Source organism: Martes martes, assembly GCF_963455335.1.
Source record: "Martes martes genome assembly, chromosome: 10".
NCBI classification, from domain to species: domain Eukaryota; kingdom Metazoa; phylum Chordata; class Mammalia; order Carnivora; family Mustelidae; genus Martes; species Martes martes.
In genome coordinates, this window is record NC_137898.1 from 77,870,132 (window position 1) to 78,014,310 (window position 144,179).

A 144,179-nucleotide genomic window follows, 5' to 3' on the forward strand; every position below is an offset into this window, starting at 1 on the left:
AACCCAAGAACAAGCTGTGTTGCCTTATCTATTCAGTTTAAAGTGCTCCTGTAACATGAGATGTGCACTTCCCTTGTGGTACTCTGTTTGTGACTCACCTGTCTACTCTTGCAGGCCAGGATGGTGTTATTCTCACATCATGTCTTAGAGCCTTGCACAGTGCCCAGACAGGAGAAATAGTAGTGTCTATTGTGGTAGACACTGGACTTGGAGTCAGATGACCCAAGAAGCAAGTCTTAAACTTTTCTTGGTACTCCTTTTGCTATCTAGTAGGATTCTGGGGCATATCTAAGTTCCCATCACAGAAAATTATATAAATCTTCATCTTCTAAACTGAATGTAAAACCATGCTTCTGTGGAAATAGCTCCTGATTCTATTGCTAGTTAACGACTTAAAATGAGGAATCTTCATTAGATCTCTGAGGGGGCAAAGAGAAGATAGGATTCTTCTAACGGGGGGAGCCGTGAAGTTCATATTTCAAGCTTTTCTGTTATCCTACAGGTTGAGTCATATTTCCTAGCACAAGCTCTAATTCTATGCTCTTAATTGCTATTGAGCTATTTTTCTACTTCTCTTTTATTTCTGTTCTGTGCTTTGTTTCAGTTGGATCCTTAGAGAGTAAAAGAAAATTAAGCATGGTATCTAAACCATTTGATTAATACTGCATCTTATAGAGGAAAGAAGGATGTTTCCTGGTTTTTTTTTTTTTTTAATAATACCAAGTAGAAATTATATTTCTAGACGGCATCACTGGATCTGCAACTCATTTTCAGAGGATGTAAGCAACAGCTGTCGTTGGTCTTACACTCCTGAAAGTCCTTTAATACTTTTTTTTTTAAATTGTCACTTGAGGTCATTAGTTTTGAGCACCAGAAAAAAAAGTTGTCTTTCTTACATTAATTTTGTGCTCATTTCTATTTTACAAAGTTAGTACAACAATAAAGACAAATTCTAGCAATTACTTGCAGGTGGTGGAATCAAGGAGGTGTGTGGTGTTTGAAGTATGATGATCATATTTCTCTGGGGAAGAGTTATATACAGTCAAGTAAACAAGTTGGATCTAAATATAAAAGTCAGATCTTGGCCAACCAGGAATTAATGGCTTACCAGTAATAAAATCTAATTTAAATTGTGTGAAGAAGATGACCGCACACATTGCTGGCAGAAATGCAAGATGGTACAACCTCTATGGTAGAGAATTTGGCTATGTTTAGTAGAACTACGTATACACTTACTCCCAGTAACTCCAACATCTAGGAATTTACTCTTGAAGATGTCTAAATGTCTAAAAATGTCCAAACACTAACATGCAAGATGAGCATTACTGCATTATTCGTGTAATTGTAAATGCTGTAGCTACTTAAATAGCCAAATATGAGAGAATGATAGTGTAATCTATGGTATTTAAACTCAATGGAATACTATGTAGCTATGAAAAAGAGGATCTTTGTAAAATGACATGGAGTGATTTCCAGCACAGATTATTCAGGGGTTGGGGGGGGGTAATGCTCACACACGCACACACTTTTTGTGTAAGAAATAAGGGACAATGAAAAAAATACACAAAACTGCTTTTTTAGCAAAAAGAAATGTAGAAAGGTTAAGCAAAAATGGAATTGTTTACCTACAGTTGGTAGAGCAGAAAGGAGTGAAAGGGATAGGGAAGGGAGAAAGATTTGAGTACACATTTTAAATGGTTAGACTTCTGGAAGCATGTACATGTTTTATATATTAAAAAAAAACAAAATTAAATCCTGGACTAGAGGGAAAAACATGCTGTGTAAGGAAAATTATTGGGACTGACAACATTGAAATATGGACTATAAAGTATTAAAAAATAAGAATTTTAAAAATTAAAGTATTGAATGAATTTTAAATTTTCTAAAAGTCTAACTGTACTGATGTCATATAAGACAATACCCTTATTCCTAGGGTATATACAGTAAGTATTAGGGGTAAAGGAGCATTACTCCTTGAAACCTCTCAAAAGACTGAAGAAAAATTTTTATATGTGGGTGCATATTCACATGTGTGTATGAATATATGTAATATACACATACATGATATTTTAAATGACAAAAACGTAAAAATTAGTATATCTGAGTAAAAGATAAAAGTAACTTCTCTATTATTCTAGCAAATCTTCCACAAAATTCAGTATTATTTCAAAATAAAAATTAAAAAAAAAAAAAAAAGATCTAGAGGTCCCTGGGTGGCTTAGGTAGTTGTGTCTGCCTTCAGCTCAGGTCATGATCTCAGGGTCCTGCTCAGCAGGGAGTCTGCTTCTCCCTCTCCCTCTGCTTCTCCTCCACGCTGCTTGTGCTCTAATACAAAAAAATGTTTTAAAAAATTAAAAAACAAAACGAAACATAGTCTAGCTTTAAACCACTACTAAAAACCTCTGTATTGATTGGGGTGATAAACCCCAGGGGCTTCTGTCTACGATGGATGGATAGATGGATTGACTGAGTTCAGTATTTATAGAAAGACATTTTAATAATGTAAAATGGATACCTTCATTTAGTGCATCCTATTTACAGTCTGTCAAAGGACCAACAGAAATGCAGTTGTGCCTCCCACCCTATTAAGCAACAGCTTTTTGCCTTTGGCAATTTGCTCCAAGTCCAGATACACCATGTAATCTATTTGAATGCACTAATAGGTAGACTGGAGTTAAATTTGTAGCTTGCAGTAGAGCAAATACTGATTTTTAAATACAATAAACATGGAACCTCTGAAACCGAACAGGAGACGTGATCAAGGGTACTTACTGCCGTAGTGCTGGTAGCTCCACGTCAATCACTGGACGCAGAGGGGCGCGAAGCAGCAGAACGTGGCCTACCTCAACCAGCCTGACACCCGCGGCGCCTGTTTCTTAAATTAATCCACTATCATGTGCCATCACTGGCGAAGAGCCCTTTGAAAATCACTTTACCGCTTTTGATGGCAAGGCACACAGATGAAACATTCCTGCATCTGACTCAAAGGGAGTGGTAACCTTTCAATGAGGAAAAGCAGTAGTTATCCCTCAGAACAGACAATGGTGGCTTGACCAAGAGAGGTGATAAAGCGGCTGCGGCAACAGCAGGATGTCAAGTACCAAGATGAAAATACACCTTGATGTAGGGACTCAAAATACGTGACTACGTAACTGGGGGTTCTAATTCAATTTTGGTCAGTAATCATGCTAAAGTAATCGGAGAAATGTGTACCCAATTGTTGGGAGTTACGTCTGGAGAGGATTACAGGGAAATATACATATTTTTAATATATGCTCTGTTTGAATTTTAAAGAATAAATATTCACTGCCTTTATAATTTAAAAACAGCTAAAACCAGCTCTAGTGAATAGTCACAGTCAAGATACACAAATGTGCCGGCAATAGCAAGCTATGTTAACTGGCTTTACAGAGCTCAAACTAAGATTCTAGTGTCTTCAGACGTAGCTAATAAACAATGAGTTAAAAAAAAGTATTAGAAGGGATAAGCAAATAACAAAATGCAGACATTTTTCATTCAAGAATATGGAAGCTCTTCGGACTTAAAACACAAACCTTTATTCTACAAAACTTTTACAATAATTTTAATGGAAGTAAGCCTTTAAAAAGCTACAGAACACCATGAATTAAATGCACGATAGATTTAAAAAGTCAGATTACATTGGGGGAAGTTATTTTTTAAATATAGTACATTTCAAAAGACAAATTTTACAATGGGAGACTTTTTGTTTTTTCTAATAAAGGGTTTTTCTCTTTGTTTATTAAAACATAAAAGTTTCTTCTTGAACCTGTATTTGTAAAATTTATTGAACTGGCACCTTCCTCAGGCACAGGCAAAGCCAGGTGAAATATGTAAAGCAATTTACATCTAAGATTAGAAGGCTAATTTGGTATTACTGCATAGGCTTAGTATTATTGCATAGGTTCCAAATTTACTGCAAAACTATACTTCCTTTCAGATTTGCTGTTGCATCATCCTATCTGCCATCCAACGGTGGAAGCACCACCTTGTGGCAAAAAGAAGAGCTTCTCAATGACAGAAGTCAAGACTGGTTAGCCCGAGGAGATGGCAGAACACTCAGTGGGCTTCTGGGGCACAAGTGATGGTCTATTTCTTGACCGGAATAGAAATGTCATGAGTGCTCACTTTGTAATTCCTTATTAAGCCACATGACTTTTCTGTTTTTGTACTCTGTAATTTTAAAAGCTTACAGGGAAGAAATGGTTTCTATGTACCCGAATTAAGTCCTATGCCTACATGCTTGAACTTTCTAAGCACCAATCATACTTCCTAGAATTTCCTAGAACTACAGTGCATTCTTAACCTTGTAAACACGCCGCTCTATTTTTACAATAGGAACAAAACACCAGAAAGAGGTCTATTCTTTGGTAAATGATGGAAAGATCTTTCCCTCAGAACGTTTTCAGCACTGCTCTCTGGGCCGCCAGAAAGCAACTGCAGGTTGTCATCATTTGGAATCACCTCTACACACCTGTACTAACATCTCTGAAAACCCAAAAGACCCTAGATTTTATGGTCTTGATAGAGAATAGCAAGGCTATATGGCATATTTAACTATGTTAACAATATTCAATCAGGAAGGATTTTCTTTCACGTTTTACCATATTGAAGCGATACAAGCTGTTAACAAAGTGACTTGGATTCACTGAGATTTTCACTTCTCTAACTGCCATGGAATCACCTTTCCTGGGAGCTATCGGCATGACATTTAGTACCTTTGTCATACCATGGAGCAATTTTTGGAGAGAAAGTCTTCTTTTTTCATAAGAAGCTGTCAGCATGCTTTTGTGACTGTGTCCTTCGCAATGACCCCCACATGGGCACATCTCGGTGGCAGGGGAGAAGAGTCATCAGCTGACCCTGCCCCATGTGGGGCCTACATTGCCTGGACGCCACCATCCAAACCAGTTTCCATTCTACACAGGAAGCAACTCTCATTCCTGGCTTCGCTGCTGGGAATAGTCAAGATGTTGTGACATGGTCCTGACAATATTTCACAGGATAATGCCTTTCGTTGGGTTAATGCGGTCGGCTGACCTGATCTTTATGCTCAAGTTGATATAGAATATATTTTAAAAAAATATTCAAAACAGATTTTTTATCCCAGTTCATCCCACAGAATGTTATATCCCAGTTCTGACGGAAGCCATGTCAAAGGGCTATAATATGGAGAAAGCCACTATGCAAATGTTCTTTTATAATCTGACAGTTCAGGTGTGACCACGCCAGTAATCATGAATATTGCTCAGTCAAGTGTTTAATTCTATAAGTGAAGAAATGTCAGGCTGTTGTACCACTGAGATCTGTGACTTCCCTAGGAAGTCTTTAAATATAGCTACATTAGAGATGAAAACAAGAAATACTCCAGGGGTGTTTTAACAGTCTTAAGATGGAGATGGAATTATTGAGCTTAAATCTGAAAAGGTCAAATCATTATTGCCTCCCCCACCCCCGCAACACAAGTAAAGAAATGCAAGCTTGCCCACAGCCATACCCTCTGAATGTGCCTGATCACGGAGGCTAAGCAGAGTCGGGCTTGGCCAGTACCTGGATGGGAGAAAATATGGCCTTAACAAGGCTGCTTCACTAAGATGTCTGGAACTGGCCATGTCCGATGCTAAGATAAAATATTATTAATATAAAATTTTGGCATTGATAGTCCACAGAAGTTATAGTTCAGTACTTTCATCTAATATAATGCTCAATTGATCACTCTATCTAAAAAAGTTCTTCAATATTTTTGAAAAAATACAGTTAGAATAAGTGTTTTTTTTTTTTTTTTAACACTTTTCCTTGTAGAAATAGATGAGAGAGCTCCAGAATAAGGGAAGAGAGAACCATGAAGAATGAAGAAAATCACTAATGGGAACCCAATGGGAACCCAATCTTTTAAAAATCTTTGCTACAACTAAAATCAAAAACTTAATTCTGAGATTTTTCTATTTTTTAAATACAAATATGTCTAATTCTTCAAAGCATAAGGTACCTCTAACATTCAAAGTCTCAGTGTCTGACACTATCACAAGCTTTAGATAAAGAACAATATATAGTAATGAACAGTGAGCTTAGGCACAGTTTCGCAAAGATTGACCTTGAGGAAATCCAGAATCTCTAGAATTTATTAAAATTATAAAGGGGTCAAATTTTATAAGCTCTTTTCCTCAACTTTGGCTAAACGTAACTACATTAAAATACTCATAGTCTTTGATCATGAAGCAGAAACATATAGTGATAGATTTCTTTTAATCCTTACTCTCAAGAATGGTATTTAAGCAAAGCCCTCATTCTGTAAGACGTACACTAATACATGTGAAGAAAATAACGTTCTGATTTTATAGAGCAGCCCCAGGTAATGTTAACAACTAGATTAAAAAAATAAGGAGAACCAATCTTATTCTGTATGTTCTTGAGCTGGGAAGCATCTCAATTAAAGGAGTCATGTTCAGGAAATGATACCCCAAAACATAAATTCTTAAACATGAAATTTCCCTGTTAAGTACATATTTTTCAAATTCTTTAGTTAACAGCAGTACTTTAAAAATCTTCAACTGTAAACTCTCAGCTTGCAACATTTTGATTTTTCCCGAACCTTGAAAACTTCAAAGTTATATTAAATACATTATCTTCTGTTTCTTCTTAAAGAACTCATGTTCATAAAAGGATCGTCATCGTCATCCTGAAATGACATACAAATGTTACATGAGTGACTGTTCCACGCTTCACTCAGACAAGACAGACATGCTCACAGGTAAACAACAATACCAATAAAAGCCATTTCATCCTTTCACATGAGGTGCCTTTCATTGTTCTCTTTGCTTTATGAATATGAATAGTCTGTTCATTTATCTTTTCCTCCCTTCCCTGGTAGCTCTTTCACCGTGGAAGTCAGTCAGTCAGTTAAATTCTTAGCAAGCACTGAAAATAACTGATCCTGATATATGTGTGTGTGTGTGTGTGTGGATTCCTACAATATATACCATATACATTTCTCTCAATTATTAACCTTAAAAAAGGCAAATAAAGTATGGGTAAGCCAGGAAAGTTAATACTCTTCACGTCATTTCTGTTTGCTTTTTGAGTTTTTTTCCCAATTACATTTTATTACTGGTGTTACCTAATATTCTGGAAACTCACCCTCCCCTCCGCCGGCCAAATATGAAGGCACAGGACCTAACTCAGAAATAGCTATAATTCTTATTTCCTGTTACCCATTTCATGCCAGCAGTAGACAGCTACTCTTAGACTGCTGCAAAAAGACACCTAGCAAATCAATCTTTGAAGTGTCTTTCTGGAAAAAGAAGCAGTATGGAAGAGTTCTCATGCTGGAATGAGACCGAAGATTATATGCACAGTAAGAACAGGAAAACTAACAAACCTCAGATAAGCCCAAATTATAAAATTTGATGAGGATAACTTAAAATTGATTCTGATGTATTCTCTAGCTAAATATCCAGGAGAAAGCAAATTTGCCTGTAAATTTTCTTTCTTTCTTTTTTAATTAATTAGAGAGGGAGAGAAAGCAAGAGAGCACGAGCAGGTGGAAGTGGTAGAGGGAGAGGGAGAAGCAGACTCCCGGCTGAGCAGGGAGCCCAGTGCAGAACCTGATGTGGAACCCTGGGATTGCCGAAGGCTGATGTTTAACTGACTGAGCAACTCAGGTGTCCCTGATTTATTTCTTTTAAGACATTAATAAAAAGGGATAATTATTTGGTGCTAGGCTAAGTTAGCTATCATTTGTTTCCTACGTTACCTATCTCTAGTGAGAAATGAATGCCTTGAAAAATACAAACTCACTCTCATTACTGATTCATTTTCTGCTGTTAACAAAGGCAGAACTTATTAAAAACCAGAGATAAATCCAACTTGAGGCATAATAATCTGCTAATTGCTTTTCTTTGCAGTTAACATGAACTATACCCAAATCTCTAACTTTAACATTTAACATGTCCATCTACATGATTGGAATGAACAAATGACCACAACTGCTTGCTTCCCTCCTGGAGGCAACCTGGTACTATTTCACAGGGAGCCTGAGCTCATGCTACCATTGTTCTCTGCAGCCTGAACTGCTGGTGAGTCCTCTCCTCAAGCTGGTTCAAAACCCCAGCTGGGATACAGGAACATGACAGCAACAGTGGAAGCTCAAAATGAAAGGTGTGAGTCAAGGGCTACAGCAGGGATGAACCTGCAGGGCACACCAAGTGACATAAGTCAGTCACAAAAAGATAAACACTGTGACTCCACTTACAGCACGTATCTAAAGCAGTCCAATTCATAGAAACAAAAAGTAGAATGGTGATTACCGGGGCTGGGAGGAAAGGGAAATGAGGAGTTGCTCAGTGGGTGGAGATTTTTAATTCCAGATGAAAAAATTCTGGAGATCTACTTCACAACAAAGTGAATATACTTCACACTAGTGTGCTGCAACTGAAAAATGTTTAAGATGGCAAGATTTTTTTTTTTTTTTAAGATTTTATTTTGGGGCGCCTGGGTGACTCAGTGGGTTAATAAGCCTCTGCCTTCAGCTCAGGTCATTGTCTCAGGGTCCTGGGTTTGAGCCCCGCATCATCATCGGGCTCCCTGCTCAGCAGGGAGCCTGCTCCCCCTCCCTCACCACCCCCCCAACCTGCCTCTCTGCCTACTTGTGATCTCTGTCAAATAAATAAATAAATAAATGTTTTTTAAAAAAGATTTTATTTTATTTATTTGTGAGACAGTGTGAGAGTGTGAGAGAGAAAGAACACGCAGGAGCAGGAGTAGAGGGAGAGGAAGAAGGGAGAAGCAGACTCCTCTCGGAGCAGGGAGTCCAATATGGGGCTCGATCCCAAGACCCTGGGATCATGACCTGAACCAAAGAAAGATGCTTAACTGACTGAGCGACCCAAGCACCCAAGATGCCAAATTTTACCCTGTATGTTTGTACCACAATTAAAAAACTTTTTAAATAAAAATAAAGAAATGGGGTGCCTTGGTGGCTCAAGTCAGTTAGGTGTCTGGCTTCTGCTCGGGTCATGATCTCAGAGTCCTGGGTATGGCTCCTTGCTCAGCGGGGAGTCTGCTTTTCCCTCTTCCTGTGTGCCGCCCCCCTGCCTGCACACACTCTCTCAAATAAGTAAAATCTTTCAAAAATTAAAAAAAAAAAAAGAAAGAAAGAAATGAAAGGGTTACAGAGCTAAGAAAAACACATTAAAGCAATTCAACAAAAGCTAGCAAAGGCCCGTCAACTGGCTGCCATGGAGGAATGGGAAAGGCCAGGCTTTAACGTAGCTGAACGAACGGATGAGTGAAGCCAAGAGGCTAGTGTTGAGTCTGCCTCTCTATTCCTTCTCCCCCAGGTTAGAAGAGACTTGGTAGTTTTATGGCCTGGACAGAAATTGGAGTTTCTTTCACGCATCCTGCCATGTGGCACTTTAGTCAATATCTGAATCCCTCTGTAAATGAAAATCACCACCATGTACCCTTTTATATATGAAATGTATAAAGCATGTAGTAAGTACTTAGTAAATATTTTATTAAAGTAACATTAAAAACTTCTAGAATATCATCATCACTTCTCCAAATATAAATGACAGAAATGGAGGAAAAACTATTCTGATCCACGATTAACAGGGCAAATTAATTAAGAATTCAGTGAATATCCTATTTTAAAAACTGGCAGGCCTTTTATAGCTGAGTATTTAGATTTACGGGTACCCAACAAACGCTACTTGTTGATTCTTTTTTTTTTAAAAGATTTTATTTATTTATTTGATAGACAGAGGACACAAGTAGGCAGAGAGACAGGCAGAGACAGAGAGAGGGGGAAGCAGGCTCCCCGCTGAGCAGAGAGCCCATTGTGGGGCTCCATCCCAGGATCATGACCTGAGCCGAAGGCAGAGGCTTAACCCACTGAGCCACCCAGGTGCCCCTACTTGTTGATTCTTAACATTAAGTACAGTTCAAAGGAAGGTTATCAATGCATGTATTTTAAAAAATCATTTCCAGCAATTAGCTTAGCAGTCCTTACTTAAATTTTATAAACAGCTGAAAACTGATGACGATTTAACAATATTACTTTATTACCTCATCTGATTCAAAATCAACTCCTTTAGCTATTTGGCTCTGGGACATGCGCTTGCTTGATGATGATGTGCTTGACCACCTGAGGCAGAAACACGGGAAAAACAAAGAAAATGAACGAGAGAATTCATGAGCCCTTTTAAGCACAATTTTTTCATTCTAGTAGCAGCCACGAGTAAAAACAGCTAATCTCTTCCCTTCAATCTACATTAGAGACAGTAAAAACGTAATGGTGAGGAAAAGGACTCTGGAGCTAGGGTCTGAATTCCAATTTTGTCACTTACTAGCTATGTGGCTTCAGGCAAGTTACTTAGTCTCTCTGCCTCAATTTTCTCATCCATAAAATGAGGATAGTAATAAGTTTTTAGAGAATTACTACGTTAATATGCTAAAAGACTTAGATCAGTTGCCTGACATCTATTAAACACTACACCGATCCTTGCTTATTATAGTGCTTAGCATGTATTAACATGCATCTACTACCATCCCCCATTCCTGAAAATTGAACATGGAAATATTTATATTCAAATACCAGCTATCTTTCTGTCACAAGATAAAGGGATTTCGGGGGAGGCTCACTATTTTCTAGGGCTGCTCACTGTTCGCCTTATTCATGTTCGATCCAAATCAAATAGCAAATATACACAGAGAGCTTGCTCTTTTCCAGGTACTCTGATAGGCCCTGGGAAATATTGGCAAACAAGATCATGATTCCCGTCCTTACGAAGCTTAACTTGTGGTAAAGGAACTCATATTTGTATGTCTTTTTTTTTTTTTTTAAAGATTTTATTTATTTGACAGACAGAGATCACAAGGAGGCAGAGAGAGAGGAGGAAGCAGGCTCCCTGCTTAGCAGAGAGCCCGATGCGGGAATCGATCCCAGGACCCCGGGATCATGACCTGAGCCGAAAGCAGAGGCTTTAACCCACTGAGCCACCCAGGTTCCCCGTATGTCTTTTTATCAGTAGGAATTCTAAATCCTCTTAGATCAGGTCACTGCAGTCTATCCAGCCTGGTTTTTTACTGCCTATGAACTAAGAATGGTTCTCCCATTTTGAAACGGGGTACACTTAAATGGTTATACAAATATCTACATAATCGCCTCAGTTTTGCCTCCTGGTCTGCAAAGCCTAAAATATTTACTATCTGGCCCTTTAAGAAAGTTTGCCAACTCCAGTCTTAAATGAAAGCAGCATTTGTAAACTTTTAGCTACTAATTTATTACCATGCACTGGGATGTTACAGCAAAAGTACGTCTGAAGTATATCTGAAGATCTTGTCTGGACAAGTGGGTTGAGAATTAAGAGGGCATGTGTCAGAAGGAAAGAAAAAACCCACAGGTTCTTCTACATAAAAGTAAAGGACAGGAGGATCTATGAAGCAAACTTGAAGTGCAACACGGCTTTAGAAGTAGAGATCAAGTAAATTTATCAAGTGATCCATCTGGGACATGCCCATCTCTCTATACTTGGCCTAAGCGGGATCGGTCAGTTGCTGACTTGTTTCCATCTGTGACAGGAAGCAGGTCATCAAGAGCATCCAGCCACTGTGCCAAGGAGGCGGAAGTTAGGTGAACCCATTCTTCCTGGGGGCTGGTTTATGGAAAAAAAAAAACCCAGTGAGACCTGACTTGGCTTCTGATGTCTCCCCAAATAACCAATGGGACCCAGAAACAAGCCAGTCATCTATGATGTACAGTGGCTCATCTGATCACAGCAAGAGTCCTAAGTTCTGCATCGGGGGGCTCCACAGACTTACAGATCTTATTTGTGAAGGACCCCTAGCCCTAGAAATCAACAGTAGGGAGGGAAAGAAATGGTTATACTCTTTTGATTGCTGGGTCGAATAAATGGGCCTTATCCTGGATATGAGAAAAAGTGTAATTTGATTTGCTTCATGTGGATGGCTAAAATAAAAAGAGAGGGTGTATCAAATTGAGCACCAGGAGCTTTAAGCTTGTTTCCCTTTTTTGTTCAGATACCATTTGGGGCCATAAATTAGAGCAGTCAGCCTAGAGATGTTCAGCCAAGAAGTCAGCTGTAGCAGTGTTTTAAGCACAAGGTGACATGTTAAAACTGGCCTAATACTGTGCCTGGCACATCACAGGTGCCACAAAAATGCAAACTTCCTACCACCCAATGTCTGCCCCACTCCCCCCACCCCCGACTGTACCCCTCTTATTCATGTTTTGAGGGAGGGTCCTCAGTTTATCTGGTACCTCTACCAAACCTGAATGGCCGGCCCTCTTATTGCCAGCACAAGGACAAAGTTTGGAACAACCTTCCCAAGGAAAAGTAGGCTCTCTGTTACCCATCTGGCAGGAGGCAGTTTTACAGCCCTTAAGTTATTTCCTTTTCCAAGTTAACTGCTGGGTATTTTGGAGCTTTTATTGTTTACCTTTCCTCCTGTTACTCTTGTTCTATTTTCCCTAGCCTGTTATTTAATTTATTTAATGAGCACTTATGGAGCTGTTACTGTGTTACTACTATGTGTCAGGCATTGTACTTAGCACTTTATAAGTATTAACCCACTTAAATCTCATAACCATATGGGGTAAATACTATTATATTCATTTTATAAATGAGGATACTGAAGCACAGAGAAGTAAAACAACTTGTACAAGGCCCATACCTTGTAAGTTGCAGAGCTTAAATACTGTAAATAATCAAAATAACCATACAAACCTTGCCATTAGTAAATAAGTCTTCAAAACCCGCCAAAATTGTGTCAGTCGTTGCTTCATCAGAAACACAAATTTACCATGGCTGATTTCTGATCTGCTGCCAAAAACGTTAATTTCTAAATTGCCTCTCATCATTTAAATGGTCCCTACTGCCTGCACAGTGGTTTGAGAGGTGAATCTGTGGTGCTATGAAGCGAAGCGGCAGCAGAAACAGGTCTGCAGCAGAACCCCTGGCTGTGTGACTGGCTAGGCCACTGTAAGTAAGTAAGCCACTTAACCTACTGTGCCTCACTTTCTTCCAAGGGACAATGGGATAGTTACAGCTTCATCTGCCTCCTGGGGTGCATGTGAGCACCACACAAGCTAATTCACATGTAAAGACTCAGAAGAATAATCAATTCAGTTATTCTTATTACTGCAGGAGTAAATAAGAAAGCGACAGACATTTATTCTACTGAAAAGTAGACAACACAAAATGGTAACAAAAATCAAGATATTTTTCTTTAATACCCTTAAAATATATGTCAAACATACTAAAATAGTATTTCCGTTAGTTCTAATAATGAAAAATAAGGACCTCATGCACCTAAACTTCTTATTTCCTCTCGACTACTGATGCACTACTGGGGAAAAAAAAAAAAACCCTCAGAAAGCTACACTTGTTTTTGTTTGTGTGTGTTTTAATTCACAAAGACAAGAATGACCAAGCAAGTACTGAAAGGGACTCTCTTCCTTTGATGGACTGACATACTCAGATATTCTTTCAATAAACCTCCTTTTCCCTAAGCAAATTCGAGTTAGGTTTTTATTGGACCAAAGAACCTAAGGTGTCCTGACTAATATAGGACTCAAGTTTAAGACAGTAACTCAAGACTGAAAAATGCTACCCCAATTATCCTCAACTATAGACCACAAATACACAACCTGACTTGCACCTCAGCCTGTCTTGGTACTTTGCACTCGTTCTACCAAGGCCGGCACTGGCTTTGGCAATGCCATACTCTTCTGGGTCTTTCTCATTGCTTCTACTTTTCCTAAATTCTAAAGGTTAAAACCCAGGTACTAGAACACAAAGCCCTCTTTTCTCTACCTTCTCTTGTAAGGTGATCAATCCATTCTAACAGCTTCAAGTTCAGTATCTGTGTATCTGTTATACGCTGTGGAGAAGGACATTTAGGTATCATTCAAACCTCGTATCTGAGCTACGGACTCATATATCCAATTGCCTACCACCACCCCCTTCATATAAATTTCACAGGCATCTCAAACTTTCCTCATCTAAAGCAGAATTATTTGATTTTCTGCCCATCATCCCTTACCAAAATCTATTTCTCTTCTTTGATGACTTTCTCAGTGTATGGCACTAAGAGTTCAAGTAGAAAACCTGGAAACCAACCATGATACCTCATTCCCCCTCACTCCAGATAGTCAATACATCCCCGACTTCTGTCACGTCTACCTCCCAATATACCCTGAAACCGTCTATTCCTTCCCTTTCCCTTGCCACAGCTCTGGTACAAGCCTCTGTCATCTCTCTTCTGGGGACTACACACACTCCTTTCAGGTTAGCCTACTTGTACCTTGCCTCCTATTCCACAGGGATCCTTTATAAATGTAAATCAGATGGTGCCACTACTCTCTCAAAATCCTTCCATGGATTTCCCTGTATTTATAATAAAGTCCTTACCCTGCTCAACTGTTACTGCTTCATGATGTATTCCTGCTTTTCTTATTCTTACCCCAACCCCTTCTTTTCCATGGATTGGTCACTGGCTCCTAAACTACAGTAAGCTTCTTTCTTTTTCAAGAGGCTAAGGATCTGTGCTCAGAAAACTATAGGACACTCATGAGGGGCACCTGGGTGGCTAAGTGGGTTAAAGCCTCTGCCTTCGGCTCAGGTCATGATCTCAAAGTCCTGAGATCGAGCCCCACGTCGGGCTCTGTGCTCAGCAGGGAGTCTGCTTCCCCCTCTGTCTCTGCCTGCCTCTCTGCCTACTTGTGATCTCTTTCTCTCTGTCAAATAAATAAATAAAATCTTGGGGGAAAAAAAAAAAGAACACTCATGAGAAAAACTGAGGAAGACACAAAGAAATGGAAAAATGTTCCATGCTCATGGACTGGAAGAACAAATATTGTTAAAATGTCAATGCTACCCAGAGCAATCTATACATTTAATGCAATCCCTATCAAATACCATCAACTTTTTTCAGAGTTGGAACAAATAATCCTAAAATTTGTACGGAAACCGAAAGGGCCCCGAATAGCCAAAGGAATGTTGAAAAAGAAAATCCAAACTGGTGGCATCACAATTCCAGACTTCAAGCTCTATTACAAACCTGTAATCATCAAGAGAGTATTGTAGTGGCACAAAAACAGACACATAGATAAATGGAACAGAGTAGAGACCCCAGAAATGAACCCTCAACTCTATGGTCAACGAATCTTCAACAAAGCAGGAAAGAATATCCAATGGAAAAAAGACTGTCTCTTCAACAAATGGTTTTGGGAAAATGGGACAGCCACATGCAGAAGAATGAAATTGGACCATTTCCTTAAACCACACAAAAAATTGACTCAAAATGAATGAAAGACCTCAATGTGAGACAGGAATCCATCAAAATCCTAGAGGAGAACGCAGGCAGCAACCTCTGTGACGTCATCTGCAGCAAATTCTTGCTAGACACGTCTCCAGAGGCAAAGGAAACAAAGGCAAAAATGAACTACTGGGACTTCCATCAGGATAAAAAGCTTTTGCACAGCAAAGGAAACAGTCAACAAAAACTAAAAGGTAACCTACAGAATGGGAGAAGATATTTGTAAATGACCTATCAGATAAAGGGCTAGTATCCAAAATCTATAAAGAACTTATCACTCATCACCAAAAAAACAAAAAATCTAGTCAAGAAATGGGCAGAAGAGGTGAACAGACATTTCTCCAAAGAAGACATACAAATGGCCAACAGACCAATGAAAGAATGCTCAATATCACTCAGCATCAGAAAAATACAAAACCACAATGAGATACCACCTCACACCAATCAGAATGGCTAAAATTCTAAAATTAACAGATGAGGAAATGACAGATATTGACCCTCTTATACTGTTGGTGGGAAAGCAAGCTGGTGCAGACACTCTGAAAAAACAGTATGGAGGTTCCTCAAGAAGTTAAAAAAAGAACTACACTATGACCCAGCAGTTGCACTACTAGGTATTTACATATACACGCATACACACACACACACGGTTTGTCTCTCTGTCTGCGGGGAAGAAATATATTTGTATACATGTATATATTGTATACACGTAGTGATCTGAAGGGGAACCTGCACCCCAATGTTTACAGAGCAATGTCCACAATAGCCAAATTATGGAAACAGCCCAGGTAGCCATCAACAGATGAATGGAAAGATGTGGTGTATATATATACACAATGGACTACTACTCAACCATCAGGAAAAAAAAAAGAAATCTTCCCATTTGCAATGACATGGATAGAGCTAGAGGGTATTATGCTAAGTGAAGTAAGTCAATCAGAGAAAGACAATTATCATATGATCTCACTCATATGTGGAATTTAAGAAATAAAACAGAGGATCATTGGGGAAGAGAGGAAAAAATAAAACAAGATGAAACCAGAGAGGGAGACAAACCATAAGAGCCTTTCAATCACAGGAAACAAACTGAGGGTTGCTGAGGTGGGGAGGATGGGGTACCCGGGGGATGGACATTAAGGAGGGCACAGGATGTAATAAGCACTGGGTGTTGTATTAGACTGATGAATCACAGACCTGTACCTCTGAAACCAGTAATACATTATATATTAATTAATGAATTTAAATTAAAAAGAAAAAAACAAGCAAAAAAAAGAGAGGCACTCTGTATGTGCTCTTCCTTCTGCTTTTTACAAGGCCAAGTCTCTCAGCAAGATTTCAGTTAATTTTTAAAAAAAATATTGTATTTATTTATTTGACAGAGAAAGAGGGAGAAAAACCAGAGGGAACAGTAGAGGGAGAGGGAAAAGCAGGCTCCCTACCATGCAGGGAGACCAACGAGCAGCTCAATCCCAGAACCCTGGGATCATGACCCGAGCCACAGACAGACATTTAACCGACGGAGCCACCCAGGCACCTGAAGAGTTTACCTTAAAGGTGATCTCCTCAGAGGCCTTCCCTGATCTCGCTTTCAAGCAGATGTCTGTGGCCTGTGACATTACTCTTTACTGCTGCACCCTGATAATTTTGTAGGGGCCAAAAGTAGGCCATCCCAACATCGGTTACTTTGACATGAGGATTATTTTGAGTTAAAGAGCAATCAAAACTCAGCAGATTCAGGAAAGCTCTTTACCTTCCCCCAAATGCCTAAAAAGGACTTAGATATTGGACCTACTCCAGGAAGAGAGCTATCACCATAGGCAGGTAACCATATTACGGTATGAACTAGGTATGGTAGATAGGGAGGAACCCAACAAAGATTTTGTTTGATCAAAATCCTCTCTGTCCTACTGATTCTGAGTGGCCCGGCAAACATTCGTTTACCAAGCACTTACTGTCTTTCATCTTCCTGTGAATTGCTTCCTTTCCCACTGATGTCCAAGATCCCTACTCCCTTATTTCAGAATGACATATATACCTCATTTTGTCTGTCTTTGGAATTTCCACGTTTGTGTGGATTCCCCCTATGTATGAAATTAAACTTGATTTCCTCCTATTAATCTGTCTCATGTCAATTTGGTTCTTAGCTCAGCCACAAAGACCTTGAAGGGGAGAAGAAATTCTTCCTCTCTGACAATTTCTTTTAAACATTCTTACACACCTGTTGATCATCAACCCAAATGTTATCTACTTTCTTTGTGAAGCCTTCGATGACCTATTCTAGAAGACAGTGTCACTTCCCTCAGATTTCATTACACTTGAATAAAACATTTACCTTGTTGGATTATTAGTGCCTCGTAATTAGCATAACGCTAAAGCGGAAATTCCTCGAAGGAAGGAGACGTTTCTTCCATATTTCTACTCCCAGCTCCTAGCATAACATGTAACTGAATAAATATATGGATGTGGAACTACATATACCAATTTTCCCAACACAGATCCTTAATTCACATAAAGCATATATTCTCTGTAGGGTCAATATCATGCCCAAGGAATGAAAATTGGTTCTAAAAGATGGGGTAGGTGAAAAATCCGAGATACTACAATGGTTTTGGCCTTTCCCAAGCTCAATCCTACCCAATAAAATTTCATTCTTTAGTATTTAATTTCTCTTGTTCTTTTAATTTAAATCAAATTTAATTTTTACCCTCAGGTAATGAAAACAAGGTTGAGATCATGAAACCAGTGTGAAACACTGAGGCAGGGTTTTTTTCCTCATTCTCTTCCTTTTTTTTTTTTTTTTAAAGATTTTATTTATTTATTTGACAGACAGAGATCACAAGTAGGTAGAGAGGCAGGCAAAGAGAGAGGAGGAAGCAGGCTCCCTGCGGAGCAGAGAGCCCATGCGGGGCTCGATCCCAGGACCCTGGGATCATGACCTGAGCCAAAGGCAGAGGCTTTAACCCACTGAGCCACCCAGGCGCCCCATTTTTTTTTTTTTAAACAATTTCTTTTTTTTTTTTTTTTTAAGATTTTACTTATTTATTTGACAGACAGAGATCACAAGCAGGCAGAGAGGCAGGCAGAGAGAGAGGAAGGAAGCAGGCTCCCTGCTGAGCAGAGAGCCCGATGCAGGGCTCGATCCCAGGACCCTGAGATCATGACCTGAGTCGAAGGCGGAGGCTTTAACCCACTGAGCCAGCCAGGTGCCCCCATTCTCTTCCTTCTTGCGAACAACTCCTGCTCAGGCCATTACTCTCAGCTGCCTTTCTCCACCCCTCTGCTCCAGATTCCTATCTCAAAACCTCAGCTAAATGTTACTCCCTTAGAAAACACTTCCTGCTTTCATAGCCCATAATTCTTGCTCCGTTTTCTAAGAGCCTATGAGCACTCACAACTAATCTGTATCATAAAATTTCACACATAATTATGTACTGACTCATCATCCTTTAATGGACTGAAAATGTGTCCATCTCTCTTCTCCACTATAACTTGCATTGCCTAAAGGCAGTAACCATGTGAAAACGTTTATTCTGTCCCCCATCAGACCTCATATAATGCTCACAAAGAAAATCAGAGTTAAAAAAAGCTCTTGATTATTTTCTTAAGTAGAAATTTTCATTAACTGAGCTTCAGTTAAGCAGTGTCCACCTAAAAGAGAAATGCTAACAGTGCATCAAGCCAAGTAATAGCAAAAATGGCAAAAACCAAAAGGGACAGGTAGAAGCACATGAGCGCTCCAAAGGCAGGAAAAGCCAACATGATCCTCTTTTTAGTGTTTGGCACAGCACCCTGTGAAACGCAGTATGTAAAATTGTGATATGAAAGAGAAGCTGAAATCAAATATTTAGAAAAATACAATAAAAAAAATACAATACTCCGTTCATTAGAGAGAACGCAGAACTCCATCAGGAAAATCCCTGAGTAATAAAGGCAAAAGGAAACAAATTAGAGGTTAAGTTTCACTGAAAAATACCTGCAGTAATGCTGCGTCATCTCTATGAACTTGGCTTTGCTCTATTTTTCACTTCTCTATTTACTTGGCCAGTTGAGAACAAATCTGTTAAACTTCTATGGCACAGAAAAATGAATAGGTAGAATTTTGGATGATTTAAAATTTTTTCGGGTGTTTCTTCTTGCAGGAAATCACTGCACCTACCTTTGTTCTGTTTTGGAAGTCGTAGGAAAAATGTCTTCTTCCACATCTGACTCATCCACCTCAATCACCTAAGGGAAAAAACAAAACAGTGAATAGATTTTATGGGAATTTATCTGAATAAAAATAAATAGTTGTATCTCAAAAAGTGTTTTTTTAATATATTAGAAAAAAAAGTCAGGAAAAAGGAGGCAGAAACCAATTGTTAAAACTTAAGTCTGGGGCACCTAGGTGGCTCAGTTGGTTGAGCGACTGGACTGCTTTCAGCTCAGGTCATCAGCCTGGGGTCCTGGGATGGAGCCCCACAGCAGGCTCCTTGCTCAGTGGGGAGTCTGCTTCTCCTTCTCCCTCTGCTCCTTCCTCCTCCCCTCAGTACCCTCCATGTCTCAAATACATAAAATCTCAAAACAAAACCAAACAAAACAAAAAAACCCCACAACAACCAAAACCTGAAGCTTAACCTGACTTCCCTCTAATGTCACTCTACAATCACAAATGGTATTCTATACATGTCTGAGCTCACTCTTCTCCTAAATACCATGGCAGCCAGGGTACCTAGAGGAACATTTATTTATTTGAAAGAGTGAGCAAGAGAGCACAAGAAGGGAGAGCAGCAGAGGGAGACAGAGAGGGAGAAGTAGGCTCTCCACTGAGCAGGGAGCCCCAATGCAGGGATCGATTCCAAGACCCTGGGATCATGACCTGAGCCGAAGGCAGGTACTCATTAACTGACTGAGCCACCCAGGCACCCCAAGATATTTGTTATTCTTGATTCTATCATCTAAAATACTACTTACTGGGGTGCCTGGGTGGCTCAGTGGGTTAAAGCCTCTGCCTTCGGCTCAGGTCACGATCCCAGGGTCCAGGAATCGAGCCAGCATCGAGTCCACATCGGGCTCTCTGCTCAGCAGGGAGCCTGCTTCCCTTCCTCTCTCTCGGCCTGCCTCTCTGCCTACTTGTGATCTCTGTCTGTTAAATAAATAAATAAATAATCTTAAAAAAAAAAAAGGAAAAAAGAAAAAAAATACTACTTACTTATCCCTCTACATTTTGTATTATCTTGACACTTAATACACACATTTGCTACATCTTCAGCTAAGGAATAAAGCCAAGGACAAAACAGTGAAAAAACAGTACCTGAGAGCTCTCCCTCCAGGCTGACCTAAAGCTATTAATAAAAAATTGTTAAATGTAGTTGTCCAAGAAACTATGAATCTGGCCAATGTTTCTGCATTTTGTCATAAAACCACCAGAAGACTGTCTTATGTGCCTTGAAGGAATCAAAGGTATTCAACACTCCTCCAATCTACCACTGTGTAACCACAATGAATGAATGAAAAAAAAAAAGCTATTTTAGCACAACTTATTCCTTTTGAACTCATGTTCCTGCCTTACAAGAGAAACAATCCAGAAAAGAAGCTACTTTGTGGGTGTGCTAATTTTGCTTTTAGATGATCTGCAAGTGACACCAGGCAATAGCTGAAAGCAAATAATAGAATGGAGCTCAGGATAATAGTTATTAGCACGGGCACCCACATATCAGCAACAACAGCAAGAAGGAGGGGGAAAGATGAGGTTAAGGGATATAAAAGGACAAAATGAAATCAGAGCAGAGAAGTTTCCTGGAAAAGAAGGGTGGGTAACTTTTGTCACATATTCAAGAGTTGAAGAATGAAATTTGAGAGAATGCTGTTGGGGCAGGTATGATACAGAACACAAATTCTCAACTGCAGGTGATAATGGCTATTATTCTGGAAACTTAGGGACATGTCTGAGACATTTTTGATTGTCATAATTGGGGGGGTTGCTACTGGCATCTAGAGGGTAGAGGGTAAGATGTTGCTAAAATCCCCACAATGCAGAGGACAGTCCCTCCCAGTAAGACTTCCTGGTTCAAGACTTATCTGGTCAATAGTGCTGCTATGGAGAAACCCTGACACAAAAGCAAGAGCACCGCCTTAGGCATAAAGACATGTGGGTCTTGAAAGTAAGGTAATAGGCGCATCAAACGCATATAAAATCTTGTAATCCAAAGGAAGTGCAGAGGGCCTATGTTATTGAATCTAGAGCTTAAGACAGAGGTCCTTACATTCTGACTGCTTAATTTGTCTTGAGTCTAGCTCCCAGCCATCAGCAAACAAACCGTGGTATCATGAGAGGATAAGTAACAAAAAGAAGCCAGATTTAAATAAGACTTCTATATGCACTGAACTCCAATCTTCAATATTAATATTCCATGCATGGACCTTTTTGGCTCAACAATGTTATCCTTGAAAATATTACTGTAAACACACATTTATGGGTTCCTAATCATGAGATACAGTATTTTTTTAAAAATATTTTTATTTATTTGACAGACAGAGACACAGCAAGAGAAGGAACACAAACAGGGAGAGTGGGAGAGGGAGAAGGAGGCTTCCCACTGAGCAGGGAGCTCGATGCCTGGCTTGATTCCAGGACCCTGGGATCATGACCTGAGCTGAAGGCAGAGGCCTAATGACTGAGCCACCTAGGTGCCCCTGAGATCCAGTACTTAAAGAAAAAAAAAAAAATCCCAGAAGCCCTTGGTCTGGATAACCCATAATATTCTGTCCAGCTTTAATGTTTCCCACTTTTTCTTCATTTACTTTGTAGATCAAAGAATTGACAATTCAAAACACAGGAAGCATAAATTATTAACACACAACTATAAAACTTTTCATCTTACCTCTGAATAATTCTTAGTAGCAACATTTCGGGATGGCTGCTGTCTTGCAGATTTAAAGGCTGTAATGTGAAAGAATAAACATCCACTATGTTATTCTTAAAATAACTGAGAAAAAATTGTACCTATCTTTAGCTGAAGACTTTGTAAGCTCAATCTACAAAAATCCATGATAGCCAATTATAAAATATTTATATTTTTTAAAATCTAAAGGGAGGTGGAATTATATGTTCAAATAAATCAATGCCTAGCTGCCAGTCTCCTGATTTCATGGCTTATTCAAATAAAATAACAGGTGATGTTCATAAATACACCTACACTAAAAATATTTCATAGGAACTATATGAAGGATAAAATCTGATCATCAAATGGACTAAACTCCAAATATATCAGAGGTAACCCTCCTCATGACTTCTTTCCCTTACAGTTGGCAGTGCCTTTCCCTGTGGCTAGATCAGGAACCATATGGTTCCAGTAAGAGCTTTCTTATTCTCCTCTACTTTGTTAGCCATATTCAGTATCTAAGAAAGAGTCCAGAGAAAATCCTAGACAACAGCGTTATCTTTTACGCTATGATAAAACTTCCCTTTAAATCCTCATATTTTAGCTTTAAAAACTTAGAAACATGAAGTTTAGCTAACCCTTTATATTTCCCAAGAGCAAAATCACGATACTATGATTTTATAATAAGAAATACGTGTTTAGTCTCAGTCCCCATTTCTGGCAGAGCTCCTAGTACCCGGAAATTCCTAAGTACTAAGAGCCAGAGAAGTGTCTTTTGTCATGTTAATGAAGTGACATTCGAACCAAACCTAAATCTGGGGGCTGGTTGCCAGGGGAACCAACATGGAAATCAGGAAATGAAGGCTGGAACTCAATCCCACCCCAAGATTTCCAAGGAGACAGGGGGACTGGAGGTTGAATCAATCACCAATAGCCAATGATTTAATCAATTAATGGTAATGAAGCTGCCACAGAAACCCAAAGGAGGGGTTCAGTAAGCTTAGAGGTGGTAAACTAGAATGCTCCCACTTGCCAGGCTGCTGGCCCCCAAACTCTGCGGATACAAATCCTTTGTTTGCAACCTTACCTTTTGTATTTCTTAATCTGGCTGCTGATTTGTATCCTTTGTAATAAACCAGTAAGTTAGTGAATTAACTAGTTCCTTGAGTTCTGTGAGCTGCCCCAGGAAATTAATTAAACCCGAAGAGGAAATTAGGGGAAAAAGATGGATAGCTAGTCAAAAGCACAGCTAGATTTCTGATTAGCCTCTGAAGCGGAGGGAGGCGATCTTGTGGAACTCAGCCCTTACCCTATGGAATCTGATGCTACATCTGGGTAGACAGTGTCAGAATTGGGTCAATTTGTAGGAAACCCAGCTGATGGCTAAGAATTGCTCAGTGGTGTGAGCCCCCGCACCCCCTCTCTTGCCCCACTCCCACTACAATGAATTGGGTACAGAATATTTAAAACCTAGAATAAATTTCAAACTGCCAATTAGAGTTTTATTTCCTCCTAAGCCTTACCAATTTCTTAATATAAAACAGTGTTTCCCCCAAGACAACCCCCAAATTAAACAGGGTAAGAGGAGAAAAAAAGAAAGAGGCCCTGAAAAAGTCAAAAGCTCAGAGAAACCCACAAAGTCCAAAATTCCTGTAGTCTGAAAACTCAGAAATTCTTCTCTCTAGCCTAAATTTATGATTTGTTCATTTTTCCTATTCCAGGTTCTATCCCCAGTCTTGTGATGTCTATCTGAGAGGAGAAATTAAGGGCAAAAGCAAAGTTCTTATCCACTCTACTCAATTACTAGGGCCTTACATCCTAACTCTACTCGAAAGGCTAAAGAGGGCAACTGAATGAAAAAAGTCAGCCATCATGACTCTTAAAGAATATTTCTACTCAATAATTATTGACTAATTGACTCCTCAAACTCTCAGATCCTAAGGAGCATGCCTTAAAAAATAAATAAATAAATGGCCCTCCTTTCTTTGTATCCCCAACAAATGTCAGTGAGATAAATTAACATTATCAGAAAAATAAGCATCGAGTTCAGTTAGGAAGGCAATACAGTATGGTGGTTGTAGAGTTAAACTCATTTTGACTGACTAGCTGGGTGACCAGAGCCAAGCTCCTTGGCTTCCTTAAGTCTCAATTTCCCCGCCTATAAAGTGATGTGGGAAATAAAGGCAGAAGAAAAATTATTGAATTTCCTTACTACCTACAGCCCACTAGCAAGTCCTTGAAACAGAAGAGTGACATTCCTCTAGGGACTCAACTACCTTGAAGTTGATACTTTGCTCAGGGCAAAGGGTAATCTTAGCCCAACTCTAGGACCCCCTAAGTCTACTTTAACACATAAAAATTCCTTTGGAAACTTGCTTTATCTCTATCCCCAAGATACATGTTGGCAATCATCCCCTAAGTACAGGACCCACCCATATATATTTGAAGGGTCTCATGACAGAGTTTTTAACTAAACAATAATAAAATTACCTTTCCTAACAATAGTTAACCCCCTTAGGATCCTGGAAACCTTGTTTCCAAAATACTTGGGAGGCTTACACTATCCCCAACCCCCTCCCAACCTGAAAGTATAAAATAGGCCACTCCTCATAACTCAGCACAGCTCTTTCTGCCCAAGTCCTGTCCCTGTGCTTAAAAAAAAAAACAAAAAAAACATCTTTTTGCACCAAAGATGTCTCAAGAATTTCTTCTTGGCTGTCAGCTTTGAACCCTAACGTCTTTCTTACATCATAAAATAGTGTTAATCATAATTCATGCAGAAAATCGCTGCAAAGACCAAGAAGAGGTGATTAATGGAAATAGTTCTGCCAAGAGACTAGAAGGAGCAGGTACTCTGATAACATAGCTAGCGGCCGCCATGATGGTAAACTACATGGAATCACAGAGCCTTCAGAGCCACCACTAACTCGGTCACCACCGTCTGCAGACAAACTTCAAGGGAAAAACTGGGGCTGTCAACTCTTTATTTACAACTGCCGCTGGCTGAAGTGTAGTATCTACCGTTTCCAATAAAATTCCAGTACAATAATAAATCTCTACACTCCACAGGGCTTGTTAATAATAGAATCATACTGTTACAGCTCTCTTCATGCCTCCATTTACAACAGGGCTTTGGAAGTTTCTGTTTTTAAAGATTTTTATTTATTTATTTATTTGACAGAGAGAGAGAGAGAGAGAGAGAGAGAGATCACAAGTAGGCAGAGAGGCAGGCGTGGGGGAGGGGGGAAGCAGGCTCCATGATGAGCAGAGAGCCCTATGCGGGGCTCGATCCCAGGACCCTGAGCCACCCAGGCACCACTGCCACTAATACTAATAGCAATCATTTTTTGGGTTCTTACTAAATCCTATGCTAAGTAATGTATACCCATGAGTTCAACTGATACTTGTTACGACTCTGTAGAGTCAGTACTAAGCTGCCAATTTTATAGCTAAGGATTTGAAGCTTATAGAATGGAAAGAAGCAGTTTACGCCTCCTGGGGGCTTAACATGTATATATACTATGCCAAATAGTCCACATGTATTTTCTCATTAATTCTCAAAAGAACTCCAATGGGATAAATGCAATCATCAGCCCACTTACAGACGAGGACACTGAAGATGGAAAGCCTAAAAGGACACATAGCTAGTAAATCAAGGAGTCAAGTCAAACCAATGGCTGACTTTAGAACCATGCTTTTAACCTTTATGCTAACCAATCTCTAAATAACTTTTATTCATTCTCAAGCATTTAATGAGCATCTATGCCAGCCAGGCACTATGGACACCATGATGAAAAAGAATGACTCTGACCCCATTCTGCCGATGCTCCTGGTTGATGGGCATGGAGCCAGCTGGTAAATTGCTGGACCACTCACACCAGGTCTGACTCCAAAGCCCAGGTTCTTAACCATACCATCTGCTGCAAAAGGCATAACAAATAGATTTTTTTCCTAAACATAATTCAGGAAATCTTAAGTTTCATATTAATTTGGCTTACTTTTTACAAATGAGTATTATTACTTTAAAAAAAAGGATTATTTGTGGGGGCGCCTGGGTGGCTCAATTGGTTGAGCGACTGCCTTCGGCTCAGGTCATGATCCTGGAGTTCCGGGATCAAGTCCCCACATTGGGCTCCCTGCTCAGCAGGGAGTCTGCTTCTTCCTCTGACATCTCTCCTCTCATTCTCTCTCTCTCCCTTTCAAATAAATAAATAAAATCTTAAAAAAAAAAAAAAAGGATTATTTGTGAACATTTTAAAGCACTGTAGGGGCGCCTGGGTGGCTCAGTGGGTTAAAGCACTGTAACTGGTCTTCTGTCTTCTCTATATAAACAGAAGCTTTCTTCCACATTATCAATGGGTAACAGAGCAGAGCTCATGAAAGAGTATCTGTTAAAAGTCTCACAGGCATAGTAGTTCTGAAAGGAGCCAAGGGTAGAAACTAAAAAAAAAAAAAAATGCTCACAAAACCCCTATGAGATATAAAGTTCTAGATGCAAAGGAGGCAGCCACGTATGTGTTTTGAAGAAAGAAAATAAAGATAAAAACCTCCGTATTTGTGTATGTGGGCTAGGTTTTCAGACAAACACTCCTACTCAAAGCAACACAAATTGCTTCATCAAACATATAAAAAATTCCTAATGTCACTGAGTTGCTGATCACATAAAGAATTAAAAGGCCAAAACAGAAGAAAAGCTCCAACTCAGAGAGGCAAGCAGAATCCTTTTCTCTGGGGACCTGCTGATCTGGACAAATGTTCACACTGGTTTTGACAGTTCTGTAGAGAGAACTGTCAAGGCCTGATCAAGACTGGCGGGAGGAGGTGACCTAATGCATGTCCTCCCTACCTTAAGCTGGGACCACAATGGTTAAGGAGAGAAGCATATGTACAAACAGGATTTTGCAAGTATATTATTAGCTGGTTGAACCTCAAGTCACAACTCTAAATGTGGTTTAATGTGGCCTAAGACTTGTGGTGCCTCTAGAAGCCTGGAGAAACAAATATGAATCAACTCTGGGGGAACTTAACTTCATCTCTGATCTCAAATTACTCCTGCTGATCATTTCTTAGGGACAACAGACAACAAAACATACAAGGGAACAAGTCACCGAAAATGAGAACAAGCAGAAACAGAAATCAGAAATGGACAATAAAAAGAAGCCAAAGGCATTCAGACACTGGGTTATTAGACACAGAATACAGAACAAATATCTTTACTATGCGCACAAAAAATTAGAGACAGGCTTAAAAACATCTGCAGGGAATTTTTAAAATCACACAGTGTATTTCAAAAGAACTAAGTAGAATTTCTACCCACATCAAAAACAACGAAATAAAAAATTCAAAGGACAGTTTGAAGAACAGATGGGCATGGGGGTTGCTCGGCTCAGTCTACAGAACAAGCAACAGGTCAGGGGTTTGAACCCCACGTTGGGGTCAGAGTTTACTTAAGAAAACAAAAACAAAAACAACAGATGGGTGAAATGGAAGATCAATGTAGCACAGGAAGATAAAGGGAAAAGACAAGAGATTAACAGTCATGGGAGGACAGAGTGATTCTTAGATTTATTTAACTTCTGAACACTCTGAAGGGAGGAGAAAAGAGCACAGAGGTATTATCTAAAGGGAAAGGATTTTCTAGGAGCCATGAAAGACACCAATTCACAGTTTCATGAAGCCCTATAAAAAAGAATCTCCTATCTAGATTCATCAGTGAAACTACAGAACACCAAAGACAGCCAGCTGGAAGAAAAAAAGACTACTTCCAAGGGAAAAAAAAAAAAAAGCTTAATAGCTCATTTCTCAACAACAAAACTGAAGTCCAAAGATTCACTCTCAGTGATTAATTCTGCCCACTGGTGCCAAGGAAAGCTTCACATAAACAGTTAAGCCAGGACAAAAAAAGGCAGTTTGGGTTAAGGTCAAGGTGGGTATGCCTTAGTGTCACATGCTAACCAACTTCTGGTGACTTAACTTGGAAGTGTACACATTATTTTCACTTCATATTTCTATCTCCCTGTTTCTTCTTTTTTTAAAATGAACATTTTATACAGGTCTACTGTGTACCAGACTCTGCCTTTCACCTTCAGAATAACCTATTATGTAGAGTCTATAAGGGAAATAAACTTAGGAGTCTGAGTGACGTAGTCAAAAGTCACAAGGCTTTTCCATGTTGAACTCTGCCTGGATCATTTCTATGCTGCCTCTTTTCCCCTTCTCTGCTTTTACCTTACTCCTGCCAAGAATGGAAGAGTACCTCTTCAGATGCCTTTCCCTAAAAGACAACATGCTTTTGAAATCAAAATAAGAATCTCAGGGGCGCCTGGGTGGCTCAGTGGGTTAAAGCCTCTGCCTTCCACTCAGGTCAAGGCCCACATCGGGCTCTCTGCTCAGAAGGGAGCCTGCTTCCCCCTCTCTCTCTGCCTGCCTCTCTGCCTACTTACGATCTCTGTCAAATAAATAAATAAAATCTAAAAAAAAAAAAAAAAAGAATCTCAGCTGGCTCTCCTCAAGTACTAAATAATCAGAGTAAAAACACAGCAAAAGAACTTTTCAAAAATTATTATTATTTTTTTTCAAGTAGGCTTTATGCCCAGTGTGGAGCCCAGCATGGGGCTTGAGTGTATGAAAGTAAACACTTTCTCTCTTGATCATTGGTGACATACTGACCAACTAACTCACTTTTCTATCTTCATGATCCCTCTATAAAAAAGGAAATAAACAAATCTGTCTAAAGTAAGGGACTATAAAAAATAATTTTTAAGGCTCACCCTCTTCAATAGCTCTGATGAATGGCAAAGACCTTTTAAGGAAGGATTTATCTCGTAATCCTAATAACCCTTTTGACTCTACAACAATGGCAACAGAAACGAATGAGGTTTCCCAATGAGGATTTCCTAGGTCTTCCTATTTGGAATTTATAAATAACTACTAGATAATCATTTGCAATCCATACTCACCATCTACAATAGACATATTTCTAGATGTTGACATAGTCGTCTTTGAACTTCTGCTTCGAGTAGAAGTCTCTAGGCCAGTGCCTAGTGTTAGAATAACGAGCAGTCATTATACAATTCCATCAGGAATCAAGGTTTAAGACAGTGCCAAATGAAATGTACATAAAGTTACGTCAAAACATCCTTTATATAAAAAGTCAAAGACATATAACAAAAAACACATAGTCTACTCAATTTTCAAAAACTATACTTAAACCACATTTGGTTCATACTCTTCCAATCAAAATATAAGGAAACATTTTATAAACTTAAGGATAATGAAAATGAACTATCACTAGAGGATGAGGATCCCTTTCTCTGGAAATTTTTAACTTTTAAGTACTATTTGACCAGCTTAAAATTCCTATGGATAAATATTTAATAAAAACAATTGAAAATACTCCTAGAAACAAATTTATACAATATACCAGGAAGTCACTGGATGACCAATTTTCTATTATTTGGATTATCCAAGGACAACAGTCACACATTAAATACAATGATGGCAATTAATGTTAATGACTGCTTGAAGATACCATATTGTTTTAGGGTCGTTTTCTTTTTGAACATATTTTATGAAGCCACTTTATAAAAATGTGGACATTTGTATCTCATGATAGTAACAAAAATAATGTTTATGACCTGGAGTTTCTTCCTGCTGCCAATGGTCATTAAGCAGACATTTTCCTTAGCAGCTCATATTTGCCTATTACTTTATACCTGTGAGAGTACCCAAAAAGCACTGTGTGAGGAATGTAGTGAAGTTCTTAAAAAAAATGTTAAGAGACATTAAAACATTATGTGCACGTGACCATTAAAATTTACTTAAGTAAACATATATGTCAGAACTATATTAAAGACTGACTTTATGCATTATAAAAACAAACTTTTAGAAGATTGCATAACTTAATTCTGGCGACAAGAATACAATCATGTGCATCCCATTCAATTGCCAAGTGTGAATGCGTGGGCAAGCCAGTACTCAGTGCTGACCTCTTCCTCTCTGAGACCCTCCTCTCAAGACTGAATTCTGCCCTCTTCCTCCTCGTCGGCCTCTTCCTCGGCCTCTTCCTCTATTGGCTGCTGCTGTGATGTCCTCATCAGAGTCATCAGCCATCTGTTCTGCCAAATCTATACTCATAAGGTCCTCAGCACTAAAGGCGGAAGCAGCGTCCTCAGACTGAGATCTGAGGGCTCTGGCCCTTGTCATAGCCTGAGAGGGAAAGAGGAGAAAATACACATTAGTAGAAAATGCAGCATCCTGAGTCATTACTCTGGTTACTCAGATAACATTTAATATTGTCAAACTATCTGCACTATTATTTCTCACTAATCATGCTATAAAAATGCCAACCAAGCAGGAGAACTCTCCTTCCCCATCTATCCAATTCAATTCCTACGATTTGTCAAATCAGTGTGCCATACTTATTTATAAAATGAGACCTTTTGAAAAGGTGTACTGAGAATGATAAAATTTCACAGAATCAAAACTTTTAGAACTGGTTAGAATATTGGCAACTGCCCCTAATTTAACATCACCATTTGTAAGAGAATGTCATCACCGGAGCTACTCTGTACAATGGGCTCTTAATAAATAACAAGAAAAATTCTTACAAAAAATGGCTGTTATCTCTGGGTGACGAAATTTTACAGTGCTCTTGTTTTCTTCTTAATTCACAAATCATAAATTCTCTACAATATAGTTTTTCAAAATATTACTTTGGAATCAGAAAATTATGAGCAATAATCTCTCATAAATATTAAGTAGAATTAAGAATAAAAATGTAAAAAAAGAGGGGATCCTGGGTGGCTCAGTTGGTTAAACGTCCGACTCTCGATTTCAGCTCAGGTCGTGATCTCAGGGTAGTGAGATCAAGCCCCGCACCAGGCTCCGCACTTAGTTTGGAGTTTGCTTGTCCCTTTCTTTTTTTTTTTTTTTTTTAAAGATTTTATTTATTTATCTGACAGACAGAGATCACAAGTAGGCAGAGAGAAAGGAGGAAGCAGGCTCCCTGCTGAGCAGAGAGCCCGATGCGGGGCTTGATCCCAGGACCCTGGGCTCACGACCTGAGCTGAAGGCAGAGGCTTTAACCCTCTGAGCCACCCAGGCGCCCCTGCTTGTCCCTTTCTTTCTGCTCCTTCCCGCAACCTTGCATTCTCAGATAAGTAACTATATAAAATCTTAAAAAAAAACAAAAACAAAAACCCACAAGATAAAAAGAATTAAGTAGAATATAACAACTGAGGGCCTGGAAAAGAATTAAAGCTTAAGACCAAGAATATGCCACAAATTTTAATTTGGTAAGAAACTGCCCAGAAAAGACAAGTTTGAGACTTAATGAAATATTTTAACTCTGAAATGAGTACAGATTTTCTGATTAAAAATAAAATAAAAGTAATGTTTCCCTGAGGTCCTCCCTTAAAGCAATCAAAATGTTGTAAGGAGAACAGAAATGAGACATAATACATTCTCAATAAAATCAGAAAATAGCTCCAACTTCAAAATACAAAATCTCTGAAGAGTTAATGAATATAATGAAGATCTGACCTAAGGAACAAGGTAGAGAAGAGTCTTAGGCAGTATAAAGCTCTCTGAAATTGATCTATATATTCTAAGGGACCATAACTATAGTCTCTCTTGCTTGAATAAAAAATTCTGGTCTAAGTGCTGTCCAGTACTCTTAAGTACAAGAAGGCTGTGATGCGCCTTACAGATGAAATACATGTTTGAGATAAGCTTCATTCAGGTATGATTACAGGGTTGCTGGCTCTAAGTTCAATGTTAATGACTCAACAATATACATTAAAACAGAAAGAAACAAGAAAAAGGTTATGTACTGATCAGCGGATAAAAACGCTATAACCAGTAGTTGGCAGGAACCCACTCCTCTATTTCCCCTAGGAGCAATATGGGTTAGTATTCACTAGGTTAGTGTTTGCAGTAACACAGAACATAAAGAAATAACAAGAACCAGCTGTACTTTTTTCAAACTACATTTAAAGAGAAAAAGGAGACCTAAATTATATGATTAATAAGACATATCTAACTGATGTATGTTGAACTCTCTATTCTGAAAATATAGACTTCTTTCCAAGACCTCATGAAATGTTTCATGTATCATGGGGTACTAACAAAAATATCAACTAAGTTCTAAATAGTAAGGGTATTATATAGTCTAATTGCCATGAATCAAATCAGAAATTAATGATAATAAAACAAAAACACCTGCCTCCAAATCACAAAACTAAAATTGAGAAATCTAGAAAATAATAAAATACTAGAAAATCTAGAAAAAAATAAAAATACTGTAGACTGGAATATATGAAATAAAGCAGTGTTTATAAAGAAAGCCTACAGCCTATTAAAAAATGAAATGAAAATAAGTAGATTTGATATTCAAAAATTAGGACAAATAAAGCCCATCCAAAGGAAAGTATGAGAAATTAATAAAGATACAATCATAAATAAACAAATCTTAACTAAAAATCCATTCAAATTAGTAAATTTAAGAACTGATCCTCTGGGACAAAGCTGCATTGATAAAAATCACTAACTTAATAAAAAGGGAGAAAAAGACAAATATTCCATTAAAAATCAGAATCGATGGGAAAAAAGATTGAGGGAAAATTAAAAGAATCTTGACAAAATACTCTTCAATCTAAGTAATTTGGATAATAAATGATCTAAACATATCCAACAATAGACACACAGTCTCAACAGACTAATACTAATATCAAAGAATATGTAAGAAAATTGTTAAAGGAACACCACCCCCGGAAAAGGAACCACAACCAGCAAGTTTCACAGGTATTCTATCAAATCTTCAAAGAACAGATAATGCCACTACTATTTCCATAGTACCAGAGCATAAAGAAAGCCAGCTCCCAGTTTCTTTGTACAAAGCCAGCATAACATGGTACTGAAAAACTGACAAAAGGCTGCAGGCCCAAAAAGATGATTACAGGATCTTACTTGTGAATATTAAAGCAAAAAGAATACAGGAACATATGGAAAAACCAGGATACCTGTTACCAGAAGGTTCACAAAGTGGTAACAAGAATGGGGCACTAATAGAGTATGTTTTAATATAACTCACCAAACTAATAGAAAGGAGGAAAAAATCCCACACGCTTATCTCCACAGATGTCAAAAAGGCCCTTACTTCATCACCCATTCTGGATGTGAACAAACCCCAAAACCCTTCTTTTACACAAAAATACCCTAAAATATGCTACTCCCGCCCCCCCCCCCCCCACAGAGTCCATGCACTTTCCTGTGAGCGCTCTTACAGAGAGACCACTGTCCTTGGCACAAAACCCAAACCCAACAAAAATTTCTGGGCAAAGAACATGACCAGGTGTTTCATGTAAATATAAATGGTTTAGAAACATAAAAATCGCTGAGTCACTAGTAACAAAAGTAGCAGGGGTTAAAAACAATAGTAAGAAACAATTTCCTCACCCTCTGGATTTTTTTTTTTTTAAATTTATTCATTTGACAGACAGAGATCACAAGTAGGAAGAGAGGCAGGAAGAGAGGGGTTGGGGGGGAAGCAGGCTTCCCACTGAGCAGACAACCCGATGTAGGGCTAGATCCCAGGGGACCTGGGATCATAACCTGAGCGGAAGGCGGAGGCTTTAACCCACTGAGCCACCCAGGCGCCCCCACCCTCTGGATTTATAAAGATCAAAAGATGTCATGATACATCACGATGACAAGGATGTGGGGAAACAAGCACTCCCAAATACTGGGTAAAATGCAAACTGGGTGTCACACCTCTGGAGGGATATGGCAGTATCTAACAAAAATTTAAGATGCCTGTGTCCTTCTGTGATTATTTTTTGGAATGAATTACCCACCCTCATTTCCAAATTTTATTAAAAATTTCCAAATTTTTACCTTTCCTCTCTCTAAATACCATAGCTTCATTTTATTATTTAACATTACATTCAAATATTTTAACTCCACTTTTCTGTGCAACAGACTCTGGAGTTTACGGATAAATATTAAGTATGTTACCTCCAAGTATTAGCAGTGGAATTCTAATTGACCTCAGGAGTGTAGGTTCAGAGCCATTGTAAGTGCAGATCTAGAGCCACTGGTAGGACAATGATTTCATATGCTTTTTTGTGAGATTCGAAAACTCCTATCCTGGTAGTACACCTCTGTTTTGTTTTAATTGTGACAAAATATACATACCATAAAATTGAGCACCTTAACCATTCTGAAGTGTACATTTCAGCGGCATTAAGCACATTCACCCTGTTGTGCAACATCACCATCATTCCCCCTCCTGAGCTTTCTCATCATTTCAAACTGAAATTGACACTCCATACCTGTTAAAAAATAACTCCCTGTTCCCTAACCCCCCCACCCCTCATTACCACTATTCTATATTTTGTTCATACGACTGACTACTCTAGGGATCTCATTTAAGTGGAATCATGTAATACTCATCCTTGCACGTGTCTTACTTTGCTTATTAGCATAATGTTTTCAAGGTCTGTCCATATTGTAGCATTATCGGAATTTCATTCCTCTTAAGGCTAAGCAAAAGTCCATCATCACACATATACACCACCTTCTGTTTATCTGTATACCTTTTGATGGCCATTTTAATTGCTATCACCTTTTGGCTACTGTGAATGCTATGCTCATGGGTGTACAAACATCTGGTCCTTGCTTTCAATTCCTTCAGGTAAATACCTACAAGTGTAACTGCTAGGTCATATAATTCTCTTTTTAATTTATGGAGAAATCATCCTATTATTTTCCACAGATGCTTTTATATTCCTACCAGCAATGCACGAGGCTTGCAATTTCTCCATATTCTTGGCAACACTATTTTCTTTTTTGTAACAGTCATCTTAATAAATGGGAAGCAGCTCTGTGGTTTAGATTTCCATTTCCCTAGTGATGCTGAGCATCCTCTCATGTGCTTAATGGTCACCTGTTTATCCTCTCTGCAGAAATGTGTGTTCAAGTCCGTCATCCACTTTTTGCTGTGACTGAGTTTCAGGAATTCTTTATATGTTCTGAATATTAATCATTTACCAAATACATGATTTGCAAGTATTTTCTCCCATTCCTGGGTGTGCCTTTTTGCTTTGTTGACAGTGCTTGGTATTACAGTTTGAAAGCAGGTATCAACCCTGACTCAAATTCAGGTAGAACCCAGGAAAGCAGAGGCTGGGTAAACTATGGACTATGGGTCAGACCAAGAACAGATTTCACATTTTTAAAGGATTGTTTAAAAAACAAAACAAAACAAAACAACCAACCATATACACAGACAAGAATACGTGACAAAGACCACATATGCCCGCAAAGCCCCAAATATTTACTGCTTGGCCTTTTATTTAAATGTGACCTTACAGTTAAAGAAACTACTTAGAGCTTTTCAATGTGAACAAGAGGTTTTAAAGCCCCTTGGAAGGACTAATGCTTTTGTCTGTTTGTTTAAATAATTTAAACCCAGTACTAGGATTCATGTTCAGAGCTAAATGATTCCACGTGGCTTGGAGTTATAGATTGGGAAAGTCTCAAATTCCATTACAAGTCCTAAATAGTATGCTAAGAATAAAGACCATTTATAACATCCTATGGCAAACTGACAAATTACTTAGGAAACCCCGATTACCTGCTGAAGTCTTAAAATGTAGCTGAAAAATCTAAACCTAAAAGTGCTTTCTTCTGAAAAACTCCCAAATGCAGTTTGTCATGCCCTCTACTACCTTCCTTTTATAAAATATTCACCAAATTCTTTAAAAGACTAATGAGGGGCGCCTGGGTGGCTCAGTGGGTTAAAGCCTGTGCCTTAGGCTCGGGTCATGATCCCAGGATCCTGGGATCGAGCCCCGCATCAGGCTCTCTGCTCAGCAGGGAGCCTGCTTCCTCCTCTCTCTCTCTCTCTCTGCCTGCCTTTCTGCCTACTTGTGATCTCTGTCTTTCAAATAAATAAATAAAATCTTTAAAAAAAAAAAAAAAAAAAAGACTAATGAAAAACAGCTCAGGGACTCCAAACACAAAGGCCATGCAAAGAAATATTTCTATAATTTATTAAATTGAAATGGTTAGTTAAGTTTAAATGATCCAAGGACCAGGAGTCATTTCTTTCTTCTAGTATTCATTCTTGCTATTTGGCAAACTCTTTTCTACTTGAAGGGTGCTTGGTAAGATGAATACAAACATAAATGTGGTAAGGGATCCCTAATCTCTAGCTTCCTCCTCTTAGCTCCCCCAAACCATCTTGTAAATGGTACAGCAGTTGCATCTACACTTCTGAGGGACAGTAATTTTTGATGTTCTGCATATGAAAAACTGTCAGAAATTTCACATTTTTAGCCACTCATTGGCTATGCATTGTATGAATGTTGCTATAATATAAAGTTCTGATAGGAGGACATGGTATGGTAGAAAAGCCTAGACTTGAAGATAGAAATAGGTTCCAATTCCACCCCACCACGTAACCTTTACTGTGCTCTCAGTGTCATTTGTAAGATGGAAACTGAAACTGTGTATATGACACATCTAGAAAAAATTCAATAAATGAAAATTTAATGAATAGCATTTGCCCTTTCCCCTTTAAAACAGTAATGAATAAAACCAAGTAGGTAATGTGTTCTGCTTTTTCCATGACATTGATGTAGCGGAATGAGTCTGACATCGGAAATGCTGAGTGTGAAATTCTGTGGATGGTGAGAGCTTTTAGTTCTACAATCAAGTACTGAAGGCTATTAATGAAAGGGAGGACAGAGCTAGGAAGAAAACTGTAGTCAATACTGGCACTACTGTTAGTAATGTTAGTTAATGTTGCAAAATTCCCCATATTACATGATGAAGACAGTGTAAATTGTACAAAGGGAAGAAACCTGGCACAAAACTAGACACTAAGATTATCCTCCCATATCCTCTCTAAAGAAGGTTATTAACTGAGTTAATTTCTAAATATTCTAACGAACTGGCACATAATTATTTGGGGGGGGGTGACTTCCCCACAGTAAGTACACGGCACCAAACTTTTGTAATAAGACAGAGAAAAGAAAAAAAATAATACCCAAAATGCCATTCCTATTCCTTAACATTCCAGATAAGGTGCATTATTGGATCAGGCTAAAATCCTAAATAGCCTGTATGGTATGATAGATGATAAAGTAAATCACATACAGATTTGGAAATTTTACTTAAAAAAGAAAGAAAAAAAGTCTGTCTCATGGCCTTTAGAAATGGTACTGAAGAATTATTTGGTAAATGATTTTTCCTCTGTCAGGATCTAAAACTGCCTCACATTAAAGGCTATGGTATTACCTGGTGGTCATCAGTAGATAAACCACTGAACAGATTCCTTTGGAAGAGAGTTCAGAGGAAAAAGGAGTAAACTGAAAGTCCCATTCTCCTTAGGCAGGATTCTTTTCTGCTTTAGTGTCCCAGGTATTGACTTTCACCTAAAAAGTATGTTTAAAATAAAGTAAAAAATATTTAAAGGGTGGTGGTCCGGGGGGAGGGAGGAGAAGGGTATCTTACTCTTTTTTGCTTGCAGCAGAGAAAACAGTGGAGGTTATAAAAGTTAATTTGAGGGATGTGTCAAGTGCTTCGGCTCTTTGTAATTCACCACCTATCAGGGGCAGTTCTGAAATACTTAGGAAAATGACAATGGACTAACAGGACTGCTGTATTAACTCAGTGAGGGTGACCCTTTAGGTTATGCTAGGGTTTAGCATTTTCTTTCTATATATGTCTGCCTCACCTACTAAACCAAGAGTCTCTGGTGGACTCGAACCACACATTTTCCATATCTGTATTGCTAATGCCAAGTAGAACTGCTAGGCTATAACAGATACAAATGAAAGCAGTGAAGACAAAAATCCCAACGGTAAATTAGTTATGAGATAACCTTTAAATACTAGATAGCAATCATAAAATACTAAGATAATCAGAAAATAGAAAAATGTATTTCAACCGTGAATTCACCAAGCGCCAGAGGCCTGAAGGTTCAGCAAATGGTGGCTAGCCAGAAGTTCCTAAACTGGGCTCGGGTCATGATCCTGGAGTCCTGGGATTGAGTCTTGCATCAGGCTCCCTGCTCAACAGACAGTCTGCTTCTCTCTCTGACCCTTCCTTTTCTTTTTCTTTTTTTAAGATTTTATTTATTTATTTGACAGACAGAGATCACAAGTAGGCAGAGAGGCAGGCAGAGAGAGAGGAGGAAGCAGGCTCCCTGCTGAACAGAGAGCCCGATGTGGGGCTTGATCCCAGGACCCTGGGATCATGACCCGAGCCAAAGGCAGAGGCTTTAACCCACTGAGCCACCCAGGTGCCTCTGCCCCTTCCTTTTCTCATGCTCTCTCTCTCTCTCAAATAAATTAAAAAAAATCTTAAAAAAAAAAAAAAGTTCCCAAACTGCAGAGAAGTTGAGAAAGATCAGCATTGATGGTGATCAAGCCCACTACAACAATTTTGAAAGCCCAGTGGATGCTGTATATTTATCTATGGTAATATTGCTAGCAAAACACATGTTTCTTCCTTTTTGCCCAAAATAGTATCAGCTTAGTAGGGCAAGATTTCCTCTTATGCAATTATGTATTATTTTGATTACTAAGAACTCTTGACATTTGTGCTCATCCTCCCTGCCCCCTCAAAACACACAATTAAGTAAGTTTTAGACAAGAGCAAAAGGATAAAACAGGAATATTGGGAAGCTGAATACCGGCAGGCTACACTGGTATAAATCACAGGCAGCTCTCCTCAGTCAACCCCTGCTCAGGCCTATCTACCAAAGCAAGGTCCCATGGACTATTCTAAATAAATCTACTAGTTACTCTAGCTTAACAAACCAACACAGAAGTACAGTAATTTACACAATAAATTACCTCTCGAACTTCATCATCTTCTTCATTAGCGTTTTTTTGTCTGCTTTCTCTGAAACGGCGTACCTGTGTTAAAACAGTAAATCAAAAATGTTGTTTAGTCCTATCATGGAAATATAAAACAATGGGCTACGACTGATTAAGAAATGCTTTCCGGGGCGCCTGGGTGGCTCAGTGGGTTAAAGCCTCTGCCTTCGGCTCAGGTCATGATCCCACGGTCCTGGGATCAAGCCCCACATTGGGCTCTCTGCTCCGTGGAGAGCCTGCTTTGTCCTCTCTCTCTGCCTGCCTCTCTGCCTACTTGTGATCTCTGTCAAATAAATAAATAAAATCTTAAAAAAAAAAAAAAAGAAATGCTTTCCATCAGACCTAAAATCGGGAATTTTTTGTTTCAAATTTTCATTTAAATTCTAGCTAGTTAACATATAGTGTAATCTTGGTCTCAGTAAAATTTAGTGTTTCATCACTTACATATAATACCGAAAGTTCTCATCATAGCAAGCGTCCTCCTTAATTCCCATCAACATCTAGCCCAATCCCCAACCACCTCCCCATGATGCTTCAGTTTGTTCTCTATAGTTAAGAGTCTTTTATGGCTTGCTTCCCTTTTTTTTTCCTTCCCATATGTTCATCTGTTTTAATTCCATGCGTGAAATCAACAGTATTTGTTTTTCTCTAACTTGTTTCACTTAGTATAATACACTCTAGCTCCAACCATGTTGTTGTGAATGATAAGATTTCATTCTCAGGGTCATGAGATAGAGCCCATATAGGGCTCTGCACTCAGTGGGGAATCTGCTGGACATTCTCTTTCTCCCTTTCTCTGCCTCTCCCCCACTCCTATGTGCATGAAAATAAATAAACCTTTTAAAAAATAGTATCTGAAGTGGGTGGGCCTCTGAAAATCATTTTATCAAGTCAACTTGTTTACTGTTTGCTGATAATGGTCCTGGAGCCAAAAGGGAAACTAGAGAGATTTTTTTTTTTTTTAAATTCCTGCCCTACAGGCTCTATAGTAATGTAATTAGGGAAAAGTTCTATTTGTTTAATAATATACGTAGCACCTCTTTACTGAGCACCCATTATTGTGCCAAACACTACTGTAGGAACTGAGAATCCAACAATGAACAAAATAGTTACAAATTCTGCCCCCATGGAGTTTAGGATTGTGTGTTTGTCCATGCAACCAACAAAGAACAAAATAAGAAGTTATATTGTGTTTTAGATGGTGGGTCAGACTGAGTTAATTTACAGCTAGACTAAGAAAGCGCTGTCATCTCTGGGGAGCGCTTTATTCACTGATGTTTATTTCTGATGGTTTTCAACCTGCATAACCAGTTAGAAGCATGGCTTGATTATGAGACCAGAAGGGCATAAAAGATCCCCTGGGAATTTCTGCACAAATCTTGGTGTGTTCAATCCAGGGACCCCTGTGTGCAAATGAGGACATGAGAGCTTATGCCTGGCTTCTCACAGGTCTCTAATGCATGCCCATACATTTTTTCTTGATGCGTCATATCTTTTGCCTTTAAATGAAAATCTCAATGAGTATGCTCAGTGGAATCTTGAGTTCTTCAAATATTTGAACTTGTGAACACTTTGCAAAAGACAGTAAGTATGCAGGGCGCCTGGGTGGCTCAGTTGGTTAAGCATCTGCCTTCAGCTCAGGTCATGATCTGAGGGTCCTGGGATCAAGCCCCATGTGGGGATCCCTGCTCAGTGGGTAGCCTGCTTATCCTTCTCCTCCCTGTTCCTGCTCTCTCTCTCACTATCTCTGTCAAATAAATAAAACCTTTAAAAAAAAAAAGGTACAATTTTTAAAAAAGACAGTAAGTATACAGGGAGAAATAAACCAGGAAGAGGGTGAGGAATACTGACGAGAAGTCACATCTGAATAGAATGACAATGCAAGGTCTCACTGAGAAAGTAATTTATGAGCAAAGGGAATCAATCTTGCATAACTAGGAAAGAATATTCTAATCAAAGGAAAAATTGTGCATAAGGGCACTAAGGGAGGGGTGCCTGTGTGGCTCAGCCAATTAAGTGTACAACTCTTGGTTTCGGCTCAGGTCATGATCTCAGGGTGGTGAGATCGAGCCCCACATTGGGCTCTGTGCTCAGCTCGGAGCCTGCTTGAGATTCTTTCCTTCTCCTTCTGCCTCTCACGCTGCCCTAAATAAATAAACAAAATCTTTTTTTAAAAAGGCACTGGGGCAGGGGCGCCTGGGTAGCTCAGTCGTTAAGTGTCTGCCTTCGGCTCAGGTCATGATCCCAGAGTCCTGGGATCAAGCCCCGCATCGGGCTCCCTGCTCAGTGGGGATCCTGCTTCTTCCTCTCCCACCACTGCTCTGCCTGCTTGTGTTCTCTTGCTTTCTCTGCTAAATAAATAAATAAAATCTTAAAAAAAAAAAAAAGGGCACTGGGGCAGAATGCATAGTATGTTTAAGAAATAGCAAGAGGCTGCTGTGGCTCACGCAGATATGAAGGTTAAGAAAGTAACAGAAAGCCAGACTGAATAGGGTCTTGTAAAAAAAAAACAAACCTATAACGACTTTTTTTTTAAAGGCAGGAGTTGATCTGAAATATCTTAGTATCACTGACAGCTGAATTGAGGACAGAATGGGGGGTGGAAGAGGGGCACAGTTAGAAAAAGGGAGAGGAGTTTGGAAGCTATCAGAATAATCTAAATGAGGGGCGCCTGGGTGGCTCAGTGGGTTAAAGCCACTGCCTTTGGCTCAGTCATGATCCCAGGGTCCTTGGATCAAGCCCCACATTGGGCTCTCTGCTCGGCAGGGAACCTGCTTCCCCCTCTCTCTCTGCCTGCCTCTCTGCCTATTTATGATCTCTTTCTCTGTCAAATAAATTTTTAAAAAACCTTAAGAATAATCTTAGTGAGAAATGGCAACATGACAGACCACTGGTAGTGATGAAGACGTGAGTAGTCAGATTCTGTATATATTCTGAGTAATGCCAAAAGGACTTCTAGTCAGGATACAGGTGGCATAAAGAGTATCTACACAGAGCAAAGGCTGAAAATCAGCAATTCAGACTGGGAATATTACTGGTTTGAGGCGTCTATTAAACATCCAAGTAGAAACTTCTAGCAGGCTGCTGACTGCAGAAATCTTGAGCTGAGAAGACATCTGGGCTAGATTTTTGAAAATCACCACCAAACAGACAGAATTTAAGTCCTGGCAGCTGGATGAGATTACAAAGGGAATATGGAGCTGAAGAAGGGCTCCAAGGACTGAATTCTGGGGACTCCCAATTTCAGAGGCAGGAGAGATGTGAGAAACCAAGAAGAGAAACTGAGAATATGCACCGTGAAGAGAAAGAAAAGCAGAGGAGCGTGTGGTTCTAAAGCCAAAGAAAAAAACATTTCAAGAAGAGTTCCAGGGAGATTTAAGATGAACTGACAGTAGATTTAGCAATGGAGGTCGCTGGTGACTTCGATGTGAGCAGCTTCACTGGAATGATGGGTCAAAACCCCAGATGATGGGTATAAGGGAAAAGGGAGAGAGAAAAATCAGGGCAGCAAATACACAGAACTCTGAAGCAATTCTGCTGTGAAAGACAAAGAAAATGAATAGTAGCTAAAGGGAAATGGGAGTAAAGAGGGGGGCTTTTTTTTGTTGTCTAAGGAGAAAGAAATGACAGTATGTTTGTTATGATTTGGTAGAGGGGATAAAAATTACTTTTAAAAGTGGCATAGTATGTTAATTGTGCTCTAGGTAGTAAATATCATACCAAAAGTGCTAAGTCATTCACAGAAAGGAGTCAGAGTGAAAACACCGAGTAGGTACCATGTGCAGGCAGTGTCCTGGGACTTTACATGCGTTCTTTGGATCCTCACAACAATCTTGAAGGAGTTTTTTATTATTATCCCCATTTTATAGAAGAGGTAACAGAGGTAGAGAGGCTCACTGATAATTACACGGGTAGTAAGAGTTTTGATTTTGGACACAGGAAATTTGGTCCAGAGTCCACGCTCTTAGTTACATCCCCCCATCCCTCACGGACCCTCTCAGGAGTTGTGATAGCTCTCCAGGTGGGCACGCTCAAGTTACTTGCTTTTGAGTTTGTCTGTGTTTTTTTTTTTTTTTTTTTTGGTTTCGTTTTTTAAGAATTTTAGGTTCACAAAAAAAACTGAGGAGGTACTGAGATTTCCCATACAGCCCCCCAGCACCACACATACATAGATTCCCCTATTATTAACCTCCCTCCACCAGAATTGGCATATTTGTTATAACTGATGAACCTACACTGCCACATCATAACCACCCAAAGTCCAACGTTTGTTGTTGTTGCTTTAAGATTTTATTTTTAAGTAATCTCTACACCCAGCATGGGGTTCAAACTTACAACCCCGAGATCAAGAGTTGAATGCTCCACTGATGGGGCCAGCCAAGCTCCCCCAAAATCTAGTTTATATTCTGGTTCACTCTTGGTGTGCTATGAGTCTGGAAAAAGAATGACCTGTATCCACCTAAATTAGAGTATCATACAGAGCAGTTTCACTGCCCTGAAACTCCTCTGCGCACCTACTCATCCCTTCCCTTGCTCCTCACTCAACCCTGCGACCTCTGATCTTCTTCTTGTCTCCACAGTTTGGCTTGTTTTTTCAGAACGTTGTATAGTTGAAATCCTATAGTTTGTATGACTGTATACTTGATGATGATGTGTGGTTGAAATCATACAATCCTCTGAAGACTGGCTTTTTCCACTTAGTAAAATGCATTTAGGCTTCCTCCATGACTCCATGGATTGACAGTTCCTTTCTTCTTGGCCTAAATAATATTCCCTTGTCTGGGTGTTTTACAATTTACTTACCCAATCACCTACTGAAGGACAACTTGGTGGCTTTCAAGTTTTAGCAATTATAAATAAAGCTGCTATATACACCTGTGTGCAGGTTTTTATGTGAACATAAACTTTCAACATCTTTGGGGAGATACCAAGGAGCACGACTGCTGGATCATATGGTAAAGAGTACATTAACTTGTTTAGGAAGCTGCCACACTGTCTTCCGAAGCGACCGTTACCATTTCTGCATTTCCACCAGCAATGTGTGAGTGTTCCTGCTGTCCACATCCTCATCAGCATTTGGTGTTGTCGGTGTTCCAGATTTTGGCCATTCTAATAGGTTCACAGTGGTATATTTCATTGTTAATCTGCTCATGAGATATGAAATAGAGCATGTTTTCATACGCTTGCTTGCTTTTTGTACATCTTTAGTGAGATGCCTGTTGAGGTGTTTAGAATGTTTTTTTACATCAGGTTGCCTGTTTTCTTATTGCTGAATTTCATTGTCTTGTTTTAAAAGATTTTATTTATTTGAGAGAGAGAAGAGAGAGGGAGGAGTAGAGGGAGAGGGACAAGCCGACTGTGCACTGAGCGTGGAGCCTGACACAGGGTTCAAGTGGAAACCAAGCATCGGACACAAACCAACTGAGCCACCCAAATGCCTCTTATTGCTGAGTTTTAAGGTTTTTTGGTATCTTTTGGATAACAGTCCTTTACCAGATGTGTCTTTTACAAATATTTTTCCTCCAAGTCTGTTGCTTGTCTTCTCATTCTTTTGACATTGTCTTTCACTGAGCAGTTTCTCATTTTGATAAATTCCAGCTTATCAATTCCTTCTTTCACAGATCATACCTTTGGTGTTGCATCTAAAAAGTTACTGCCACGTAAGGTAGATTTTCTTTGTTATCCCCTAGGAGTTCCATAGTTTTATATTTACATTTGAGTGGGATGTCATATTTTATATCTGTATTTAGTGGAGAAATGCATCCCTGCCAAAAATTTAAGAACCCCGTATACCCGAGTACTTGGCATGGAATATTATTAGTTGCATATCAACATCTCAAGGCTTTAAGAGAACCATGTTGACTAACTAAAAGCACTAAAATCAAAATCAAAGGGAATGAGTTTTAAAAATAATGTTTCGTTCTGCTTAGAGGGAATCCAGAGGATACAGAAAATGATCCCCTATAATCTCATTACCTGAATATGACCAATGACAACGTCTGGAATATTTTCTTTCATTCTTCACACATACACACACACTTGCATATAAAATAAAAATCACTGGAGTGTATATAGTTTTAAATCTATGGCATTCTTTCCCCAAATAACATTGGAAATATTTCTCCATGTTCTTCAAAAGTGTAATTTTTAATGGCTGCACAGTATCTAGTGTGTATGTACCCACATTTACTTCATCAAAAATTTTCCAAATTTTCCCGCCGCAGACCACACTTAGATAAACTACTGCATACACAAATTTCTACCTCACTGTTGTCTTGGGAAAGGGCTGAGTTAAATGACACCTTACAAACTGCCTTTCAATGCAGCAGCTCAAACTTGATACTCCCACCAGCAGCATACTAAATACTTTTTCTCAAACTGCTGTCACTCTGACAAATAAAAAACATCTCAGTTCCTTTGAACATCATTTTCACACGCTTATTACCACTTTAATTTCTTTTGTGAACCACTTATTCATGTCTCTTTTCATTGTTTCTATTGAAATGTTTACTATTTTTCTTAACATTTACTAAGGTACTTTAATATTGTGACTATCAACCTTTCTTTTGCCCACATAAAAGTATCTTCCCCATGATAATACATTTTGTTTTTTGATAATCTGACATGTAAGCATTTACAATTTCTGTGCAAACTTCAAGAGCTTCTCCTCTGATCTTTCCACTGCTTTTATGCTCAGAGATGAATTTGAATTTCTAGATGAAATACCAAATCTCAAAAAAAACTTACTAAAAAATTGGAAAGAACAGAAGTTTTCATCCTGAATCTGAAGTTCATTTTAAAGCATTTTCATGATTTCCAGAAGATACAATCTATAGAGAACAAAGCTAACATTTAAGGGTTTCAACCATGATTCTGTTCTAGACCTTTTCTACTTTAATCCTCATTTCACAAGCTCAATTTTATAGACGAGGAAACAAAACAAATCAAAGAGACTAAATGGTGGTTTAGTAGAAAGAAAAGTCAGGGCTACTCTTAAGAAGAGAGTGTCTAATTAGATTTCTCCACCCCAAATTGGTTACCTCTTCATCGATTTTATCTTCTAGGGCATCAATATGACGCTCTTTAAGAAATCGTTGTGTTTTTTCCAACTGGTATTTCACTAATTCCTCTATGGCATCTTTTTCTTCCTTGTCCACAAATTCTTGTACTGCTTCACCCATTCCCCTTTCTGTTAGAAGTGAGAGCTGCACATTCTGTAAAAGAGGTACAAATCAATGGATGCAGAAATCAGTATCTATTCCTTACCAAATAATTCTATACAAGCTAGGAAAATTAGAGTATAATGTTACCAGGGGAAAAAGATGAAAAAGTTATCTAGCTGCTGAAGGGAAAACAAATAAAAACACAAAACAAAACAACAGACAATAAGTAAGTCTACTAATAAATTTTACGGGCCAGAAAAAGCCAAGTACAAATAAGAAACTAGAGTAGTGTTTAAGGCAGGTGGGAAAGCAGAGGCCTAAGTGGTTGGGATGTAGAGTCCTGAAACAGTAGCTGATGATTAAGAGTTTAGCTTAACCAGTGTAGTGGGCAGAGTAACGGCCCCTTAAAGATGCCCACATCCTAATCTCTGGGCTGTGAATATGTCACACGGCAAAGGAAAACTATGGTTGGTTACAGATGGAATTAAGGTTGCTAATCAGCTGGCTGTGCAATCAGCAGATTACCAGGGACTAGGCAGGTGGACCCAGCATAATCACTAGCATCCTTAAAAGTGGAAAAGGGAGGCCGAAGGAGGAAGTTAGAGGGAGACCTGACTGGGGGAAAATGGCCAGAGAAATGTAACATTGCTCGCTTTGGAGGTGGAAGAAGGAGGCTGTTGGCCAAGAAATGTGGACACTTCTAGAAACTAGAAAAGATGGGAAATGGATTTGCCCCTCAAGTCTCCAGAAAAGAACACAACCCTGCTGACACCTGGATTTTAGGCCAGTGAGACTGGTGTCAGATTTCCGAACTACAGAACTGTAAAATAACAAATGAGTTTTATTTTCAATAATTACGTTTGTGGAAATTTGTTTCAGCAGCAACAGGCAATTAATAGAACCAAATCTTAAAGGCACACAAACTCATGACAATGAAAGCAGCTTCACCATCCTGTGCTGAAATTACATCTAGACGCAAGAGAAATAAATCCTGGATTCAGAAACATGCAGCAGAGATAAAAAGGAAGAGCAAAACAATAGCAACAATAACAGCCAAAATAATACCATAATTAAGCACCGATTTTTCTTGATGAAGAGTAACCAGAAGTGAATGTAATTCATTGTTTTCCCACTTAGTTCATGGAGACATTGCGAAGATCCCTTTTGTTGCAAGTATCCATTATACATATCCCGAATTAAGGTCAGTTATCCTCAGAGAGCCATTCTTCAACATGCAGGCTGTAATTAAGAAATTACCTTCTCTGCAGTCTGAAAATACTGTTTGACAAGGTCTTCTACTCTTAGAGTTGTTCCTTCTGAAGGTTTTGTAATGAGCTTCCCAAAGTTGATCTCTTCTCCTAGAAAAAAGAAGTTCGTGGAAAAACAGTAGCTTCTAGGACAGTTTGAAAGTGCCCAAATTCATGGCAAGTTTGGCTCAGTACAGGAGATAAGGCCAGACTTGGTTAAGGATCAGCTTGCTCAACATGGTAAGTTTTGAGGCAAAAACATGGCATTACTGCTAAAAGCCACAGTCTTCCTCAAAATGTGTATTTCCTTACCTATCTCTGAGTCTTATGTCTCCTATAGCTATTCTCAAAGGGTGATCTTCAGACTTGATACCCGAGACCATTTCAGGGGATGTCCAGGGACAAAACTCCTTTTGTAACAACACCAAGATGCTATTTACCTGTTCCGCTATGTTGCCATTTGCCCTGATGATAAAAAAAGCAATTGTGGGTTCCTTATTGCAAGTCAAGGCAGTGGGTTGAAACCGTACAACACTGACCACCACATCCACACAGCTCCAAGCAAAACAAAGAAAGCCAGTTTCACTTAAGAATGTCCTTAATGAAACTGCAGAAATTATTCATTTAATTAAATCTCAGCCCTTAAATATGTTCCTTTTTAATATTCTGTGAGACAAATAGGATGTCTGCTTACAGCACTTTTGCTGCATTCCTAAGCGGGAGAGCTGCCTTAAAAATAGCAGGTAAAGAATCCAAAGAGTACTGGTAGGAAACCAAGAAGCAGAGGGTCCAGGACTTACTCTGCTGATAACCTTTGTCAGGAAAACAAATATTAACCATCTGGCAGATGTTGGTCATAAAAACACAAATGGTGAAAAAAGACAGGATCCCTGCTGGTAAGGGCACGTCATGAAAATAAAGGCGGGAAATGCTACGAGAGGTAAAAACAGAGAGTATGACACACAGAGAAGAAATACCCTGGTTCTTCTCAAAGAAGACTGAAAATAATGTGCACGTATCAGATGCAGCTATCATTTGAATCAAGACTGCAGAATAACTAAGATTCACTTAGCAACACAGGGAAAAGAAAAAGTACTTGAGGCAGAGGGAAAAATATGTGGCCTGGAGGGTAAAGAGGCACGACGTTCAGTGTGCTTCTTGCAAAGTGCTTGAAGGCTAGTGAGCAGAAATCTTTTTCAAATCTCAAGATGGTTAAAAAAAAAAAACCAAACAAACCTCAAAGACAGTAGAATTAACACAGCTTCCTAAGTATTATTACTACATTTTACGATGCTGGACACTATGTTTAGACTATTTACACATATCGTATCATCTAATCCTCACCATGACTCTATGAGGCAGGCTCAGTCATTATCCTGATTTCACAGACAAGATCAAACATCAGAGAGCTTATGTAATTTGTACAGTATCACACAGGTACTTGAGAAGTAGAGCTGGCCAAAGTAACAAAAAATGCTCTCAATGAAACATGTGAAAGGGTTGTTGTTTCTGTTTAGCAATTTATGTTTAAACCAAAAAGGAACAATTAGAATAAAACTATGTATGAAATTCAAGTAACAATGTACTAGTTCTATAATCTGTATTATGATGAATGCTACATAAAATCTCAAGGTATTGATAAGGATGGACAATTAAAGTAAACCACTATGAACAAGCAACTAGATGAAACTCATAGCATAAGAAAATAATTATCTGATAAGGATTTTTTCCTAAAACAGTATTTTATGAGTTCCATTTAAATATCTGAATGAATGTTTCAGGTTGTTTAACACGCAAAGAATCTGGTCACAACTTGACACTGAAAATTGAAGCTTATTAATAAAACCTAAATAGCTTTACCTATAAAACAAGGGCCATATTTTTCCATAAAAATTCTCTGACTCGATAGCTTTAAGAAGATCATATTTCTTACAAAAAAAGCACTATTTCAGCTTGACAGCCTCTTTTTATAAATGCATTTAAAATAAGGGCAATTCATTTTTATGAAATTTAATTAGAAATTAATTATCTGATCATGAGAAACACTAAACTATAAGATACTTCTTATTCTAAAAGACTGGAGTCTTCCTAAATCTTGTATACTCAAAAGCTGAAATACTTGATGCAAAATTTAAGTATATTTTCTGAACACGAATAACGTACTGTCAATAATATAAATTTTGAGCAATAAATCTTTAAAGATTTTTATTTATTTAACAGAGAGATCATAAGTAGGCAGAGAGGCAGGCAGTGAGAGAGGGGGAAGCAGGCTCCCCACTGAGCAGAGAGCCTGATGTGGGGCTTGATCCCAGACCCCAAGATCATGACCTGAGCTGAAGGCAGAGGCTTTAACCCACCGAGCCACCCAGGCACCCCGAGCAATAAATTTTTAAAGTCTGTATGCACTGTTACTCAGCAGGCATAACTGTTTGTAAAAACTGTATCCGCAGAGAAAGTCTTCCCTTTCTTTACTGTTATCTTCAGGTTTGAAACAATTGCTATCGAATTTTTAGAAGACAAAAGATTTAATTATTCCAACTGCCAGTTTAAGATATTAGAAATAATCATATAAAAATATTTTTATTATTTTCTACTTCTTTTACTAAAGACTGAATTTTATAAACCCTGCAAAAAGCGTTTTTTAATTTGTGAAAATAACTAGCTTACCTGTGTTTTCCTTTTGCTCTCTACGCCTAAAAAAATGGATAACATCTTTTGGATTAGCTACCCGATCCACAAATTTCTGGCTAAAGCGAAGAACACTGAAAGGCTCAAAACCTCCACTATAGTCCACCTGGAAATATAAAACAAGCTATGAAGGCCAGATACAACAGTTTACCAATTTCATTATTTACATTTATGCTCAATACTTTAAAGTTAATAGATGTTCCATAATACATGTTAAAGATCATGATGATGTTAATACATTTTATTCTACTGAGAAAACAAAATTTTGAAGGTTTATGAGTTTACACAAGACATTTTGCTTGACAGACCTGAAGCACAGCAAGTATTCCCACAAGGTATGAATGATAACATTTCCCTATAGTAACACTAAGAGCCTAGGCACCGGGAGTACCACCTAGAAAGGAGGTGAAATTTCTAAACATAAATGTTTAAACTTTCAAAACAGAGAGAAAATTCTCCACTTAAGTAAAATGCCAGCCCTACATGCATTAATTAATTAGTCTATCATCTTAGGGGTATACTTTCACTAACTTAGGGGTAAGAAAGAAATGCTGGGAAAATCCACGCAGGAAAAAAATGCAACCTGTTAGCTTTGAGAAATGATTACCTTCAAAGCACAGTATCTATTTAGAAGTCACAGTCAGGCAGACTCTTTCAAGTTAAGAAGTTTACAGCCATACAGAGACCTTTCCAAAGAGAAATGCATACTAAAATTTTTTCCCCCAAGAGATATAATCATTTCTCCAAACTAGCTGTTCTAAAAACAGGCTCTGGGAACAGGCATCGTACCACATCACTAGCCTATTGAAACCTCCCTACCCTCCACCCCCTCCACCCAGTTTACACTGTTCATCACACTTAGCACTGGCTGGCATTTTGTTCATTTATTTGCTATTTATTTTTTATATCTCTCCTCACACCTCCACCTCCCGTAAGACAGATATATTCAAAATCCCCTCTGTTTTTTGTTTTGTTTTGTTTTGTTTTTTAAATTTTTTTTTTTAATTTTTTATTTATTTTCAGCGTAACAGTATTCATTGTTTTTTCACCACACCCAGTGCTCCATGCAATCTGTGCCCTCCCTAATACCCACCACCTGGTTCCCCCACCCTCCCACCCCGCCCCTTCAAAACCCTCAGGTTGTTTTTCAGAGTCCATAGTCTCTCATGGTTCACCTCCCCTTCCAATTTCCCTCAACTCCCTTCTCCTCTCCATCTACCCTTGTCCTCTATATTATTTGTCATGCTCCATCCCCTCTGTTTTGTTGTCACTGTGTCCCCCAGCATGCAGAACAAAATGTACTCAGAAAGTATTTGTTTACTGAATCATAAAATTAATGAGGGTCCCTTAGTTGATACAATGTACTCTTGGACTATTACTAATGAAAATATCTGTCCTTTCATTTCATGAATGATTTAATAATTCACTGTGTTTAGGAAAAGGAATGCCAATTCTCTATTTAACTGTGCTGGCTTCTAATGGTATAAGGCAGACATAGATGGGAAACATGGCATCTTCTGCCTCGATAAAGAGAACTATGTGGTCCTCTCTGAGCAACTACGCATTACATCTCTACAGCAACCATGATATAAAACAGAAAATGCTAAACACTCAGGCTATTAGGTCTCCCCAAAACTCTTCATACATTTTATCAACTGTACTCCAGCTTAGGTTGATTTGTAATTTTCTGCTCCTAAGAGTCCAAAAACTCATTCACTAAGCAAACTTTACTGAGGAGTCTACAATGTGTGGGCACTCCGCTAAGGCCCAGGGATATAGCCATAAAGAAGTTTAATCTTGTTTGTCAAGAAATTCACAGGCTGACTGAGAGGACAAACATGTAAATAAATAAGTACAAGCAGAATGGGGTTGGTGTTTAACAAGTACATACAAAGCAGACCGAGGGCACAAAGGCAGAAGCGCTGATCCTGAAGGGATGTCCAGACATGCTCTTGGAAAAGGGGAAAGCTTTAAGTGGATGCTGAAGGAAATGCTATGGAAGGAGAGAAGCACATTGCACACAGCAGGATCAACATGAGTGAAGGTACGGAAGAGTAGAATAAACTCCACCGGACCCAGGGAGCAGTAACTTTTAGCCTAATATAGCTGGAGCTTAAAAGGCTCTGGCAGAAATAGTACGTCAGTTTTGACCAGGTCATGAAACCCTTGAATGCCATGCAAGACTTGTTTCTATTAGCACGAGGGGATCGTTAAGTAATTTTTAGCAGGAAAGATATGTAAGATTATGTTTTACCAAGATGACTTTGGCATTAGTGTGAATAGGCTGGGGTGGGGGTAGGGAGAAACTGAAGGCAGAGTCAGGAAAGAAGCTGCATTTATAGGCCAGATAAGACAAAGTCAGGGCTCAACTTCAGCAATGACAATGGGTACAGAAAGGACCAGATTACTTACTGTGCAACAGGTGATATTTAATTCACTTTGATCCTATAACTGTATGAGGTACAAACCAAGGGACAAAAGATCCAACTGCTCGAGGTTGTATAGCAACCCAGGCATTCTGGCTCTAGACTGTACTCATTATCTTCTCACTATATATCCCAGAGTATCTCAAATTTTAACATGCATACAAATCTCTTAGGGATCTTACTAAAACGCAGTTCAGCGGGTCTGATGTAGCGCCTGAGATTCTGCATTTTAAAAAATTTCCCACGGGAGGGGCACCTGGGTGGCTCAGTCGGTTGGGCTTCTGACTTGTGATTTTGGCTCATGTCATAATCTCAGGGTTCTGAGATCAAACCCCACATCTGGCTGCCTGCTAGACCTGGAGTCTGCCTGGGATTCTCCCTTGCCCCCTGCCCTCTGCTTCTTTCTCTCCCTCCCCTCTCTATAAGTAAGTAAATAAATACACAAATAAAGCAGTAATTGTTAGAAAGAAGGAAAGAAAGAAAGAGAGTTTCTCAGGTGACGTCAGTGCTGATGCTTTGATTACTTCTTAAGTATCAGGCTTGGTGGTGGGGGGAGGGAGGGGACTCTTGGACCTCAACAAAGAGGTCTAAACTGGAGGTAAAGATGTGGGCATCATCACTCTATAGGTGGTCCTTAAAGCCATATGCCTAGGCTGAAAAGAAGGCTAAGAGAGAGGTTCAGTCAAATATAACTTGAAGAAAAGAATACCAAAGACTGATTCAGCCAGATGAAAACAAGCTACCGCCTTTGACAACTGAACGCCACCTTTTCCACCTGAGATGATGGTGTCAGAGCCTTGGTTATAGTGGACTGAGGAACAGTATGTTAAATGAGCAATTAAGGACTACGTATTTTGAGGAGTTTGGAAGAAAATAAAAACAAGGGCAGAACTAGTTGAAGGGAAAGGCACAGGGACCAAAAAAAAAAAAAAAAAAAGAGGTCTGTTACTTTTTTAATATGATGACGGAAACGAGTAAGTAGGTTTACAGGCAAAGGAAGTGCTTCACTTTCTTTAAATTTTTTAATATTCTCAAATACTTAATTCTTTCAACATATTTCTCAAGCACTTGCTATATGCCAGAACTGTTCTGAGATCTCTGGGTACATTAGTCAACAACATTCACAAAGTTCTATGCTCTCACGGAGCTCAGGGTTTTGTAGCTGAGGACACACAAGAACCAAAATAAATACATTGCGTTTAGTAGGTTAGGAGGATGTGTTGTGGAGAACAAAGAAAGGGAGGGTAAGTGAAATCAGGAGCGCTGGTGAGAAGATGTGGGGGTGCCATCTCATTGGGGGGGCCTCACCAAGCAGACATGAAGGAAGGGAGTGTGTGAGAGGACAACTGTAGGACGCCACACGGAGTGAGGGGAGACAGGTAGTAAAAGATGGAGTCAGATCCTGCCAACTTATTAAGCAGAACAACAGACTATTCAGAAAATGAAAAAAATAAGAAAAAAGATTAAACTTATCAGAGTCAAACTACGATTAACTCAAATCCTGACAGCTTTATTATTTCTGGTGCCAGACGGTGAGTGCTCTTATTATTGTATATACTTTCCTTCCTAACTTATAAAACAAAAAAATTTATGGAAACCGTGTAAGTACTGTCCTCAGAAAATCAATAAAGTTTAATTTCTTTACACAGAACTTACCCGAAGTCGGATAATAGGCTTCTCTGGCTGTCCAGAATTTCCCAGACGTTCTCGCTCAGCGTTTTCAAGCATTTCTTTAATCTCAAAATAAAAATATTGTCATGACTTGGGGGAAGGATACTACTGGCATCTAGTGGGTTAGAAGTCAGAGGTCATTGTAAGATTGAACTCCTACAATGTAACCTCCCACAACAAGGGATTACCTGGGCTAAAAGGTCAGTTGTGTCAAGGCTAAGAGACCTGACATAGGCCTGACCAACCAAGCCATTTTCCACCTCCCAAGGACACACATAGGACCTCAGTCCAAGAGAACTCTGAGGAGTTGATTTGCAACAACTCAGAAAACAGGCTCTTTCAGCTCTAAGGACATTGTGAGTCTGGGTGCAACCCTGTGGACATACCCTCCTCAGGGTGAAGCTTCAGACAGCTACCTACAGAGTGTCATGGGAGCTAAACACAGAAATAGACACAGAAACCACAGTCTTAATGTGAGTTACATGCCCTGGGAAGGCTGTGACACTGGGTAAGTGATTTCATCTCAGGTTCAGTTCTTCTTTCCATAAAATTCGGACAATAGGACCTACCTACTAAAAGCATTGCTGAGTGGATTAAATGCAAAATGCTGTCAACAGTGCCCAGGATATATATACAATGGATGAATATCAGTGATAATTGCAAGAATTATAGTGACTGCCAGCAATTAATGGTATTAAGCTGTCCATTTACATACCATTAAGTGCATTTGCACAACCTCTGCAGCAGCTCTAGAATTTCTCAGAGTTTGGGGAGGGGGAACCTGCATGGAAGGTGAGGTATGGTACCTATGCCAAAGCTACAAGGCACATAACAGGCACATTTGAAGATCTCATTGGAGGCAGCTTTCAGGGTGAAAGGGATGCTTAACAGAGATTATTAGAAATGCTAAGGCTTTCCTCATCCTCCACAGTATCTTCCCATTCACCAACAAAAGCCACTCCTTGCTTTCAGAAATAAAATGAACAAATTACCAAATAAGAATAAAAAAAAGAAAAGATTAAGGACTGGAACTGGGAGGGGGCTTAATGAAAGTTTCTTCTATGTTTAATGTTCTTCCATCTCCAAGACTAGAAAAAAGGTCTTTGATACAACTGAACTCATTTATGGAACAACAGTGCTTCCTTGTGGGCTTCATGAGACTGGAACAAGTACAAAGACTTCTCCTACTCTACGGAAGTTATTTAATTCAATGTAAATCACCTCTCAGCTAAAGCAGATCTCATCGACCTTTATCTAGAGGATTACCTTCTCCAAGCAGAAGCTCTGTATGGCCTGAGTTACTTTAGGATTATCTGGGTTAAAAATGTCTGGATGATCAGCCAGAACAATATCCTCCATGAAAAACTGCCGCACTGTGTGAAGAGGAATTTTCTGCATATTCATCTTTCTTCCTTTTACTCGCAGCAAACCAACATGTCTGAAATGAGGGAAATGAAAGTAGTCAGACTGTAAATTTTCTCAGGAAAATGTACACACCAAAACTACTGTATCTCTAAGTTCCTACAGAATATTTCTCCATAAAAGCATGGTCTTAAAAAAAAATCTTTTAACAACTGAACACTGTATCATCGGAAAAAAAATGTTAACATTCATCCACAGAATAAAATCCACTCATACCTCCCCTGCCTGAACAAATATACACTCTAGTGAGGGAAGATGGCAGTAGGTAGGACACAACATTACCAGACCATGACAACAGACAGATTATGCCACATATATGGATTGTGTGTGAGTATACACATACACACACACATAAAATGAATTAGCAGAACTCTGAAGAAAAAAAGCCAAATTTACATCCTACTACCATATTCTTTAAACCTGTTATTATCATCATAACAATCAAAATCTGAGTGGATTCAAAAGGTAAAATCCATTATAAAAATTGGGCTTATTCACCGTTAACTACTTTATCATGTAATTCCCCTAAAGAATTAAAATAAACGAGATATACTATAATGTTGCATTTATAACCAGAAAAATCTCAATTAAGTGGCATACAGTGAATTTGTTTATAAATGGACTTTGTGAAATTGGTGATCATCATCCACAGCATTCTAACTTGAAATTTAATTAGTAAAAGTGTTAGCCCTGAATATGCCTAATAAGCAGCAAAATAATTAACACTATTGGGACACTCTCCTTTGAAATGGCTTAAGATCTGGGAAACTAGTAAGACTACATCAAATAATCAATCTTCCTAAAGAAATCTATCATATAAAAAACCATCAGTACTTTGAACCTATAGAATGATTATAGCAAGAGATTTGTTTATTCTAATTGATTTGCAAAATATAATAATTACTTACTTCTTTACAGTTTCTCCTGGGGAAAGAGAAGTAACCACTGAACTTCCAGGCTGTGATACATAAAAGAGTTGCTGTTCATTTTTGGTTGGAGCTATTTTACACTCATGCTCATGGCCCCAGATAACAAGATCAATGAAGTCATCCAAAAATTGCTCTGGAATGAAGTTAGTACTTCCGTGTTTACTCCTATACAAAGATTTTAAAAAATAAATATAAACATCCAGAGCTATAGGAACACTTCGTATTAAGAAAAGATATACAGATCTTTCTTTCTCCATCCATTAAAGCCTTACTACAACTCTTATTTGTGCCAGAAACTATTCAAGGGATTAGGGGTGCAAAGATAATACCTAATTCCTGCCCTCAACAGGTTTACAAATTTGCAAGACACAGACAGGTCGGAGCCACAAAAGAGAAACTGGTCAGTTCCACACTGAGAGGCAAATTGCAAAAGGCTTTACAGAGGGCAAGTCAGAAAAGCATGAGCTTCACCTAGTGTGGCTGAGCAGAACGAATGCAGGGAAGAGCTCGAAGTGAAATTAGAAAAGCAGCAGCATGAGCTCTATCAATAGTGGAAACATATAAATTGATTTGATTATTCACAGAGGCAGAAAATGAAAGTGAGTGAAGTCTAAACTTTGTAGAATAAAAACAAATTTCTACACATGCCCAGCCATTTTTAACATGTTTACTGAAAAGAATGGAAGTAAGAATTTCAGTCTTACCTGAGAGATGAGTTTTCAATATTAAATAAAATATTATGTGAAGATTTGCAAACTCTGGTTTTATACCTAGATTAGCTGTTATTATTAAAATATACGTGAAAACCCAAAGTGAGGAAAGGCAAGAAGTTTCCCTAACACTGACTTTATCACTGGGAATTTAGTAAGTGTCCAAATACTTCAACCTAGCATTCACTTAAGGCAAATCAACATTCGTTCATTCAACAAATATTTCCTGTGGGTCTACTCTGTGCCAGGTGTCCCAGGCCTCTTCTAGATACCAAAGACATAGCACGGAACAAAGTCCTTGCTAGTGGGGGAACAAGCAATAATACAATATGTACATGTGTGTGCATGTGTACTCACACTTCACCCGTCAGGTGGTGGTGGGTGCTGTAAAGAGAGATAGAGGGAGAAGTGACACAGAATGGGAATGCTACTAAGCTACTATGGTAGTTAGGATAGGCCACTCTGTCACATGACACATGAGCAGAGAACCACAACGAGGGATCGAGCAGGCAAGGGAAGAAAATTCTAGAAAGAGGGCTAAGTCCTGGGCAGAGTCCTAGAGCAGATGGGTGGCAGAGGTGGTGAAGCGGGAACGTATTCAGCGAGTTCAAGGACCGCAAGGAGAGGAGCATGGCAGAGCAGAAGGAATGCAAGGAAGAGCTGAAAGTAATCAGACAAGCTGCAGGCTCCTATAGCTAAAGATGTTTTTATGTTAAAAAAACACCTATCGAGGGTATGACATAATCACAGTTACTGAAGAAACGGATAACATGAATACTATACGATGTAACTGTGCTTTCACAGAACACTGACTCCTTCACAGAAGAGGGAACATTATACTGGTGGACTGACTCTGATTTGTGACTTAAAAGTTGACCAAAACAAAACAAAACAAAACAAACAAACAAAAAGTTGACCAAAACATTCTGATGGAAGTATTTTGTATGACAAGGTCCTCTTCTGCTTTGCAGTCTACTTTCTTTTTCAGCCAGAGAAAGAAACCAGCCCATGTAAAGACACAAATGGGAAACAAAGCAAAATGTAAAAGGCTCACGAGAAGCCACTCACTAGGACAAACCCTGTTTTTTATAAGTCCATTGAAGCAATAAAAAAGTACGTAAGAATGCAGAGGGTGACAAATGAGCCCAAGACTATTACAGAAGAACTGCATAATCACGTTGAAGGGGCTGGGGGGAAAGGAGCTGGCCTTTCGTGGCCTTTTGTGGCCAAAACACAAGTGGTGTTTTGACTATATATAGTAAGGCTAAAGACTAAAATAACCTACGTAAACACTGTACACTCATTGGTAAATTTGTTTCTCATGGGTAGAGGTCAGCAATTTTGAAATTACCTTATATGTCAACCAAGACTGAAAAAATTAAGTAAATATATTACAGATAATATGATCCAAGTTTCTAACTGTTAGAGAAAGAACTCCCAAATAAGAAAAGGGAGAAGACAAAAATGAACCCTATAGGGCTGGATTAGAGTAAGTACAAACTCTTGCTTGCATGTGTGTTTTTAACAGCTACAGATGTATATACATGGGTTAGGAAATATACACATATTCCCTTCACTCTGATCACTGAGGGCTAAGAGAGTCCCAGCAGCAACAAGCACACCTGGCAGACGTATCTGGGTTTCTAAATACTGTTCTCCAATAAAGGCAATCAGGGATCCTTGGCAAAGTGGTTGATTACAGGACTAGGGCCAAAAATACAATATGAGCCTGGTGCACCTTGTGGTACCAGAAAGTGAAGGACATGATCAAAAATAAATAAAACGGAAGAGGGCATGCTGAGAGGACAAAGAACCTAAAATAAAAGAACTCTCAGTGGTCAAAACTGGAACAATTTGAGCAACGACAACCAAAAAAAAAAAAAACCCTGATAGTTTTGGACTATAACTCAAAGGATAAAATAAATATCCTTAAGTCCATACCAACATAAATAAATGAATAAATAAATGAGAGAGAAGGGACAAATCTTCCTTATAGAAGAATTTCAATTAATAAATGCTGAAAGAATGAGGGGAAATAAAAAAATAACAACTGCAACACCACAGTGTTCATTGCTGGAAATGAGATCCGCCACCAAACACACAAAATTAGCGGGCAAAATTTTAAGGCCAAACAGTGTTTTTTCCAAAATATTTGGGAAAAAAGTATTTTTCCCAAAATATTAATAACAAAATGGGAAAATGGGACCTTGACCCTGGTGCAACTTATCATACACCACCTTAATCAAATTATGAGTGTTAACATCACCAGCAACTAGCCATTATCAACATCATTCCACCCATCCCCATTCCTGATGCTGCCATTCCACCTTTCATGCTGACTGAAGTTCCTGGAACCACTTATGATTGTTCCTTCTGACTTTTCCCTACTTTGGGAAAGTAGAAAGGGCAGCAGAATTGGGAAGCCCGAAGCAAGAGAAAGAACAAACTTCCAGTGGTGCAAAGTTACAGGGAGACTGCACTTATTAAAACTCTGGCTGCTGCTCCTTCAAAACTCACTGTTTGAGAGCATATATAAAACAGAAGGCTGCCTTGTCAGGCCTTCCTTTCACTGAGTGCTTAGCGGCTTTAAGTACCATTATTCTGCATTCAGTAAGTGTCTGTTCAATAAGTAATAAATTATATAATCAGGCCCAAATCCCTTTGGATTCTTCCTTGTAACTTCTCAGGTCTGTCCTTTCCACCTCACTTTCACTGCCATCATTTCACACTTTAACTACAGTTATCACGGCAAATCTTGCATCAAGTCTTCCTTCCTTTCAGTCGATCCTGAACCCTAACAACAGATCAAACTTCTTCAAAATACTAACAAAAGACAACCGTTCTAGCTATATCAAATGTATTCTAGAAAAATACCTGCCTATATGCACCAGGAGATGCATGTAAGAGTATTCATAACAAAAAGGCTGAAAAAAGCAAGACTCTGGAAATGATACAAAACATTTACTGACACAAGAAAAACTATAACTGTCCAGATCAGTGGAAATTAATTATGCTTTTAAGCATCAAAATGGATGAATCTTAGTAATGTAATGTGGACCATAATAAGCCAGCTACATAAAATACACAGAAGGGTTCCAGTTGTACCAAAACTAAATAAAATACTCATGACAGATAATTATGTGATTAAACAATAAAGAAAAGCAACACACTGATTAAATACAAATTAAAAGTAGTGCTTCCCTCTGGGGTAAGCAGAAAGAGAAGGGGTTAGGGAAGAGCATGGGATAACACATTGTTAATGTTCTACTTCTCTGCTGAATTTAAAAGTATTCAATTTTATAGTTATTCCTGCACCTTATTCATATGTCATAAACATTCTTTACAGATAAGAATATATTGGAAACAATTTCAAAATGCAGTCACACAAAGCACATGGAAGTTTTGCATGATTCTGCACTGACAACTTTTAAAGAATAAGGAACATTTTACAGAAACACGAAAGCCTAGAAATAGAGATTTGAGGAATCTCAATACTGAACTCAAAAATTAAAAAACAAAAAACAAAAAACAAATACTTTCACCTGTTCTGATGAATCACAAATAAGTTAAACCAAGAGTTTTCATCTTCTTTTGGTCTCAACATTGTTACTTTTTTATTGACGAACATTCGATAGAGTCTTTCATCTGGAATGGACCCTGAAACAGACATTATTTTAAAACCGGTTTTTTACTTGGTTGAAAAATGAATGTTTTGCTTCTAACTTATGTGCTTCTCTAAGTATTTCATTTTCTTATCAGAGATATATTTGAAACCTGGAATCATTTACAAATGAGTAGGTTCCAGGTTCTTGCATGACAGCTGTTGAGAAGATACTTGCATTTTAAAAATGTTTTCCAAGTCAGGCATACATACCTTCAAAATCTGGAAAACATGGAATGAGAATTTGAAGTTTTCTATGAAAACTATTTCTATTTGAAGTTTTCTTAAATTCTTATTAAAATTTCCAGTAATGTTGTTTTTACTATCCCTTTATTATACATACTTTCCATCTAGTATATACATTGTAATAGATATGTTAAAAAGGATGAGGTTAAAAAAAAAGGTACTTAAAAATAATATTCTTTTTTCTTAGAAGATTTTATTTATTTATTTGACAGATATCACAAGAAGGCAGAGAGGCAGGCAGAGAGAGACAGAGAGAGAAAGAGAGAGAGGAGGAAGCAGGCTCCCTGCTGAGCAGAGAGCCTGATGTGGGGCTCGATCCCAGGACCTTGAGATCATGACCTGAGCTGAAGACAGAGGCTTTAACCCACTGAGCCATCCAGGTGCCCCCAAAATAATATTCTTATATACTGTTTTTAAATAAAGATATTCTGCTTTTTAATAACATAATGACTTTTAAATAATTCTTCCTATACCCCAAAGGATCACCTTAGACTAGTTGAGAAGGCCAACAAAAACAACTAAACAAAGAAATTACGCTTTTAAATATTATAAAAGGGAAAAAGGATACTAAGAGGGCAAATATCAGTGAGGGGACAGCTGCTACTTTGTGCAGTCATTAGGGAAAGCATTGGGGGAAAAAAGCCAATAACGCAGAAGCTAAGAACCTGAAAAAGTCTAACTTCTTTAAAAGAAATTTCTAGAGTGTGACCAATGGAATGGATATTGGAATACAGAACATATAAACTGGAAACAAAAAAGTCAAGGCATACAAAGTCCAGGGCATTGGGTTATCTACTTAGGTGTTGCAGTCTTGAGAATGCTGACAAAACTTAAAGATAGGTAGGTGGAAAATTTGAGGGGGAAGGGCAGGGCAGTTTAGCCAATTAGCCTTGAGGGGGCAGGATGTTTGCAGACAGGAAAGGACGTGGCAAGCAGGGAGAAGGGGGATTCCCACCCCACCCATCCCCACTGCTCCTTCCCTAAACTCTGTAAGAAACCTGAGAGAGGCAGAGAAGCATGTGGGACACAGAACCTTAGGGACCAGTTTCCCTGCAGGTTGGGAAGTAGAGATACCATGCAGAGAAGAAACATGATTTGAGGGACTTCATTAACTGTAGAGAGAAGGGCTAGGGTGAGAATGTGGAGTGGGGGACAGAGTCCAGTTAAGGAGAACAGAACAGGATGAAATGAGAGTTTGGGAAAAAATGGATGACTTGAGCAATGCAACAGGTGGTCCTGAGGCATAATGGGATCCATTTTAGTCTGAATGTGGGAGTATCACCCATTTTCTGCAGATACGATCCCTAGCACTGCAGTGATTAAAATACCTGTTAGCATCTTTTTTAAATTTTTAAAAATTTTTTTATAAACATATAATGTATTATTAGCCCCAGGGGTACAGGTCTGGTACAGGTCTATGAATCGTCAGGTTTACACACTTCACAGCACTCACCATATCACATACCCTCCCCAACGTCCATAACCCCACCACCCTCTCTCAGCATCTTTTTAAAAAGTGTATTTCACTCCTTGCTCTACCACTTAGGAAATCAGACTTTGATCTCATTTTCCTTATCTCTAAAATATGATAACCATGGTATTTTTCTACTTTTTAGAAATTATGAAAACTGGACAAAGACTGTAGACTCCCTAGGTAAATATTTAAATAAACCACCATTGTAATTATTCTTTTAAAAACATACAAAGAGGGACACCTGGGTGGCTCAGTCGGTTAAGTGTCTGCCTTCACCTCAGGTCACGATTCCACGGTCCTGGGATGGAGCCCTATGTTGGGCTCCCTGCTCAGTGGGGAGCCTGCTTCCTCTCCTGCTCCCCCTGCTTGTGTTCTCTCTCTGTCAAATAAAATCTTAAAAGATATACATCTATATCTATATATAGAGATACATATACACACAAAGAGACTTGAATGAAGTAAACAAGGTCTTCTAAGGCTATTATACTAAAATCACTCAAAGATATAAAAACTATGTTAAGGGGGCACCTGGGTGGCTTAGTTGGTTCAGCTTTTGCTTTCAGCTCGGGTTGTGATCCCAGGCTGCTGGGATCGAGCCCCATATGGGCTCCCTGCTTTTCGGAGAGCCTGTTTCTCCCTCTCCCTCTACTGCTCCCCTTGCTTGTGTGCTCTCTGTCAAAAGTATAAATAAAATCTCTTAAAAAAAAAAAAAAAAGACGGGGCGCCTGGGTGGCTCAGTGGGTTAAAGCCTCTGCCTTCGGCTCAGGTCATGATCCCAGGGTCCTGGGATTGAGCCCCTCATCGGGCTCTCTGCTCAGCAGGGAGCCTGCTTCCTCCTCTCTCTGCCTGTCTCTCTGCCTACCTATGATCTCTGTCTGTCAAATAAATAAAAAAAAATCTTTAAAATAAAAAATAAAAAATAAAATTAAAAAAAAGACTATGTTAAGGCTACAGTGTGAAACTTTTTCCTCATTTCTCTCGGGGAACTTTACAGTTAACATGGAATATAATTTTTAAAATTATATACAATAAAAACAGTAAAGCTATTGCATTATAAAGTATCAAGCTGAACTTAGTCCAAGGAGGACTCAACAAATAGACTTGGAATGCACTCTAAAAATATTCTTTGATTTCTTTGTTCATATGGAATCAAGCCTAGCAAATAGATTTCTACCTACTGGACACTAAATAAATTGAAGATAGCCAAACTGATAAAGCACATATTCAGAATTACAGATGATAGCTCTGGACTAGCAATGTTGTAACAAAAATATAACACAAGCCACTAACACAGGCCAATTATGTATTTTAAATTTTCTACTAACTACATTAAAACAAATAAAAAGAAACAGGTGAAATTAATTTTAATTTATTTTACTTAATCCAAGAGATTAATAAGGCATTTTACATTTTTTTCTACGTCTTTGAAATCAGCTGTGATTTTATATTTACAGCATAACTCTATTCAGACCAGCTGCATTTCAAGTGCTCAATATCTACATGAGGCTGGTAGTTACTATACTAGACAGCGAAGCTTTAGACATTTCAAAGACGTCCACGATACCAAAATGCAGAGTTTCTAATTACTCTGTAAATCTAACATTCAGGATTCTATATCTGAGTCTAAAAGAAAGAAAAAAATCAACAGAAATTAAAGGAAAAAAATTTTTTTTTGCCAAAGTGGCTATTAAAAGTAGTATCAAGGGCTAATGGTCCTTATTAAATACTAAAAAATTTCAACCAAAACCTTCTATCATTTTTTATACTCACTCATCAGGAATAGATCTGCTTCACTTTTTTTCCCAAACAGCAACAAAGTTAATTCCAGAATTTGATTTCAGTTGCTGTTTAAGTAACTATTTATTGACATAAATGATAAAATAAAACCATCTTACCTAAGCCATATAGAGCAATTTTTGTGCTTCCTTTTTGGAGCAAAACTGGACTAATGTCAATCTTCTCCACAGACACTGAACGTCCAAAGTGATTTACAAATCCAGCACAACTTAAAATATCCAGGGCGCAGAGTGCATCTGCCTATGCAAAATATTTTCAAAGAATATGAATGTGTATCCAAAAATAAATAATCTACAAATCATATTATTACCTATTAAAGTATATTCCATATACTAACTAAAACATAGATTAGGATAGTGTCAAAATAAAATTACAACAGTAGAAGTATTTGCTACTTTCCTCATTTACAAATGACCTACTGCGACTGGAACCACATGCTAAATACAAAGTTAGCATTTCATCAAAACTTATGATGTGGGGCACCTGGGTGGCTCAGTCAGTTAAGTATCTGCCTTTAGCTCAGGTCATGATCCCAGTGTCCTGGGATGGAGCCCCACATCAGGCTCCCTGCCCAGCGGGGAGTCTGCTTCTCCCTCTGCCCCTCCTCCTGCTCATGCTCACTTGCTCTCTCTCAAATAAATAAATAAAATCTTAAGAAAAAAAAACCTTATGATGTCTTGGCCACCAAAAATAAAAACTAGGGGTGCCTGGGTAGCTCAGCTGGTTAAATGTCCCACTCCTAATCTCAGCTCAGGTCTCGATCTCAGAGGCTGAGTTCAAGTCCCTCATTAAAAAATAAATCAATTAATAAAAGCCAGCCCTGAAATAAGCGTTTTGTAATAAAAGCAGACCTCTTAAGCCATGGAGGAAAAAACTAGATAACTAATAATCTATAATATTAATGATCAGATGAAACAAAAATATTTTTAGTGTGGGACCACTATTACTGCTTCCCTATCAAAGAGGCAATAAGACGAACTAATTTAGATTTAAAACTGTTGATGAGAAATCATTCCCTACAGGTAAGATTTTGAGATAAGGGACATAAAAACACCAGGTAAACTATGAAGCTTTATACAAATGTTAGGTATTTATTCCTGCTCCTGGTTACTTATTGTCAACCTCAGCACTAATGAAATAAAAGCATACCGCACACACCGATTATTACTCCAGATTTTAAAAAATTATCCAAAAAGCAGTATAAAAGCTTATATGAATGATACAAAGTCAATTTGACTTTCTGACTCAATTTGACTAAAAATTTCTGGAAGGACAAGAATGCTTTCCACAAACTAAAGTGAAAACAAACTGTAAGAACCCAGTAATTACCCCTGTGGGATCATCATGATTGCCATGAATACTAAACACTGGAATCGAAATGTTGAGATTGTCATCTTGGTAGTTCACCCATGGAAACCTTTAAAAAAAAAGAAAAGTTAATGTTTCTATGAACACAAAAGCTGTTTTCCCCAATATCCTCCTTTAAAAAATTAATGCAATTATGGGCAAATTGGACGATATAAGTTGGCCATATAAGTGCCACTAGTTTGGCGCTTTAAAGAAATAAAATGACAGGCAAGAATTCATGTCAATTCAAGTTTGAAGCATCTCAAAGTACTACACTTTTTTTTTTTTAAAGATTTTATTTATTTATTTGACAGGCAGATCACAAGTAGGCAGAGAGGCAGGCAGAGAGAGAGGGAGGAAGCAGGCCCCCCGCTGAGCAGAGAGCCCGATGTGGGGCTGGATCCTCAAAGTACTACACTTTATTATTTTTTTTTAAAGATTTTATTTATTTATTTGACAGAGAGAGATCACAAGTAGGCAGAGAGGGAGAAGTAGGCTCCCCACTGAGCAGAGAGCCTGATGCGGTGCTCGATCCCAGGACCCTGAGATCACGATCTGAGCTGAAGGCAGAGGCTTAACCCACTGAGCCACCCAGGCACCCCAAAGTACTACATTCTAAAGAAAACACTGCAATATATGGTATTTGTGAGTTATATGAAAGATAGGTAGGTATACCTGACTAATGGAAAGTAAAGAGACCTTAAGAATTTTGAAAGCCTTTGTAGAAGGTTATTTGTGGAAGGGGGAGGGAAGGAAACACAACCACTTTGGAAACCAAGATTCAAAACTCCAGGTCTCTCACTTACTATCTGCACAATTTACAAGCCTCCCACCACTTCTGCCCAGTCATCCAGCTCCTCTTCTCAGAGGCAAATGCAATTAACAACTTCTAGTGTATCTCTGCTATAGTATCTTACACCTTCATTAGCAAATAAATGTACTTCTTCCTTCTTACACAAATGGTAGCACAATATAGGTTTCTGTACCCTGCTTTTTCATTTAATGTTTTAGAAACCATTCTGTATCAGTACATAAAGAGCTTCCTTGTGCCTTCTTTGGTGGGACAGTACTTCAATTGAATGGGCTATCATAATGTGTTTAAGTAGTTACCTAACCAATGGACATTTAGAATATTTCCTTTTTTTTTTTTTTTTTTTTACTTTACAAATAATGCTATACTGGGTAATCTTGTACAAAGTTGCCCTTGTGCAAGTGTAAGAAAACATCTAGAAAGGAATTAGGTCAAAGGATGAGCAAGCATTCGTACATTTGGAAATTCTGCCAATTTCCCTCCATAGAAGTTGGACAAATTCACACATAATATAACAGCAATGCATGAGAGACAACTTCTTCCCTTTATTCTATCAACATAATAAGTTACCAAGCTTTTAAATGGATGCCCATGATTCTAAACCCTAGCGGCATGTTAGAATCACCTAGGAATCTTTTAAGATCTAACAATGCTGATGACACACTCAGACAGTAATTGACCTGGAGACTGTCATCAGTATCTTTTTTAATATTTCTCTGCAACTACAATGTGCACCCAGAATTGAAAAATCACTGATCTATGCCAATCTGACAGGAGAAAAACATCTCAGTAGAGCTTAATTTTATATCTTTATTATGAATGAATTCCATTTTCTATTTTTCATATTATGTTTAAATGCCACTTCTTTTGTGAACTCAATCTGTATTCTTTACCTATGTTTTTATCAAGTCTTGAATATTTAAAATTGATTTGAAATGCTATTTACCTACTGGGGAAATGAGACCTTATTTGCAATGAGCTGCAAATATTCTTCCTAGTTGAACTCTTGACTTTTCATTTTGTCTCAGGAAGTTTTTGCCCTGCACAAATTTACTTTTACAAAGACAAACATCAATTTCACTTTTATGGCTTCTTAGTTTGTATCGTACACAGAAAACCCTTTTCTGCATCTAAATTTTAAAACAATGTCTAATAGTTTCCTCTAATACTTTTGTTGAATAATCCATATTTTTCCTGCAGATACAAGATACCACCTTCTCCAAATACAAAATTCCTACATGTAGTGAGGCTACTTCTGGAAGCTCTACACTCTTTCACTTATCTGCCTATCAAGTCATGAGTCATATCACATTTTTAATTACTGAAGCATTATACTTTTTTTTTTTAAAGATTTTATTTATTTATTTGTCAGAGAGAGAGAGGGAGAGAGAGTGAGCAAGCACAGGCAGAGGCAGAGAGAGAAGCAGGCTCCATGCCAAGCAAGGAGCCCAATGTGGGACTCGATCCCAGGACACTGGGATCATGACCTGAGCCGAAGGCAGCTGCCCAACCAACTGAGCCACCCAGGTGTCCCTGAAGCATTATACTTTTTCCAGTTTTACCATGAAATAATTGACATATAACAATGTATAGCTTTAAGGAGTACAATGTATTGTTTAAAACACATATACTCCAAAATCACCACTACAGCTAACACTTAACATCATCTCACGTTTTTTTGTGACAAGAACATCTGAAATCTACTCTTAGCAACTTTCAAGTATAAAAGATTACCAACTACCATCACTATGTTGTACATTAGAGTCTCATAACTTACTCACTTTGTAACTTGGTTTATACTCTGACCAACATCTTCCCTTTTCCCTCAAGTCCTGGCCCCAGTTAAGCACCATTCTAGTGTGTTTGAGTTCAGCTTTGTCAGGTTCCATATGCTAAGGGAATCAACACAGTATTTTTCTTTGTCTGACTTATTTCACAGTGTAATGCCCTCAAGGTCCATCCGTGTTACAAATGGCAAGATGTCCTTCTTTCTCATAGCTGAATTAATATTTCATGTTCATATATACATGGCACATCATCTTAATCCATCTTTATCCATTCATCCACTGACAGGCCCTTATGTTGTTTCCATGTCTGGCTACAATGGATAATGCTACAATGAACACAGAAATGCAGATGATCTCAAGACCCTGTTGGCATTTTCTTTTGGATACATACCCAGAAGAGGACTGCTTGCTCATATGGTAGTTCTATTTTTATTTTTGAAGGATCCACTATACTGCTTTCCATTGTGGCTTAGTCAATTTACATTCCCACCAACAGTGCATAAGAGTTCCCTTTTCTCCACATCATTTTGTACATTGGTTCTCTTATCTTTTTGATCATAGCCATTCTAACAGGTGTGAGGTGATATCTCATTGTGGTTTTGATTTTCATTTCCCTGACTAGTGATTTTGAGTACCTTTTCATATACCTGTTGGTCATTTGTAGATCTTCTTTAAAAAAAAGTCTATGCAGTTCCTCTGCTCATTTTTAATTGGATTGGATTTTGCTTTTTTTTTTCTTTTGGCTATTGAGTTATATAAGTTCTTTACATATTTTGGGTGTTAACAACCTTATCAGATAGATGACTGTATTTTCTTCCACTCCATAGGTTGACTTTTTATTCTGTTGATGGTTTCCTTTACTGCACAGCAGCTTTTAAATCCGAGGTAGTCCCACTTGTTTATTTTTGCTTTTGCTGTCAAATCCAAAAAAATCACTGCCAAGAATGATGTCAAGAAGCTTACTTCCCATGCTTTCTCCTAGGAGTTTTATGGTTTCAGGTCTCACATTCAAGTCTCTAATCCATTTTGAGTTGATTTTTGTATATGGTGTAAGAGAGGGAGCAGCCTCACTTTTCTATATGTGGCTGTCCGATGCTCCCAGTACCATTTATTGAAGAGACTGTTCTTTCCTCATTGTATAGTCTTGGCTCCTTTGTCATCAATTAATTGACCAAATAAGCATGGGTTTATTTCTGTGCTCTAATCTGTTTTCATGACCTATATGTCTGTTTTTATGCCAATACCACCGTGTTTTGATTACTATAGCTTTGTAATACAGCTTGAAATTAGCAAGGCTAATGTCTCCACATTTGTCTTTCTTAAGACTGCTTTGGCTATTTGGGGCCTTTTGTGGTTCCACACAAATTTTAGGATTGTTTGTTCTATTTCTATGAAAAATACCACTAGAATTTTGATAGAGATTGCACTGAATCTGTAGATCACTTTGGGTAAGAAGGATAGGTTAACAATATTAATTCTTCCAATCTGTAAGCACAGAACATCTTTCCACTTTTTGTCCTCACTTTTTTTCACCAATGTCATAGCTTTCAGTATACAGATCTTTCACCTTCTTAAATGTATTCCTAAGTATTTTATTCTTTTTTTATTCTATTTTTTCCTTAATTTCTTTCTGCTCATTCACTGTTAGTATATAAAAATGCAATTTGTTTTTGTGTACTGATTTTGTATCCTGCAGCTTTACTGAATTCATTTATTAGTTCTAACAGTTTTTTGATGAATTCTTCCAGGTTTTCTAAATATAATATTGTCATCCACAAATAGAGATAATTTTACTTCTTCCTTTCCGATCTGGATGCCTTTTATTCCTTTTTGTTACCTAATGGCTCAGGCTAAGACTTCTAATATGATGTTGAATAGGAGGGGTGAGAGTGGGAATCTTGTGTTGTTCCCAATCTTAGAAGAAAATTCACCACTGGGTATGATGTTAGCTGTGGGCTTGTCATGCATGGCTTTTATTATGTTGAGGCATGTTCCCTCTATGTCCAATTTGTTGGGGAAGTTTTTATTATAAAAGGATGTTGAATTTTGTCAAATGCTTTTTCTACATCTAGAGATGATTGTATAATTTTTATCCTTTGTTTTGTTAACGTGGTATAATACACTTTCACATCTAATGGGGCTAATCTTTATTTAGCAGTCTTTTCTTTCAGTTTCTCTATTTTTTGTTTTCTCTATTTTTCCTACATGAACTAGTAAACAAGAAAGGAAAATTATTCAGAATACAGCACAAAGAGATTAAGTAATAACAATATAACAAAAAAATTAAGAGATGTAAATAATATTCAAAAAGAGAAAGAATAGGAAACATTTGAAAATGTAATGGATAAGTTGCTGAGAAAAAAAAAATCATCAGACTGAAATGCATGATACGCAAGCAGAACAATTACAACTAAATCCACAGCTAAATATGTCATAGTAAGACTGCAAAATGCTAAGAACAATGAGAAAAGTTTAATAGTTACCTGAGTGTTTTCTTTCTGCCAGTTACTATTCTAAGCAATTTTCTTATTAATTCAACTACTTCTCACAACAACTCTGTAAGATCACCACTATTGTTTTTTCATTCTATAATTATAGACATAAGGTAGAGCAAAGCCAGGACAAGAAATCAGATGGTCTCGTACCAGAATCCACGCTTTTAATCACAATGTTACACTGCTCTTCCAGCAACTAACATGATAGCATTCTCAACAGCAACAAAAAATGAGAGTTTATCACTCAGCTGACACTCAATGAAAAAACTACTGAAAACTGTACTTTAGAAAGAAAACAGAATCCAGAGAAAAAAATGAAATACAAGAAGCAACAATAGTGAGCAAAGAAATATGTGAACAGGTTTGCAAAGGTGGGTGGAGCAGTTTAAAAATAAGATGAAAGAAAGAAGAAAACACTAAAGTTCTAGAGCTGAATAGAATACAGGTAAAGATACTGATCAGAATTCCTGAAAACAAGGCTATATGTTAAAAATTATAGGAATCATTTAAAATCCAATTCTATACTTAGCCAAATTATCAATCCAGAGTAAAGTTAAATACAACCATTTTCTTACATCAAAAATCTCTAGGGGCACCTGGGTGGCTCAGTGGGTTAAGCCTCTGCCTTCGGCTCAGGTCATGATCCCAGCGTCCTGGGATCGAGCCCCGCATCGGGCTCTCTGCTCAGCGGGGAGCCTGCTTCCCCCTCTCTCTCTGCCTGCCTCTCTGCCTACTTGTGATCTCTCTCTGTCAAATAAATAAATAAAATCTTTAAAAAAAAAAAAAAATCTCTAAAAATTTACCTCCCAACAAGAACTTATTTTAAAAATATAGACAAATAAATAAATAAGAAATAAATACAAATAGGTCTGTTTTCATGGGTAGTACATATACAGGTATTTCTTAGCTGTGGGCACAGACAGCCTAGAAGCAGGGACAAGATAATAGCAATGTGCAAGTCCAGCATCTAGATTTGGGCTTTCAAATACCATTCTCCAAAGTAACCAGGGCTCCTTGAAGAAATGGATGAGTCTAAAGCTAAGGAAGGGAAAATGAAAAATCAGCTTGGAGCATCTTCTAGCACCAAAAAGTAAGGGGGTAGGGGGAGGATAAGGGTATGTCAAAAGCAGATAGGAACCAATCTGAAAAAGCACCCAATGACTAACCCTAGAACAAATCATTTGAGCCACAAAATAGATTATAATAGTATTAAATTATAATCCAAAGAAAAAAAATGGGTTCATAGTGATATAAACAAGCAAATAAGTTCCTACTGATAGACAGCTGCGTAAATAAGTTAACAAATGAGGGACAACGGACAAATCTTCCTTACAGAAGAATTTTATTAATAAATGTAGAAAAATAAGGAAATAGAAAATCACCATTAAAACACCACAGTTATAACTGCTACAGGTAAGAATCACTGATGAATGCTAAAAATAGTGGACAAACTTTAAGGAAATACAGAATAGGTGCAGAGACTCAAAATAACTCCCTCAAAATTTTTATTGACTATGATAGCTTCAATATACCCATACCCTGCGACACTCCTTCCTCTCTCTAGGAGGTGGAACTTAAATCCCTATGTGAGTGTGGGCTGGACTTAGCAACTCACTTCTAATGAACAGCATATGAAAAGGGAAAAATCCTAACTTGACAGCAGAGAACCCTGGCAGACACCACCTTAACCAAGAGATCAAGGTTATCCTCACCAGTAATAAGCCATGTTGACAGCTTGTACTCTGGATATGCTATGAGAAGGGCACTTCACCTTTGGAATATTCTTTCCTGAAAACCCACAATCCTGGTGTAATCACAAGAAAAACCCAAATTGAGGGACACTTTATGAAATAGCTGACTAGATGAAAGGTAAGAAAAGACAGAGAAACTAGCATAGTCTGAGGAGTCTGAGAGAACATTTCAATTATGTGCAATGTGGTATCCTGTACAAAAAAATGAGACTATCTTCACAACATGGCGTTCTAGGAGGATATCATCGGTCAGTCCCAAGTACAAATCTTAAGGAGAAAAAAAATGATATATCTCACTAAATAAGAATTTGTCAACAAAAGTCTCCATAAAAAAGTCAAAAGATAATCCACTCACTGGAAAAAAAATACATGCCTAACAAATGTTTAGTTTCTAGAATATATAAACAAGCTCTATGAATTCAACAGGAAAAGACAAAAATCCCAATTTTTAAGATGGGCAAACGAGATGAACAGGAGAAGATACCAAGATGTACAATAAAAATTTGAGAAGATACTCAGAGATGTAAATAATTAGGGAAATACAAATTAACATAATATATAGAAAATTCAAAGAATTACACTTACTATGAAAACAGCTTTTAGTGAAAGTGAAATGGCTAATTGTTAAGGTGTTTGTCTTTTACAAAAAATACTATACACAAGGAAACATTCACTTAAGCATTTAAATATACTTACTTACTAAAACCAAAGTTGACCGACTGATCGCTGAGAATTTCAAATGATACAGGGCGGTCACCCATGCAATATTTTCTCAGTAACTCGAGACAGGTATGTAATGTTTTCCTTGAGGGCTTATTTTCATGAAAAAGATCACCACCTAACAAAATAAAATCCACCTAATCAACAGAAAATAGTGTGAAAATTAGTATGTTTTGTGGGTAAGAATGTTAAAACTATAGATTAAAGAGGTAGAAAAAATCTCATAAAAGATACTATTGTGTATGGAGATTTAAAGATTTATATTTTATTTTTATTCAAGGGGCCTCCCAGTCTTTTGATTAATTTGACTCCAACTCAGGTTCCTAGGCTACCTTTCAAAAAAGCCATCTTCAAATTAATATACCAAACCCCTAACTCATGCTACCCAAAGTGATCATTATTTTTGTTGTTGTTGTTATTCAAGTCAAATATAAACTAATCACTTTAACACACCTCTGGACAAGATAGCCAGTTCAATTCAGGTCATGATTTCAATTTATTCAATCATTATTTAGGGCTCCAATAGGCACTGGAACCTAAGGAAATAGCTATCTACAAAACAGATGATGTCCATGCACTCATTAAACACTGACAACATGCAATTCCTTGTACCAGGCACTCCAGATACAAGTGACGGATAAAATACAATCTCTTCCCTAAATGGTTCAGAGTCTAATGGAAGAGACAAAGTGTTACACATCTGAACTGAACTCAAACTCAGACATGCACTAGAATGGATATGTAAATAAACCAGGAGCAGCAATGACATCACAATCAATTCTTTTTTTTTTTTTTAAGATTATTTATTTATTTATTTGACAGACAGAGATCATAAGTAGGCAGAGAGGCAGGCAGAGAGAGAGAGAGGAGGAAGCAGGCTCTCTGCTGAGCAGAGAGCCTGATGCAGGGCTCGATCCCAGGTCCCTGGGATCATGACCTGAGCTGAAGGCAGAGGCTTTAAACCATTGAGTCACCCAGGCACCCCATTACAATCAATTCTAACTGAAGGGAAGAAACTCATCTGAGGACAAGGAGTCCAGTGGAGTATATAAACACGATGGCATCTGAGTTGCACTATGAAGATCAAATGAGACTTTAAGGAAGAGCATTCTAGAAACAAGAGAGAAGCAAGAAATTATACGGAGAAAAAAGAGTCCAACACGTTTTCAAGAAGTGTATAATCTACTTAAAGAAACTAGATTAAATTCTTAATTACAAAAAAGAATCTAGCAGTACAGATAACTTGAGCTACAGAAGTGAGGGGGAGCGGAACGCAGCACTCCCAAAAGTGTCACTTTGGCATGTGGATTGTTTTGAGCTAAAGGCAGTTAAGACTTGGCAGACTCAGGAAAAGCTTTTTTTTTTTTAATCCCCCCTTAACTGTCTGAAAGAATTTAGACAGGGGATCTATACCGGGAAGAGCTATTATCAGAGATAACTTTTATGACAGAGAGACGTCTCTACATGGCATTGCAAACATTTGCTCTTCCCATCTTCCTATAAATTATCTTCCTTCCCTTTGAAGCCCTAGACCTCTACCCCCTTTCTCCTTAGCTCAGGATGGCAATATAAGCCTCAATTACCTGTCAGGGAGTCTAATATTTTTATAAGGCTCCTGTACATACAAAATTTGTTTTGCTCCTGTTCATGTGTCTTATGTCGATTTAATTATTAGACCAGCCCAATAACCTAAAAGAAAAGAAGGGAAATGTTTTCCATCCTACAGCAGTCAGAGAAGCTTTAATAAAAGTGCAGGACTTAAGCTAGGTCTTCAAAAATGAACAAGATTTAAGGAAGGAAATGATCACAAAAGCACAGAGAAAAAACAACATCAGAGAAAACAAAACATTTCGAGGGTGAGTCGCAATCTAAATGATATAGTTTCACTTCTGCAAGATGAAGAGTTCTGGAGGTTGGTTCCGCAGCAGTGTGAATGTGCTTACTGCTGATGAAGTGTACACTTAAAAATGTTAAGATGGTAAATTTTGTTATTGTATTTTAACAAAAATTCATTTTTTTTTAAATTTTTAGAAGCTAATTTGTGACTCCAGGGAACACTGAAAAGGACGTAACTTGCTTCCGTGGTATTCATGCAAAAATTCATCTAATCATGAGGAAATACCAGACAAATCCAACTGAAGAATATTCTACAAAATGATGAGCCTGAACTCTTCAAAAATGCCAGGGTCATGAAAAGACAAAGGCAGCCCGAAGGAAAGCAGATTACAAGAAACTAAGGGGGCATGACAATTTCACGCAAAATGTAATCCTACTTTAGGACCTGGACTCTTACCAACCTGCCCCCAAATTGCAGTAACAGACATTACTGAGACAATTAGCAGCATCTTAAAATTATGTAACAGTACTGAATCAACATTAGTTTCCTGGTTTTGATAATTGCACAGTGCTATACAGGCAATTTACTCTCAAATGGTTCAGAAAATCTCCCCCAGCTCACGCTCTCTCACTCTCAAATAAATAAAATCTTAAAAAAAAAAGGTTCAGAAAGAAAGTGTACATGTGCATATGTAATGAGAGAGAATAAAACAAATGTGGTAAGTGGTAAAATGTAGGAAAATCTGGGTGAAGGGTAAAGAGAGGGAATTCTTTGTACTATACCTGCAACATTTCTATGAGACTGATATTGCTTCAAAATTAAAAGTTAAAAAAACAAAAGACTCCAAGAAATCAAGGAGTAGAAATAAGGCTAGTTAGTGGCACAGACTTAAAGGGGACTTAAAGTCAGGAGAAATTTAGATTTTAGTAATAAGAAATACTAAATAAAAATTAGGGGTAAACAGTAAATATGCACCAGGAAGTACCAGCATGGGGCTGTGGGGGAGGGGAGTATTAAAATTAAGGAATGCAGGAAGGGAAACAAGGAAACAGTAGGGAAGCAAAGGACAGAGTAGAAGAAAGAAGCTTATGTTCAGAAAAAGTAGTATTTTAGTATCAAAGAGAAAAGAGAACACAAGTTTCTCTAGTAGGAAACACACCTCCTTCAGCTCCAAGCTTCTCTGCCCTCAGGGAAAGAGGAAACCCTCTAAAAAAGGAAAAAGTACTAGATAGTTCCATATTCATTAACAAATTTTTAAGAGTTCCCTACTGCTTGCTAGAGCCTTCCTAGATTTTAAGATACAGTGTAAACAAGCAGAAAAGATTTTTCACTCTCCTGTTGACCTTCTAGTGGAGAAGATCAATAGTAAACAAGTAGGCAATTCAATATGTTATTTCAGATGGTGTTATGAAAAAAATAAACAGAGTAACTGAAGTGTTTGAGAGGAAGACCTCTCAAAAATGGTAAATACAATGTGCTCCGATGTGAACCAGACACACAAAGGTCCCAGAATAAAACATGCCAGGGTGGATGGAGCACAATGAACAAAGCAGAGAGTTGCAGAAATCTCTTGGCAGGGGCCAGATCAAGTTGAGCTTTGTAGTTTGCATTTTACCTTAGCGTCAATGAACGGCTTCTTGAAGATTTCAAGCAGCAGAGAGATATGATCTGATTTATGATTTTAAAAGTTCACTTTGGCGCTATGCTGAATAGATGTAGGGGGAATAAATGTAGGGGGAAAGAATGCAAATAGAAAGACCAATGGGGAGTTACTGTAGTCCAGCAAAATAGGATAAGTTTTGGGCTAAACATATAGGCACAAAAACAGAGTTTCCATATATGTTTACGAGGAAGAACCAAAGGACTTGCAGAAAAACGGAACAAAACTCCGAGGAAAAGTCAAGGTTGAAGATACTAATTTGTAAGTCACAAGCATTTAGGTTTACTCCCCAGCTCTCTCCTGAAATGTCCAACAGGACATTTCTTTGGCTTGCTAGAATGTTGACTGAATGTCATATTGGAATCTCCAACTCAAATGGTCTAAATCAGAATTCATCACCTTCCCACATAAAGTACCTCTTCCTTATTTAGAAGCTATTTCTATTATTGGTATCACCATTTGCCCAAACTTAAACATACACCAGACTTTGTCCTCTCCCCTTCCCTCAACTCTACCCCCAAAGTATGCAAATCCATATACTTCTTGCATTCACTTCCCCTTTTCCACCCAAGCCACTACTTGAAAATAGTAGTCTGGTCACCAATTCATGCAGTATCCTGTGCCAGGAGATTTTTCCACTGAACTGGGTACAAACTCCTCAATCTGGCATTTGAAGCCCTCCTTAATACAGCTCAAACAGTGTTTTTATTCTTTTAAGCACATTTTCTAACATATGGCCTACTAATAAGCCAAACTGACTTGTTGCACCCACCCCTAACATACCTGATACTGTCTCACCTCTGTGCCCTTCTTCCTGCTTCCTGTGAAATGTACATTTTCTATGCTCTTTACCCATCAAAAGCCTACTCGTTCTTCAAAGCTTAAGTTAAATGCCACCCCGTTCTTTTAAACTGATGTTGCTATCCGTTACATGGGATCTCTTCTACCTCTAAACTACTGGAAAGGCTGTTTATAATTTTCTTCTGGTTCTTAACACATAAGACTTGCATCTGAGCATTATGGACATCTGTCTTATCTCACATGCTGGTATCCTGTATATTCTTGGAAAACAGAAACTATGAGTCATCTTTCCATTTCAAACAGAAACTGCAACAGGATCCTGCACTCAGTAAACACCCCATAAATACATGTAAACTTTCACAAACTTCTAACAAAACCAACTCCTACTGAATTGAGGTCACAAAGCACTTAAAATCTGCTTTGGGTTTATAGTATATTGATATTTAAGCAGGCAATGTGAGCATATGAACCTGTAAAACAAACCTCCAACTTTAAGAAAGGAAATGAGTCTGCTACAGACTAAGGGAGCATAGCAGAAACTGAAAAAATGTAAACCAAACTCACTTCATTTTCCTGGGCAAGTCTTAAAATTTCATCCAGTGTTACAAATGTATCATTTCCTCTGACTGCATCTTTCTCCATAAATCCCAGATGAATATCTGTTGCAACTAAGATTTTAAATGTATTTTCATCATCACTATATAAAAAAAGAAGAAACATTTCAAGATAATTCATTAAAAGATGCTCAAGCAGATTAAAACCTAAATTTAAAAGGTAAATAATAGTAGTTATAAGTAAAATTACTTTCCTAGCTTTAAAATAGTCTGAAATTTTGAAGCAATTGACAGATCTTCAGTTTGTCTGCCTACGCCTAATTCAAAACAAAACAAACAAAAATAAACTTTAAAAGGTTCTGTGAATCCTTTTAAAAAACTATAACCTTATTTTTTTTTAAAGATTTTATTTATTTACTTGATGGACAGAGATCAAAAGTAGGCAGAGAGGCAGGTAGTGGTGAGGGTGGGGGGGAGCAGACTCCCCTCTGAGCAGAGAGCCCGATGCAGGGCTGGATTCCAGGACCCTGAAATCATGACCTGGGCTGAAGGCAGAGGCTTAACTCACTGAGCCACCCAGGTGCCCCCAAAGTATAACCTTATTACAACTCCAGTTTTATACATTCCTTTGGACCCTGGACCTAAAAGCTTCATTGTTTTCCAACTCTGTTCCATCCCAAAATCCCAAGAGGATTTGACCCCATATCTAAACTTGCTTTTTATCTATTTTGCACTCTTTCAGGAAAATCAGAGTTGACTGTTAATTTAAAAAGCCTTCCCTCTTACTTTATAAGTAGATTCTATCCGAATAAACTAGTAACTTACATTCAAGCTCCTGAAGACACTTGCATGATTCCTTTCCCTACACAAAGTTAGTGTTTCATTAACAAATCTGACCAAGTAACAAAGCAGAATTCTTTACTATTCCATCTGAATTTGGTAGTATTCAAAGGTACTCTCATGTAAAGCTGCAATGTACTAGTTGTTAATAGCTTCTTCAGTTTAATGTAACTTCTAACTTCTTTAAAAAACTCAGGGTGCCTGGGTGGCTCAATTGGTTAAGTGTCTGCCTTCTCCTTAGGTCATGATCTCAGGATCAGGATTGAGCCCCTGCGATCCCTGGTTAGTGGGGAGCTGGCTTCTCCTTCTTCCTCTGTCCCTCCCCCAGACTCAAGCTCTCTTTCTCAAATAAGTAATAAAATCTTTTAAAAAATTAAAAAGAAAAACCTTTCTTTAAAATACTTGTGTATCTATGATGCCACCTCAACTTCCACATGTAAAGAAGTAGGTTTTACTAACTCTAAAAAATCATTTAATTTCTCTGTAAACAGTTTCTCTGAGAAAACTGTTTACAGAGAAATTAAACGATTTATCGCACAACTACGTAGAAGAAACAGGATTTAACCACTCGGTCTATTTTCACTAAACCGTAATGAAATTTAAAAAACTTTCACATATATCTCCAAATTGAAATCTTTATATATGAGATTTTTCTAGAAAAGATTTCTCTTCAAAAACTTCAAAGATGAGATATATGCACATAGTTCCAATTGCTACATACACACAAGTTGATCAGAATACTTTCAAGATCATATTGCCCTATGCTTCCATATCAACTTATAAAATATTTTCAAATGAATTCTCTCATTTAAACATCTAAATTAATCTGAGAAAGGCAATTTTGTTCCAATTGTATATATAAAATGAAGAAATGGAGACAAGGTTCAGAGAATTGCGAACTTCCCCAAAGGTCACACAGTAATAACCAAGGAACAAAAATCAGGGCAAAAAACTCCAAGTCTAAAGCCTTTTCCACATAACTTCTGATTCTTTCATTGATTTTCATTTTACCCAAATTCATTTCCAATCTATGCAACGCTACAACAATTTACTACTCTAAAACTCTGCTTAAATAGGCTTGCATTGACCAATAAGACTTCCTCACAAAAGTTCAAGAATATTGATAGCTTCAATATTTTAAGAGAAAACCTAAGAATATAAACTTATATACTACAGTAATATACCAAATTATTGCAAGGCCTCAATCTATAGCTGTATATTATCTTTTATAATTATAAAAAATTATACTAATTTTTTTAAACAATGTATTCCTTTCGATGACATTTCTGTTTATAGGCAAGTTATTTACCGCTAATTTTTTAAATAAGTTTTTGTTCATGGTGATTATAGTTGATGGGCTTCAAGGAATCCAAAGCAAAAAAGATTCCAGAAGACAAGTTCTTACAGGGCATCTGCAGGACTCATTTCTATGTATGGTCAGTCCAGCTCCTCTCCAACTAGTTTTGTCTCCAAGTACTCCTGGGTCCTGCGATCAAATGCGTCAGGAAACTCACTCGATTCCAAATTCTAGCAAATTCTAAAAACAAAATTACATTATTGTCAAGTACATTATTTTTAAAACTACCGATTTTAGGAATCTCATTTCATCTAAGCACCGACTATATTTTTATTTTTTAAGAGCCAACAACAGAAAATAGCACATCTCCAGTTTAGTTTTGCCATTTTAGTTTCACCACTATGATTAAACTACTGGAAACTAGTGTTTATTAGATAAAAGGACAGAAAGGCTCACAGACAGTAATTCTGGTTTAGCACACAAAACAACTCTGGATGTGCACAGGCTACCCTGGGACATGGAGAAAATCGCGTATTTCGTGCTCAACCACAGGACTGTTTAAAGGAATGGTCCAGTTTAGGAAAAGAGAAGGCCCCACCTTTAAAACTAGTGTAAATAAACAGAAACACGTGCTCCGCGGAGAGATACCCGTAAGGCAACTGGAAATGGCAACTTATTTGGGGAAGAGCCGCGGCCACAGCGAAGCCACCCCTCCTACGTCCAGACTCCTGGTTCCTTCCAGATTCTGAGCCTCAACACACCGTCCCCCCCGCCGCCACTGGACTCTTTGAAGCCAGAACGAGAACCTCCAGGCCTTAACCGACTCGTCCCACTCTTTCCAGAAAGTCAATCCACTCAGGACGTCCGCCCGGGATCCCACAAAATAGGAGACGGTAATTCCTTAAATTACCCCACACCTACACTCTCCAAAGCCCCCGCACCGGACCCCCAGGCTGTCTTTTACCCGGGAAGAAGGAGCGGGATTCGTGGGAAGGAGCAGGATTCGTGAGAAGTAAAGCAACAGCACCTCCTGAGCCTGCACGTAGGGAGCCGCCGGGCCATAAACCTGAATTAGGCGGGAGAGGGAAAAAAAAAATAAAAAAGCGACTCTTTCTCTCGCGATACCTCATTGATGACGTAGAGTTCAGGTCTTCTTCGGTTTTCATTGGCTGCCGAATGCCGTCAGGGAGCCGGGAAAGCGGCGGCGACGCCCCGCCCTTAAGCAGGAGCCAATCCTGAGAAGCCGAGGGACGACCCCGGAAGCGAGGTTCGCGACAGCGATGTTTCCCTTCTTTAAGGTGGGTAGCTCTTGCATGTCCCGGACCGCGCTTCTTGGTCCCCTCGCGCCACCTAAAAACTCCTGGGCCCTTGGGAGCGGGTCACCTGTCGACCCCGGCTGAGCCCTGCTGTTCTGGCCGCGTCGTGGGTCCGGGGTGGGGCTGGAGCGGCTTCTCCACTCTTGGCTGTTTGGAAGGCCGCAGGCGCGACTCCGGGCCTGGGAAATGACCAATCGGTGCCAGAGGGCCGGGACTAGGGGCTTTCTCCCCCACTCCCACTCCCCAGAGTTAGAGCCTTCGGACCCTTTTACTCCCTGCTTCCCCTTATTTTCACCCCTGGATCCCGGGTTCAGCACGTCTGCATTGCTTTGTGCTGATAGCAGTAAAATACAGTACAGTTAAAAAGGAATGTGAAACTTTTTAATGAAAAAATCTGACCTTTTAGTTCCACTGAAGCGTCCCTAATCTAGGGCAGGTTGTTTTAAACTGTACGAAGTTCGGCGCCTTCCCCTGTAAAAGGGGATTTATGCCCGCGTCTGTCACTGAGTTATTTCCGAGGCGTTGACAGTTTAGAGCTCTGTCGAAATGTGTTCTTTTAAGAAACATAACCTGTTTCTTCCTGGTGGAGTATCATCAAGTAAGAATCTTAATCGATTTTTTAAAAATCCGGAGTCAGGGAGATGCACCTAGGTTTGACTCTTTAAATTAAATCTACCTAAATTAAAAAAGAAATTTTATATATGAGTTACTGTATCTGGAGCAGTAAATTCAGAATTTATTTTAAAAATTGGAGGGGGGGTATGGAAAGGAAAGGGGAGGATAAATGTGCCTTATTATTTCTATGTTTGATTTAATTAAATGAACTTTATCAGTATCTGTTCAGAGTGTTTAATGAACTGTTGTATGATCATTTTTGTTTTGCAAAGTTCAGGGAATAGTTTGATAGTTAAGTAAAAAATTAGAGTCCCAATGGGAGTTCCTACGTACAGGAAATCATAAAGATCATAAATACAGAGAAAAAACTGGTGGTTACCAGAGGGAAGAGGGGTGGGGAGATAGACAAAATGAGTGAAAGGTTTGAGGAGGTACAAACTTCCAATTATAAAATAAATAAGTCACAGAGATGAAAAGTACAGCATAGAGAATATAGCCAACAATACAGTAAGTATAGTCAGTAATATAGTATACTGTGGTGAGGGTTGAGTAATGTATGGAATTGTGGAATCACTGTGTTCGTACACATGAAACTAATATAACACTATATCAACAATACTTCAATAATAAAAAGTGAAAATTCCAAGAGAACTAATAAAACATAAAGTAATTCTGATGGGGTATCAATAGACTCTGAAAAACCAGGCTGGACTTGGAAATCACTTCGTACAGTCATTACATTTTACAGTGAAGTAACAGGCCCAGAGACATTATTAGTCACAAGTGATAAATTTAAACTTAAGGTTAGTACTTTTGGCACTAATGATAAAATCTAATGCTGCATTAGGATTGAATACTGTTAAACTTGTGAAATTAGAAAGAAATTAGTATCTTAAGGGAAGACTAATTCTGGAACTTCTCAGAATCCATTCCAGACAGAATCAAGTGATAGGACTTTAATTAAATTTCATTCTACAAGTATTGATTAGGACATAAATATAAGTTAAATACAGACTCTATCCTTAAGCTTATAATCCTCTAAGGAAATAATTAGTGCTGAAATAAGACAATAGGTAGAACAAAAAAAGCAACTAGAGAGAAATCTAATTTGGAAGTTCAAGAAAGACTAATGAAAGAGAAGAGCCTTGAACATCTGAGAAGAGCCTTGAAAGACTGATAAGATTTCAACAAATATAATTGGGAGCCTGAGAAATGGTATTTTTAAAAGATACTTACTAGTTATTTGCATTTTTAAAAATTGGTTAAGATTTAATAAGCTGTCCAACTCTTAAAACTGATAACTGGTTTATAAATTAATGTGGCAGCTTCACTAAATAAATGTCCCTTCCTTCAAGAAGCCTTCTCTAATCCTTTAGGATTGGGTTAATTATAACCCTCTTGTATATCATTGTATCTGGATGGAGTCCTGTCATAGCACAGATCATGCTGTTGTTTCCAATCACCTCCACTAGACAATAACCTTTCTGAGGTTAAGACATGAATCTCGTTCATTATTGAATCCCAATACCCGAAGACTGGCATTCTATTCATATTTGTTGAATGGAGTGAATGACAGCCGAAATTCAGTTCCAGACAAGAAGCCAACTAAGAACTATAGTTGTCTTTCAAGGAATGGGACTCCTTTTTAAAGCAGTGAATTTTCCCAAGCCTGAAATTATTAAAGTAGAAATAGGATAATTATTGTAGATGTGTTAATAAAGATATCTGCACTGTTGAGAGATTTATACAGGTATCCTTGGGGCTATTCCATCCCTAAGAATGCCTAATTCTTTGAAGTAATTTATTAGAAACTAAAAGTTTTTATTTCTTCTTTACATCATCTATGTGTCTAGTTTATAAAAATCACGAATGTGCTGGTCTTTTTAATTATGATTTAAAAGCCTTAAGCATTTATCACTCTTCATATAATACAGTAGTATTGAAACCAATAGATTCAGAATAATATAACCATTGGCTTAGTAGAAGAAAACAACAACAACAAAAATAAAGTTTTAACCATTAAAAGTATAGATAACAAATTTCAGCTCTGGTATTTAGAGAATGTAAAGACTACCAGTAAAACCAAAAAGTCTAGATGGGTTTATATTGTGTATGTTTGCAAGACTTATCTATGCTGTTGACAAACAATTACTGTTTTGCTAATAATTTTTGTGTTTGTGTTTCCAGATCTTGATGGATAAAATAAAGCAGACATAATTCATCTCTAGAAAGATTATTTATACCCTGGCATTTGAAATGTTTTATATTTAGTGTCATAGTAAAAATGGAAAAAGGGAAAGTAAATAGTGATGGAAAACCAGACCCAGAAAATTCCCTGGACTTTTCTGAACACTTTAACCAGCTTGAATTGTTGGAAACACATAGACACCTTATTCCCACTGGTACCCAAAGTCTCTGGGTAGGGAATTCTGATGAAGACGAGGAACAAGATGAAAAAACTGAAGAGTGGTATCAATTGCAAGAAAAAAAGATGGAAAAAGATCCAAGCAAATTGCTTCTTTGGGCCGCAGAAAAAAATCGGGTAAACAAACAAACAAACAACAATTAAAGAGGAAACCATAATATAGTAGGAGAAGTACTGGATTCAGAGCCAGAAGACCTGTCCCTGAACCTCTGTTTGGTTTGTGACTTTGGGCAAATCCTACCGTTCCTGAACCTCTATTTTCTTACCTATAAAAATGGCCATGATAATACCTTTATCTTTTATACAGGATTTGAGGATCAAATGAGGCAATGTCCATGAAAGGACATAGTAAGTCACAAAGCGTCCTGTTGGGTATTATTTGGGAGTTTAAGGGGTAATTATACAGTTAGCAAGAAATCACCTATATTTTTAAAACATTTATATTAAGTCACTAAGCTCTTCCTAGAGACAACTATCATTTAGAAGAGGTGGGATGGGAATTAACATGTTTTGAATACCAACTATACCATGTGCTTTACTATGTTATTTGACTTAATCCTCATCTATCCCCACAAGATAAGTAATATTCTTCCCTTTTACAGTTTAAGAAAATGGGATTCAGGAATATTAATTTGCCCAGTATTATGTAAGTAGTATCATCAAATGGATTCTTCCTGCTCAGCCACTTCTTCGTTTTACTAAGTTCTTCCATGTTGGTGGTAGCAAATTAATAACTAAAAAGTCTTGCATTTTTGGATAACTTTTCATCCAGGAGCACACTGTATCCCACCAGAGATCCAAAGACCAAACTGAAAATCACTTCCTGAAAACATGTTTCTAAGGTTGTTTTAGTTGGAAGGAATTGAGCTCCTTAATCTCTAGATTTCCTTGTTACCATTGTATTCTTCTGATAAGTTTAGTTTTCAAAGTTTTATGCACTATGCATATTGGTACCATAATCCTACTGTAGAAAATCAGTTATTGTGTTTCCACTAATGAAGTGTAAAATATCGAATACAATTATAGTCTGTATTATTTCTCTGGGACTAAAGCTTAGATGCAGTGGGCTTTAACTGGACCAGGAGTAAATGTGTGATTGTCACACATTTGATACTGATACTTGGTTTTCAGAGAGAGTCACATTCTTAGAAGCAAGAGTGTGGTTAACACTAACGTGTTCATTCTTAAATCTGTAGCCCTCTGTCCCCCCAAAAAATCTTACATCATTTTTATCTTAAAAGTCCTCTGCTAACAAGTTTTTGTGGAGCTCAAATAAATTTAACACCACTGGGCAGTTTAGTTTGCTTCATGTACGGTTTTGGTCACACTGGGTTTTGAAAAGATCCTTTTCCTTCTCAGCTTACTACAGTGCGGAGACTACTGTCTGAAAAAGCCACCCATGTGAACACTAGAGACGAAGACGAATATACCCCTCTCCATCGAGCAGCCTACAGCGGACACTTAGATGTGGTACGCGAGCTGATTGCACAAGGGGCAGATGTCCACGCGGTGACTGTGGATGGCTGGACGCCGCTGCACAGTGCTTGTAAGTGGAATAACACCAGAGTCGCTTCTTTCTTACTCCAGCATGATGCAGATATCAACGCCCAAACAAAAGGCCTCCTGACCCCCTTACACCTTGCCGCCGGGAACAGGGACAGCAAAGATACCCTGGAGCTCCTCCTCATGAACCGCTACATCAAACCAGGTCTGAAGAACAACTTGGAAGAAACGGCCTTTGATATTGCCAGGCGGACAAGTGTCTATCACTACCTCTTTGAAATTGTGGAAGGCTGCACAAATTCTTCACCTCAGCCATAACGGTTCTAATAATCCTCTGAAGTTTCCAAGTACCAGTGCCTCCTTTGTGTGAGATAGGACATATGCCCATGATACAAAGTTGACATCAAAAGTTTTGCAACAGAAATTCAGTGGTACACATTCGAATGCCCTTCCCAGTGAAATGCCTAACCTTGATGTCAAAATGTATTTGAAAGTTGTTTGGATATACCTTTACTGATCTATGTGGACTTTGTAATTTTTATCAGAAATAATTTTAACACGCTTCTACTTAACAACTTGTAACGGGTTGTACAGAAAAACTAATGATATTTTTGGTGCTGATCCAAGAGAAGTGTATTTTTAAATACCCCCCCACCCCCATCCTGGGTCTTTGTGCAGTATTTAGTATATTGACATGTATTTTTATAAGGTGAGGTAACTCAGAATTTAATTGAAAAATCTCAAGTATACTGGTGCAGTTCAGCCATCTTCTCCACATCACGATAGCCATTTGCTTTCATTTTAAATGGTAAGAACACACTTATTAGTGACTTGAATGGTCACAAGTTTAAAAAAACATTAAAGAAGCTTAGATCTTTATGTTTTAGAGTGTAGACCATTTTCAGCAAAGTAGTTAACTAAAGTGTTTAGCCCATGAATGTTACATACTGCCTCTGCAACCACAGTTCACACAATCCTGTGGACGGCCCTACCTCACCCTGGTCAACCCACACGATCCTTCTTCCATTGGTTGAGTCGGCGTGACCTTTTAGACATGCGCACAACTCTGCCTTGGTCCAAGAGATCGTACTATATGTGCTCGCCAACTGGTTTTACCTGCCTAATCCTGTTGTTTGGGGCACTGCTCAGATGGTCTCTCTAGTTCACAGGAAGTCTCGGTTTTCCAAGGTCCTCCTTTTATATGAATCCTACAAAGGCAAAGAGATGAGGGAAAAGGAATTCGAAGAGTGAAGGGATGATGATTATATTGGGGCTAGATTATAAGTGGCTCAGGTTTTTAAAAAGCCACAGTGTGGATAGTGACACAAGCATAAATAGAAATATTCAGAAAAAAATAAAAGTTTTGAACAACAAAAATGACACCAATTCTCTCTCTCTTTTTTTTTGGTCAGCACAGATCTTCCTTGGATCTATAACCTATGTATTCATCAAACATACATTGACTAACTACTGTCTCAGTCTCTCTAGCAGGAGTTTCCCACTGACCGCCTACCTTTTCTGTGACTATTCCCGAAGGGTTGTCTCTTAACTTCTTAACACCAGAACTGACATGCTATGGGAAGGAAACTAAACCAATGGGCCTTTTCTTCAGTTGTTTATTCACCAAAGTTTGTCTCTTGAGTCAGTCCATGTGAGCCAATCACTATGGACTAATAATGTTACTTAATCAAATATGTTTGGTGGTTTTGGGGTTAAAAAAAATTGGATCATCTCAGAAAAGTTCATTATGAACTGAATCATCATGACAAACAGGATTCAAGAATTAGGATAGCTTTAATTATTCTGTGGTCTCTGGCTAGGAGATGCCTCAGTTTCAGAGTACCAGTGTCTATGAAATGTACTGGGCCCAGGGCGCCTGGGTTGCTCAGTCGTTGAAGCGTCTGACTCTTGATTTTGGCTCAGGTCATGATCTCAGAGAGGTGAGATTGAGCCCTGTGTTGGGCTCTTTGCTGGGCATGGAGCCTGCTTAAGATTCTCTCCCTCTCCCTCTGCCTTTCCCCTTCCCTGTATCGGCACACACTCAAAAAAAAAGTGGCCCAATTTAAGGATACCAAATGACAGGGACAGCTGACAGGCAGTGACAATAGAATAGGACCCCATCTATCCTAGCAGACTGCTAAACGAGCTACCTGCTTACCTGAAAGTTAGAGTCTGTGACTCCTTTCTTACTTTGGAAATAAGTTGCATCCATGATTTTATGTAAGCTCTCCACTTAAGTCTGGGGCCAAAGAGGCCTCCTTACTTACGATAAGGAGCTGAGATGTGACTCACTGCCCCCTTGGTTTCAGGCCCCAACATTCAATCAGTGCTGAGGAGCAAACTCCACATATAAGAGAAATCCTTTCCATCTCTGAGCGCAGAATTTGTGTTGTTTGCTTCCTTCGTACTTTTCCTTAAGACAGTGTTTCTTATCCACAGAAGGCATTCGCTGGTCATGCTTTTGACTTTTTTACTTACCTGTGCCTTCCACTTTGCTTTAAGAAGCCTAAAAAAAAAACCCAAAAAAACAAAACTCGGTTTGCAAAGAAAATTTTCTCTAATCTGGAGAGTTCATCCAAAGACTGTTTTTCATAACTGTGGCTTAATTTTGATTAGCTTATATGCTTAAGGAAAGGTGACTGTCATCGTTCAAGGAGTACATCATAATTCACAGGCTCACAAATGAAATGAGTTGTCTTTGCTCTTCTGAATCTTAAATATGCTCCTCCAGAGAGCTCTCTGACCCACTACCTACCATGGTGTTGGGATTTAGACTTTATTCTATGGATGCACTCATTTATTTCTCTTCATTGGCATCTATTATGACAAAAATCCAAATGCCTCCATTCCTGGAAACACTATATCCCATTTTCAAAGGTCCCTTTCAGGCACCAGAGGTCTCCAACCAATGGGAAAACCGAAGGGGGGAAAAAAAGCAAAAGGATGTTAGCAAATAATTAAAAGGACTGAGAGGAAATGAGTTTCTGAGAGAAAATGTGTTTCCTGTACCCAGGGCTGAGAAGCTGAGAGTGGCTTATTTTTTGTTCTCTATACAGCTCCTCAATGCCCATTACCTGAGTTCCTCTTTAAATTCATACCTAATTTTACCCCTTTCAGGATGAGTCTTATTAATGTTGACCAAGTGGAATAAAAACACAGAAACTCTCATATTTGGTTCATCACTGATTACCCAGTCAATGCTCAGGTACATCTAATAGCCATCATTATGAATTTAATGACATGGTCACATTTGCCAGTGGATCTCAGAGGAGCAGGCTTTATAGGCTAGAAAATCTGCTTAATGAAATAAAAATAAATTCTAAAAGCAAACTGCTACCCAATTTTTTTTCTTCATCTCATATGTTCAGCTTTTCATCTCTACTAGATGTACAGTCTTTAAAAATTAGGCAAACTTCATTGGAGAGTTAATTTGAGTTGATAAGTAGCACTGTCTCCTAAGCAGTCACTGGAGTTCTGTTTTCAGACACAGATGACTTAAACAGGTAATTTTTAGGAATCAAAAAACAAACAAAACAAGGGGCACCTGGGTGTCTCAGTTAAATGTCTGCCTTCGGCTCAGGTCATGAAGTCCTGGGATCGAGCTCCGCACCAGTATACATTCAAAAATTAGATCATCATTGATTCTATTTTGAATTTTGAGTATTTTTATTAATGAGATTCTTTAAACATACAATAAGAAAAAGAAAACTCTTCAATACCGAGTACCATTCTTAAGAACAGCCTACTTCCTTCTCCCAGCTTTGGCTTCTAGAAAACTTACCCCTTAGTCCAGATGAGGTTGTTTTTAGGGAAATTCTAATTTCTGGGTATTAATGGGTATAATAATCAAATCCTGAGTTTTTAATAGGTTGCACCATTGCAACTGTAAATTTTTCATTGCACTGCTGGATAAAATGCTCTTAGGTTGATACACAGGCTTTTTACTTCTAGAGGGGATAAGAAAAGCCAACACCTTCTGTCAGAGAAGAATGAAATGAGGAGGGAGCTAGCAGCTTCCAAGTGTAAGCAGCTGGGGAAGTAGCAGGTAATCTCTGGATGTCATTACAGATCTAAAATTTTAGTTTGGTACTTAAATATAAAATAATACAGTATAATTTTTGGCAATTACTTTCACCTTAAAAATTAATTCCAAAATGAAATGTATCAAAATCAATGTAAATAAATTCGCATCTGATCATTTGCCTTCTCCAGTTATCTTTTATGTAATGCACAATTGACATAGTCTCATCTAATCTTGTTTATAAAAGTTCTTACACGTCCAAGATGTAATACACCAGACCACTATGATAATATTAATAACTAACAATTGAGGGCTTCCTGTGTGCCATCATTTCTGTGGGCGCTCACTAACATTTTCTCATGTGAGCCCCACGGAAACGCTCTAGATGCCATCATACGAGTCTCTTTGTTTGGGCTTACAGAGGTTAAGTAGATGACCCATTGTCACCTACCCACTGAACTACGTTTCCAGAAAGCTCACATTCAAATACAGCTTTTCATCTGTGGTGTCCCTGAATCTTAATATCCACGTACCACCAATTAGTCTATCAAATAATTACAACAAAAATTCCATTTTCTTTCAAATTATTTATTTACAGTAGTGTTTGGAGACATGAAAATTACCCTTATTAGGAGCAGATTGCATTTTATGGCATAAAATATTCAGCAATTCCTAAGTCATAAGAGCCAAAGCAATTTTTAAAAAGAACAACAAAGCTGGGGGATTTATACAACCTGATTTCAAAACTAACTATGAAATGGCAGTGTGATGACAGTGTGATATTGGATAGACATGTAGATCAAGAGGAAAAAAGAGACTCTAGGAACGGATCCAGATAGAAATGGTCAATTAATTTTTGACAAAGGTGCCAAGGATTGCAGTAGGACATAGTACTGTGTTCCAACTGAATATCCATTTAGGGGGAAAATTAACTCATTTATAGACGGCAGGGCAGTGGTTGCCTGGCAACAGGGACAGAAGTTGGATTGCAAAAAGGCAGGAAGAATCTTTTGGAAGAGATGGAAATGTTCTATATCATGTTTGTAGTGGTAGTTTTGCAGCTGTATACCACTGCCGAGTCATTGAGTTGTATTCTTTAAATGGAATGCAGGTTTTTGTACTGAAGTTATACTTCAATAAGTTGATTTTTAAAAGTAGGGTATCCAGGGATGACTAGTTTCATCATTGTGTTATTTTCCATAGCAAGCAGGGGCATATGAGACTCTCTTCGCTGAATTCTAAGGGTATAACTTTCCAGGCACTGCAGAGTCCTGTGAGTTACTAACACAACCACCAACAACAAAGACAATGAATGAAGTAGAAGAAGAAGATTTCACCAATCCACTGGAATTTTACAATCCCAAGCAAAAAGCCCTTTGTAACAGGAAGGAATGTTTTCTCCATTAAATGAGAGTAGGAAACAAAATAATTTCTCTAAAATAATTAGTCCATTTGAAAGCACTCAACAAATTTGAAAAGATGGCTTAGTTACTAAAAGAAGGACTCTACTGGGTTTTTCAATAACTTAGATGAGGACTGTTAGAATCTAGAATAGGAAACCAAAATGGTTATAGCATCCGCTTCTCTGAAGAAAAAACAATGGCATGAAACATCCATTGTTTTGTTCATTTTTTTTTAAAGATCTTATTTATTTGTCAGAGAGGGAGCAAGAGAGCACACAAGCAGGGGGAGTGGCAGGCAGAGGGAGAAGCAGGCTCCCCAGACAGCAAGGAGCCCAATGCAGGACTCAATCCAAGGACCCTGGGATCATGACCTGAGGCAAAGGCAGATGAGTAAACCACTGAGTTACCCAGGCGCCCCGCATTGCTTTATTCAATTGCCCTGTTCCAAGCAGAAGACAGACTGAGGTGACTTCTGGAGATATATTTAAAATCTGTGAAATTAAACACAAAATGTGAAACTTAATCCATCTAGTTTTTACTAATATACCTCTAAGTAATACAAAGCAATATATTAACACTGGTAATATATTGAGTTTTTGTTTCTTTACTATAGACTGTATGTTTTTACGTTAAATATATTTAACTTTTTACAAGAAAAATTTAGCCTTGGGTTTGCCTCCATCTAGTGGACATGTTGGTCTTTTACATTTAATTGAAAAAAGTGTAAGCATCCTGGTTTGGTTGCTCATTTTTAGTTTTTTGGAGTTAAAAAAAGTAAAGCAAAGTGGTAACCACAATTCCTAGGTAAAATGGTATGTATCATACATTTTCATCAGAAATTGATTCCTGAGAAGATTTGAGGCGGCACATAATTGAAAACACACATATAATAAGAAGAAATAGAAAATTAAAAGCCGTTTAGGAGGAAGACAAAAATAAACCGGCTAAATTAATATGGTCACTACAATTGACAGTTATCCCCAAGGTTTTTGATATTTGGAAACAGAAAAAAAAGAAACCAATAGTTGCATACTTCGTTATTATGTGATCAAAGTGCACCACATTGTCTGTCCTTTAAGAATAAAAATATTTCCAGACTAATTTTTTTCTAAAATATGCTTCCTTTTTGTATAGCTCTGTAGCAGTATAGAAAACAGAGGAAAGTTCAGAAATCTTGGTGAATGCTACAAAGTGAACAAACCCACGTCACCAACACCCCAAAAGTCCACTTTGTGCTCCCTTTCAGAGCTCTTCCAAAGGTAACCAACACCCTAACTTCCATCACCATCATTTCATTTTGCCTATGGAAACAGAATCATTTATTGTATATATTTTTGTGTTTGCTTCATGCACTCAACCTTACATCTGTGAGATTCATTCACATTTTTGTATGTAGCAAGGGTTTGTCCCTTTTCACTGCTGTGGAGTATGCTTTATATGAACACACAATATTGTATTCATTGTTGTCTCTTGAAGCGTCTTTGAACTGTTTCCGGTTTGGAGCTTTTATGAATGGGGCTGGCATAAATATTCTAGGATATGGTTTGGTGTACACAGTATATGCTTTTGTATAGTTGTATCCCAGAATTAGGACTGCCAGGCAATGGGGTATACTTATCTTCAGCTTTAATAAAAAGTGTCAAAGCTCTTTTCCAAAGAGTTCAATTTTCCAAACTCTCTTCCAAAGAGTTCCTCTGAGCAACAAGGAATTCGAGCTCTGGTTGCTCTGGGTCCTCCCAATCCTTATTACTGTCACCTTGTTTGTTGTTGCTGCTGTTGTTTAAATAGCTGTATGTATTTTGTCATGTATCTGGGAACCATATATGATTGGAGCTGTTTCTAGACTCTATTTTGTTTGTTTGATCTATCTGACCTTCAGGACCACAGTTTTAATGTTGTAGCTTGAAAGTAAGCCTTGCTTCCTGTTAGTGTAAATGTTCCAACTTTGTTTTTCTTTTTCAAGGTTGTTTTTGACTCTCTAGGCCTTTTGCACCTACACTTCAATATGAGAATGTCTTTGTAAGTTTCTATTTTAAAACAATTGAGATTTAGATTGGAGTTATATTATAGATCAGTTTGAGGAGAATTAACATGATTATAATATTGTATTATACGTCTTTTTATTTTTATCAAGTTTTTAAAAAATTTTAATTCCAGTATAGTTAACACACACGATTATGTTAGTTTCAGGTGTAACAATATAGTGATTCAAGAACTCTACATATTACTCAGTGCTCATCATGGTAAGTGTACTCTTTAATCCCCACCATGTATTCCAGCCAACCCCCCATACAATTCTTGAATATAATTTATTTATTTACTTATTTTTAAATTCAAATTAGTTAATACATAGTGTAGTATTGGTTTCAGGAGTGGAATTTAGTGGATCCTCACTTACACATAACACCCAATGCTCATCTAACCAGTGCTCTCCTTAATGCCCATTTCCCATTTAGCCCATCCCCCCATCCACCTCCCCTCCAGCAAGTCTCAGTTTGTTCTGTAAATTTAAGAGTCTCTTATGGCTTGCCTCCCTCTCTGTTTTTGTTATTTATTTATTTATTTATTTATCCTTCCCTTCCCCTACATTCATCTGTTTTGTTTCTTAAATTCCACATACGAGTGAAACCATATGACATTTTTTTTTCTCTGACTGACTTATTTTGCTTAGCATAATATTTATTTGTTGCTGTATATAAATTTATTTTTTTAATTTACTTCTCTTTATTGACTGTGTGTCCAATTACCTTAACAGAATTATTAATTCTAACTGTGTATCTATACATTCATTTGAATTTTCTGTATGTGACTGACTTGTGTTGACAGAAAATAACAGTGTAACTTCTTCTTTTTTCTTTCTTTTATTTTCTTAATGCAGTAAATTATGTTGCTTGATTTTCAAATGTTAAACCAGCCTTGCATTCCTAGTACAATCACTTTATTGTGATGTGCTGACCTTTTTTTGTTAACATGTTGGTGGCTTTGCTAATATCTAATTTAGTATTTGAATCAATCTCTATGAGGTAGATTGACTGATATTTTTGCTTTTTTGGATAATGTTCTTTCAGATTTTGGTACTTTTTTCCTAACTCCTGGAAGAGTTGGATAGGATTGATGTTAAAGCTTTCTTAAAAATTTGGAAGAATTCCACAGTGACACTTTATGTTTTCTTTGTAGGACGGGTTTCAATTTGAGCTCAAGATCTTTAATAGTTCTGTTTCTATAATTACTTCTACATAAAGGTTATATTTCTTCTTGGGCATGTTTCGGCAAGTTGTGTTTTGAAAATAATTTGTTTCCTTCATCTAAGTTGTCAAATTTGCTAGCATCAAATTATTCACAATATCTTCTATTTTTTTAATGTCTATAAGACGTAAAGGAATCATTCAGTAAACATGTATGAAGTGAAAGAACAATGCAGAAAGAAGAGGAGCCGCCTGAGATAAGGGAGCACCTGCTCTGTTTGCAGGAAATCCCTTGGGTCCTGTGGAATAGTGTAAGACTATTGAACTAGATGATCTCTAGGCTTCTCGCTGCTCCAAAGTTTTATGACTGTGATGTTCAACCAACAGTTAGAAATGCAGGATTCGGGGCACCTGGATGGTTCAGTGGGTTAAACCTCTGCCTTCGGACCAGGTCATGATCCCAGGGTCCTGGAATGGAGCCCCACATCAGGCTCTTTTCTCAGCAAGGAGCCTGCTTCCCCCTCCCTCTCTGCCTGCCTCTCTGCCTACTTGTGATCTCTCTCTCTGTGTCTGTCAAATAAATAATAAATAAAAACTATTTTTAAAAAAAAGAAATGCAGGATTTGAGTCAGGATAAAGATTGAATCTGGAGATATTTAAAAGGCCCTGCATTTTAAGGTGGTAATTAAAGTGTTGGACTTGAACAAAATAGCAAAAAGAGAGAAAAGAGCAAAGAGAGAACTTGAAGGAATATCTGTATTGATGAATTTGGAATTCTGAAAAGAATGGTGAACAGCAATGGGGACATGACCCTGAGAGAGAAGTAGCCAGAAAACCAGGAAAATGAACAGTTTGGAAAACCAAGAGGAGACTTTCAATAAAAATGGGGCATAAAACATTGTCAAATGCTATTAGAGAGGTCAAGAGACATGAGAAAGCCTGGCTTGATTTGGAGAGGTACTTGGTGACCTTTTTTTTTTTTTTTTTTTTTTTATTTATTTATTTGACAGACAGATCACAAGTAGGCAGAGAGGCAGGCAGAGAGAGAGAGAGAGAGAGAGAGGGAAGCAGGCTCCCTGCTGAGCAGAGAGCCCGATGCGGGGCTCTATCCCAGGACCCTGAGATCATGACCTGAGCCAAATGCAGCGGCTTAACCCACTGAGCCACCCAGGTGCCCCACTTGGTGACCTTTAAGAGACTAAATTCAATGGTGGTGAGAGAGGGAACAGAACATAGGAGATTAAAAAAAGTGAACTGGGTAAGCAATTGGAAACGAGATATGAATTATCTTGTCAAGAAAATAGGCCACGAAGGAAAAGAAGTAGAAAAAATATAAGCTTGGGACATTTACTATGGTCAAGGGAGGGATTTTATGTGTTTTTGAACAGAAATGGAACAATTGGTAGAGGGATAAGAAAAGAAAAATCAGTAGACAGAATATGTATAATAGAAATCTGAAGGAGTTTCAAGTAGAAGGGAAACCTATAGAATGGGACAAAATATTTGCAAATCATGTATCTGATAAGGAATTAATATCCAGAATATATAAAGATATTTGCTCATCCACATTTTTCACATCAATAATCACAATAGCAAAAAGGTAGAATGTCCATCAACAGATGAATATGGTATATACATAAAAAAGTAAAATGTAGCATATACATGAAATAGAATATTGTTAAGCCTGGGGCACCTGGGTGGCTCAGGAGGGTAAATGTCCAACTTTTGATTTCAGCTCAGGTCGTGATTGCAGGTTCATGATCTCAGGGTCCTGGGATGGACCCCGTGTCGGACTCTGCACTCAGCAGGGAGTCTACTTCAAGATTTCTGTCCCTCTCCCTAGGCACCTCCCCTCCTCAAATAAATAAATAAATCTTTAAAAAAAAGAATATTATTAAGTCTTTATAAAGAAGGTAATCCTTCATACGCTACAATAGAGATGAACCTTGAGGACATTATGCTAAATGAAATGAGCCCGTCACAAAAAGACCAATACTATATGACTCCATTCATATGAGATATCTAAAGTATTCAAACTCACAGAAACAGAAAGTAGAATAGTTCTTGCCAGGGGCTGGGGGAAAAGAGAAACAGGAAGCTGGTATTCAATGGGCATAGAGCTTCTGTTTTGTGTAATGAAGAAGTTCTAGAGATCTGTTATACAGCAATGTAAAGATACTGAAAAATGGTTAAGGTTGTAAATTACAAATGTTTGTGATTGTCCAAATGCCCTAAATGGTCTCATAGATTGGTTTTACAAGTAAATGTTATAATACAAATTTATAAAATAAACATTTAAAAGAGATACTTGACTATTTGGTTAAGTGTCTGACTCTTGATTTGCTCAGGTCAAGATCTCAGGCTCTGCGATTGAGCCCTGCTACGGGCTCTGCACTCAGTGCGGAGTCTGCTTATGACTCTCTCTCTTCCTCTCCCTCTGCTCCTCTCCCCACTCACACTCTCTCTCCAATTATTAAATAAATAAAATCTTTTAAAATAAAGATAATTGACTATTTAAATAACAATGTTAACAACTTTTACAGAATTTATGACATCTAAAAGTAAAATATATGTTGACAATTATATAATGGCTGAGGGGGAGAAATGGAAGTTTCTCAAACTATATGTTTTTTAAGCTATATCTCTTGAAGGAAGTGCATGAAAAGTTGAAGACACATACTGTAAACACTAAAGGGACCACTAAAATAATAAAAAAAGAGAATTATTGCTAACCTTCATGATAAAAACACTCAACAGATTAGGAATAGAAGAGAACTTTTTCAACCTGATAAATGACATCTATAAAACCCCAAAACTAACATCATACATAGTGGTGGAAGACTGAATGGTTTCCATCTAAGATCAAGTCAAGACAAGTCTGTTCTCACTGCTTCTATTAAACATTGTACTGGAGGTTCTAGCCAGGGCAAATAGGCAAGAAAATAAAACAAAAGGCATCCAGATTGGAAAAGAAGTAAAAGTATCACTATATGCAGACAATATGCTCTTATATATAGAAAATCACAAGGAATTCACTGAAAAAACTGTTAAGACTTATGAGTTCAGCAACACTCCAGGATATAAAATCAATACACAAGAAATCAATTATATTTCTTTTTTAAAAAAAGATTGATTGATTTGACAGAGAGAGAGACAGAGAGAGAGGGAACACAAGCAGGGGAAGTGGGAGAGGGAGAAGCAGGCTTCCCGCGGAACAGGGGTGTCAACCCAATTCAATGGAGGAAAATATAGTCTTTTCAACAAATGGTGCTGGGAAAACTGAATATCCACATGCAAAAGAATAAAGTTGGACTCATATATCACACAGTAATGTTAATACAAACTGAACTCAAAATGGTCAAAGACTTAAGTATAAGAGTAAAACTATAAAACTCTTAGAAGAAGAAGAAAGTATATGGGGGGGATCTTAATAATATTGGATTTGGCAATGGTTTCTTGGATGTGATACCAAAGGCAAATGCATTAAATGAAAAAACAGATAAATGGGACTATGTCAAAATTAAACCTTTTTAAAATCAAAGGACATTATCAATAAAATCGAAAGGCAGCCCATGGAATAGGAGAAAATATTTACAAGTCATACAACTGATAAGATATTAATATTCAAAATATATAAATAACTCCTACAACTCAACAACAACAAAGAACCCAACAAGCATTCTTGAATAGATATCTTGAATAGATATCTCTTCAAAGAAGATATACAGTTGTTTTGTAAACATATGAAAAGATGATCAACATCACTGGTCATTGCAGAAATGCAAATCAAAACCACAAAGAGATACTACTTCACGCTAACTAGGATAGCTGGCAATTATTAATTTTTTTTTAAAAAAGGAAAGTAACCATTGTTGGTAGGAATGTAGAGAAACTGGAACCCTTGTACATTGCTGTTAATATAAAATGGTGTAACCACTTGAAAAAGTTTGATGGTTCCTTAAAAAATTAAACATGGAATTGGCATATGATCCAGCAATTCCATTTTTAAATATGAACTCAAAAGAATTGAAAGCAGAAACACAAATAGATAACTTGTATGTCAGTGCTCATTGTGGCATTATTGGAACCTGGCAAAGGTGGAAACAACCCAAACGTCCATCAATAGATGAATAAGAAAATTTGGTATATCCATACAATGGAATACTATTCAACCTTAAAAAAGAATGCAGTTCTTATATGCTATAACATAGCTGAACTTTAAACATTATGCTAAGTGGAGTGCCTGCGTAGCTCCGTCTGTTAGGCATCAGCTCTTGGTTTTGGCTCAGGTCATGATCTCATGGGTTGTTGGATTGAGCTCCATGTCCAGCTTTGTGCTCAGGGGGGAGTCTGCTTGAAAGATTCTCTCCCTATGCACCTTCCCTACTCTCTCTCTCTCTTTTTCTCAAATAAATAAATAAATCCTAAAAAATTATGCTAAGTGAAATAAGCCAGACACAAAACGTAAAATACTATATGATTCCACTTACATGAGGAACCTAAAGCAGCCAAATTCATAGAGACAGGAACTAGAATAGAGGTTATTACCAGAGATTAGGAGGGGGGAAATTGGGAATTATTGTTTAATGGGTACAGATTTTCTATTTGGGATAATGAAAAAGTTCTAGAAATGGAGAGTGGTAATGGCCATATAGCACTGTGAGTATACTTAATGCGATTGAATTGTACGCTTATAAATGGTTGAATTTTATGTGTATTTTACCACAAATTAAAAAAAGCAGTTAGACCCCCAATTTCCCCATTCTGAGTGGCTAGATGACGGAATCCCACCCCAGTGGAAGATTGGGATTGATTCTCTAGGAGGAAGCCAAAGAGAGGTCCTCTAGACTGGAAGGTACAAAGCACAGCTGAGGGCAGGACCACCATACCGAACAGGGGGATTTCATGAATATTTACATCCTTCATGTTGAACCCTGAGTTGACCTCTCCCACTCACTTCCCAGGGCACTGACACCAGACTGACACTCTCCAGCAGGGAGACTAGAAGATTCACTCCATGGAGAATCAGAGCAGTTCAAGAGATAAGAACTTGTAATACTGACATCAGGGATTCCATAACTGAATATATAGCAGATCACCCGTCAGCAAAACCCCCAGTTAATAACCCCCACCATATACACAGATTCATATTTTCCACTGCTACATAAGGCAGGACTGTCAAGGAACCCCTGAAGATTGAGGAAAGCTACTGAGACCAAAACAAACAGGAATAGGTAATTTGGCAGAAGCAGCAGTTGTACAAGGAGAAAAGAACATTGGGAATGAAATACACCATTAATATCTTCCGGGACATAAGATATTGTACCCATGATATAAGGCTAACATGTTTTATAGAAAGGAATATTCAGAGAGCTTCGAGAAATTAAAAATGTGATAGAACTGAAAAATAGAATTTAGAAAATAATATTGAGGAATTCTCCTAGAAAATAGTGTCAAAATAGACATAAGATAGGAAAAATAGGTCAGAATATTATAGGACAAATCAAAACTCTAACATACAAATAACAGGTGTTCCAGAAAGAACAGAGAAAACAAAGAAATTACAATAAAATAATTCAAGGCAAGTTCTCTAAACCAAAGGACATGAATTTCTAGATTGAAATGATCTGTTGAGTGTTCAGCAAAATGGATGAAAAACTTATGCATATTGAGATGTATCCTCAGGAAATTTGAGAACAATGAGGACAAAGAGATGATCCTCCACCTTTCTAGAAAGAAAAAAGGAAAAAGAGGCCTGAACCAGGGGCAAGGACTAGAAGGCAGCAGAATTCTCTAGGGCAACCCTGGATGCCCAAAGACAGTGGTACAATGATCTTAAAATTCTGAGGAAAAATCATTTCCAATCTAAAGTTGTTTACCCAGCCCAACTTCCACATTAGTAGAGAGTAAAATAAAGACACTCCCATATGCCATTTGTCAATGGGGCTAGACTTCACCAAAAAAGTAAGTATACCAAGAAAGAGAAAAAAATGGATACACAAATCTAGGGATCCCATGCATGAGAGAGCCATGGTTGCAGAGGGAAATAATCCCTAGACAACAGCTGTGCAACCGCAAGTCTAGAGAGCAACCAGCCCAGCAAGTTTTTTGTTTGTTTGTTTGTTTGTTTTGTTTTGTTTTGTTTTTAATTTATGTAAGAGAGGGCACATGCGAGAGAATGCACAAGCTGGAGGGGCAGAGGGAGAGGGAGAGAGAATCTGAAGCAGACTTGGCCATGAGTGCAGAGCCCCTTGGGAGGCTCAACCTCACCACCCTGAGATCATGACATGAGCTGAAACCAGGAGTCCCATGCTTAACCGATGGAACTGAGCCACCCAAGCATGCCAGCCCAGGACTTTCTAAAAAAAGATAAAATTGGCAGAATTTCTCCCATTTTTGAATGTATTAATAGACATATAAGATAGGAGTATAAGGAAGAGAGACATTTAAGCAAGGAGGAAGGGTTTGGGAATTCACTAGTGATAAGGACATTAAAAGACACGCAAATTAAAAACCCACTTATTAACTCTAGAAAGTTAAAAGGTTATGCAGAAAGGAAAAGTGACCATAGGATATTACATAGCTCCGTTATGACTAGAGTTCACATAGCGGTAGTAATACTTATATTAGGAGTCTGAGGGGGCAGTAAATACACGTGAGGTGAGGATAATGAAGGAGAGCTAAATCCTTATCTTTCAAAGTAGGAAATCAACATATGATACCTGAAACTGAAAAACATAAAACATCAAAGTAAGCATTTCACTACATGGTTGTAAATTTCACTCTCTTGGGGTGAAATTGGCTGCTCCTGGGATGAAATGGAGGCAGAAGGGGTCCCCTGTATTTGGTTACGAGTTTGCAGAACTATGACTCTGTAAAATAATGCACACTTAGCCTTCAGGAAATTAATAACACGCCCTAATTTACTTTTTAATGATGGCAAAAACAAACCAACAGCAACGTCGTGCTCCGACTGAAGCTCTAGATTTTCCCACTTGCTACTCAAATCAAACTTTTCTGAATTTGATTTTTCTCCTCTGTACTATTAGTCATTATATACAGATTGAAATAGCTCGTGAATACAAAAGTGCTTGAAAATAAGAGTTGTTTTAAAACAACGTAATCCAAAAGTTTGGGACCTCAGCATTCATGTATTTGATCACGTTGTGAGTAGCAGGGAGCGGGACACGAGCGCAGCGCTGTGTGGAACTAGCGACCTCACCTTGAACTCACCCGTCTAGTGCCTGCCCTCACCCACCCCTACCTGTGCGGCGTGGCGAGCTGTTCTTGGGCCCTGCGACCTCGGGTAATCTCCTTAGCTTTTCGGAATCTCGATTTCCCTGCCCGGGAATAGGAAAGCTACCCCTGCCACGCTGGGGTGAGAAACAACCGTGAGATTTGGCTGTGTTGGTCGGGAGGTGATGGCAGCCCCGTAACTTCACCGCCGTCCTGGGCGCGGGATCCCTGCGGGAGGCGAGCGGAGAGCGTCTGGGGAAGCGAGGATCCGCGGTCGCTATGGCAACCGGCGACGCCGGGCGTTCCGAGGCAGCCGGCGGCGGAGCAGAGAAGGCCAGCGGGCCCCCGGCTTCGAGCAAGGACCCCGCGGCATGAGGCGGGAGGAAGCGGCGGTGGTGACCGCGGTGGCGGCGCCGGAGGCGGGCTGCGACGGGGAGCAGCCTCGGCAGCCCGCGGGGCTGGGGCGCGGGGAGCGCGGGGAGCCGGGCCGCGGCAGCGGCGGCGGCGGCGGCGGCGGCGGCGGCGGCGGCGGCGGCGGCGGCGGCGGCGGCGGCGGCGGCGGCGGCGGCGGCGGCGGCGGCGGGGTTGGCCCCCAGGACCCCTGCGGACAGTGTGAGTTCCCCTCCGCACAGTGTGAGTTCCCCTCCGGTCGCGCACTCTGCGCGCGGGGACGCAGGGCGCGTGGAACGCGGGAAAGGGGAACCGGGTGGGGCGATCCGGAGTGAGACTGGCTTAAGGGCTTGGAGGCAGGGGGCGGAGCTGCTGTTCCGGCCTTCGCGAAAGGCTACCTGAGCCCAGGTAGGCCTCCAGCCTGATGGAGTGGCATCGGCCTGGAGGGTATTGAAAGAAAAATGTGTGAGTGTAGTTATAAATATCTGTACTATATAAAATTTGAAATTTATATATAATAAAATATAAAATGTATAAACGTTTGTAATATGCATGTATATACAGACACACAGAGAGAGAAACACGTGGATCTTTTTTGCCAGTTCCTTCATTTTACAGACCAGGAAACTGAGATCGAGGCTGGTGGAAATGACTTGCCTAAAGGGACTCAGTCAGTGCTGGAGAAGTACTTAAAACGCTCACCTCACCTATCTGGGACTCTCAGTTCATCAATTATGATACCTGATGCCTGTAGAATCTCACAGTTACGGGCTACATGTTAACACACGGTTTCCTTCCTGCCAAACACACAAACGATGGTCAAGTGAGTGAAGGCAGTTCTGGTCCAGAGTCACAACCAAGATGGCGGAAGCTTGAGTCGGCTCCAGGCCTCGGTGCCCAGCCATACTGTGCCATGAATATATATTTCACAGTCTCCTGTGCTCTACGGGTTTTCAGGAAGGCCTAAGGAATGATGATGGGGAAAGTAATAAGTAGGACAAAGAGGAATGCCAGTAGTTTCTGGCTCTTCTTGATTGCCTCTCTAGAGACCCGCCTCAGCTTGCAGCAGGAGCTCGGCAGACCCCAGGGGGGAGGGGGACTGAAGTGGCTCAGTTCCTCTGCCTCACGGGGCCACACACCCTGCTCCCGGGACACCTCATTAAAGAGCTGCAGAACCAGTGTCTCCTAGAGAAAGGGCCTCCTCCCTCAGCATCTGTCCCAGTATGACCAGGATACTTCCTCATTCCTTTGGTTACCAACAGCATAGCAGAGGCCTTACCTAGAACAAGGAAATCCAGTATATTTACATATTCAGTATATTTAAGGGCATTCTTACTCTGACTTCAAATTCTGTCTGGGAATTTTCCCGTTAAAGATGCTGGAAATGAGAGGTTCTTTAGTCCTGTGGAGTCCTAAAGGTGGGAATGATCATTCACTTGTCAATTCATCAAATACTGAGTCCTCACTGCATGCCAGGCATTGGGCTAGTTGCAGAGTAGAGAGTGATGAATTAAGGCATGTGTCTAAACTTTGAGGACCTCAGAAAGTCAGGGGCATAAAGCACTGGTGCCTCATCCCCCCAGAGAACCTCCTTTTCCGGCCTCAGCCTGAGTACACACCCACACCCACATGAAGTACCCATTCGATGGTCAAATGTTTTTGACATCAGATAGTCTTCTGCCTCTCTGTAGCTTCTACTCCCTAATCAGATATGACCTGAAATATATACAGACGAAATGTGGTCCCTTCTCAGTAAAACATCCTTAAATTATATGAAGGTGGCTATTTGAACAGCCACCGAATTTTTCATAGCCTTCATGGTCATTTTTAAAATACTTTGTAGCACTCTCCCCATGCTGGCTAACCTCTTCCAACATTCTCCAGTTTATTAAATCACTGAATCCAGTATTCTAGGTGTGATCAGTTTAGGATAGTGTGCTGGGACTATAACCTCCCTTGATCTGAAATTTCTACTTCTATTAAATGGACCCAGAATCAATGAGCTGTTTTGGCAGGCACACTGTATTACAAATACATATAACAAAAGCAGTCTATATCATCCTTAGTTCCTCTTTCCCTTGTTGTCCAACTGAAAACATTTGATCCAGGCTTTTTCTCTTATTTATGCAGTAAATTTGTTTCATCCTAAATACAAGTCATTATATTTATCCCCATCAGTACCATTCTATGAATTTTAGCACTTCATCCCAGGTATAGAAGCAGCCCTTTGACTCCTGAGTTTGCCATTCAGCAAGTCTGTGCCATTCAGTGGGTAGGCAGTTCCTCCCTATACCTAAATTAGCAAACTAGGTGGTAGTTCCAACAGTTCTGAGGATTGTCTCTGGAAGTCCCTGATCTGTCATTCAGTATCCTCAGTGTGGGCATTCTGCCTCCCACAAATACACTTTATCAAATGCCTTGCTGAGATGCAGCTACACTGTGGCTACGACACCTTCCTAATCTGGCTAGTTTAGTAACTCGGGTTGGGGAGAGTTAGGTAGGCATGGCTTTTAATTTGTATGAGTAGTTTTGTGATTTCTGAGAGTTACTTGCTCAACTATAGAACAGGAATAATTATACATGCCCATAGAGTCATTTTGAGAAAGAGAAATAATAAATGTAATATGCTAATGATATATGTATAGTAGCATTCAATAAATTACAGCAGTTATTACCAGCTCTTAACAAAAGAAAGCAGTTTAGTCTGGAACAATATTGTTCTTAGTAGTTCTTAACACATAGTAATTACTGTTCCTCATTAGCTGTACTCACAAGCCATCTGTTGGCTAACCCACTCAAAATGTTGGTGAAGATCAACATAGGCTGCTATGTTAGAGTTTGTAGAAGTTTTTTCTTTTTTCCCTCTTCTCTCCCTACTTTTCTTGCCTTCCTTCCTCTCTCTCTTCCTTCCTTCTCTCCTTCCTTCCTTCCTCAATTCCATCCTTTCTTCTTTCCTTTTTGGAACGGGGAATATTTGCCTATACTAAGCTCTTTGCTGTTCCAATTTTTCTCAGTTCCTCAAAACCTTTAGTGATTTCCACTGTAAATTCTTGTAGCAGCAGGGCTGAAATTCGTCAAGAGACTGAACTCAGAGCAGGCGATTTCGTCTGTTCTACTGAACTATTACAGACTTTTCTTCCTTCTTAGCCATGTTTCTTAAACCCTTTTCTATCTTACGATCAAAGCTAACCCCCACCTTACATTCATATGACTCCTAAGTTTTGGGAAACAAAAATGAGAGGCAGAAAGTATCTAATTCTACCTTGTTCATGTCTGAGGGTGTGTTTGAGTCTTCATGACCAGGAGTGACCCAGGACCACAACCAGAGGCAGTGGTCTCTTACCCTGTTTGGGCCAGTCCATACACAAGTCAAATCTATCCACCTGTGTTCCTTATTGGTTAGTCTGGGAAAAATGAGCACATCTGAAATAGCTAACATGTTGGGTTGGTTAAGTTTTACATGGTTCCTTGCACTGAGCTTTTGAGTATTAAGATTAGAAATACTGGTTCCCTGACATTCACAAGGCTGCATTCACCAGATTCTGTCCTAGGACTCTGAGGAACTGATCAGAAAACATCCCTGCCTTATGGTATTTGTGTCTGATAAGGAAGACATATGTTCAAATAATAGTTACATAAATAAGGACATATAAAGCAAATGAAGCCATTTACAAATTGCAATAAATGAAAGAAAAGAGGAGAGTCCTATGCAAAAAAAGGATCCAGGAACATCTCAGGACTGTAGAGTCAGGGAAAGCGTCCCCAAAGAACTGAGCTTTAAGCCTGCACTTGAAATTTGAGTAGAAGTTACCCAGGCAAAAATATTAGGAGAAAGGCAGTTCAGGCTCAAAATAGAATGTACATAGGCTTTGGTGTGGGAAAGGACAGAAGGGCCAACGGTGGAGCAAGATATTGCTAAGGTACTCAGAACAAATAAACCCGTCCTCCACAGTAGCAGTGATGTCCTACAGGGCCAGGCTTAGAGGCTAGGAAAAAGTCATATGTCCATAAGCAATTCTCTCCTACAACTCACATTTACCTCTCAAAATGATGATTAAATAAGACTGAGGTTGTCCTGTGTTATGTAGCTGGATTGTAAGCTCCATGGGCACATCTGTCTTATTCATTGCTTGTCCTCTGCTTCTAGCCCAATGCCTGGTACTGAGTAGGTCTTTAATAAGGATTTATCGAATAAATGAGTTTTCTTGAAGCTAAGGAAGGAAACTCCCTGTATTTCTTCTTAACACCTAAAAGAGGGGCTGAAACCTAACCACAAAATTTCAGGAAATATGTGAAAGTATAGGTCCCAAAAGAACCAAAAAGGGATCTTTCCAAAATAGAGTCGCAGGGTGAATCAGCTGCTGTTTGTATGGAGGCGTGTATCTTTTTAAGAAATAATTATTCATGTAGTGTAATGGCTAGAAAGTTTGGCGTAATTTATGATAAATAACCAATTTTATTAATGTCTCTGCAGGGAAGAAATTCTTGTATTCTGAGCCACATAAGAGAATTAAGGAAGTACTAGAAGAAGAACTTTATATTAAAAGAGATGAATGCCACCTGAAAAGTCTACCTGCAGGTAGTCTCCGTGACAAATGAAGTGTATTTCTGAAATGAATATGAAATTACCTATTTAATGGTAGAGTGATTATTTATTACAAAACCATGACTATCAGAAGAAAAATGGATCCTTGGGAAGTTCTGGAGCTAATTTTATAATTATTTTGCCTGTGTCCAAATAAGCTTATATTTACCAAAAAAATTACCTAAGTATCAGTATCTACATTGCTGTCCCACATTTTTGGTGGAGTTCTTTCTATTTAATGAGAAGTAGAATTTTCTCCAAGAAAAGCACGGTAACATCTTCAATCTTTTTCAATATAAGTGTGACCAATAACAGTGGTTCCCAAAGTTTAGGTTTCATCAGAATTACCAGGGAACCTGTTCAAAGCAAGCTGCTGGGACCCATCTCTAGAATCCCTGGCTCAGTAATTCCTGAGTAGGGGGTCAGCAATTTGCATTTCTACCAAGTTTCCAGTAGGTTTTGGGGCTGATGGTCCAGGGACTCGATTTGAAGATCACTGACCCAGAAGAATCAAAGTCATTTACATAGGTCAAATCATCCAAGGATTTTACTGTATATACATATAGTTTATGGGTTATCTCTCTAGGCATTGATAGTTCATTTGAGAAAAGACATGCTCTAAAAGCCCAGAATCCCTCACAGGTTTTTTTTTTTTTTTAAATAGGCTCCACGTTGTGGAGCCCAATGCAGGACTTGAACTCACAACCCTGAGACCAAGACCCAAACTGAAGTCAAGACACTTAAAGGACTGAGCCACTATTGCCCTAGTGGTTAGAAAAAATTTTAAGTCTCATGCTATTCTACTCTGGGGTTACTTTCATTTATACACTTAAAAATTTTATAATTTGTATATCAGTTAGATAATGTATTATTCTTATTGGATGCATTTGATTGTGAGATAATCTAAGTGATTATAAAAATCCAAAAAATCCTTCATGTAAAATGGAAATGCTTGGACTGCGTTCTCATAACCTCCACCAGAGGTCGCACAGAGGTGCTCTTTTAGCCTAGAAAATCCTTCAAAGGGGAGAGTAGATTCTGTAAGGTTAAATTTTAAAGGGGCTTTATTTATGGAAAACAAGCTACTAATTTGTTTTTCTTTTTCTGTTCTTAAAAAAAATTAAAACGGCTGGACGCCCCGTGCGCTTGGCTACAACAGGAATCCAGCCTCTAGAGGGGGTACCATGCCTCCTGCTTACTCTCCGGGCATTGGCAGCTCTGGGCGAGCCACTGAACTTTCTATTGCAGGATTTTCTGTGACATCCTCCTTTAAATATATGCTGAGAGCTGGGGCTTCATATACGCTGAGAGCTGGGGCTTCTCTTTCTGGGGAACACAGCTTGTCACATACATGCAGAATTCTGCATAAAACTGTTAGGGACTCGTATGGCTCCGACGGCCTCTCTTCCTGGATGTTACGAGTAAGTACACTAGACCCATTGTCTCCACTTCACCACTTCTTGTTTACTCCTTCACCCATTCAAATAGGCTTTGGTTTCCATGAGCCTGTTCTTTTCCATGAAACTGTTCTTTTCCAGACAGTGAATAACCTTCTCTTGAAGGTCAAATCCAATGATCTTGAAAGTCTAATACAATCCAGAAACTCATCAAACTCAACTTCTCTGTATCCTCTGACGTAATTGTTTAATCCTTCCCTTTGGGAACACTTTAGCCTGGAGGTCATCATGGTTCAGTCTCCTGGTTTTGCTGGTACAACTCCCCATCGTCTTTGCCGGCTCTCCCTCCTCCTCTAAACTTTGCGAAGCTCAGTCACAGGCCCTTCTCTCCATCTGTATTCACTCCCTGAGTGATCACATCTAGTCCTGTGTGCTAATGACTCTAAAATTTCTATTTCTAGCCTCTGCTTTCCCTGTCGAATCCCAAAAGCCTGTTTAACTCCCCACCTGTGTGTCTACTAGGTCTCTTGCACTGAACATGTCCAGAATGGAACTCTTACTCTATACCACTCTTCAACAGCTTTTCCTCATCTCAGGAAATGGCATCACCATTCACTCTGTTGCTTACACCAAACACTTGCAAGTCAAATCTTCACACTTCATATCCAGTCCTCAGCTCATCTTGTTGAATCTGAATGGAAATACGTTGCAAAGCTGCCCAACTGAATCCTTGTCCAAGCCGCCATCATCTCTTACAAGCTAGGCAGTAGCATCCTCCAGCACCTTCTACTGCTGTCCCCACAGTGCATTCTCTGCAGATAACCCAAAGGGATCTCTTACAACATAAGTCATCGTCCACCACCTCCATGTTCAAGACCCTCCGATGGCTCCTTATGATTCTTAGGCTGGATTTCAGGCCCCTTGTATGGTCTGCTCACCTTTCTGAACTCAGCTCCCACACTTTCCCACTTCACTTTAGCCATACAGCTTTCCTTGATGTTCTGGAACACGCCAAACCCATTTTCACCTCAGAAACTTTCCACTTCCCCTAGACCACCAATTGTCTTTTTCCCTGTTCCTTCAAGTTTCAGCTGAAATGTCACCTTCTCAGAAGTAACCTCTCTACCAGGTTAAAGTAGAAACTACCTACTCTCTCAATTACTCTCTAATCTTTTATACAACTTTCTTCTTTCTGCCTTTTTTTTTTTATCACCTTCTAAAGTTACATATGTGTCTGTATATTCTTTATGGACTATCTGTCCCACAAGAACATAAGCTGTATGAGGACAGGGTCTTTATTTTGCTTACTACAAATCCTCATGAAAGCCGTGTGATATAGGTATTATGACAACCCCTCCCCCTTTTTACAGATGAGTAACTGAGATTTTGAGAGGTTTCTACTGTCCAAGGTTATGCATTAAGTAAGTGGCAAAACCAGATTCCAAACAGGTCTGATCTCAAATTCCATTGGCTTTTTACCCACTATAGTGTTTCTAGTGATGTATTTTGACCAGATCCCATGGTCCTGTTCTGCCCTTGGCTGGCCTGAGATTTCTGCACTACTTGACATAATTGATGGTTCTCTCCTTAAACCGTGTTTTTTCCTCAAATTCCTTGACACTGCAATGTCCTTATTCTTCTCTTCCCTGGATATTTCTTCTTATTCTCCTTTGAGAAATTTGTTTCACTCACCCTCATCCCCAAATATTCATGTTTCCCGTGGTGTTGCCCACAGTCTTCTAATCTTGTTCCACTGGCTCTCCCTGGATCATCTTGGCTATTCCCATTGTTTCTACCACTACCTCACTGTGATGTGTCCCTGTTGAAGTCTGTGTGTCCAGGCTCAGCTTCCCTTACTGCATGTCCCATAAGTACTCAAGATCAGCATGACCAAAATGAAACTCACACCTCTCCTCAACTTACTCCTTCCTGTATATCACCCATCCAAATGCATGACATGGCATGATGGCCAAGTCCAAAACCAGAGAGCCATCCTCCATACCCACTCCAGATCCCCATGACTTGTATTTAATTAGGCTGTTGGGGGTATCTTAGTTTGGTTCAGGATCCCAAATAGTTGACCCCTGTACCAGGCTCATCTTGCAAACATATAGATATATTTATTTGTTCTGCATTTTATTTTTTAAATAAAGGAACCAGTTGTCAACATTTTAAAAAATGAGGACTTTTTACAAACGAATCTAGATTTCTAGATTACCTTGGGTGAAGATGGAGAGGAGGCAGAGAAAGAAAGATTGACAGCCAAATTGTCATTCACACATGGCAGCAGGGACTGGAGTTGGCTTACACTGCCCTGGCTGGCTGCCCATTCTGTTACCCATCTGCATGAAGGTCCCCAGCCAGGTGGGGCATATCACAAACTATGCTTACACAGAAGATTCTGAGCTTCTGGAAGGGATTTAATTCCATTCTCTTAGCTTCTCTCTCGTCCTGCCGCCCTTTCCTTTTCAGGTTGTGCCAACACTGTGCCAACAGTGTGCCAACACTGTGGCCTCCCTGGCTGGCCTTCCTTCTTTGTCTTTCTTCTTCCTCCTGAAATGTGCATGTTCAGAGGGAGTTGGCTTTCTCTTTTAGAAAAAAAAAAAAAAGGTGTTTCTAAGGACATTTGTTCTTCTTTCTAGACCTCTTTTTCCTGTAACTTCTTCACCCTAACATCATATGAAATCAAAGTAGCGCTGTTTTTTCTAGCAGCCTCTATTCCTGAGTACAGTAAATACTTATCCATAACTACATTTTGCTTTTATTTTTTTCACCCGTTTCTGAGCATCTGCATTTACATTTGAGGTATTTTCCCTATTAAGTTGTAAACTTCCAGGTACTCCTGGATCCCAGCTTGCATCAGAAAGCACACAACTTGATTAGATTAGTATAATTTTTCTATCTAATTTAATGTGGTTTTTCTACATAGTTCTGCCTCCTGAACTTGAACTGTTTTCCATTTGCCAGAACATCTCTCAATGTGGAACAAATCTAAATCCACTTCTTTGGCTTCTTACTGGGAGGTATACACAGGAGGCATTCATAAACATCCATGGACTCCTAAATCTGAGAGTCTCTCTCATCGAGAGGCTGGAGAGCAGCTCTTTCGTGTCTCTAGACAGGATAGAAGAGGAGGAAACTGGCTGGAAGGGTGGGGAAAGATTTGGGTTAGATACAAGGAACAGCTTAAACTTTGTAAGGTTTTGACAGAAGGAGATTGTGGAGTCTTCCTTGAAGGTCTTTGAGGGTGGAGGAAGAAACGAGCTTGGCCAGATACCTTCAGCTACTTCATTCAGGAGTGGGGAGGGAGAGGCAAGTATTGTCATTCCATGTGGTGAATCAGCTCATCGAAACAGAATCTGAGTCCATGCTTGGGACAGGAAAATCACTGTCCTTGTAAAAATAATAGCTACCATTTACTGAGTGCAAAGCACTGCAAATCCATTTCATCCAAATCCTGTAATAATTCTTCGAGCTAGATATTATCCCCATTTCAAAGCTGAGGAAACAGAGACATGTTGGGTTCAGTAACTTATCCAAAGCCATACTACTGGCAGGTGGTGAAGCAAAAATGGAAACCCAGATCCCTTCTAAACCCAAACACCGTGCCCCTAATCACTACAGGGTCTGGAATCCTTTAGGGAAGAATCAGATGTTAGCGTGGATATCAGCAGGCAGCTTTGGATCTGTGGACATTATTTGGGCATTACAATTTGCAGCTTCAGAAATGGTAAAAACAACATATTTAACTAACTTGAATAACCTTGCTTGAGCTGGGTCACTGTTTTTTACAAGACAGATTTTCACCAGAGGCTTGTTGACTGACTCTCAAGTGCTTTTAAGACATGGAGGACACTTCGGTGCAAATCAGATCACTAAGACAGTACTTACTAAATGGCATCAGGAGTTAAGACAACGATTTGCTTTGTATCAATGAGTAGACATTGCGTCTGGAGTATTAGTCTATGGTGTTTCCAGTGAGCTTGTTGTTTTCATTCAAGGGGCGATTAAGTAGCATTTAGGTCAATCTTTTAGAAGATTGTTGAAAGTATTTGCTAAATTAATATGGTAACTTTGGGCTATATTATCTTTGGAAATATTTGTATTTGGATGAACTAAATCAGAATCAGATAGGGCTGACCCCATGAAGTGTCTGTATTAACTAGTTTATTTCCAATCCTTTTGTGTGTCAGTGTATGTGTTTCTATATTGACTTTTCACCTCTGTCTTCAGGGGCCAGCTAAGTGATCTAATAGCACTGTAGAGGTTTAACTGCCTATGGGAATAATTGAACGAACTGGAATAAGAGATGAAACAAATGCTAAAGACCTTGGGTAGTTTGATTAATCAAACAAAATTAAGCTCCAACCAAATGACTGCAAAGATAATCACCGAGTAAATACTTTTAAAAGATGTTGTACTAAAAAGCAACCCAGCTAATAATTGTCATCTTGCTTCTGAAAATATTGACAGTGGCCCTGGAAGGGATTTGGAGCATTAAAAGGAATCTCCCGGTGGGAGGCTTGAAGCTGGGACCGCCGAGCAGAAACAGTTTGCTGCCGCAAGCCAAGTACTATTCAAGGCACGGAGGGCTGAGAAGTAAGATCCTGATACTCTTGACTTCTGCTGAAAGCCCCAAGTGTGCTGATTAGCTCACAGCTCAGTGGTGGATGCTTTATTTCAAGGTTTCAATCAAGATGCAATCTTTTTTTTTTTTTTTTAAGATTTTATTTATTTCTTTGACAGAGAGAGACACAGTGAGAGAGGGAACACAAGCAGGGGGAGTGGGATAGGAAGAAGCTGGCTTCCCACTGAGCAGGCAGACCAAAGCAGAACTCGATCCCAGGACCCTGGGATCATGACCTGAGCCGAACGCAGATGCTTAAAGACTGAGCTGCCGAGGCACACCCCCACCTTTTTTTTTTTTTTTAAGATTTTATTTATTTATTTGAGAGAGAGCACAGACAGAGAGGGAGAAGCAGACTCCCCACTGAGCAGAGAACCTGACTCGAGGCTTGATCCCAAGACCCTGAGATCATGACCTGAGATGAAGGCAGAGCCTTAACTGACAGAGCCCCCAAGGCACCCTGAAATGCAATCTTGTTTTGATTTGCTTCTCCTGAGTTACTTTTGGCTTAGCAACACTACCCCTTATGGAACTTAAACAGTTAATAGTTAAGCTGGGCAAATTCCCCCATGGATACAATAGAAGTTCATACTCTTGAGTTACACTTGACTCTTTACTTTTTATGCATGGAAGACTTTCTGGCACACAGCCAGCCTGGGTGGGGAGGAATCTTGCACTGTCCCTTTTTTTCCAGATCTTTGCTTCCCGGTGGAAATGAGGAAAGGGAGATGAGGAAATTAAGGAAGAATCAGGCAACTACTTTGCCTGGCTCCCTGAGTTTCTCCCTATTTGACGTAAAGGCCACCCAGCTGGGCCCAATTCACTGGTCCTCACAGACATAAAGGTTGGAACAAAATATTACTTACTCCTCACTGTCATAACCAGTGTCTGCCTGGAAATTGGTGCTAGAATGTGGAGAACGTGGGGGTCTTGGCATGGAAACACCAGCAGTGTCCAGATACCCTAGGGACCTGAAATAGGGTATATGAATCCTAAAAGTAGTTCTGCAATTGGGAGGTCACCCTAGGATGAGAAGAGAGAAGTGGGTAAATGCCACGGTTGGGTAATTTCACCCAAGAAATGCCTTGTAATAGCAAATGCTATATCACACTTATTTTTCTAGATTCTTCATGTATAACCATCACTTTAATCTTTATAAGAATCACATGAAACAGGTAGAATTCAGTTTTTTAGATTAGGAAATGGAGGCACAGCAAGGCTGAATAATTGACTGAGAGTCACTCAGCCCATGAGTGGACCTTCCGAGATCGGAACACAGCCAGCCAGTCTCCAGTGGCTTTTAACCACTGATATGATTGCCTCTATGAGTTGGGGGGTCTGTTGAACCTAGAGTGGGGTGAGGGCACAGAAAAAGTGGCACAAAGGAGAAGGGTCTCCTGGGAGGCAGCCTCTAAGATCTGAATTCAGTAGGGAGAAAATATAGTCACTGAGAGACTGAGTCACATGGTGAAAGAAAGAAAAAAATAATAAAATAAAACTTGTTACCAGAGGGATTCATGTAGCAAAAAGGAACCAGTATGGAGATTTGGGGTCTACGATAAAGTAGTAGAAGCCACCATTTACCATGTGCCACGCACAATGGTCAGTGTTTTATGTAGCTATGTAATTCACATGATTGCATAAGATGGGAGTTTTAATCTCCATTTTCCCAGTGAGGAAACTGAGGCACAGAAACATTACATTACTCAAGATCCTGTGTCTAGGAGGTGGTGAGGGCAGAACAACAAACCTGTGTCCCGCTGGCTTCTGAGATGATTTTCTTAACTTCCAGTAACTTCTAGTCACTGGACAACAAGGGCGGAACCAGTGGGGGTGGTAGTTAAACCCACACAAAGACCGGGGCTGAGGGGACGTGGGGTTAGAATGATCCTGGGAGACGACTAAACTCAAAATCCACAAAGAGAGCAGTGTCCTGAAGTAATGGTTGATTCAGCTCAAGTCTGGGCCTCTTGCCCATTGGGGGCTGTTTATTTCAACTTTCCACCCAATTTGTCAGGTTCTAATTATAGTGTGTAAATCTATCAATCCAGGAAAACTCCCAAAGCTATTTATTTTTAAAATGAATGATTTTCTAATGCCATATTATAAAACTGGTTTGAAGAACAAATTACCTTCATGTGAAGACATTAAAGTCCAATAGATGACCCAATTCATCAGGTGGGGACATACGATTTTTTAAAAATGCGTGTTTGACTTTGACCATCATTGCATTATTTTCACCCATACAGTGTAGGAGAGACTTGTTCATTGCTCCCACTCATTTTTACTCACCCACAGTACCTTCTTAACGGCCTCCAGGCCTCTATCTATAGCCCATGTCAAGCACTACAGTGATCACGTTATAAACTTTTTTTTTTGAGAGAGAGAGAACATCTGCGTGTGAGTGGTGGGGGCTAGGGAGAGGGGGAGAGAGAATTTTAAGCAGACTCCACACCCAGCATGGGGCTGACACAGGGCTTGATCTCACGACCCTGAGATCATGACCTGAGCTGAAATCAAGAGTGGGACGCTTAACCGACTGAGCCACCCAGGTGCCCCAACAGTGATCATGTTATAATATATAACTGCTATAGTTATATATCTTAGCTTCATATCTGTTAGTTATCAGCTGCATTTTGCTGTATGAACTCCTACCATCTGCTATACCAATCACAACTGATCAACCTACATGAATCAGACTGATAACGAAGAATTAGACTTCTTTCATTATCAATAAAAAAGGTAGATGAGAGGCACAGAAAAATCGTAGATGAATACATTCCACAGAGAATTTTACAACATTGATCAGCAGTAATTCATATACGGTCGGAAACTCCAGGAAAGCATGAACTGTGTCTCTTTCACTAACCACCATGAACCTACTAGCATGGTGCCTGGCCCAGCAGTACTCAGCCACTTTTTGTTGTGAGAATGACCAATGAATGATGAACCAGGAAGCGTATGTTGGATGCCTACTATAGGTTCAGAATTGTCTTGCTGCTGACCCACATAAATCTCTCCCTCCCCAAAAGTATAAGGCTTTCCCTACCTGAGTCTGCTAAATGAAACAGAATGTAAAGAATAGAAGGAAAAGCAATGAACCTATTGATTTTAGTGTGTCAATCATGAAAAGTTGTATATATTGTACTGCACCTTAGAACCGATACTTTCAAAGACAGGTTTTCCATGGATTACCATAGTTCCAGGAACTTCTCCTATAAGATATACTTCCTTTAGATAACTCAGCCAGTCCTCAGGCCATCTTTTTCCTATTCACTTGAGCTTTTTTTTTCTCTTTGTCATGAATAGCATGGTCATTGTAGTTATGACTCTTCCGACATTTAAGACACATTATTTAAAATTTAAATTTTAAATAATTTAAAATTTAGAAAATACATTTAAATAAATTTTAAATGAATAATTTTAAATGAATAATTTTAAATAATTTAAAATTTAGAATCATAATCATCTAATTTTAGTTCTAAAACATGTTTCTCTTAGAAACTGTGAAGCAGCCACTGTCTTCATCATACTAATAAGTTTTATTTCTTTCCTTCTGTCATCTGCTTCTTGTTCTGTGGCATATAATACAACAACTAAAGAAGTTGTCTAGCCCAGTATTTCTCAAGCTTTTATGTGTCTATAAATGACATGGTATCTTATGAAAATTCAGATTCTGATACAGTAGGTGTCGGGTAGGGTCCAGGGTTTTGTATTTTTTTTAAGCTTTATTTACTTATTTGAGAGAGCACGTGCACATACACATGTATACAAGTGGGGGAAGTTCGGAGGGCAAGGGAGAGGGAGACTCTCAAGCAGCCTCCCTGCTAAATGTGGAGCCTGATACAGGACTCGATCTTACAATCCACAAGATCAGGACCTGAGCTGAAATCAAGAGCTGGATGCTTAACTGACTGAGCCACCCAGGAGCCCCTAGGATTCTATATTTCCAACCAGCTCCCAGGTGATGCCAATGCTACTGGTCGGGACACTGTACTCTGAGCAATGAGGGTCTGGAAGACTGAGCAGTGGGTTCTTCAGTTACCTGGATCACATGGGTGTGGCTTTTATATTCTGCTCTACCAGATGAAGTGCTGTTGGGAACATTAAGTCAAATTTAGACTAAAATGGGATTGGGATTAAAGAGCATTTCACCAAAGTAAAAATTTACTAATTTGTTCACTGTTTTCTTTACTCTAGGATAAGATGAATACATTTTTTCCATCAAGAAGACACTTCCTCCACCTGATGTCTGAAAAACAGCGAACCCAAGCTTGTTTCACAGTTTAAGATGTATAAAAAAATGTATATTCTTATTGTTGGTAATTAATTCTGATCTATAAATTAATCCAAGGCAAGGAAAGACTAGTGGCAAAATTTGCTAAGCACCTGGAAACAATGAAGAAGAATATTATATTTACCTTTAGTTGGCACATTTGAAATACACTGGGTTTCTAGTTAGGTTATTTTATTAAATATGTGAAACATGATAAAAATGAAGGCATGTTTATTGAGTCTTTACTTGAAGGTAAGCATCATAAACCTTAACCCTTCACTATAGTATAATTATGCTCATCCATTGAAAAAACAAAACAAAACAGAGGCGCCTGGCTGGCTTAGTTGGTAGAGCATTCAACTCTTGCTCTCGGGGTTGTGAGTTCGAGTTCAAAGTTGTGTGGGGAGCCTACTTAATTAAAACAATAACAGTTTATTTATAAATGTATTTATTTATAAATAAATTAGTAAAAGAAAAATGTGGATGAAAAGTCTCTAACTCAGAGACAACCATTTCAATGCTAGTTTTGGTAGAGCTCATCATTTCTCTAGAATCTGTCCACTGAATAGTAGGGAGCCAGGAAATTCATGGAGATCTAAAAAAGGATTTTACTAATACTATGGAGCTAAAAAGAGGTTAAAAGAAGAGGGGAAAAATTCTCCCCTACCCCTTGTCAAAAGTAATATATGTGCAAGTATAGAAAAGCTGGAAAACAAAGAAATGTAAAGAGAAAAATATCTAGAATTTAATTCCCAGAAACAACCACTGATAACACATTGATGTTTTTATTCTTTTTTCCTGTGCATGTTTTATTTTACATGTTTGAAATCACTCTGTGTAATATATACATTTATTATTCCTCTTAAGGTAACATCATACAAGTTCCCATTCATTAAAATAGAACTTTTTGGGGGGGGGGTTGGAGTAGAGTTGGTACACAATGTTACATTAGTTTCAGGTGTACAGAATAGTGATTGGACAACTCTATACATTATGCTATGCTCACTACAAATGTAGCTACCATCTGGCACCATGCAACAGTGTTACAATACCACTGGCTATATTTTCTATGCTGTACCTTTCACCCTGTTACTTATTTATTCCATAACTAGAAGCCTCTACCTCCCATTCCCCTTCACCCATTTTGCCCATCCTCCCCTCCGGCAACCACTTGTTTGTTCTCTGTATTTACAGGTTTATTTTTGCTTTGTTTATTTCTTTTTTATATTCCACATGTAAGTGAAATCATACAGTATTTGTCTTCTCTAATTTATTTTACTTAACATAATATCCTCTAGGTCCATCTCTGTTGTCACAATGACAAGATCTCATTCTTTTTTGTGACCGAGTAATATTTCATTGTATATATACACACCGCATCTTCTTTATCCATTCATCTGTCAATGGACGCTTAGGTTGCTTCTATATCTTGGTTATTGTAAATAATTCTGCAATATACAAGGAGTGCATAGATCTTTTCAAATTAGTGTTTTCTAAAATATAACTTTATATAATTACATTTAAAAATCATAGGTCCTAAATTTTTGTGTCTATGACTCTATTGTTTGGACATTTGGGTTTTTTCAGTTTTTCATTTTATACATAACTGTTGTAATAGTTATTCATGTCCCCTTAAATTTTTTTTCCCCCTTTATCCTGATTTTATACCTTTCATTTTCCTTCCTTTCTAGGCTAAGTTCATCTTAAAACTTCTTTCAGTTCTCATTTCTCAAGTTCATTTCTCAGTTTTAATGTAATAAATCAAGTCAAGTCAACAAAGATTTGTTGACTAGGTATGTCCCTTCCCTACTTAAAAATATTTACACTGTGAAATAGTCAATAATCTCTTAAGTCAAGATCCCAACTTTTCCAGATTTAATATAAAAATTTCCAGTTAGTAAATGCACAGTAGAAGAGATCCTACATGTCAACCAATTCCAGCCACCACCATGTTTACAGAACTCTCTCACCACCAGCTACTTAAAAAATGGTGCTGTGGGCCAGTGGCTAAAATCAGACAGACTACATTTTAAATTAGTCAAGAAATACAACATTCCAAATCACCTGGCATTGGGTAAAGCCTTCACTATTCTTATAAATCTAAAATCTCGAACCTCTAAAAATTCTTGCTATCACCTTTTTTGCATGTTTATTAGGATACCACACCAAAGGTATAGTGGGTAGGGAGTACAACTTTTTTTCATCTGTTGAAATGACGTCTTGTTTGCACTTGAACTCCGAGTGTGGCTTTCAAACTCATACACAGGGATTTCCTTCCTCATTTCCACTCTACTTCTAACCAATAAACAAACTCACCCTTGTTTATCCCCCTCGCAGCCTGGTGCTCTGTTTGAGCCCCCACTTCCTGATCAGCTGCTGACCAACAAGGACTGGTCACGTGGCTCAGTTTCCTTGCTAGGGTTTCTATCCTTATTCTACTTTGGGGCCCTGATTCTTTTGGTGGTTAAATTCTGTTCTTCATTGCACCAATATACATCTTCCCAAATGGATTCCTGTACAGGGTTTTTCATGCCAGCATTATGTATAACAGTGAATAATTGAGACCATCTAAATGCCAAATATGGGGATGTTTTAAAAAATTATTATATGAGGGCTGCCTGAGTGGCTCAGTTGGTTAAGCATCTGCCTTTGGTTCAGGTTACAGTCTTGGGGTGCTGGGATCATCAGGAGTCCATTTCTCCATCTCCCTTCGCCCCTCCCCCTGCTTGCACACACTCTCTCTTTCTCTCAAATAAAATCTTTAAAAAAATAAAAAATTATAAAAAATGATTTTATGATACAGCTTTTGTTTTAATTTAAGCATTTTATTAAAATAAAAACTCTTTGAAAACCCTAGTTAAAAGGACACTTTTTCAAAGTGATAAAAATTTATAGCCATCTTAAATCAATAGCCATTTTAATACTTTTCTTCAAGATTTTCTCTTTAGGTAATCTCTACACCAATATGGGGTTCGAATGTACAACCTTGAGATCAAGTCGTGTGCTCCAACTGAGCCAGCCAGGCGCCCCATTTTAATACTTGATGATATACTAGAAGTGTTCCTTCTAAGGTCAGAAATTTAAAAAAAAAAAAAATTCTTTTTTCCTAGAGATGTTTGCAGCTTGTTCACTTTTAGTTTTCATTTTATATGCTTCTGGCCCAAGAAGTCCTTGAATTTTCTAAGTTCAGGCTGAGGAAGTTTCTGTAGGATAACTGGATGTCATAGGACTTGCATTCCACTTCCTAATTTAGCCAAGGAGTCACAGCAAAAGTATCTGGGAGCCACACAGATGATAAGATTAGAAGTAGAAAATAAAAAGCCAAAATGATTGGGAAAACTATTAGTTGCCCAAGATGGGACAACATTTTTTTTGGAAAGACAGCATTTTCGTCTTACTTTTAAAGAAATGTATCCACTGGTTTCTCTTATTAACATATTACTTGTTTTACAACTAAAATATTTGTAAAGATAAAAATTATGCAGTAAGAAGGGTTTATTGTTGTTGTTGTTTGATAACCAGACTATCACATTATAAGTATCTTAGAGCCTTCTGTTGGGGGGGGGGGTTGGGGTCTATCAGGCAGATGACCTCGCTGGTACTGATCAAGTAATTCTTGATCGAGTGGCTGCAGGTCACATTCCTGGGAGAGGCAGACACTGCAATGAGGTTCGATGTGAAGTCTTGGTTTGCTGATGTGGGGCTCAGACACAAGTGACTCCATGTTGGGCTTGTTGCGGTTTGTTTTTAACAATTTTAACACCACACAAGTACAACTGAGGCCTCCTGTGCCACCCAGTGTGACATAACATGAAGCATACAGCCTTTGAGGAATATCCTTATCAAAAGAGTGGAGTGTACTGAAGCCACAGGTAACTTCGTTTCATAGGAAGTGTGGAGATGGGGAACAAGTTAAATGACACCACAGGGAGGCAAAGGCAAGTCCAGAATGTGCAACACAGCACAGAACAGCTGACCCAGTTTCTGTGCAAGTCAATTAATTATGCAGGTTTACACGACGTGGGGGACTACTTGAGATAAAGAGAGACTGAACAGATCCAACAACAAAATGTAATGTTCAGACCTTGTTTACATAACTGATTCAAACAATGCCTGCTAAAAAAGATAACTTGGAGACAACTGAGAAAATTTTAACTTTAATTTTAAACATTTAATTTAAAAAACTGGACTGTTTTAGAAAGAGTTTAAAAAAATTTTTGTCACATTTGTAGTCTGATAATAGCATTGTGGTTATGTAAGAGAATCTCTATATATTTTTAAGATGAATGCTGAATTATATAGGAGTAAACTGACATAACTTAGAGGATTTACTTTAAAACAAATCAGAAATAAAAGCAAGGGGGTTACAAGAAGCACATCTGGGAGATCTTAACAATTGTTGAATCTTGAAGGGAATTGGGGGTTCACCCTCTTATTTCTACTTTTTGTATGTTTAAAGTTTTTCATAATAAGTTCTTTTCAGGTATTTACTTTAGATAGAAGGAAAGATTTATTCATGGAGATAATAGGAGGATGTTCCTTCCTTGGTAGTCTTTATTTACTGAAAAACAAAGCAGGGACGCCTGGGTGGCTCCGTTAGTTAAGTATCTGCCTTCAGCTCAAGTCATGATCCCAGGGTCTGGGGATTGAGTCCCACATCAGGCTCCCTGCTCAGTGGGGAGCCTGCTTCTCCCTCTGCCTGCTCTGCCTGCTGCTCCCCCTGCTTGTGCTCTCTCTCTGACAAATAAATGAATAAAATCTTAAAAACAAAAAACAAAAAACAAAGCAAACATAGGCGTTAGACCCCCTCTCTAGAACTGTTCAGTTCATAAAGATGTTCCTTCCTCCAAGAACTGCCCACCACCCCATCCCTAATTCTCTGCCACCCCCAACCCAATCCACTGACCACCACCACTCAGGGTTCTGTTCTAGGCCACAGCTAATTTCACCAGGGCAGACAAAGCCCAAGATGTCCCAATTGGATTCTTGCTGCCAAAGATTTAAAATTCAAAATCTGCCCATCAGACTCTGCTGCTAGAAAATTCTGGAACTATGGAATACTGTATTCTACCAAGAGATGTGGAGAAATACAGAAGGCTGATCTAGGAGGGTGCAAGTAGGGATGTGAAGATGAAAATGAAGCAGGTACAGCACTCCAACAGAGTTCCTTGCCCAGAGGGTTAGCTGCAGTCCTCCTCTTGGGCTCTAGGAGACCCACTTCTCATGTGATAGTAAATTATGTCCAAGTGAGCACTCTCTCCTGGGCCGGCCTTGGGTAGAGATGCCAAGGCCTTAGCTGCCAGTGAATGACAGATGAAAGCCTGGCAAATGCTGGTGGTGGAGGACGTTGCTGGACACTGTCCCTCAGTGGAGGGTGGTGGGGGGGGGGCTTTGGCCTCACAGAAGGGTTAAGACCCTCATTATCATTTCAGGAACATTCTGCCAAATAATTGTTTAACTTAATTAGCTTTTTTACTGTCTTTCATAAAACCCTTTATAAAACAAAGAGGGTCTTGGGGCACCTGGGTGGCCCCGGCGGTTGGGCGGCAGACTCTTGATTTCAGCTCCAGTCTATGATCTCAGGGTTGTGAGTTCGAGGCCCACGTCGGGGTCCATGCTGGGCGTGCAATGAAACCTAGTTAAAAATAAAAATAACAAATAAATAAGTAAATAAGTGTTAAAAAAAAAAGGAGGGGTTTCTATGAGGCTCAGTTCTCACATGAACATAAATTGTGTCCCCCACCCTGCCTTTTTTTCTGGTCTAAAGCTGCCTCTAGTGAGTCATTATCACCGTAACTAAAAGAACCCTTACTAATAAAATGGTTTTAGTTTTGCCTGGCCTAATTATAGTGCTTGCTTGGAGCACGTGTGTGTGGGCTAAACAGCTTCCCTCTGGTTTATAATTCCACATCTCTGTAACTAAGAGAGGGAGAGTGGAAACTACCTTGTGGAGAGACTCACGTCTACCCCCTCTCCCCAATAGAAACGGGCTTTCCTTTCACTTGAAAAACTTCCTGGACGGCCTGACAAACTTTGTCTAATGAATTCTACGTGGAGAGGAGAGAGTTGTAAAGACAGGCAGCCTAAAAGAACCTTCCAGTCTGACCATGTCCCTTGATTGATGCAGAGGTGCCAAAAGGCAATTGAGGTTAATTGTTCTAGAAGCCAATGGGCAGGGTTACTGAAGACCAACACATCTCAGGTTCTGATATCAGCCTTTGAACTCTTTAGGTCTGGACTTGTTCTTTAAGTCCAGACTTGCTCTAAAACTGTGATTCAACAGGGTGGATTGAGTGGGATAGCTAGCGTGTCCTCCAAGGACAGAAATGTTTGTCTGTTTGCTGAGCAGGAAGCCCGATGTAGGACTCAATCCCAGAACCCTGACATCATGACCTGAGCCGAAGGCAGATGCTTAACTAACTGAGCCACCCAGGCGCCCCCTTTTGTAAGTTTTATAAGCCCAAACAAGGTCTGACCCTAACGTAGCCTTTAACTGTTAATATAGGACAATTCTCAGTCTTGTATTGTTTGGAAAAAACAAACAAACGCATAGCTCTACACGCTGTTAGTGACAAAGCTATCACGCCAAAGTATATCCAAGTAAAGAAAAACTAAAGTATTTCATCTTTCAAAGGAACACAGCAAATCCTGGGGCTGTCATATCAAAATCTTCGGACAACAATCCCCATCACTCTTTTTCAAACCGTGGATGGGGAAATGGGCTAGAAAGCTTCAGGGGAGCTGAGAGGCAAAAGAGCTGTTCCGTGGTGGGAGGACAGAGCTGGGGGCTCTGTGAACAGGGGGTCAGACAGCATCTACCACTTTCACTCACATCTAATCTCTCTTCTCTAAGAGTTGCTGGTATTTCTGTGCTGTCTTGGGTGATCCAGGAAATGAGGTCTTTGCACAGTGAGCTCACTGGAGAAGGAAGCTTCCTTTTGATGCTGAGCCCAGTGGTATGTGGTGTGGTTAGATAGTTGGGGTCGTGCTTTTTCACCTGTCTCTCTCTTTCTCCCAAGACCAAACATTTGTGGAATTGCACTGAACATTACCAAGTGTAAGGACAGACCAAAGGTTCTTTCCAGAACTGCTGAAAATATTCCCATTATAACCAGCATTACTGATGTGATTTCACCCTTTGGCGTCGTGCGAGACTTCTGGGCTGCGGCATATTTGGCCACAGGAAGCTTGACCTGGAATCATAAAGTCTGGCTATCTTACTTCTTCAGGAATTTTTCTTCCCTTGCCCTCTGAGCGACGTCCACTTTACCTTCCCTTTCCCACACTTCTCCAAAATCATTTGTATGTCACTGATGTAGTTCGCTTTCACCCAACAAGTATTTCTTAAAATTGCAAGTGCCTCAAACCCTTTTTTAGGGGTAGAATCACAGGAATGGACAGAATGGAACCCAGTCTGACCCCCGTTCTGTTCTGATGGGCTGCTTGAGGGGTATTGACTGGTCAAGGCAGAATTACCCGACTTATAGGGAAAAAATGCATCTTCTCTCCATTTTTTTTTCATGAAGTACGCATTGGGGCTATGTGAGAATTAGGGTCAGGACAAGATGGGGGGGCAGGTAGTCAGGAGCCATTCTTCCATCTGCAGAGGGTTGGGGTGCCTCCCCGAGTTAAGGTCTGGTCCCCAATAAGGGTCTGGTTGCCTTGAGTATAGCCACACGTAAGTACTAACGTCGGGCAGGTCCCACAGTAAACCCAGTTCAGAGATGTCTCAGTTTCTGAAACTGTAGGATTTGTCCTAACTCACTTGACTAAAGACCCAAGTACACTTGGGTTGGAAGTAGAAGGACAGCACTGGTGAACCTGAAGGGGATTGGGGGAGGCCAGTATGATGTCTATAATATCTACCTTACGCTTGTGCTATATTATTTATCTTTTTTTTTTTTAAAGATTTTTATTCTTACGTTCTCTCTATACCCAACCTGGGGCTCGAACTCACAACCCCGAGATCAAGTCATGAGATCCACCAACTGAGCCAGTCAGGAGTCCCTAGAGTCCAAAGTCTTTTGCACAATCTTCATGAGTGTAGAAATGGTATTGTTTCCTACGTGTCTCATGAAATGTAAAATTAAGTGTGGTGTTCATTCATTCATTCACTCATTTACCTATTCATTTATTTCACAAATACTTATTAAACATCTCATATGTACCAGGCACTACACACTGTGATATTAAAATATTTATTTCCATGTCAAAATAATTTTTTAAAGATTTTATTTATTCACTTGACAGACAGAGATCACAAGTAGGCAGAGAGGCAGGCAGAGAGAGAGGAAGGAAAGCAGGCTCCCCACTGAGCAGAGAGCCCGATGTGGGGCTCGAACCCAGGACCCTGGGATCATGACCTGAGCCAAAGGCAGAGGCTTTAACCCACTGAGCCACCCAGGTGCCCCTACTTATTTAATTTTTTTAAAAAAGATTTTATTTATTTATTTGACAGAGAGAGAGAAATCACAAGTAGGCAGAGAGGCAGGCAGAGAGGGGCTGGGAAGCAGGCTCCCCGCTGAGCAGAGAGCCCGATGTGGGGCTCGATCCCAGAATCCTGAGACCATGACCGGAGCCAAAGGCAGAAGCTTAACCCACTGAGCCACCCAGGCACCCCAAATATTTAAAGAATCGTGTAAATATTTCTGACTTCAATTAAAATTGTACATAGAAGAACTAGAGTGATTAACACCTTAAGTACATGTAATAAGTTCTCATATTGACTATTCCTAACAATGTCTTTCAGGGCCAGGAGATTTTTGCACTTGGATAAAAAGGAAAGACCTTGTAAGTTGGTTTTGGTTTTTCTACTCATGATTGAATAGGGCAACAAACCATAAATTGTGGATTGTTATTGAATTTATGTAATGCTTATAATTTTTTAAAGATATTATTTATTTGACAGAGAAAGAGGCAGCGAGAGAGGGAACACAAGCAGCGGGGGTGGGAGAGGGAGAAGCAGGCTTCCCGCCGAGCAGAGAGCCCCATGAGGGGCTTGGTCTCAGGACTCTGAGATCAGAACTTGGAAGGCAGATGCTTAATGACTAAGCCACTGCTTAATGACTAAGCCACAGAGGCACCCCATGCAATTCTTATAATTTTTAACTAACAAACATTTCCACGCTCAACTGCCCCACTATGCACAGTTGAAATATTGTACCTTACAAAGGAAACAATCTCCACCTATTTGCATCCGTGTTAGCCTTTCCAACCACACCCGCTTGTGGACGGCAGCTCATTCCCTGGTAAGTACATAATCCAGGGAGGGACTCTGAATTGCCCTTTTGTCTCTTCAAGTTAAAAAAAAAAAAAAAAATGGAAAGTATACTCAGCAGGTCAATGTTCAGCCACAGAAATCTCAGATCCAACCATAAATAGCAACCCATCTGAGGGCAGCCTCATGGAGCCTAGCTGACAGCTGGGAGCCTAAGGCAGTCAAAACGTGGTCCTCAGTTCCCAAAGAAGTATCAGATCATTAGGGGCAATACCGTTTCTTTTCCTTCAATGCCCTCGATTCTTGGCCACTTCGAAGAATGAAAAGGTAGACCAGACAGAGTGGTGGGCAGCAAGGTTTATTGAGTGATAGTATAAAGCCCCTAAAGAGAGAGGGGTTTAGAGAGGGTTGCCGCTGGAGTTTTTTTAAATTAATTTTTAAAGATTTTATTTATTTGACATTGAAAGAGAGAGAAAGTACACAAGCAGGGAGAACAGCAGAGGGAGAAGAGAAGCAGACTCCCCACTGAGCAGGAAGCCTGATGTGGGGCTCGACCCCAGGACCCTGGGATCATGACCTGAGCTGAAGACAGATGCTTAACCAACTGACCCACCCAGGCATGCCACCACTGGCATTTCTAAGTCTAGGGGTTTTTATGGGCTTGTTGGTGGGCTGTTTTCATCTGATCAAGCCTCCATGCATGTCACCCCATCAGGTTTTTGTCATCTATCTACTGTGTGGGAAAGGGTGGAGGGCTCCTTCCAGGGTGGTGTAAAATCCTTTTAAGGGTGCTTCCTCTTAGCATGGGGACCCATTGTCCATGCCTGCCTTTCTTCCAACTACCCTTCATCAAAATGTCTCTGGTGAGGAGCACCAGGACAGCTTACAATGAACTATTTCCCTGAGGAAGAGGAAAGAATGAGTTAGACTTTTAGCAACTGGAGTTGTCTTTGGCTTTGGCCTCAGAGAATTCTGATACTAAATTTTGGAACTGAATAGATCATCCTTGGACACATGGGGAGGTGATGACTCCTTCGGCTAGAGAACATGCACCTTGAATTACAGACCTCTCTTCTACCCTGCTTTAGCAATCCTCAGGGGCCCAAAGCCCTTCTTTATACCTGACCTTGTCTCCATGCTTGCAACTGAAAGCCATTCCTCCTATGGAACATTCTGTGGAAACTGAAAGGGCTCTAAATCTACAAAAAATATTTGTTTATTGTTACCAAATTAAGAAGAATCCACGAATTCTCCATTTTTTTTTTTTTTTGAATTCTTAAACTTCCAAGGTGATTCAGAGTTCATCTAGAATGACAATTCTTTTAGTATGGCTAATAGAGATGTTGTTTTGGCCTGCCCACCAATGGTTCCATCTTCAGATAACAGCATTCTATTTTTTACCTTGGGGAACTACCCTCCCCTATTGTTAGTCCAAGAGGTTTAGATAAACCTGTCCTGTAGCTCCAGAAGAGGATCTCAAGAGTCTCCTGACCTCAGTGACTGTTTCAAGAATGAGCACTTGGTTCAGGTCGGGCCAATGGGAGTCCCGCTAATTTGATGGAGTTTCTGATGCTTGCCATCAAGGTTCTAATTCATGTGTAGCATTTACCCCTGAAAGCTTAAGGGGCTTCTTAATGTCACAGCAAATAATTCATGTAGCCATTTTTTCCTGATACTTACACCCTTTCTAGGGTGTAAAATACCAACAGATTGTTGTAAGATACCAGCAGAGATACCAACAGATTATTTCAGCAATACGAGCCCTCATTCATTCAATAAGAATTCATTGAGATGATGGATACTACTCCATGCCAGGTTCTGTGCTAGGGATGGAGTTATGAATGAAACGTGATCCCTGCCTCAATGGTATTCTGGAAGATGTATATATGGGAGCATATAGGAGGGTCATGGAATCTACCCTAGATTTGTGCATATGGGAAGGCTTCCTGGGGAAAAGGCCTGGCCTCCTAGCTATCTTTGTTCTCCTTTCATTTTAATTTAATCTCATTCTCCCATCTACTATTTTAGTTCAGGCATTTTGTTTCATATCTGAATTATAGCAATAGCTTTCCAACTGGATTAGATATTTCTGCTCTTATTCTGGTCCCTAATACCCAATTCATCCTTTACTGATGAAAGAATGATTTTTTTTTAACTTAGAAACATTTTACTGAAAAAAAAAAAAAGGAAAAACAACAACAAAAAAAAACCACCCCAAAAAACCCAAAACATTTTACTAAAATATAAGATACAGACACAAAAGTACATATGTAAGTCTACAGTTTAATGAATTTACTCAATAGAACACACCCATTAACCAGTGCCTATGTCAATAAACAGGGCTAGCGCACCAAAGCCTATCTTATGTCAACTTCCACCCCTCACAATGAGCTTTTACAAATACTAATCCCATTATATTGCTCCCTTGCTTTGTTAAAGCCTTTTGAAGACTCTCTCCAGCCTTCAGGTAAAACCCCCATCTCCTTAGCCAAACTAAACTGTAGTGACTTCTAACCAACCATCCTCATCCTCACTGTCTGGCTGTTGGTATGCTGCCCCTTCTGTTTACACTAACATTTCAGCCCGCTTCCTGATTTCAATGGTCCCTAATTACTCCAGGAGCCACCTTCTCAAAGCCTTCTAGGATTCCTTCCCTCTGTTTCAGATTCTTGAAGGTAGAAATAGTATTTTTTATTCCAGTTTCCCAACTGGTTAAATAAATAAGAATACTCTATTCCTTTAAAATAAGAAAAAACCATGACCCAGGGAGTAAATGAATCACTTGGTTGTAGAGAAGTCATGATGGGTTTTTATCAATCCAACTGTACCGTCTTCTAGGTATCCCTTCCCTTAACATCAGGATAAGAAGAGAGTTGTATCCTTCACCCTACCAAGATAAGTAGAGACAATGGAAATTGATGTTCTTTTTTTTTTTTTTTTTTTTTTTAAAGATTTTATTTATTTATTTGACAGAAAGATCACAAGTAGGCAGAGAGGCAGGCAGAGAGAGAGGAGGAAGCAGGCTCCCTGCTGAGCAGAGAGCCCGATGCGGGGCTCGATCCCAGGACCCTGGAATCATGACCTGAGCTGGAGGCAGAGGCTTTAACCCACTGAGCCACCCAGGTGCCCCGGAAATTGATGTTCTTGAGATGACTCTGACAATAGAATTTGAAAGAGAGAGAACACAAGCTGGGGGAGCGGGAGAGGGAGAAGCTCTCCCCAGGATGCTGGGATCATGACTTGATCTGAAGGCAGACACTTAATTGACTGAGCCACCCAGGTGCCCTGGTTTTTTTTTTTAATTAAAAATGTAAGAGTGGAAGTGAAATTCCTAATTTCGATGACAATTGGCTTAAGTAGCTTGAAAATGATTCTGTGAAATTAAAAAAACAAAACACACAAGTAAGGTTTTAGTGTGTATGAAAGGGTCACTAGGTTGATGGGTACAGTCAAAACTGTCACTGTGGGCCAGGAGGCATGCCACATGAAACCATCTTTATAGAAGCTTTTACAATCTGTACTTGATTTTTAAAAAAAGATTTACTATTTATTTGTGGAGGGGAGGGGGCAGAGGGAGAGGGAGATACAGTCTTAAGCAGACTCCCTAGCTGAGCCCAGAGCCCATCTGGGTGTGTGTGGGGGGTGGAGGGGCTGGGTCGCAAGGCCCTGACATCACAACCCTGAGATCAGGGACCTGAGCTCAAACCAGGAGTCTGACGCTTAACCCACTGTGTCACCCAGGTTCCCCTACAATCTGTACCTGACTTTTATTATATGTGCTGCCGAAGCGAGCACTGTACCTGACTTTTAAAAAGAAAGTTCTTCCCAGGAAATTCTAACGGCAAATCCAGGTTTATCTTCTGTATGCATAGCATCAACAACACCTGACAGGCTGGCCCCATTCTCAGCAAATCTATTTCTCCTCTAACATCCTATAACTTAATACGACACTGGGCTGGGGGAACCACCATGCATAGCTGTGTTCTACTAAAAGTTCTCTCCCAGCTGCCACCTCTCCTTAGGTCAGCAGCCCACCTATGCCTATTGGAATTTCACTGAATAAGAGTTTAATAACTTAAGTGAAGGCCTAAGTTCTGGGTCTAAACCCAGAAATCCAAATTCAAGCTGTAGGGGAAAAAAACTGCTCAAGTGGCTGTAGAAGTGGATGCCTGGGTTGTGACTCACTGATGCAGGAGGAATTGAGATCCTTATCTTTTACATCCTAAACTTGGGTGCTGTAGTAATTATCCTGGCCATCATTTTACAGTCCAGAGTGTTCTGCGTGATCTTCATGAGTACAAAAATTCTGTTGTTTCTTCCGTGCTTAGTCAAATGAATAGTGCTGTTCATTCATTCCTTTCACTGAATAGGCAGGAAATGCCTTGAGCACAAAGGCCACAAGGGCCATACCAACTTATCTTCGGCTTATGAGTCCTCCTAGCCCCATACAAAGAATGCTATGGGCTAGCAGTCAGAAGTATTTCCAGGCGGAGGGAGGGAAAAGAATGTTTCGATTGCTCAGAAAATGTTTTATTCCTCCGATACTCTCCTCCGGAGGCAGGCAAAGGACACGTTCTTGTGACAGCAGGGTTTAACTATCCTCCCTGGAAACTTGGTTTCACAAAATGCACTACCGCTCTGTGGGTCGCGCTGCCGTCCGGTCTCCGCGGGTCGCGAGGTCACGGTCACCGCCACGGTGGCCGCGCCTCAGCCCGCACGTCCCCGCGGCCTCTCGGGCTCCCTCCCTCCGGCAGGCGTCGCTGGCCACAGCAGGGCGGTGAGGAAGGAAGAGCACCCGATCTTCCGTCCCCGCCCCCCCGGGGTCTCGGCACCCCCGGCCCTCCTTCCCCAGGAACCCGCGCCTGCTCTGGGGCTCTCCAGCTGGTTCATCCCAGCGATGAACCGAGTCCCCCCCTGCAAGGCGAGGGTGCAGGCCACCGCGACTGAAAGCCGGGGCGCAGCTGGGAGAGAGCCGCGGGCAGGCCCCGGCTCAAGGCCAGGGTGCTGGGCGCGCGCAGAAAGGCCCGGGACCCCCGGAAGCGGGATCCCGGGGAGCGGGTGAGCGGCCTGGGCCGCGCGGCGGGGCGTGCGGGAGCCCCGGACGCGGTGGGGGCGGGCGGAGGCGCAGCAGGAAAGGCCCGCGGCGGCCGCGCGGGTCGGGCTGGGGGCACGGTGGAGGGGAGGGACGGGGCGGCGCCCGGCTGGGCTGCCCGGCCGGCTCACCTCGCCCAGGCGGCGCGCCCTGCGGGGACTCGCGGGGAGGAGAGCCAGACCCGCGAGCCTCGGGATTCCGGGACCGCCCTCTCCCGCCCCAGGGCCAGCGGTGAGCGGCAACGACGGCTGGAGCCGCAGCGGCAGCATGAGAGCGGGCTCCGCTGCTCTCCGCCGGCGGACGCGGGGCGACAGGCGGCGGCGGTGCCTGCGCGCGCCATGGGGGCGCCGTGGGGCCGGGCGGCGGGTCGGAGCTTCGGGCGGCGCCGAGGCCGGGGGCTTCCGCGGGGCGCTTCGGCGCTGGCCGCCGGCCTGCTGTGCACCGCTCTGGCCGCCTACTCCTGCTGGACGCGGCTGCCGCCGCTGCCCTGGACGTCCCCCGCCCCGCCGCGGCCGGTGGGCGTGCTGCTGTGGTGGGAACCCTTCGCGGGACGCGACAGCGGCGCGCGGCGGCCCCCGGACTGCTGGCTGCGCTTCAACATCAGCGGCTGCCGCCTGCTCACAGACCGAGCGGCCTATGCGGAGGCCCAGGCGGTGCTCTTCCACCACCGGGACCTCGTGAAGGGTCCCCCCGACTGGCCCCCGCCCTGGGGCGTCCAGGCGCGCGGGACGGAGGAGCTGGAGTTGCGGGTGTTGGACGACGAGGCGGCGGCCGCGGCCGAAGCCCTAGCCACCTCGGGCCTCAGGCCCCCGGGCCAGCGCTGGGTGTGGATGAACTTCGAGTCGCCCTCCCACTCCCCGGGCTTGCGCAGCCTGGCGGGTAACCTCTTCAACTGGACACTCTCCTACCGGGCGGACTCGGACGTCTTCGTGCCTTACGGCTACCTCTACCCCAGGACCCATCCCAGCGACCAGCCCCCAGGCCTGGGCCCGCCGCTCGCCCGGAAACGGGGGCTGGTGTCCTGGGTGGTGAGCAACTGGGACGAGCGCCAGGCCCGGGTCCGCTACTACCACCAGCTGAACCAGCACGTGGCCGTGGACGTGTTCGGCCGCAGTGGGCCCGGGCGGCCGGTGCCGGACGCAGGTCTCCTGCACACGGTAGCCCGCTACAAGTTCTACCTGGCCTTCGAGAACTCGCAGCACCTGGATTACATTACCGAGAAGTTCTGGCGCAACGCGCTGCTGGCCGGGACCGTGCCGGTGGTGCTGGGCCCCGACCGTGCCAACTACGAGCGCTTCGTGCCCCGCGGTGCCTTCATCCACGTGGATGACTTCCCTAGTGCCTCCGCCCTGGCTGCCTACCTGCTCTTCCTCGACCGAAACCCTGCAGTCTACCGTCGCTACTTCAACTGGCGCCGGAGCTATGCCGTGCACATCACCTCCTTCTGGGACGAGCCCTGGTGCCGGGCCTGCCAGGCTGTGCAGACCGCGGGGGACCGGCCCAAGAGCATCCGCAACTTGGCTCGCTGGTTTGAGCGGTGAAGCCACTCTCCTGTGCGTGTATCTCCGGGGAGATCAGATCGGCAGCTTTTTGAGCCTCAGCTGTCCATCTCCTGGACTCCTGAATCATGGGACGGAGTTTTCCAAACACCCATTTGTACTCTATGGGGAAATGGTAGTTTCCATATGGCCAATCAGTATTACTCAGCGCAAAGACTGGGTGGGAAGGATTCCTGGTTCTCATGGGGTTTTTGCACAAACAGCGGTTGGGCTCTGTCTGCTGTCCATGGGCATCAGTGTTCACCTGTGTAGAAGGGAGCCCTTCCTTACGGTGTAACTGGTGCAGAGGGGAAGAAATAGCTTATCTACCAGAAGCCTTTGAGTTAGTTGCTCTGGCTTTCCTCATCCACCCCAGGCGGTATTTGTGGTCTGTGTGGACTCCAGATCCACACTCCCGTTTCATTGTGCCAATGTGCAGCAAGCCCCAGGTTTAAGAAGGCGCCTTGTTGTGGAACAGTGATAGGACTAGGCCACCAGTGGGTCCTCTTTGTTGAATTCTGAAAAGCCTCATCTCATAAGAAGGAGGAAGATGAGAAGGAGGGTGGCCCTTAACTTGTTCCTTAACAAGTCCTTTTTGTTCCCCTGCCCTATGAATGCAAAGAAGATGCTAGATTGTCCTTGAAGGAGAGTTCAGATGAATCTATAGGTATACCTCACTTTTACAAATGTATTTTTGAAATGTATTTTTGGAAAGCTGCTTTTAGATCAAGTCCCAATCACTGCTTTAGGAGAGTTCAGTATTTAATGCAGCTCTATGAAGAATCCCTTTGCAATGTGAATGATCATCTAACGTATTTCCTCTGTGTCTATGTTTTTCTACAACCTAAAATTTTTAAGAAGTGTATTGAAATTACAGATGTAAAAATAAAATGGAAGCAACCTCTCCCCTCTTTCCAGAAAACCAGCCTGTGTTTACAAACAGGAGAAGGAAGCCACGGTATCACTTTCCACAAAATTGCTTGTTCTCATCTATTTCATGGGACCGAAATTTCAGCAGGAATGTCAGTCCTCCAGGGGTGCTGATATTACCTGTTTGCAGAACAAGGAAAGAGTGTACTGCATTATGGAATCATGGAAGAGGAAAAAAGTGCCTGTTAATGCTAGTTTTTTTTTCCCTTCCAGTCAGTTTTTGGTAAAATGTTTAGTTGGTAGGGAGTGGAAATTAGTTTCTGCAGTGAGCTTTGGGCTTTGTTAAAATCCAAAACTGCAACTTTCCTTAGGGCCAGCAGGTTCCCCTCCTGGTCTGCATGGTAGTCAAGTACATCCTTAACCTTTCTAGTGACCTTGATGCAGTGTCCTGGGGCCAACTTTGAAAATACATGTATTGCCTTGAAATGAATAGCTTACTTAGTGGGTGTCCTTATGTGTCTGCTCTGTTCCAAACACTGGGCTGCAGGTGCCAGGAAAGACACAAAAATGTGTAAGGCGAGGAAGGTCCTTTAAAGTCTCCTCGAATCGCTACTGCCAACAAGTAAGTAATTAACTTTGATAAATCAATTGGCAGAACCCATTTGTTTAAAATGACATTCTTTAATGTAATACAGGCCATAGGTCAATAACTAGAAAGCCAGTTGATTTACAGCCTCAAACAATGGTTTCTTTTTCTCCTAGATTTATTATTTTCTTCCAGTTCTATTAAGAAATAATTAGCACATGTCACTGTATACGTTGAAGGCATAGAGCATGATGGTTGGTTTACATAAAATGGGCAATGGTTATTGCAGTATGTTCAGCTAACATCCATTATCTAATACAGATACAATATAAAGAAATCCTCGATTTATTATAATAAGGACCCTCAGTGACTGATTATTGTGGGTGTGGTACAAGATTAATCAGGTTTATATAAAGATCTGCTGTAAACAGCAATTGTGCACTTGATTAGGACAATTAGCTGAATCATAGAGTAAGTACTGTCTCTGCATTTGTTGCAGACTCACTTGAAAAGCTCACTAAAATCCAGGCACTTCAGTTCTTTCTTTTCCTTGAAAGGAGAGAGTAAAGGGGTGCCTGGGGGGCTCAGATAGTTGGGTATCTGCCTTTGGCTCCGGTCTCTGGTCGTGGTCCCTGTCATGGTCCCCAACGTGGTCCCGGGGTCCTGGAATCTGGCCTGGATCGGGCTCCCTGCTTGGCGGGGTGCCTGCTTTTCCCTCTCCCAATGCTTGTGTTCCCTCTCTCACGGTGTCTCTCTCTCTGTCATATAAATAAATAAAATCTTAAAAAAAAAAGCCCACCGATAAAATTTCCTTATTTAAATATTATAGTGTGGGTGGCATTATAAAATTATCAGCTGGCCAATACGGAAAAAGTTAAAAATTCCATTCTTTTAAAAAAAATACTTTGTTTATTTGAGGGAGAGAGACCACACCAGTGTGAGCACAAGTGGGTGGAGGGTCACAGGGAGAGGGAGAAGCAGACTCAGATCATGACCTGAGCTAAAGTCAGACGCTGAATGGACTGAGCCCCCCCGGGTGCCCAGAAAAATTCTTTTCTTAAAAATGAGTATTTATGAGGTACTGGTTTTGCTGGGAATCTACATGGGGCACCGGGAGAGTGGATTTTGGAGGTAATCCGGCTTAGATTTGATTCCAGCTGCGTGACCTCTGCAAATTAGTAATAACCTTGAACCTCAGTTTCCTTATCTGAAAAATGGAGGAGGACAATACTTCACAGCTCATTGTGAGCATTTGGAGAAGTAAAATAAATAAAGGTGCCTAAAACACAGCAGTCAGTTGGCAAAAGAGAAATTTTTTCTTTGTTTTTTTTTGCGCTGATTTCAGGGTTCCTCCATATCCATTTGTATGTCTACAATTCTCAACATATATTTCAGGGTATATCTGAAATAAAAAGGGGCCTCATACTGTATTTCAAATGTATCCCTAAAGCTAAACTATATGATTTCAAGAATCACCATTGTTACTTAGATTGAGCTTGCATTTTCAGACTAGGAGGAACCTGCACCAATGCTTTCTTTGAAAAAAAAAATTATCAAATTACATAGTTACATGACTATTATTTTACCATGCTTTTCTATTTAAAACTGACCATATTTATTAATTATTTTTAAATATTTATTAATATTTATTAATAATATAAATATAAAATATAATATTTTATAATTATTATAAAATAATATATATTATATATATAATACATAATATATTATATATAATATATAATATAATATATAATATATATAATATATAATATATAATATAATATTATAATAAATATATAATATAAAATATAATATTTTATAATTATTTTCATAATCATAATAATAAAATAAATATAATTAATAAAAATAATTTTTAAAAATAATATTTATTAATAATTTTTAATGAATAATATTTAATAAATATTTAAATACTAAATATTTATTAAATATTTTGCCGAAGGAAGGTATACTTGCATTTTTACTTATGTGCAAATTCTGGGTATTGAAGGAACAATATTTTTTAGACTGATCTCGTCAGAGTAAGAAATACAGCAGTTGCTCATTTTCTGTTGTTTTTCATACTCTTAAATTGAGTAGGTTAAAATTCATATCCAGAATGCATATAAGTGCATCGTATATATTTAAAAATGTCTTTTCTGTGATTGTCACGCTGTCTCTTTCAGACATAAACTTTTCCTTCAAAAAATTTACAAATTTCATATTTTTGGTACTGGATGACTCTAACGACGTGAGCGTGCCTGGAATGATACTGGGATAGGGAAGGCAGTCTGACTTGCTTTCAAGCAGTAACTTAGAGAGGGCAGGGTGGCTTCGTGGGAAGAGTTGGCAATTTGGAGTCAGAAACTGGGTGCATGGTTCTGATTAGGCAGGTTACTTAAACTGTCTGAGCTTTAGCTTCCTCCTTTATAAAGGATGAATGCCTGTGCAAAATGAGGATTAAATGTGATTATGTGGCCCAAAGTGCATTGGTACTCAGTAAAGTGCTATAGAGTTACAGCACACTCTAGATCTTCAAAGTTCTAGAATGGGATGAGCAAACCCTCTGTAAAGGGCCACCGTAAATATTGCTGGCTTTGGAGGCCATCCAGTCTCTGCTGCTGCTAAACTCTGCTGATGTCAGGGCAAAAGCAGCCTTTGCCAATACTAAACAGATTGGGGGGCCTGGATTTGGCCGTGGTTTGTCAATGCTGTGCAAGACTTTCAGCCATAGAAGGAATTTGAGAACCCACCTGATGGGTATTTCTTAGAAGGGATTTAAGAATTGGAATGGAGGGATTTTGGAGGCAAATATTCCTGGGTTCCTAGATCAGCTTTGCAACATTTCCTAATTGTCTTATCTTGGGTACATCATCTAAGCCTTCTGTGTTTTGACAGTCCCATCTCTAATTGAAGGTAATCATCTATAGTTTATGGAGGTGTTGGAAAAATTAGATCAGACACTTAAAGTCCTCGGTTTAGTGTCTGGCACATAGGAAGCACCTGGAAGATGTTTGCTGTGATTATCACCAGTCCATTGTACAAAGGAAGGAGTCCAGATATGCCTGAGGTTATGGTCGTGGTGGTAGAACCAGCTGTGCTTGTCACAAGTCAAACCCCTTTGAGCCTTTGTCACTTGAACTGCAAAGTGAGGGGGTTGGAACGTCTTTTGGGGGGACCTCCTAGTTTCACTTGCCATCATTCTGTCGACTGGCACCCCAGGGCTTAAGAACTAATTCACCTCCCCATGAGCCTTCCTTACGGTCTGAAAATGACTTCCTGCTCAGCAGCAGTAAACTGGCAGAAAATCAGGCAGCAGAAAGGGAGACTGTTTTAGCGTTAAAACATGCATCTATATATATGGACACACACACGTATCCAAGTGTCACCTGCCTTAGATATGAGGGAAGGGAGCCAAGTTCTTGGTAATTAGTATGGTGAATCACAGCGTTTAATCCGCTTCAAGTCGTTTTTGGATGTATCTCAGGGACTTTTTATGCTGCACATTCTTATAACAAATCAAGTATTTATGTATACATGTTCAGATTATTTTGATAAAATGATTAAAGTGTTGAGATGGAAAGCAACTCCTTGTTTATAATGTCTATCCCCCAGGCACTGACGTGTGCAACTGGGACATGTGGGGTGTTTCTTGGTTGAGGGGTTTCTGTAAGGTCATCAGTCCTGGATTAGTAACTAAAATGTGATGGTTTTGTCTCTTCTGAGATGTGCCAAGTCTAATTCAGCTCTTCTTCTTTTCTTTCTGGCTTCTTCACTTGAGCCTGGTGACTTGTCCCCAAGAACATAAGTAGGGTTTTCCTTTCTCTCATTCCAATTTATTTTACTAAGTGCTCCAACACACTCCTGTTCGGTAAGCTGAATAATGCCATTTTAAAAGAGATAGAATAAAGACTGGGAACAGGATGGTGGGCAGAGGCATCCTTCTTAACAGCTGATGCTTAAATTATTGAAAAGGGAAAAACATCAAATGTTTTCTCTGCATTCCCTTTCTCCAACACACACACACACATACACACACACACACACACACACACACACACACACACTTATGTGCTCATTTCAGTAGATTGTGAAAACTGATGACCAGTGGAGAGTAGGAGCAGGCATGATAAGAAAAGGGGATTCAATAGTGAGTACTCAATAGTGAATAATAAGTGAGTGCAAAGGAGGGTGCCCCAGAAAGTAGGACAGCTGGCGAGCACACGTGGGGTGTGCAGAGGAAAAAGGAAAAAGCAAGGACATTGAAGTAAACGAGTGAGAAGTGTTGAAGAGCAAGTGAGAAGAGCAAATAGGAAAGAAGGACGCAGAAGAGGAGCAGTAACTGACATGTGAAGAGACAGGACCAAGGAGGAACAGATGCGCAGAGAATGAGGGAATAGAGTAAACTCCATTTGGTGCACTGTTCTGAAAGGCAAGCTTTGTTCCACCTTGAAATACAGCATCTGTTGGCACACGGGAAGTGAAATCAAGAAGTCTGAACTCACTGACAGGGAAAGTCAGGACCTTAACAAGGAGTACACTAACATTTCAGCAGACACAGAAAACTGTCCCCTGATTTCATTACAAGAGATTCTTGAACTCTTGTGAATGCTTCTTTTTTATCTTGCAAAACCCACTTTTGTTGCAGGTTTCTGTTTGTTCGGTTTTTGGGTTTTTTTTTTCTTTCTGTTTTTGTTTTTTTTAATTCCTGGTTGACATACTTCAAATGTACTCAGTATCTACTTGTAGAGAAATTTATTATTTTTTTTTATGTAGCCATAATCACCAAATGACTCCTTTGAAAAAGAGCCTGAGGGAAATAAGAAACTGAGTGCATTGGATGGACTTACTGGTTTTATGGGGAACCCTATGACAAAACTATTTCAAGTAAGGGGTAAAGGATTGGATTTTTGAGATCTTTTAATTCATGGGTATTTTTTTTAAAGATTTATTTATTTATTTTAGAGAGAGAGTGTGTGTGTGTGAGCAGGGGGAGGGCAGAAGGAGGGAGAGAGAGAGAGAGAATCCTTAAGCAGACTCTCTTCCCCTACATGAGGCTTGATCCCAGGACCTGGAGATCATGACCTCAGCCAAAATCAAGAGTCAAATGCCCAACAAACTGAGCCACCCAGGCATCCCTCGAATTCATGTTTTTAAAATATACAGAATTTTATCTAAATATACTAAAAAACATTGCCCTGTTAGACCATGAGTGCTAAACATTTTAAACTGAGTTGTTTTTAAGAGGGGAGAGAAATGGGCTATTCAACACTTCATGAACATTTCTTAAAGAAAAAAATATTTTATTTATTTTGAGAGAACACAAGCAGGGGAAGGGGCAGAGGGAGAAGGAGAGAGAGAATCTCAAGCAGGCTCCACGCTGAGTGCAGAGCCTGACTCAAGGCTCCATCTCACAACCCTGAGGCCATGACCTGAGCCAAAATCAAGAGTTGGCCTCTTAATCCACTGAGCCACCCAGGCGCCCCATTAACGCCCATTTCTTGTGAGATCACAGACTAAGTCTTTTTGATGTTCTTCCCCCAAAATACACTTACTTCTGGTCTCAGCACTTACCTACCTGATTATTTTCACTAATACTACAGTTAAAAATAAATGTCATTATGAAGTATCGCCTTCAAAATGACTAATCTCTATAGGGATTTTGCTCTCCTAGCAACTAGGAACAGCTGCCCCTACCCACTGATTTTTTTTCTCAGTAGGTAAACATTTCAGAAATCTCTGTTGCACTACCTGAAACTTAGTCTGAGATACAGTTAAGCACAGTTATCTTAGTGATCAAGTCTTTAGATAAAAATGAATCTTATCTAATAGTTTATCATGGCTCCTTCGAGAGAGGTACAAATTTGTGGCTTTTAAACAATTGTTTGCCAGAAGTTCACTAATATTTATTAGTTATTGGACTCCTACTAAACACAGGGTGCTTTCTATATATTTTTCCCCTTTACATTGAAGCCATTGTGGTAGGCAGCCTCTAAGATGACACTCATTGGTCCCCCACCACTGGTATCCACGCCCCTGTGTAAATATCTCCCTTTGAGTGTGGTCTGCATTTATAGACTCAATTCCTTTTTTTTTTTTTTTTAAGATTTTATTTATCCATTTATTTCAGAAAGGAGGAGCAGAAGTAGGGTCAGAGGAAGAGGAACAGCAGAATCTCCAAGGTGGGGGTGGGGGGTGAACCCATGACCCTGAGATCATGACCTGAGCTGAAATCAAGTGTTGGATGCCCAGCAGACTGAGCCACTAGGTGCCCCTTTAGGGACTCATTTCTAACGAATAGAATATGGCTGAAGAGTAAGGCTGAAACTTCGAAATATGGTTACTAATAGTTTGGTTTTCTGTTTTGGGAGCCCTTTCTTGCTTTCTAGCTTGCTGACTCTGAGAGAAGCCAGCTGACATGGCGTGAGCTGCCTTGTGTCAAGAGACTGAGGAAGGCCTGGGAAATTCATGTAAGTTGCCCCCAGTCCACCAGCTCAAGAGCAACTGAGTCCTGCCAACCAGATGAGTGAGCTTGGAAGCAGTTCTCCCCAAGTTGAGCTTTCAGATGTGTCCTCACACCCTGCTACCACTTTAAGGGCAACATCAGGAGAGACCATAAGCCGGAGGCCCCCAGGCGCACCACGCCTACATTCCTGACCCACAGAATCTATGAGATAAAGTTTCTTGTTTTAGGGTTTGGAGGTATTCGTTGTGTAACAATAGCTGACAAACGCCATCATTAACCCTATTTTGAGATAAGAAAACTGAGAATCAAACTGGCTAATCATTTATGAAGATAATACCTGAGCCCAGATTCTGGCTCTGTTTGGTTCCAAATCTTTCTTTTACTCTAGTATCCTGCTTTTCACTAAGTCTAATTCTTGTAGTGACTGTGATGTAGGCCCCTCTGTCCTAGTTAGTTTACTTGAGTTTCACTAGTCCTCAGCTACTGATACGGGCAATCTTCTTAAGTACTTTCCATTTAGGATATGGGGCAAATATTTAGCACTGGTTTACCAGGAAGCTTGCTGGGACTTCCATGGCTGGGCATTTGGAAAGACATTTGGTTAGATAAGGTTTGCCAACTCACTCACTGGAAGCAAGGCCTTTGGTTGCGTGCCAACAACCCTTACTATAGTATCTCCTAGAGCCTGGAGACCTCGTGGTGAGGGCTGGTATCAAGCTAACAGCAGTTGTGATCTTCTGGACTAAGTATAAGAGTCTCCAGGTGGACAGGACGAAGGGCCAGACGGGTAACTGCAACCTTGCTAGTTAAGATGTTTGGTCCATGTGATTTAAAGCAGGATCTTCGTTCCATGCTAGGGCCCAGTCCCTAGAGGGAGGACACAACTGGTCTTCTCGACTGGTCCCTCTGGTGCCAGGTTCCTCATCATGACACTAGCTTTCTAGCTCTCTGCATTCTCAGTGATGGAATGACAGCAAATACTGGCCACGTAAAGAAATAGTGCTGGCCCTCGAGCAACGTGTAGCTGAAGAGAACATTGATTTCAGCTCCCAACTCACTGTAACCATGGCTCTAGATTTTCCCAGATCCCCCAATTTACAATATTTTGTCATGGATGCATATTCATCCCATTTCCTAATACTGGATTTTAAAAAGATACCATAGGTTTCTGCCATCTGTGGTACAATTCCCCAATTCAAGCTGGACAAAATCCTTTTGGCAATGAGTGAATGGAAAGAAGAAGGGTATGTGTGTGTTGGGGGCCAAAGAGATGTTGCTGAGCTGCTCACTGGTGCTTTGATTATTTCTTTGCTTTTAGAGAACCAGAAGTTTAGGGATTAAGGATTTACTGTGTTCAAGAGATGCTCTCTTGGATTGAATCTGAAAAATTTGAGTAACACTAAAAAAAAAAGGTTTGCAAAGGGATTTAATAGCAGTCTATAGAATTTTATCTCAGTATGCATTTTGATGTGGTATGGATTTATGGATTTCCTACATGACTTCTCTAAAACTGTGACACTAGAATGTTGTCTAGCTCTTAAATATCAGCTATTTGTCCTAGAGTCATAGCTCTGGATTTATGTTCATATCTCAGGCATCTTTGTTCTAGAATTATGTTTCTATTATTAATAGGTTTGTATTATTTAAACTGTAGGCAAACACAAATAACTAGAAGCTATGAGCAAATGTGGGCAATAGTTCCAGTTAGCAGAGCTCAGAATCATTGCACTGACCTTCAATAGTGTTTTAACACTAACAGCCTGACAATTGGTTGCTTTGCTTTTCATACCATATTATATGCATATTTATGATAATCATTTATATTACTTGAATTGCATATTGTATCTGGAGAAAGCATTGTTATGCCAAAAGTACACTTTAAAAGTATTTTTTTAAGATTTTTTAAGATTTTATTTATTTATTTGACAGACAGAGATCACAAGTAGACAGAGAGGCAGGCAGAGAGAGAGGAGGAAGCAGGCTCCCCGCTGGGCAGAGAGCCAGAGGTGGGGCTTGATCCCAGGACCCCGGGATCATGACCTGAGCCGAAGGCAGAGGCTTTAACCTACTGAGCCACCCAGGTGCCCCTTAAAAGTATTTTTTAATTATTAGATTTTCCCTCGTGCATGATTATTTATTCATTTTGCTTCATTCATCTAAGCCTAGCTCTCTGTCCCGGTTAATTATCTAAGTAGAGCATAGTGTCCTTTTCTGCCCATTCCTGCCACTTCTCCTTTTCCTCAGTGCAGAAGAGGAAGATGACAGTTATATTTTAGCTATTTGATGCTATTTTTGAGATTAAATGTGGGCCTATAGAACCATGATCAAACTGGAACAGTACATAGTAACTGTCTGATTTGCTGGTCATCTTGATGTTGTCTAAGCCATGAGACTTGTATTTCCTGAAAGGTGCTGCCATACATACAGCTAATCAATGTTAAAATATGTGAATCCCCTCCAACCGGGTACATACTATTTTCTGCAGCTATTATAATCAGTATGCATTTCATATCTGAAAACAGGGAGTGGTGGTGGGATAACTAGAAATCCAAAACCAGTCCATCAGATTTATTGATGAACAAGAAAATAGAGAAATACACACTTACATACTTATTTTATAGCTTTTATTTATGTATCCAGCCGTCATTCATCCATCCACGTCCATCCACTCAGCCATTCATGTAATCAATACATATTTTCCCGTAATAGGTATCACGCCAGACTCTAGACACAGAGGTGAAAAACGTGGTCCTTGTCCTCAAGGAGATGACAGGCTAGAAGCAGACACAAATGAAGCAATGATTTTCAGTGACCTGATTAGAATCAGAGCACAGGAATGTATGAAGCATAATGGGAGCACAGATGAGGGCTGCCAACTTCTGCTTGGGTGCTGAGAGTGAGCAGAGATCGGGGAAAGTGTCCCTTGATTTCGAGATGTTTGAGTGAGTCCTTAAGTATGAAGAGGAGTTACCAGCACATTTTCGAAGCGAA

At 39.6% G+C, this 144,179-nt stretch overlaps 4 protein-coding genes across 4 annotated transcripts; 3 read left to right on the forward strand and 1 right to left on the reverse strand.

Annotated features, from left to right (window-relative positions):
- Positions 1–3,538: 3,538 nt before the first annotated feature.
- MRE11 (MRE11 homolog, double strand break repair nuclease) lies at positions 3,539–81,500 on the reverse strand. Its single transcript, XM_080815946.1, has 20 exons — positions 81,405–81,500; positions 80,549–80,680; positions 78,314–78,446; positions 73,428–73,588; positions 65,870–65,957; positions 64,639–64,780; positions 60,905–61,019; positions 56,632–56,817; positions 55,568–55,739; positions 54,287–54,367; positions 50,184–50,310; positions 47,527–47,627; positions 46,147–46,320; positions 39,083–39,145; positions 30,206–30,425; positions 29,177–29,257; positions 22,218–22,276; positions 19,514–19,581; positions 10,084–10,162; positions 3,539–6,697 (listed from the first exon to the last, which is right to left on the reverse strand). The coding sequence occupies exons 2-20, from the start codon at positions 80,566–80,568 to the stop codon at positions 6,641–6,643; spliced, it is 2,127 nt and encodes a 708-aa protein (XP_080672072.1). The 5' UTR covers positions 80,569–80,680; positions 81,405–81,500; the 3' UTR covers positions 3,539–6,640.
- A 191-nt stretch (positions 81,501–81,691) lies between these two features.
- ANKRD49 (ankyrin repeat domain 49) lies at positions 81,692–87,665 on the forward strand. The gene is made up of 3 exons (XM_080817727.1): positions 81,692–81,738; positions 84,559–84,913; positions 86,156–87,665. The coding sequence occupies exons 2-3, from the start codon at positions 84,656–84,658 to the stop codon at positions 86,615–86,617; spliced, it is 720 nt and encodes a 239-aa protein (XP_080673853.1). The 5' UTR covers positions 81,692–81,738; positions 84,559–84,655; the 3' UTR covers positions 86,618–87,665.
- A 14,850-nt stretch (positions 87,666–102,515) lies between these two features.
- On the forward strand, positions 102,516–113,168 carry LOC308350916 (uncharacterized protein C11orf97; the record flags this gene model as incomplete). The annotated part of the gene is made up of 3 exons (XM_080816367.1): positions 102,516–102,660; positions 107,009–107,113; positions 112,990–113,168. The coding sequence occupies 3 exons, from the start codon at positions 102,516–102,518 to the stop codon at positions 113,166–113,168; spliced, it is 429 nt and encodes a 142-aa protein (XP_080672493.1).
- An 18,093-nt stretch (positions 113,169–131,261) lies between these two features.
- Positions 131,262–136,256, forward strand: FUT4 (fucosyltransferase 4; the record flags this gene model as incomplete). Its single annotated transcript, XM_080816368.1, has 2 exons — positions 131,262–131,413; positions 131,598–136,256. 2 exons carry the CDS (start codon positions 131,262–131,264, stop codon positions 133,267–133,269), a joined length of 1,824 nt encoding a protein of 607 aa, XP_080672494.1. The 3' UTR covers positions 133,270–136,256.
- Between the last annotated feature and the right edge of the window lie 7,923 nt (positions 136,257–144,179).

Bases quoted from the DNA above. Each gene is read 5' to 3' on its own strand.
- MRE11 (XM_080815946.1), bottom strand. From the start codon at position 80,568: ATGAGTCCTGCAGATGCCCT. The intron at 65,958-73,427 runs GTAAGTATATTT...TTTTTTTTAAAG, and splicing joins GTCAACTTTGGTTTTAGTAA to GTTTCCATGGGTGAACTACC. The intron at 61,020-64,638 runs GTAAGATGGTTT...TGTCTGTTTCAG, and splicing joins AATTGCTCTATATGGCTTAG to GGTCCATTCCAGATGAAAGA.
- ANKRD49 (XM_080817727.1), top strand. From the start codon at position 84,656: ATGGAAAAAGGGAAAGTAAATAGTGATGGAAAACCAGACCCAGAAAAT. The intron at 84,914-86,155 runs GTAAACAAACAA...TTTCCTTCTCAG, and splicing joins GGGCCGCAGAAAAAAATCGG to CTTACTACAGTGCGGAGACT.